Raw genomic sequence first — 102,282 nt, forward strand, 5'->3', positions numbered from 1 at the left:
TGAAGTATGTGGTTCTGTGGAGGCTGACTGTCCGCCGTAAAAAGCAATTGCAGCCCACAGCGAGGCATGCCATGTGGTCATGCTCCGGTTAGTCACTGAGTTCACCAGAGGTTAAGTGTTCCAAAAACCAGAACTTGTGAAATAGATGCATCTCATGTGCAACCACGGTTGTCTCAGTGATTTTGATGTGTTCTGGTGGCTGAAGAGCAAAAGAGCAACATAAAGCAGAGAAAACTATCGCTTGCACGCTTGTGAAGCTACACACAGCGTTTTGCCATGACCCCCATGATTTGTGTGTTGCTGAGTGAGTCCATTTTACCTCCCGGCTATGGTCCGGACTAGATCTAGATCACTGGCTCAGTGCTCTCAGAGGAAGTGACCTCAATACATCCAATAACCCTGCTCGCACGTGCGCAACAGCCCTGCAAGATTGGAGAAAAAGCAGGTGTCTCATCTTAGATGTTGACAATGAGACTACTGCACATTGTTTTGTGCTGGCTGCTGTAAATGTCAGAGAGATTATGCAATTTCATGCAGACGATAATCCAAATGCTGCTAGATATTTTTAGGTACAGTATTCCAAATAGATTTTTGGGTACTATTTGTCATTCAGGCCAAACTAATCATAAAATCCTGCCAACTACATATTGCTCACAAACATACTTACCACGCTGACTTTGTCACTACAGTTTGTGCATATATAACAGTTTCCGTTTATTTGCTATCTTCTACTTACATACACAACAAATGGCCATATTATGAACACATTTAGTGCACTTAAGAGCTGACTTTAACAGGATAAGAACGCCCTGTTTTAATAAGTGATATTAATTGGAAAAAATATACAGTTTAAAACAAACAAGATACAAATTGTCAATGCAAACACATTAGTCTATAGGACCGCTGAGGAGTAAAAATGAATTAACACATATAGAGGCGTTTTTAAGGAATGATTTTGGGAAATAAACAAACAGGTACCGGTAATCACAAAACAAATAATTATGTTCTTTGCCGTCTCGTGTTTGCTGAATTTACATACTTAATTTAAGTTTATTGATCAGTGATTGCATCACCCCAAGAGAGGTGCATTCCTCAGCCAGGTGACTGTGTGGGATTCTGCAATTGTCACTCGTTACCCTGCTAGATGCAAATGATGCAACATGTGCCGTCAGGATATTAAATGTCACAGATTCCTAAGTTTTGATTCCCAGAATATGAATGAGCCACTCTCGACCACAAGCTAAAACGGCTCGAGTGTCACCAACGACGGAGCCACAGCTCCCCCTTTAGGTTGCATTGATATTGACGACGCTTGAGTGGCAAATGGACGGGACCATTTAATGACATTTTCTACACCATGTTCATGAAGTATATGTATTGTTTTGTAAAAATGGGGACGTACCTCTTACAATAAAATGGATGCAAGAAAAGCCTTACAAGTATGCACAATGATATTGTCACAAGCAAAATTACGAAATGAGACACACAGTTCATCAGTCATCTAATACGCTCTTATTTTTTTATTTGTATTTTTAACAAGACAGACTGAGAGTCTCGTGGACTATGATCAAAGTGTTGTTCAAACTACTCCCTCGTGATGTGTTTCCAATGGCTGTAATGTAAATAGAGCATTTCAGATGTACAGTAATTATCGCCATTTTAATACACACCGATAGATGCCCACAGCACAAAACATACAGAGAAAATGTTTAAAAAAAATTGTTAAACAAACATATTTAAGAAATTATACAACCAATATCCCGTACAAGTTGACTGAAAAAGAAAGACATCTAGCAGTAGCAGTACAAATGCATGCGTAGATGACATTTTTGCTTTAATTATTGTAAAATTAATAATGTAATAATATTTATTAAGTTTTTCTTTTTTGGTGGTAAACCACATGAATTCCATTAAAATGACTCAATAACCACAGTTAACCTACACTTCCTAATTAGGCATTTATTTCCTGATAATTACACTTGGGTTTTAAAATGGACAGTGATCTTAAATTGGACCGGTAAATCAGCGCTGTTTTAAAGTCAAACTTCTTTCACCTTAGACAGCTGGCTAAGGTAAAGCCCCTCCTTTCCCATCAGCACTTACAAACAGTCATCTATGCCTTTGTTACGTTTCGGCTAGATTACTGTAATACACTTTATTTTGGAGTCAGCCAGTCCTCTCTCAAACGTCTCCAGTTGGTCCTGCCCGCCTACTAAGTGGAGCTCGGAAGATGAAGCACATAACACCAATTCTGGCCTCCCTTTACTAGCTCCCAGTGCATTTTCGGGTTCAATTTAAGATTCTCCTATTTGTCTATAAATCATTAAATGGCCCCGGCGTATCTCTGTGAGCTCCTCCACTCCTGCGTACCTTCCCGCAGCCACAGGTCTGCGGACCAAGTGCTGCTCGACGTGCCGAGGACTAAGTGGAGCCTCAGAGGGGATCGAGCCTTTTCGGCTGCGGGTCCTTCCTTTTGGAATGACATCCCATTGGATGTTAGGCAAGCCCCCTCTCTGTCCACTTTTAAAACCCGGTTGAAGACACATTTCTATTTACTGTCTTTTGATCAGACCTGAAATTTCCCACTCTTTTCCGGTGTCTATTATATATATTGTTTTATGTTAATTTATTGATTCCACTTGTTGTATTATGGCTATTTTCTTGTTTGTATGTAAAGTGCTTTGTTACAGCTCTAGCTGTTGTGAAATGCGCTATACAAATAAAATTGTATTGTATTGTATTTGTATCCAGTAACGCCAACAGCTCACAGAGAGCAAGTAGGGCTGCACAATATCAATATTATGGCAATATTTAACATGCACCTAAAGAAATGACATCGGGGGTTCAAATTCGGGCTCCGGCCTTCCTGTCTGGAGTTTGCATGTCTTCCCGATGCCTGCGTGGGTTCTCTCTGAGTGCTCCAGTTTCCTCTCACATTCCAAAAACATGCTTGGCGGGTTAATTGTCCGTGTAGGTGTAGTCATTCATCTGTGTGTTGTCTGCGACTGCCTGGCGACCAGTTCTGTGTACTATGCCTCTTGCCCAAAGATGGATGAATGGATGAACGAATTACACTGTCTTTCTGTCTTTAGCCAGTTTAAGATACATATCATACTCCTCAAGATTGGTTTGGAGTTGTCCGGCTTCAGGCCGGTCTTCCGGCCTCAAGGAAAGCATCGACTTAATCATTTGTTGCTGCAAGAATGAATGAACGAACAAACAAACAAACAAATAAATAAATACAACACCAAATGTGCATGTGTTGATTAAGGCAAGATTCTCAGTCATTCAAGATGTTCCTGTGAGATTCATCTTGCAAGTAAAATGTCAAAGTGTTGACGCACTGTACCTCTCTGGGGAAATGGTGGATAAAATCTGGAGGGAGTTTCTGCTTTCTGACATCAACCCAAAGCTATTTTAAAGGGAATAACAAAATAAGAGTAAGAGCATTTCTAATGAGGATGAGTGAAAATCATACTATCGATGAAGGCACACATGATCACTGTTAGACCTGTCAGATCACACACCTGTGCGATTATACTGCATTTTCACATAACACATGGCCGTTTATTTATGCCACTGTAAATACATTTTCCTTATAATAAATTCAATCAATATATGTCAAGTAAACTAGCTACAGCACACAAGAAATGCTAGAAGTGATGCACTGGAACAAATTGGATAAATTATCTATGTGACAACATAATGGCTGACTGAGCTAAACTGATTCTTTGTATTTTTTTTTAATCACTGAAAGACCTTCGGTGCAGATAAAACTACTGCTGCTATGGCAACGTTCACTATTATCTAAGGTAGATGTAACTGTTTACAAACATCTCACTTTTACTTGCATCCTATTCCATCTATAGTTGCCTTGAGAGGTTACTTTTTAGGATTACGGCTCAATAGGAGCTCACTCACCTTCTCTCTTTCAGAGCGGGTGAACATGCACCAGAGGAGCTCAAAATAAATCAGACCCAGAGCAAATATGTCCACTTTTCGATCAAAATCTGTCTTGTCTTTCTGTAAAAAAATAAAGAATGCAGTAGTAAGACAGTTAAAAGCAAGCGAGCATTAGTAATGTAGTAATTAGTCGTAGCTCCCTGACTGCTGTGCAAAGGGTGCATACTGTCCAAAGGCCTAAGCTGTAATGTGCAAAACGATGAGCACCTCTCCTCATTTATTTCTTCTGCAGTTCTATAATCATCACTCAATACCACAAATTTTATTTAATTAGAATTTGCATTATCATTTGGTATTACCAGTGAAATCAACGGGGGAGTCATCACCTGCTCTTAAATTAATTTAATTTGATAGCAAAAGATTTTTTGTTTTCAGTTCAGTTCGGGTTTTTTTTTGTTTTTTTTTGCTTTTAAGTACATGAACCTATCCATCCATTTTATATGATTGTCCTCATTCAGGTCACGGGTTACAAATGTATTATTCATCTATTTTCAAAAACGCGCAACCTCATTAGGGCATTCAAACACATAACCTCTCCAATATGTTCTTACCATTCCACCAATATGCTGCATATACCTTACGTTACAATGACAAGTGCCAAATTATACCATTGGCAATATAATCCCATTGAGCATTTGTTCTTTACAGAACATAGTTGTTTACATAACATAGTTGAGTTAAATGCTTGAAAAAGGAAAAAACTTTCCAGTCATCTTAAATCATCATACAGGTGTCAATCACAAGGCCCAGGGCCCGATCCAGCCTGCCACATAATATTTTGTGGCCCACAAAAGCAAATAAAATGTGTGTTCTTCATGTTTCTTGCTGAATGGATTTGTTCTTTTCATTTTGGTGGACAATCTGTACCAGATATGCATTTAATTTCTTACTTTTAACAAATTTTAAGAGCATATCACTTTAATAATTTCTTCATAAATTGAACAATAGCTGTTTACAGTATCTAAATATTTTGTTGCCACTATTTTCCGTGTTTGTTTTAAAGTATACTGTTCATAATTACGATGAAATGCAGGGGCAATTTTGTTTTGATAATACCATGATGATAATGCGTACGTATATATGATTTTCACAGTCATAACAGCCCTCTGACTTTTTTGTTATTTGTTTTTTAATCGAACACAAAAAATGTTTCAATTTTAGGCTCGGATCAAGAATACGGAATTGAAAATTAATAAGGTTTTGGTTTTTAGATGGACAGTTGAAAATGGATAGCACGAATTATGCATGGATTTATACACTCTCTAATAAAGCAGTCACAGTATAATAAATTTCACAAAGTGGCAGCAACCAGTAGGGATCGCACTTCATTTTTCCCAACTACCGGTACTTTCCTGACAAAACGGACTGCCATAAAAACAAGTGAGTGAAAAAAGTAATGAGAGGTTTAAGAGGCAAGTTTGGTGGTGGAATATTTCAAACAAAACAAAAAAATACAAAGTAAATTGTACAAGTTGAAATCCTTAAAAAGATTAATATGATGATGATGATGATGATGATGATGATGATGATATCTCCTATTAACAATATTGGATGTTCCACAATGTGTGCGGATTTTCTCACCTGCTCAGGAGCCATATAAGACGGGGTTCCTCTGTAAACACTTCTGTCCTCACCGAAAGTATCAACAGTAACTAGGCCAAAGTCCCCAATCTTCACTGTTCCATCCAGCCCAAACAGGATGTTGGCAGGCTAAGCATTCAGAAAAAGACAAATACGCATGTGGACAAAAATGTTAGTAGTAGTACCCTCACATCGAGAAAGAAAAACCCACAATAGTAATTGAAATAACTTGAAACACAGTTACTGATGACAATTTCACTAAGTCTGGAATTTCCTGGTTTGAATGGACGATCTTGTTGAAAAGCTCCTCTGTGTGATGTTGGAGCAGGTATTTGTTTGACTTGTGCACAGGCAGGGTGGATAAAACTTCCACCTCAGTAAAGGTGTGAATGTGAGTGTGAGTGGTTGTTTGTCTCGATATGTTCCCTGTGATTGACCAGAAACCATTCCAGGGTATGTCTTTGGCCTTTCAATCACTTCCGGTAAATCAAACACATTTACATTTTGTCATTATTTTGGTTGTGTCGCAGAGGTCATTGTGGGTTTTTCTTTAACAGAAGGGTACCAACAATTTTGTTCTTGTGTAACACCATACTTTCACTCTGTAACTGCAGCAAATAAACTCACCTTCAGATCTCTGTGGATTAACATTTTGGCATGAATGGATTCGACTCCTGAAAGTATTTGCTGTACAATGGCAAAACTGCATTCACTTCTTTGTGGAGGCTTCACATTCTGAGTGTTCGTATCATCAATCCACTGTCTGAGGTTTTTTTTGTCACACAACTCCATCTGAATATAGAGGAACCTTGCATTTGTGATAGACCTGCAAAAGACAAAAGGAAAAGTGATTCAACTCTTATGTGTGTTGTAGTATGTTCTGGAGAGAAAACAATCTTCAATACTCCTTTGACTCACTTGGCCAAGGAACTGTAAGCTGCACGGCCACCTTTGTAAGCAGCATCTTGCATCCAACATGTGTAGTATCTTACAATGTTGTTGTGTTGAAGCGCTGATAAAGCCAATATCTCTCGCAAAGATTTTCTGACCAAAAAGATGACAGACGTTTAAGATGCACTGCATTTAAGTTACACAACAGCAACATTAGAAGAAAGTCTGCATGAACTATTTGTCGTGAACAGAGTCTTAACTTACTCTTTACATTCAACGATCTTCACAGCGTATTTCTTTCCCTCAAGCTTGTGTTTTGCCTCGTAAACAGAGCCAAAGGATCCTCTGTTTATGTGTTTTATACAGTCAAAGTCCTCTTCAAACCTGTTGAATGGAACAGGAAACTGATGCTATCTGTAGCTAACGTTCTTAGAAAGAATAAATTCACTTAAAACTCACATACCTTGAACTGGCTGATTTTTGTTCACTATTTTCTTCTTGGAAATCTCTATTCTTTATACCCTTAATGGACACATTTATTTAATGAAGATAAAATAAAAATTAACAAAAGTATTAAACACTAAATTCCAATTATACAGTTTATTTATTTTACCTGTCCATTAGCATTTGGAAATTGTGCTGCGATTCTAAGGAGACAAAAATGGAAAGAACAGTAGGGGGGGAAAAAAGATGTCTGGTGTAAATATGCCATATTTTTGTCTGAATTGAATTCAAATGGTGACTTACTTTCTACTGGGTTTGCAGTCTGGACTTTGACCCTTGGGTGGAGAAAAGTAAACAACATACAACACAGATCTTCAGATTACGCACACTTGCCCTATCAAAATGTGTGTTTAAAAAAACAGTCTGAAACCTTGAAGGATCACAGGCTTTCCCTGACGCCGTATACATAAAATGTAATGCATTGGTAATAACACACCTGAGCTTTGGGGGAAGACTCAGCAAACTGTACTGAAAAACTTGTAGAGGAAGTGGTCATGTTTTTCAATGCTGAATTAAGGGATCCCCTTTAAAAATGAAAAGAGAAAAGTTTCTGTGACTCGAGTGCACAAGGTTGAGCTACTCAGTTCGCGACTTACCCCAAGTTTGGAGAGGACACCATGCTGCTTGGTGTAATACCGGCGCATGCAGAGGACCGCCGTACCTGTCAGGCACAAAGTAAAACAAATAAAGTGACTAATTTTCAGTTTAGGGTCAAGCGCTTGCTGATTAAAATAAAATCCATCCTGTACTTGTGTTAGTTAGTATGGCGTGCATCATAACCTGTTCAGTTACAGCTCTGGCTCAATAAAAAAAAATCCCAAATAACATAGGCTCTCTTCCAAAACGGTACTCAAACGGTGAGGCAATTAAATATATCGTTGCAGTCCTGTGAAAAACATTTAATGTCCATTTTTTTTCATTTTTCTTAGTTTTACATGAATGATGTTTAGTTAGGTATCATTTGTATTTAATTTCACTTTTATGAAAAACATTGTAATTACAAACTTTTTCTATTTTCCTATATTTAAGCGCAGTGCTAATGGGGGAGTCAACCCAAATGTTTTTTTTTTTTTCAAGAATATGTTCTATGCAGTCCCAGTAGTTGAAACAAGGCATGTTGCGTTTGTGGAATATGAATTAAGCAGCAGGGGCGGCCATTTTGTCACTTCTGTCGACTGAAAATGACAACACAGTCTTTCAGGGCTCAGATAACGACCAATCATGGCTCAGCTTCAGGGAACAGGTGAGCCGTGATTGGTCGTTACCTCACCCCTGACCAACTATGATGTAATTTTCAGTCGTCAGAAGTGACAAAATGGCCACCGCCTTAGATGGCTAAAAATGGGTGGATGTTGCTGCTTAACTCATATTCCACAAACGTAGTATTAATCAGAATGCCTTGTTTCAACTAGTGGGCCTGCATATAACATTATTGAAAAAAAAAACTGTTGACTTCCACTTTAATGTTCAAACTGTGGATAATGTTTGCTGACATACAATAATATTGAATACTGTACACATTTTATGAATAACTCCTCTGCCTTGTTTTTGAGGAACACTTATGTTTACTATGTTACTTTTTTTAATGTTTTGATTATGGTTGGTACTAGAAGAGCTAAATATTTGTTTGGGTGGCAGTTGCTGTAAAAGGTTTGAGAACCACTGCTACAGAGCATGCATCTTACTTGCGTAGTTACGCTCGGGAAATTAACATATTTTCCCCAAATTGGCCCGATGGCCATCCCGACCTTGCTGACAGTTAATATACTGCGGTTAAAAAGCACAATCAATGCCTTACAGTCAAATAAACTTTAGAAGTCTATTTTTTTTTGCCGAGTATCCTGGAACAGATTATGTACCATCTTGTGATTCTGATACAACGCGCATATTATATCATCATGATTAAAAAAAACAAAAACAACAAAAAAAAACAACGACAACAGCAGTAACCAATTAATAATACCTCACTGTCTTCTTTTTCAAGGGCAGAATGGGCCAACTGAGCGGCATTTTGCTTGGCTTCCTTGATAGTCTTTCCCGCGCCCACAGGGTAGTCCTTGCCATCGATCACTAACTTGTAGGAAAATCTGTGCTGACAAGGAGGCAATATTTCAATTTATTAGTGTTGAAATTGAGATTCTAGTTTGCGTATTGTTAAGTGCCTGGATGGAGACATGGCCTTACTTATGGTTATGAGATGGGCCACTTCTCTCCACTTCGATAAAATTTGGAGTGCGATGTGTTTTCTGACAGTACTCGTTGATATTTCCGATAAAATTGCTCTCGACTAAGCCATCATCTTCAGTCTTGGAACTTGGCGTCTTGTCACTGTGGTAGCAAAGACAGACATTTCTAAAATCACATCAGCCTAGTCCACTAATTTCAAACACAAATGCACCATGGTTTTTGCTCACCAGATCTCTGACATTGCCTCCATTTGTTGACTTGAAGAACCGGACGGGTTCTCACCTTCACTCTTAAAATAAAAGAGTAATTTTGATAAATTGATTGGAGTGGGCCTATTTACTTGCCTTTAGTGGCAAAATGCTCATAAACACGACATAACAGTAACAGTAGTTCTTGTGAAATTTTACAATTTCCTTGGCAGACAGACTGGAGCATCAGGCACATGCACAACTATTTTGGGGGTAGGTGCTCATGTATGAAAAAAAAAGAAAGAGCACCCATTGCCAAAATTATTCATATAATTAAGAAAAAAATGTTGCATATATCTTATATTAACTTATGTATTTATTTCTGTTAACATAATCAACACAGTCGATAATAACACTGTTAACAAAGGAAGTAGAGGAAAGCTACGTGAGCTATGTGAGCTGCTGATCCGAGGGTGGACAATTGAGATTACAAGGACTCGAAAAAAATGTCCCTCAGATATCAAAACACTTTGAGGGAAAATTGATGACAGAAAGGTTGATTCATTTTTTTTTTAAAAATATTGATGAATGATGGAAAAAATTAGTTCAGCAGAAAAGGACACTTTTTTCTCCTCCAGGGCAAAGGGGCTGGTGCTGAAGCAACACTAGAGGTCAATCTGTGCATGTGCCTGTTGAGCATGATTACAATGTGCGATTTTGTACCTGTGACGCTTCATATATCGCATGATATGCAAGTTTAGCAGCTTCTGCCTTAGCTTCCTTTTTTGTCGTCCCTGTTGCAACTGGATACTCAATCACCCCAACTAAAAATCGACATCTTAAGGAAACAAAACATTGCATCAACAACTCTGCATTTATAACTTGGCAACATTATTGAGGCTTACTGAAAGGACTTGTATGATCCAGGTCTTGTGGACTCAATAAATCTGACATCCATCTTGATCTTCTGACCATATTCATAGAGCCAGGACACGTGATTTTTGACTGTATGGCTGACTGGTCCAATAGAAGCTTCTGATGCATGCTCCTTGTGTCAACATAAAACATAATCTCGATTTAAATTATTTCAATTTTTACGTTAACACCAAAATACATCCAATGAATAACACACAAAATATTGTGTGTAATTTGGATTTACCTTTTCCATTAAGCTTTTTAAAGCATATTTGGCAGCGTTCTGTTTGGCCTCCTTCCTATTGTTTCCCACCCCCTCTGGATATGCCTCGTCATTGACAACAACTCTTATGGTAAATCTGTGATATTAAAAAAAAAGAAAGAAAGAAAGAAAGAGAGAAAGAACGCACGCAAGCACGGACCCCCCCCCCCCCCCCCCCCACACACACACACACACACAAGCACACGCACTTCAATAAACAACAACAAACAACAACCACTGTATTGAAGTTGGAAACATGAGACCCCCCGCCGCCCCCACGAGATTTTCAATAATGGCCAAGCGTTTAATAAAACGCACATACAGTATGTCATGAACTCGACTGTAATTGTTTTCAACCCACTTTTTAATGTGATCCGGGCCATCAGTTCCGATGTCCTCATACTTCAGTTCCGAACGTGTTCTCTGCGTGTACTCGTTCAATTTAGCTACGTAATTTTCGGTATCCATCATTATTCACAAAACAGTATCTAAAATGAAATTGAACGTTATTAACACATATATATATATGGATATATATAGCAGATTATATAGTATTTACCTATTGCTCTCGATGTGTCACTGCGGCGCTGACAACAGTACTCTTGAACATTATTCCAAATGAATGGTAGGTTTCGATTTCGATTTGTCGAAATGAAAACTTCCTGCCTCTGGATGATGCCTTCCGGTGGAATCTGAAAACACAGAATTCCCTACAACAGATGCATAATTCAGTAAACTGAATCCTCGTCCAGTCGTCCATGCGTAATTGTACAGCATTTTATGTCGGACTAGTCAGTGTTTAATCATTACACACCTACCGCGTAAAGGCGGAATGAACGAAAGAGTAGCAATTGACGTAGAAGAATGATTAAGATTAAGACGCATTTCAACAGAAAGTCATTGTTCACCATGCAATATAAAGTCAAGGTTTCCCCCCCAAAAAATCCCATATACCAAATATCCTCACATATTGGTAAGATATGTTCAGAAACAAAAGTAAGTAAAATAAAAGTTTAGAGTGATTTACTACAAATAGTCATTACAAAGCCCAACGCAAAGCATGCTGGGAGGTAATAGAGCTTCACAGTCATAGGCACGCCTACTTTATGTCCTTATATCAGATCTGGGCAAATTACGGTCCGGGGGGCCACATCTGCCCACAGTCTATGACCAGCCTTCACGCTGACCATGAAGTCAAAGTTAAAGTTAAGTTTAGTGATTAATTTTAAAGTTGTGCTTTTTATGTATGCGTGTGTGGATGCTGGTAAAAGCGAGAAGCAAGCTGTAATTTTAATGACCACTTATAATTTTGTCAAAAACATGTATTTCCTATACACACCATATCTACACACATAGCAATTTGTTAAAACAAGACAATTGATGCTTTTTCTAAATACATAAAAAATAATGGACAAAGTTGAGGTTGGTAAGTTGCTTTCGCCCTCAGCATAAATTTCCAGTTTTTCCAGTTGACCCCTTTGCAAAATTGCCCATCCCTGCCTGATATGGTCATCCAAAGTGTCACTTCCGTAACTTTTTCCCCCTCCCCCGCTCTGCATCTGAACATGTCCAGACATGTTGTAGTGCAGGGGGAGTAGTAGGGAACTCCGGTTCCTCGAGAGCCGTATCCTGCCTGTTTTGGATCCCTCCCTCATTTGAGTTAGGTGTGTTGTGGTCGGGAGAGATCCAAAGCAGGCAGGATATGGCTCTCGAGGAACCGGAGTTCCCTACCCGTTGTAGTGGGAGTCAATCGCAGGTCATGTCAGAATACCCTGCTCCCATACTGTTATATGGTCATCCAATGACATCACTTAGATTTTTTTCTGCCTCATCGTTAAAAAAACAACAGTATTTTCTCTTTAAACAAAACAAGGTTATCTTTAGCTCAACACAGATCTAGCCATTATTATCAATTGAATATAATTGACCTCAATTAGCTTAAGTGTAATATTTAGAGCAACGTTCTCGTAGCCATCACGCTGTAAAATATAACAATACGAGGATGAATCGCAGGTATACAATCACAATGCACTGCAATCCGCAAAATCTTTCCAGCATACAGAAATCCAACTCAATGGAAAGGTCTCATAAAAATATAATGTATCACAATTTAATTAAAACCACTCAAACTGCTGCGCATTATAGACTGGTATGTTACAGGTAAGAAACTAATCACCAAGCCGGGTTGGGAAATTGACGATGGGACAGCCCGGATCGGTACAACTATGCTCCATTGCATAAATAAATAAACAATTCTATCTATCTCTGCAGCCTGGTACCAAATGGCCGGCTGCAGACCGGTGGTTGGTGACCACTGCATTAGAAGTGGTGATAATGATGTGGTCAACTCAATATATTAATACATAACACTTTTTGGATCTGTAAACCATAGAAATACTTCAATACGCTAAACACATTTATAAACATATGTACATTACATTGTGTATCTATTGTATGTTATGCAATGTAATTTAATGAAAATATTGAGACATTTACAAGAAATTATGGTACTGTTTATCGTTTCTCCATTTAAATAAAACCCTGTAGCAAAGAAATGCCAAAAATGGGGGGAAAAAGGAAAATATATGACAGGATCAGTTTCCGTCCATACATCATGACTTTGACTGCCTGTTGTTATTGTCCCTTTCACAATGTAGAAAACTCCAGCTCTGAACTACTGCACACTATACATTGATTATAATAAATTCATTCATGCTCTGCTGCTGTATCCCCGGGACAGTTCGAGGACAGGTCGTCTTCATCTGGAAAAAGGAAAATATTTCAGCCGATCAATAAATTGAATAAAACAAGATGTGTTCAAAATACCGTAATTGTAATGTTATGAATATGACCAAGCTTACCATTATAGGCCGTTCCACACCATATGCAGTAAAAATGGATCCCTCTTAAGTAGGACGTCAGTATTTGCAGTTGATCAAAGGACTGTAAGAGAAAGATTACTCGGGATCATAGGCGGTTTTACATGGTGGCAAGGGGTGGCAGCTGCCACCCTCACCAAATTCCTTGCCACTCCAGTTGCTACCCCTGCAGTTGGCAGTTAATCTATCAATACTAAATAAAAAAATTAATTGCAAATGTTCCTGATATTGTTGCCATAGTGTGTATAAACATTTTAATCACCAGTTTAGAATGCATTCAATGATCAGCTGATCATTGAATGCAAGCTTTGCAGAAGCCTGAAAATGATGCTGATAATTTGAATCAGGTGTGATGGAGGAAGGAGAAATCTAAAACAGGTTGGATATGGGGCTCTCGAGGACCGGACTTGGGCACCCTGGCCTACAAGGATTAATAAGAACTAACCGTTAATTCCGAAATTTCCTCTTTGTCCGCTTCTTCTTCTTCTTCTTTAAGATCATCTATCTCCTCGTCAACCTCCATTTTTGGCCAGTACCATTCTTCCCTGGGGACTGTGATGCCCTGAAATGAAAAGGCAAATTTTTTAGACAAAAACAAAAACTCAAGTGCTATTTCCACAGTGACATCCTATGAATGTGCACTATGTCATTTTTATGTATGCATACTGTATACACTGTATTGGTACATCATTTTCTGTCTGTCTAGATTATCTTGCGCTAGAACCAATTATTCTCCAACCTTTTGAGAATCTAACTGCTCACAGGCTCGTTGACTTCGTCTAAGGTCGCCTTCAATTTTCCGCTCCTCTCTCTCGGTCCGTACTCTTGACCTTGAAATGAGGCAGCATGAGCACAGATAGACGATGATAAACTGGCATTATAGGATGAATAAGTGATCAGAGCCATAGATTCACTTAGTCTTCACCTAAAATCTTCCAGAGATTTGGTTTCATTTTGTTGTTTGGCCTGTACTTTCTTTCGATACTGTTCCAGATCCTCCTCAGCTTTTCTCTTCTTTGCTTCTTCCATCCCGATGCCACCTCTGTCTGGTTCATTAAAGGACAAAAACAGTTAGAGACTATACAGTAACTGGAGTTATTACATGCATGAAAAAATGCCCATTTTAGTTCTTACCAGTTTTAATATTCAATGGAATTGGATCAACTCTGCCAGCCCCTAAATTGGTGAACAATATTATCATCAACACAAATACAGCAGCAGTTCAAATTTCAGTAATTCAGAAAAGAAAACTTGCCTTCTTTTCCAAGGCCTTGCCCAGCTTTGTAACCCATTTTTTGCAAAAGTGCAAATCCCTTATTGTTATTACTGATGGAGCTCTGTAAAGCTGTTTCACGGCTTTCTTTTTCTTGCTCCTTGAAGGTTTTTTGACGGTTTTTAATGTTGGTCTCTTTGTGCTTTTCTTCCCGTTTCATTGCCTCTTTTACACGTCTCACCATGGTGACACCTGGTTTGACATCTTGTCTGTCACAAGAAAAAAAAAGTGGTTATTATAAAACAAAACGGCACTTACAGTATAATTTAGTGATAACAATTCACATAGTAATTCAATATGTATGAGTATTTAATAGATTAAGGATCAATAGCTACATATACGATTACTGTCTTAATTTATATGGATCATAAACCGCATTTCGTTGTCTCGTTTTTAACATGTTATATGTTGTTGGGCATTATTTTACAGTAGGCTATACACGAAACTAAGCTATTTAAGTACGCTTAAACAATTTACAGTGTGTAAAAAGCAGACCAAAACTGTAATGCATGTCGACAAACGCTTAAATACACATACCGTCCAAACCAACACTTACAATTGAGTGAGGAAAGCATCGGACATATAATCATCTTCCTCATCGGACATGATCAAAATTTAAAAATAGAAAATAAAAATGAACAAGTAATCCCAGAATTCTTTATTTCTCCAGCACTGTGATGTGGTTCCCGGTTCCGCTAATGTTTGGTTCCCTCGACAATATATTCCGACTAACAACAAATAAACTTTCATAATCTATTATTTGTGTGTAGATGTCAGGGAGTAGTCGACTGATGCTTTGTAATAGCTTTTAAACATATCTTATAACAGTGAAGTAATTAAAATGATTATCGTCAATTTATTGAAGTTTATTTTGAAACAGAGTTATTTACCGGGTTATTTTTGTTTCATCGGACAAATGTTAATGTAACACTATAATCGTAATTCTTGCCAGGATATGGGAACATGGATTAATGCTTGTGAAGTTGATCTCTGAAACAACCAAATGCGTTAAGACATGGTGGTAAGGGGATATCATCCATTCGAGGTTTAAATCTATTGACGACGTGTGGCTTTTGGTCGTAAGTACTAGCTAGTTTAAGGTTGCTAACAGCTGGAGGAAGCTGTCAACACACAAGAGGAACATCGGAACGACAAGACATACGGTAAAACGCTTTACATTTACCGACAATTTGAACGACTCTGGGTAATCGAACGTATGCTCATTACTGTTTCCATTAAAACACAATAAAGTAGTTTCGCTAATGGTGTGCTACAATACTTCGAAAGATGTGTTTTAAAGCAGGTGGCTAGCTTGTTCTGATATCATGGGTCAATAATACAGGGCGAACTGTCGATTAAGAAGTTGCGAGGACATCTGTGAAAATCCTCGCCATGGAACTGGCTCATAGTCTCCTGCTCAACGAGGAAGCGTTGGCGCAGATCACTGAGGCAAAGAGGCCTGTCTTCATCTTCGAATGGCTTCGTTTCTTGGATAAGGTTCTTGTGGCCGCAAATAAGGTGACTGAAACGTTTTTATTAACTGATCGCTGTGTGTTTCATTAGATGGTAGCCAAAGACTTTGTGTTTGAACGGCAGGTGGATGTGAAGGAGAAGCAGAAAAAGCTGGTGGAACAGCTGACAGGACTGATCAGCAGTGCTCCAGGTCCACCAACAAGAAAGCTGCTTGCCAAAAACCTTGCCACACTCTACAGCATTGGTGACACATTCACGGTTTTCCAGACTCTGGATAAATGCAATGATATCATCAAAAGCAAGGACGACACACCTGCATACCTGCCGACAAAACTGTAAGATAAAATTGAATCAATAGTGTCATGTTATTTTATATTAACATATATTGTGATGACGGCTTTACATGAATTTACTTTCACTATTCCAGCAATGTACTGCACACTATTTTTCTCTTTGAAGGATTTAGTTGTTAAGCCAAATGTTACTCTGATGCCTCATGTTTTAATGGGGAGATTAAGCATACAAGTGGATCTGTGGAATGCATTAATGCAGCCTGATAATGACTCCGTCTCAATGTCTGTCCCATTTGTATCTGTAGCGCACAGTGTTCTGAGAAAGCTCTGGATGAGATACAGACTTTTGACCAAAATGTGTTCGATTAATAATACTCGTAATTTTTCTAATTCTGTTTTTAGGGGCTGTACAAAATCTCTGAATGTTTTGAACTCCTTCATCAATGTTGCTTGTTAAGGTTAAGTTGTGTCATATTGTGGCGCTCCTCAATGTCCCTTAACTGATGTAACAAAGCTATTGTGATTGGATGAACAATGCCTATCTCTGCTGATTGCTTGTACATTCAATTTAGTCTCAAGTGCTAAAGGAAACATCAATTAATTAAATCAGTCAACTGAATTCTTAAGTCAATGAATCAGTTATTATTCGCATCCCTAGTCTATACTGCATAGTCTTGCTATAACGACAAGCTTTCAGGTTGGATCTAGCCAGTGGCATATATAACCTTATTAAATAATTATGCTCCGCCAATGAAAACGTTAAAAATTTAGGTGATAAATGTGAGAATACAATGTCTACTATTAATTTACTTATACAGAAGCATAATTTAACTATTTTTGTTGTTGGTTTTCTTAGTGCTGCAGTGGCATGTGTTGGTGCTTTCTATGAAAAGATGGGCAGGATGCTTGGAAGTTCCTTTCCAGACACCATTAATAATCTTTTAAAGGCATTAAAGAGTGCAGAGGTATGGCATTATTAGACAATCATAAAAAAATTTTTATTGACAACATTGGAAGTGTAGACGATGTAGATTCATCATATTGTGCTGATGTTACTTAACATTTAGGTTTGTTATACTAATTATATCTTCACTATAATGCAGTCCCAAGGCAGAGGAGAAATACTCATCAGTTTGCAGAAGGTACTCAGTGGACTAGGTGGAGCTGCAGCCTCATGTCACAGAGACATTTACAAGAATGCCCGCTCTCTACTCACAGACAGGTCAATGGCTGTGCGCTGTGCAGTGGCAAAGGTAAGTCACATTATCATCAATTTGCAATAGAAACATAAAGCTAGGTTTGCACAATCTAAATAAGTAATCATTTGGCCATTTATTTCCCAATGCTTAGAACCCCAAATTAATGTCATGCTCAGACATTCTCTTAGCAAACCCTCTTACTTGATGACATTGATGTAATATTTTGTGTCATTTACTGAATGTTAAAAAATCCGGTGTTGGGAATTATGATTTTACATACACACACACACACACACACACACACACACACAAAACATGTATTGTTCATATCCATATACAACAATGGAAGACAAAGGACCAATGCTTTTGCAGCAGAGGAAAAATATGTATAAAATGCTATCTGATAAAATACCACTAACATGACTTCTTGATTCAATTTACCTGATCAGTGCTTGTTGGAGCTGCAGAATGAGGCAGTATTCATGTGGACTACAGAACTGGAGAACATGGCCACACTGTGCTTCAAGGCCCTGGAGGGTTCAAACTATGGTGTTCGGGTTGCTGTGGCCAAGCTCCTAGGGACCGTCATGGCTACGGCTCTGATGCCTAAACAAGCTGCTGGTTAGATATGACATGATATTTGTAACCAATCTAGTTTCTTATTAATACAACAATATACTCACCATTGCTATTTATTTATTTTTTACCCTCAGTGATGCGTCAGAATGTGAAACGGGCGACGCTTGAGGAAGTTTTGGAGTTAATGGCCACAGGTTTTCTGCGTGGTGGATCTGGTTTCTTGAAGAGTGGAGGGGAAATGTTGAAGGGAGGGGGTTCTGTCAGCAGAGAAGTACGGGTGGGCGTTACACAGGTGAGCTGAATTCTCTTAACAAACAAGAACGTTGCACCTTTCCCTGCCACCTTATATATAAAACCATCTTTTCCTTAGGCTTATGTTGTATTTGTGACTACGCTTGGTGGCCAGTGGCTGGAGCGCAACTTTGCCACCTTTCTCTCCCATGTCTTGGACCTTGTGTCCCATCCACGGGCCACACAGACACATGTTGAAGCTGTGTACTCGCGGCGCTGTGTCTCCTTTATGCTGCGTGCCACCCTGGGCGGCTTACTTGGCGAGAAGGCTCAGATAGCAGCTGGCAAAGAAATTTGCCAGGCCATCGGCAAGCAAATGAGGGCTGTGGGTAAGAAGTTTGGGGGGGGAAATATTACAGTTTAGAGCATTACAGAGTAAATACTTACACAATCACATTCCATTCAACTGCTTAATATTTGGCATGGTTTGAGCTTGGGTTGCATACAATCCGAATGGTTCTTTTTGATATTTTATACCTTCTACACTTGCTTCTTATTTTTGTATCCGCCTCATATAATAATCGTTGTTCTTTGTCAAAAAATAAAGTATGCTTTTACTTTGGGATACCTTTCATAGTCATCTGCCAGAGTATTTCTGTGATCTTTGTTTTATACTGTGTTACACATCAGCAGATCACATAACTGTCACTGAGCAAAAAATAGCTGTATGGGCCACTAAATTTGCACACTCATAGTAGGAACAAGTCACTTCCGCTCAAAGTACCGAGTGATATTTACACGTCTGTCCATCAGATTTCATTAGTTTGTCTTCCTTCACACACACTAGCTCACTAAACAAACTAAAAATGGCCTTTCAGATCTTTCAGAGGTGATTATTATTACTCTGGTTTGCTCTGTAACCTTTAAATTGTTCAAATGTGCAGTAAGTGTCCTTTGTTGTTTTATATAACCTTTCATTATGAAGTGTATATTCTCGCACAAAATGCAATGGTTCCCGAGAGCCACTTATTCAACATTCTATGCTCTATTTCTCAAATAATACAGAAAAAATATAAAGCCTCATGTTCAAGAATCAGCTTCTAAATCTATTCCTTAAAGCGGGTAGTCAACCCAAACATATATATTTTTAAGAATATGTTCTCTGCAGGCCCACTAGTTGAAACACAGCGTTCTGATTAATATTGTGTTTGTGGAATATGAATTAAGCAACAAAATCCACCCATTTTTTGCCATCTCTGGGGGCAGACATTTTGTCACGTCTATCCACTGAAAATGACATCACACACCCTCAGGGCTCAGATAACGACCAATCAGAGCTCAGCTTCAGAAAACAGGTGAGCCGTGATTGGTCGTTACCTGAGCCCTGAGTAACCGTGATGTCATTTTCATTCGACAGAATTGACAAAATGGCTGCCACCCGAGATGGCTAAAAATGGGTGGACTTTGCTGCTTAACTCATATTTCATATTACCGTAACCCTTTCATTACTTATATTGCCTGGTTTCAACTAGTGGGCCTGCATAGAACATATTCTTGAAAAAAAATATGTTTGGGTTGACCTTCACTTTAAGTACTAAAAAAAACAACAACAACAAAAAATAATAAATATAAGATAGGCTCTAGCACACCTGCAACCCTGATGAGTCCTAGCGGAATAGACAATGGATGCATGGAAAAAACATGTTATGTATTTAATTAAGCTCTTATGGATTCTGGACACCTGTGAATGTGTGGTTGCAAAAGTATGGTATTTCATGATGTAAAACAACAAATTTGAATTAATGTGACAAGCTATTTAATTAAATGTGATGAACACGTTTTGAAACATATTGTTATGCAGTCTCGTCAAGATAATTTTCAGGCTAATCTTTGTACCATCTAGTCTAGCCTATATTTATATCACTGCAGGTCACATTATGGATTTATAAAGATTATCCTACCAAAAATCAATGTATTGCCCTTCTCTGCCCTTTGTTATTCCAGATGCAGTTGTCAATGACCTCAATGGAGAAAACAAGACAGGTGCGGCTGATGTTTCAGCCAGCCAGCATGTTATGGTTTGTGCCCTAAAAGAGTTGGGCAGCCTTGTTCAGAGCTTGAGTGCCACAGCTTCGCCTCTCATCCAGGAGCCTTCCATTGGTACCACGTGCATGTTTTATGATCCTCTTGCAGTACCGGTAGTCTTTTTCGAATAAACAGAATGTAGTTGTGACAACTAAAATGTATTTGTTTTTCATTGACATTTTCCTTAGGACTTCTGGAAACGGTAACCTCAGTGCTGCTACACCCAAGCATGGCCGCTCGATTGGCTGCTGCTTGGTGCCTGCGCTGTGTTGCTGTGGCACTGCCCTATCAGTTAACGCCGCTGTTAGACCGCTGTGCTGAGAGAATTAACAATCTCAAGAGTTCACCCGAGGCTGTTAGCGGATACAGTTTTGCAATGGCGGCTCTCCTTGGAGGTGTACACCAGTGCCCTCTGGGAATCCCACACTCTAAGGGCAAGGTATGTAAACACATGTACACATACCGGTATACACATTTCAATATTCTAGCTCCCACTCATCTCTGTCTTTTAGTTCAATTTTTGGTCCTAAATGTTAACGATATATTTCGATTTAGAGTGTAATACTGAATATAATTGTTGTTTCCCTGCAGTTAGTGGTAAGCATAGCTGAAGACCTCCTTCGGACGGCGGCTCAGAATAGTCGACTGTCCTTGCAGCGCACACAAGCTGGATGGCTGCTGCTGGGCGCCCTCATGACCTTGGGTGAATTACTCACAAATGTTATCTCAACTGAGATTTGTTAACTTTGCTTTCTCTGTATAACACAGTCCCCTCTCTGTTTGTATGAAAAGGTCCGTCACTAGTGCGTTATCACCTTCCCAAGATGCTGCTGCTGTGGAGGAATGTGTTTCCTCGGTCCCAGAAGGAGCTGGAGGCAGAAAAGGCTCGGGGAGACTCCTTTACTTGGCAGGTCACCCTAGAAGGTCGAGCTGGAGCACTATGTGGTAAACTAATGTTCTCCTACCTTTTTATAAACGTAAAAAGGCATTAAATGTCAACACGCTCACTTTTGATTTTGGCCCTTCCTGTTTAGCCATGCGTAGTTTTGTGGCTCACTGTCCTGAGCTCCTTACAGAGGATGTCATTCGCAGGCTAATGACACCCATTGAATGCGCTATGACTATGATATCTCAGTGAGTATGATGCCTTCATTATGTTTTTCCTTTTAGAGATACAGTAAAGATGTAAAGGATGTTTGTGATTTAAATAGATGTCATAGCTTAATGTTTGCTCCTCAGTGTCCCTGCCATTATCAAAGTTCACGGGGCACATCTGAAAGCAAGTGCAGCAATGGTGAGACTCAGGCTGTATGACATCTTGGCTCTATTGCCTCCTAAAACATATGAAGGTAAGACAATGGGATTTTTTTAATGAAAAGTAAGTAAACAACATGGTTCTTACTGAGACAGATCAATGACTTACAATCTGGGATAGCAATGACTATAATAGAAGCACTCTAAGCAAGAATTTGATGGTCCAGGAAGTCAAGTGGAGGTTTCATCCTGAAGTACATCCCTGAGCATCAATAATTTGTGTATAAATGGAGGAATTGGATGTATAACAAGCACAATGTAGTTTTAATAGGATGATTTATACCCACTTACACTTACTATTCATTTTTTTCAAACCACCGAACACACTAGTTTGAATAACTAATATATCACTGGAAACAAATGGCAAATGATGCAGTTCTATGTTCTCAATGTTCACTATTGTCTTTTTGCTGGCAGTGCTAAAGACACAATTGCATCAGGGCCTTACCTTTGAGAACAACTTAAGTTCTTTTAAATATTTAATTTATTGCTCTGCTCCTCCAGGCAGTTTCAATGCCCTCCTCAGGGAGCTGGTGGCAGAATTCACTTTGACTGACAACTCATCCAACACCACCACTTCTTTGTTGCGCTCTCTCTGTCATTATGATGACAGTGTGCTCATGGGCTCGTGGCTGCAGGAAACTGACCACAAGTCGATAGAGGACCAGGTAAAATAACCTGTAACTTGGATAATTAATATCATCATTGTCTGTTTTTCATTCAAGTTAAATCAAGTTATACTTTTCTTAACTATGATTGTTGCTTAACAGCTGCAGCCTAACAGTGCCTCTGGCAGTGGCGCTTTGGAGCATGATCCCTCCTCCATATACCTGCGAGTTCCTGTAGGTGAAGCCATCCCCGGTCCACTCCCTTTGGGAGTATCAGTCATTGATGCCTCTGTGGCTCTCTTTGGCGTAGTTTTCCCCCATGTGTCATTCAAACACAGGTGAGCTATTGAAACATGAGCATACTTGTAACTCACATTAAACGTCAAACTGTCTGAATTTCTGATTTTGGTTTATCTGTGTTTGTGTTCACTGCAGCTGTCCAAAAAGTAGGTAAAATAATACATTCTTGTCTACATGATTCAGGTTGCAGATGCTAGACCACTTTGCCGAATGTATCAAGCAGGCTAAAGGAGTTCGGCAGCAAGCCGTCCAACTGAACATCTTCACTGCTGTGCTGAGTGCTCTCAAGGTGAGAATCAATCAATCCCTTTATAAGGATGTCAATGTTTCTTTATTCGGTTAATATATGTTGAGAAACTGCATCTTTCCTTGTCTTACTTGAAGGGGTTGGCAGAAAACAAGAGTACTTTGGGCCCAGAGGAGGTCCGCAAGTCAGCCCTGGCCCTGGTGATGGGGGCCTTGGATAATCCCAATCCGATTTTGCGCTGCGCTGCCGGTGAAGCCCTCGGCAGAATGGCTCAGGTAGTGGGAGAGGCTACTTTCATCGCAAGAATGGCACAGACAAGCTTTGACAAGTAAGCATTTTCTCTCCTCTCTTACTTGCAAGTCAGACTGAGTCAGCATACCAACAGCATATTCGTTTATGGAGGGGAAACACAATTTTAATGTTTGAAATATTAATTTCAAGCACGAATTGCCTTGATCTGAATCCGAGCATTAACCAGGTGTTAATTCATACACTGTATTCTCTCCTCTGTTTGCAGGCTGAAGTCAGCGCGTGACGTAGTGTCAAGGACGGGTCATTCACTGGCTCTCGGCTGTCTGCATCGATATGTAGGAGGAATTGGCTCTGGTCAGCACTTAAAGACTAGTGTTAGTATTCTACTGGCACTGGCCCAGGATGGATCCTCTCATGAGGTCCAGGTAAAGTATGGAAACAATCACAACGAATAAACTGGAAAATATTTAGCAATTCCCCTAGATTTGGGGGGGTAGTGTGTAATCGGCGATTCATTTCAAACTACAGTATGTTTTTTATGTCTTTCAATTGTTTTTGTTTGTCGTATCAATTTAAGGTGAACTCTCAAGTGTAAAGATTTCACTCTACTAATTGTGCCACTTATCGACATTCATCATACATATATATGTATATATATATATATATATATATATATATATATATATATATATATATATATATATATATATATATATATATATATATATATATATATATATACATACATACACACACATATTGTTGCTTTTTTAATTATTATTATTATTTTATTTTATTTTTACAGACATGGGCTCTGCACTCTTTGGCACTCATTGTGGACTCAAGTGGTCCTATGTATAGAGGCTACGTGGAACCCACCTTGTCCCTGGTCCTTACCTTGCTCCTCACTGTGCCCCCATCACACACAGAGGTGCATCAATGTTTGGGGCGTTGCTTGGGAGCTCTCATCACAACTGTTGGACCAGAATTACAAGGTAAATCTCTCGGAAGGAAAATCAAAGACTTCACTAAATGTCAGATTTGACTAATGTCCTGTAATTGCACTGAACTTCCTTTCCCAGCAGGGGGTAGTATTAGCAATTTTAAGCCACAGACTTTAATAATTATGGTGGATATATTTTGAAGGAAATGGTGCCACCATCTCCACCATCCGCTCGTCTTGCCTGGTTGGCTGCGCCATAATGCAGGATCACTCTGACTCGCTGGTGCAGGCAGCTGCCATCTCGTGTCTGCAACAGCTGCACATGTTTGCTCCTCGCCATGTCAACCTCTCGAGCCTGGTGCCGTGTCTTTGTGTAAGACCAACTAGAATTTACTATTAATTTTTCACTTTGTATAGATGTTTTTAATTGTGTTCGTTTTTGGGGTCTCTACATGAGTTTATAAGAACATATATTTCACACTGTTGTGGTAATCTCATTTTGCCTCATGATGGGACTTTTTCAGGTGCACTTATGCAGCTCTCACCTGTTACTGCGCCGCGCTGCTGTAGCCTGTTTGAGACAACTTGCTCAGAGAGAGGCCTCCGAGGTCTGTGAGTATGCCATGAGCCTTGCAAAGAAGGCAGGAAATGGCAAAGGCACTGCAATAAGTGAGTGCTAAACTGGACACAAATAAGAATATGTTTGGTTGGCATAATGTTTAATGAGACACTGGTGTTTTATTTGCTGATTCAGATCTGAACATCACTGAGACGGGTCTTGAGGGGGCACTATTTGGCATGCTGGACCACGAAACAGACAGGAAGCTGTGCTCTGATATTCATGACACATTGGGACACATGCTGTCATCGCTTGCTGTGGAAAAGCTTTCTCACTGGCTTAAACTATGCAAGGATGTCCTTGCAGCAACAACAGGTGACTACAAAAGAGAAGAAAATAGACAATTGTCATTGTCTCTAAAGGAATCAAGACAGGATAGTATGAATTGAGTCTTCTGTTTTGCGGGCCTCAATATATGGGTGTCTTCTCTGTCAGATGTGGGAGGAGCTGTTACATTTGAGGTGGAAAAAGATGAAGACTCTGAGAAAAAAGACGAGATGGACGACGACATCATGTTTACAGGTTTAGGCGACGATGACAAATCCAAGCCCTCAGTGGCACCTCGCTGGGTGACGCGAGTGTTTGCTGCAGATTGCCTGTGCCGCATTATCCTGCTGTGTGAGAACGCGGACAAAGCGCACTTTGACTTGGCAACTGCCCGTTCTACACAAGTAAAAAACCCTAAAGGTATAACACGTGACATTCTGCAAAACACTTGACACATATTATCGAACAAAAAAATGCTCTCGGCATTTCTGGGCATAATTAGATTAGTTGTCAAAACTTGGTTGTAGGGTTTTGTCTAGGCCATTCCATTTTGTGGCAGATCTGTTTTAATATACTAAATGATAATATTCTTGGATACAACTGTACTGCGTCATACTGAGAAGTGCTTCTAAAAATAGTTTACCCATAATAGTTTGAGAGGTGGAAAAATAGAAGCATGTCACTGTGATAAAGTGCATTTCAATTGCACTGCAAATTATTACCACAACAGTAACCCTATTAATACCTTCCCGACTGTGTCACTCAAAGTTAAGCATTAACGTTGATGCCAGGTGTGTCTTAGGAGTTAAGAATTTAATTAATGTGCGAATGTAGTGGCCCCAGATTTGAATCCTCCGGCTGTCATATGAATATGAGCTCATGGCTCAATAGGGGGTTGCAGTGTCACATGAGGGTACAGTGACGTGAACAAGCATTTTCCTCCTTCTCAAATTTGTATTTTTTGCACAGTTTCCTCACTTTATTGTTTAGGATTATCAAACAAATGTAAAAACAAGAGAAAAATAACCTAAGTAAACATAAAATGCCCTTTTTAAATGATTTTTTTTTATTTATTAAGGAAAAAAAACTAAACTGCAAAATCTAAAGCTACTTGGCCCTGTGTGAAAAAGTAGTTGCCCCCTAAACCTAATAACTGTTTGGGCCACCCTCATCAGCAACAACTGAAATCAAGCATTTTGGCTAACTGCTAATGTGTCTGTTGTAATATAAAATTGTGTTCCAGTGTTCCTCGCAGAATTGTTTCAATTCAGCAACACTGGAGAAGTTTCAAGCATGAATGGCATTTTTAAGGCCACAGTATTTCAATTGGATTCTAGTCTAGACTTTGATTAAGCCACTCCCAAACCTTTATTTTGTTTTTTTAATCCAATCAGATTTTTACTTGCTGATGTGTTTTGGATCCTTGTCCTACTGCAGAACCCAAGCGCTCTTCAATCTAAGATCACAAATTGATGGCCGAACATTTTCCTTAGGATATTCTGGTAAAGAGCACAATTCATGGTTTCATTAATCACAGCTGTTGTTGTCCTGGTCCCGAATTAGCAAAGGCTGTCACCCTATCACTGCCATGCTTGACTGTTTAGGAAATGCAATGTTACAGTAGATGTAACGAGAATACACACCTTGAAAAAGTTCAACATTGGTCTCATAGCCCATTGGTCCAAAATTCATTCAGGTGTTTTTTTTTCTTTTCTTTTTTTTTTTGGAAAGGTTGTTGTTCTGTTTTTTGGTCAGCAGTGGTTTTCGCCTTGGAACTCTGCCATTGATGCCATTTCTTGCCAGTCTCTTCCTATTTTTGAGTCATGGAGGGAGGCCTGCAGTTTGTTAGATGTTGTCCTGGGTTACTTTGTGACCTGGATGAGTCGTCGCCGTGCTCTTGGGGTCATTTCAGTTGGCTAGCCCCTCCTGCAAATGTTCACCACTGTTGTTTCACCATGTTTTTTCCATTTGTGGATAATGGCTCTCACCGTGGTTGACTGGATTACTGAAGCTTCCCTTTTCAGACGCTTTATTTCTCAACTGTTCTTAAATTTCTTTGGATCGTGGCATTTTGTTGGAGCTTTTTGAGATCTTTTGGTTGACTTCATTTTGTCAGACTGTCCCCATTCGAAGTGATTTCTAGTAATAGTTTGGAGCACCTTTTAAAAATTGCATTTTATGTTCACATGGGTTATCTTTGTCAAATGTGTTCAATGATGTCAAGCATTAAAGTTGGGAAACTATGCAGAAATATCTGAATTTGAGGAGAGCGAAACATTTTTTCAAACCACTGTATGCTGTATGTTGTTCTTGATGTGCAAATTAACATACTGGATAATCAGAGCCATGTATGCTTGATGTCCAGCCAGTTTCCTTGACCAAGATGCTGACATGAGACCTTGATTTTGGTACTTTGAAGCTACTCACTTGCTGGCCACTGCTCTGCCCGAATGGTCTAAATGTCATGTCATGTCATCTTCCAAACCGCTTATCCTATACAGGGTCGCGGGGAGTTGCTGGAGCCTATCCCAGCCGTCAATGGGCGAAGGCAGACTACACCCCGAACTGGTCGCCAGCCAGTCGCAGGGCACACATAGACACTGTCACTGAGCGGGAATCGATCCCACGCTGCCCGCACACAACTCAGGCGTGTGTACCACTACACTATCAGTGGACGTATGGTCTAAATGCAGAAAACTAATTTTGCTTTACATTGACTGAATTAAGTATGTAGATTAAAGTGCCTTTACGATGATTTAACAGTCGTAAAATGATTACGATTATTGGACAGACTTTTTTCATTGTTTCCCAACTAACTGGCTGCTCATTTAAGTTATGCATTATGCATTCCTCACATAACCTTTCAATTTCCACACCATCTCTCTTTGTCTAGGAGAACTGCTGGTGCTCCATTTGTCTGACCTCATCCGAATGGCTTTCATGGCTGCCACAGACCACAGTAACCAGTTGAGAATGGCTGGTCTGCAGGCACTGGAAGACATCATTAAAAAATTTGCGTGTGTTCCCGAGCCTGAGTTCCCAGGGCATGTTATCTTGGAACAATACCAGGCCAATGTGAGTCAAGAATTCAGTTATACTGTAAAAGCCCACATAATTGAATGTCCAATAATTGAACTGTGAATTCTATGTGGTAAGGTTGGAGCTGCACTCAGACCAGCTTTTTCACCTGATACACCATCTGATATAACAGCAAAAGCATGCCAGGTCAGAAATTTTAAAGAAATACATTCCAACCAATTTGCTTTTCATTTCCCTTTGCTCTATTTTGTTTAAATGATGTTTTAGCGTTACCGCAGGTATTCATAGCAGAAATAATCAGTGATCACTCTTCAGGTCATTACAACCAGCTACGTTTTCTGTACCAGAAATGCTGCTTCTTTGATATATATTTGAATAAAATGTTATCAGATGCATAATAGCGTAATAAGAGAGTAAGATCTGTAGGAATAGACTTTAATGAAATTTAGGTCACCTTCATCGCTGAATGTGTGTGCCCATAGGTGTGTAGCACTTGGATTGGTAGTGGTGTAGTAAGTGACCTCAATGACCTGCGGCGAGTCCACAACCTGCTGGTGTCATCACTGGACAAAGTGCAAGCTGGGAAGGGTTCATCCAGCCAGCTGTACAGTGAGAGCGCCACCACCATGGAGAAGCTGGCTGTACTTAAAGCATGGGCGGAGGTGAGGCCCAAGACTCTGCTGCTCGGTCCATAACACTGATGTGTTGAGCTTTACATTGTGTATTCTATTATTATGGCTTTTACTAACAGGTTTATGTGGTGGCGATGAAGATAAAGAGAGAGGCAGAATCAAAGCCCGTCAAACCGGTTCGAAGCGGAGATGAGGATGAGGAGGATCTGGGTGCAGATGTACTTCCCCCTGACAGTCTCATCACTTTAGTGCAGCCTGAGCTGCCCTCGCTTAGTCGACTGTGGTTGGCCATGCTCCGAGACTATGCTCTGCTCACTCTGCCTGCAGAGTTTTCCAGTCAGCTGCCCCCTGATGGTACAACACAACTGTGCCTTTGATTGCTGAACGGCACAATGAAATGTTTGAGACATTTACTTCTGTCTGTTGCCTGGTCCTTATCCCTTCTTGCATGCGGATGCACACCACTTCGTTCTATTTCAAAGAGAGTTACTCCACTATTAACGCTTAAAACGGAATTTGCACTGTGTGTTCAGGTGGAGCATTTTATACTCCAGAGACGATAGACACAGCAAGGCTCCATTACCGCAACTCGTGGGCTCCTGTACTGCATGCCGTGGCCTTGTGGCTAAGCAGCACTGGCTTTGGAGCTTGTGAAGAAAAAGAAGAGGTTTCTCCAGTACTCTCCAAGCTCCATGCAGGAGCCTCACCGACCGTTAAGACCTTTGAAGAGTCCGTCAAAGATAGGATGCACCTAATGTTAGGTAAAGATTATAGACATTGAATTTAATTTGAAGCATTCACGTTCATCTTATTTTTTGATTTTAATTTTGTAGTTCCTCACAATCCTTTTGAACCTGGCAAAAAAACAAATTTGTTACTCAGCACTCACATTGTTTTTAACACAAGGTACTGTTTTTTGTCCTCTGTCCTGCCACTGCACCTGGGAACAGTGAAAAGTTTACAGAAGATAAAGGAAAAGAATAGTGTGAACATGCTCTAAGCCCAGTTTTTCTCTGTCTCTCAGGTGTCAGTATCGAGTTTCTTTGCTTTCCCCGGCCCGAGGAACGCATTGAACATGTCATGTCGTGCCTGCACGCCTTGTCCACTCTGCTTGAGTCTCCCCATGCAAAGACCCACATTGCAGAAGACCAGGTAAGGGCATCTTTATCTTTGGAGTACAAAAAAATTGATGAGCAAGGACTATGATGAAATAGAAGCAGGACATGTTTTTCATTGAAAAGGGTGTTGTAGACTGTGGGTTACTTATTGTAGGTTGGCAGTTGTAGAGTGCTGTGTCAGGGTTTGCATAACATTTGAATTCGTTTTAAAGTCTTGTGCCTTCATTTAGAAATAGTGAAAGTAAAATAATTTAAATTGTAAAGGTTTTTAAATGAGGCTGCAACAACGAATCGATAATGTCGATAAAAGTCCATATTTAAAAGTCTTGGCAACGAATTTCATAACCGATTCATTGTATTCCGCGATTATTACATCACTCACCCGCTGCATTAAAATACATTTCAGTGGATGTTGACTGTACAGTAAATAAGTTGTTTAAATAGATTGAATATCCATCTGGTCGGTTATTGTTTTTTGTAAACTTGCTGATCAGTGATTGGCTCCAAAATCCTGATCGTGAAAAGCCTACTCCAAAGGGACAAACTTACCGGTAGTTGCACACAACGTGTGATGCGTAACCCTTTGCAATTCCACCTGGCATTTTTACCTGAACGGCTAAAAAGGTGCACCCAAAGAAATTTTGAAACTGTACTTTAACCATTTGGAGTATCATCATAGTTTTGGTCTCTTTTTGAAGATAACACTTCAAATTTTTCTCCTCAACTGTCAGAATCTGTTAAATTGCTACTGGTACTGAATTTGGCATGCTGCAATCGGTTAAACAATTTCACTCAAATAGGAATTGTGTAAGTGTGTAGGATAACAGATTGATTAGAAACAAATCAAGAGTGTTAGGAATGTGCTAATGACTGTATGTAATAGTGTTGCAAGAGATACCGGTACCAGTACCGTACCGTTATTTTTTGGCATCAAAAACGGCTCGATACCATTTTTTTTTAACGCCGGCATTTAAAAAAAAAAAAACAACAAAAAAAAAACCTTAAGAGGCATGCCTCCTTCTGCATGAGGAAGATTGCCTCAAGCATAGAAGCGCTGGCTGCCCGTTCGCACCTTGTTAAAGAGCATAACGCGCAAAGTGTCTTAATTGTATTATATGAATACACACACAAGCAACATTACGTTGAGTCATTATCAATTAAATTGACATATTTGCTTGACGGTGCAAATGTATTGTCAATATCAACAATGGATGACATGAATTGCAGTCAAATAGGCCTGTTATACAGAGCATACCGGTAGTTTCTTCTGAGCCATTACAGACTATTCAAACAATATAGAGCAGGACAAAGGGAAATTACGGTGTTATTTGTGTTTTAATTTTTTTCAGTCTAATGTTCTTGTTGTATAGCCCTGGTTGAGCTGACAATGTGTTTAAATGGGGTCTATGAATAAAATTAACTTGCACTTACCACAATGACAGTATTAGTTTAATGAATACGCTTCAAGTATTACGGTCTGAAATAAGGCCTATTTGGCGGATAATGTATGGAATACATTTCACTGGGTAATTGTGTTTGTCCGTGGCCTTGGAAAGGTTTTTGATACCAACATTTAGTGTAAAAAAACAAATAATAATTTAAGAGCTTTGGGATGTTCATGCAGCATCCTGTTTGTGCACTTTTCTGCGCTGTCAATTTGAATTAATGTCCTGTTTTTAACAAAAGGAAGGACAACTATGATAAAAAAAATATATTTTTTTATCTGATTCATTGATTAATCGAAAAAAATAATAGACCTAGTAATTGATTATTGAAATAATCGTTAGTTGCAGCCCTTGTATTGATATAGTAAGCCATCTATGTTGCAGTTTCATTGTTGTATTTCAAGTGACACATTCGCCAGGATTGCTTCAGTGCAAATTCCTAGTAAATACAACATGGCCATGCAATATTTACCGACTTTACAAGGTGACAAAGGCCACTTGAGTGTTCTATCATACAATAGATATATGCCAAACGGGGGTTGAATCTGTTTGGTTGACATTTTAAAATTGTGAAGGCCACAACAAATGCCTGTGCTTGTCAAGACTGGGGTGTTTTCTTTCTTGTACTAGTAAGCATTAATTTTCTTCTAGCTGCTGGCAGTGGAGCTCCTGAATGTACTTCACAGACTGTTGTTGACCCGGGACCCTCCTGCAGTCCAGCTCCAGGTGACTGCTGTCGTACAGGAGGCCATAAGAGCTGCACTGGACCATCTTCAGCAACATGTCAACAAAGGTCATGAGCTAACACATTGCACTGCTTGGTTTACTTGGTAACATAACACACTTTTTTTTTACAGAAAATCTGTGATCAAGCGACTGCAAGCGTCAATTTGAAATATTTGGTTCTAGTTTAGAGAGCACATTGGTCTAGTGGTTAGCACATCAGCCTCACATTTCTTAGGTTGAGAGTTTGTATCAGGGCTCTGGCCTTCCTGTGTGCCATTTGTATGTTCTCTCTGTGCACTTCCTCCCATATTCCAAAAATATGCATGTTTCACTGGTTTATTGAAGACCAAATTGTCCATAGGTGACAATATGTGTGTGAATGTCTCTTTGTCGATATGTGCCCTGCGATTGGGCAACCAGACCAGTGTACCCGCCTCTTGCCTGAGGTCAGCTGTGACCCTAATAAGGAGAAGCGGTATAGAAAATGGAAGGATGGGTTATTGGTTTTCTTTCTACTAACAGAGCAGTAATATGACGTGTCGGATTAACTGATCTAGGTCATGATGGTATTTTGCACAGGCAAAGAGGAGGAAGGCCAGAAAGATTCTCAACTCACCCTAGGGGAAGGGGGAGAGACGGGCGAGCTCGTCCCTGGCACTTCTCTGGTGTTTGCCGCAATGGAGCTGCTGGTTTTCATTCTGGTTCGCCACTTACCACAGCTCAATACACGTGCAACGGAGTCACCCAGCCATGTGCCGATCAGGCCTCAACGACTACCTGAGGAGAGTGCGCGGCTGGTGGCAAAGACTGTTTCCATCTTGGCAGAACTGCCCTCGCTCTGCTCCCCAGCTGGTAAGACACACACAATAATCAATGCTGAGTTACAATTTTTCTGTAAACTATATTAGAACTCAGACATGTCGCTGTGCTACACTATATTTCTGCTTCTTAGCTATTACCATTTGGCAGATTTTTTTTTTTTTTAACTGTTGTTTATTCACCATGAAAATGATGCCCATGTTCCTGTGGTTTCTGTTTTCAGGTAGCATGACCATTCTACCTACTGTTCTCTTTCTAATCACCGGGGTCCTGCGGGAAACTGCAGTTAAGACTGCTGACAATTCCGTGCCTACGTCTGTGTCTGCTGCACTGCAGGCCATCAAGACCATCATCACATCCCCATTGGCTCGAGTGGATAGCCTCCACACACAGTGGACTGCCCTTGTGAGAAGCAGCCTGGCTTCTGTAATAGAGGACTCACAGCCAGGTTTCTACATACATATTCATACTTAAGGATGGGCCATGAGCAACATGCTATATGCCAAACATAATTTGTGTTTGTTCTTTAGATGAGTCCAGACCTGATTTGGATGAGATCAGTATGTTGACAGCAATTACACTCTTCCTACTCTCAGCTAGTAATGAACTTGTAGGAGTTACTGTCCTGCAAAAGGGTTGTATGGAACGGTTCCGCAATGCCCTCAACTCTTGTGATCCTTGGGTAAATGACTGAACCTCAAAAGGCTCACTTTATACATTCTTAATCCCAGGCGTGGCTTGTTGTCTTTCGTTATTTTCCATCCTATTTTGTTCGCCTCGTTCCAGGTTCAGGCACGATGTTACCAGCTGCTCTTGTCAGTGTTTCAACATCCCAGCCGTCAACTTTCTACACCATACATTCACGCTCTGGCTCCACTCATGGTGGAGAAACTGAAGGCAGTGGAGCGTAGTCGGCCAAGGACGTCCGCTGAGCTGCAGGCTGTGAAGGAGGGCATCAGAGTCCTGGAGAATCTTGTTGGCATGGGTGAAGAGCAGAACCGTGAGTGTCTCTTTGTTTAATGGCTCACTAATGTGTACTGTGTTTTTCCATTAGAGTGTTTAGTTCAGTGGCTGTAAATGTGCACAATCAATGATCAGAGCATCAAGGCTATTTTTAGAATGCCCTCTCCAGCTTACTGGCAATTTTCTTGTTATTGTATTCTATTAATATTCATACATTTCTTTTTTATGTTCTCTGACGGCTGTATGGCAAAGCCATACAGAATATTTGAGTCATTAATTATGCGTCATATATGTGCAGGGCTCCAGGGTGCCCCTAAATGGTGGTGCTTTTCCCCAAATATTTGAGACAGTGCAAGTATTTTTTTCCCAAATACTCGTGCATGTCCGACGGGTAGTAAATTTGCTGATGTTTTTTTAATTGAATATTTTTTGTTTCTGACTAACTTCTGCTCCACACTGCAGTCTGTTTATCAGTAATACAGTATAGTTAAAATGTGTGGAAATGTTTACTTCCACAAATTTTCTACACGCATCCCTAAAATTTCAGGTTAGGGACCATTGTGCTGCTAGTTTAAAAAAAAAAAAGGGAAAAAAAAGTTTGTCTGGGGCCCTGTATGTGTGTTTAAAACAACCAAAAGAGAATGCTAGAAGAGCTGCTAACTCCCACAGTATCACAAGATACTGGCACCCACAACAGTAAAATACTAAAAAAAAAAAAAAAAAAGACACACAATGACCAACGATTGGTGTATAAAAATTCAAATGTACTTTGACATGTAAAAACACTGTACACGTTCATCTTACTTTGTGCTTTCAAGACTGAGGATGCTGCAATTGCACTGTTATAATTACTCTATAATTGAATGACTCCACAAGCAGAATGGCTTATAATGTCATTTCTAATTAATAGTGTTGTATTATCTCATTGTTTTCCATGTGTCCAATAGGAGTCCAGTTGGTGGCTCTTCTTGTTCCAACCCTTATATCATACCTTTTGGATGAAAATGCCATTCCTTCTGCATCCCAAGTCTCCAAAGGCCTGCATGACTTTGCCCTTCAAAACTTAATGCGCATCGTCCCTCTATATCGAGCTGCCTTCAAGATTGTGATTGGTGCAGCACCCGAGCTCAAAACCCGTCTGGAATCTGCTGTTCGGGCAAACCAGGCCAGCAGCAAAGCTGAAGATACAGCACGCCAAGCTCAGCCAACAGTCCAAGTTGCACCAACTATCAAACTCAAAACTAGCTTCTTCTAAACCCTCAAATATTCTCATACAACAGACTTGTTTGCTTTGATTTGTGTCAAATGAATGTCCGTATCAAGTAAACAAATGTCATTGTATTTATTTTAGTTCTCATCTGTGTCTTAAACAAAGGAGAGACCTTTGTGAAGTTCTTAAAATGCCATTGAATGTTCAATGAAAAGATTGTCCCTGTAAAATCCATTGTACATTTTGATGGTGTTTTGTCTTCTGGTTTGATACACATTTGCATTATTTTGACGTGCTTTTGCGCCAACTATCTTTTTCCCCCCTTAAGCCTCCTTTATTGTTTTTACAACACCTTAAGCCTTGCAGTAATAGTTTCCATAAAATTTTAATTGTGCTAAATCAATATTCCAATGCTGTGTTTTAATCGTTATGTTGAGCAATGAAGCATCAGGCTTTTTGGATTTCGTAATTGGGTAATTGTCTGATTTACATTGAATGTGAACTCTATTTCATGCAAATGTTTAGAATAAGTCTATATCAGAGATTTGATCTGAATTAGCTGTCACACTTAGTTTGAAGATTTAACACACATAGTATAGATCAGGAGTCACCAAAATGGTGACATGGGCACCAGGAAGCCTCCGAGGATCACATGCGTAGCTTGTGGGCCTGTTCTAAAAATAGCGATGGGACATTGTGATTTTGTATTAATGATGATCATTTAAAAATGTAAACGGAGATTTATAGGAATAAAGTGTTTATAAAGGTGTTTCCACCTGTACAAATTACACCGATAGTGTACAACTTTACAGTTATGTAATTCTGAGAAGTCATTAACACCATGAGTGTCTTCACATTCACATTGTTCCCTCACTTTTTGTAGGTGATACGTTCCAATGCGCCAACCAACACGCGCACACAATAGGTGAATTTCCGCGAAGTAGAGGATTGCGATTTTTTTTTTGTGTGTCGGGGCATTTATGCCTCTATTAACCCGTTACGAACGGCCCACGTATTTCCCATCCTTCCAAAACTTAATAAATGTAACTTTTAAAAAGCAAAATAAAGATTAAATAAATGAATGTGGGTGGAGCATGATCTGCACTTTTTTTTTTTAATCGACATTTCTTTACTGGTCCGACTTAGAAGTAAGAAAATTAGTAAGAGAACTCTCACAATAACGAGGTGAAACTGCTATAGAAGTTATGGTCACAAAATGAAAATCCGCGTTACAGTGAATCCCACAAAAACCGAAAGTGATGGTAAGATGTGCAAACTTGCCATTTTAGGAGTTTGTATCAAACTGGTATTCCTTTGCATTAATTGGTGTCACAATACAAGAGGGAGCTCTCAGTTTCAAAAAGGTTAGGTAGCACAGCACAATAAAGTCCTTCATTATTGCATTTTTTAAATTAGTTGAAACGCCAATGCCTTTATTTTCACGATCATTCCCAATTCTTACTCTGCTCAAGTGACGTTTGCTTGTTAGAGTAATGAAATAGAGGAGAGTCTTGACCCCCTCCCACCTATAGTATGTGGGCAGGGCCTTGGTGCTGACGTCATTCAATGACAGCTAGCTGTCAGAAAGTGAGTTCATTCCCCGGACTCGAGAAGACGGTACGCCGTCGAAAGCTCGGCGACTGTTTGCTTACATTTAGCGACAAGAAACAGTGAGACAGAGAACAAATCATTCCACCGAGCCCGGCCATGGACGAACAGGTGGGCCCCGGCGTGTTCTTCAACAACAATAACAACTCGGTTTTACCCGGCGCTGGTAAAGGACCGCTGCCTGATGGCGACGCAGGGGAGGCGGCTCGGGCGCAGTACAGTATCCCGGGGATCTTACACTTCCTGCACCACGAATGGGCCCGCTTCGAAGTCGAGAGGGCACAATGGGACGTAGAGCGTGCCGAATTACAGGTGAAAATTACCAGATTTTCCACATTCATGACTATTTTCTTGTGACAATCTCGAGACGTAGCTTGATTCCATTCCAGTGCCTCTCGTTTAAGCTTCTGTGAATGATTGTCCTCATTACTAGCCTAGCTTGTTAGCTTTCGCTTAGAAGCTAAATGCTCTAACACCGCCCCCCACCCCCCCGACCCGACAGAACGATGGCTGTTTTCGACCTAGTTTCTGAACCCACATTGAACTTGCTGTCTTGGATGACTGCGTTTATTTTTGCGTATGTTCAATGGTGGACTTAAATAAAGATTTATGGATTTCCTGTTAGCAAAGTGATACAGTTGTTAGCTTGCTATAGCTATCAGCCACGGCTAAGTTGACTGGGCGCTTATGTCTACTATGTTTTTTTTTGGTGGTGTTGTTTATGTTAACGGAATAACCAGAAGAAGCTTTACTAAACTATTGTTTGTATGATGATGATGATGGTAGTCATTTGTTGTCGCTCGTAAATTCTGTTAATAGCTCGCTCCTCCAAAAGAGCACATACCAGACTATGGAGTCACAATGTATTGTTATGCATTGGATTGGATCGTATGGCTGCCACTGCCACTCCCCAGGAACAAGGCTTTAAAATAAAATTAAACTACTGTAGTGTGCATTTGTTACATAAATTCCACTTTAAGTCACTTTAAATATACCCAATATAGTGAATTCTGAGACCTGGCTAAAAATATGGTTGTCTCCCTCCCTGTCCAACCAAATTTACTGTTTTTATATTTCTTCTGAAATGTTTGTTTTCACGTGATGATCGGTGAAACATGATGTTGAAGTTGTCTACTTTCTTTTTTGTTTATATTGTTGATGCCGAGCAGTGACATCAGTAATGTCCCTATTTGAAAGCAACCACATAATTGACTTCCTGCAGTAGATTGGCCAGCATCGCAGGTTCCATTTCATGACTGAATTCAGGCTTCATGCCAAACGTTTTGTTGCAGATGCCAATTTCTATTATTTTAAGCCTACATGTGGGGTTGCAGAAAGACATAGCTTTTGAGTCTTGTGGTAGAATCTTCCTCAGATTATGCTGTACTCTCTGTGTGGCCACTGTTTTTAACTTACTGCCAGTCTGCAACACCAATTCTAGCAAAGCTCAGTGAGGTTGCTGAATGGCTTGTTGGGTGGTTTGTTTGTGGCCGCAAATTGCAGCACAATCAGTTCGGGCTCAGTTTTTTAAATGTTGGCATCTTTAATGACTGGTTGAAATTCTGGGCATCATTTCAATGTCTGGTTTGTGAAGCGCGGCATACTTAGCACTTGTTTTTACAACAATTTTATTCCCAATAGAGCTTGTTTTCCATTCATGCCTCTATTATATACCACTTATGCTGTGCAAGGACACAGGGAAGTTTGAGACGCTCCCAGCAGACCTCAGGTCGAGAGGTGTACGTTCGCCAGTCAATCACAGGGCACGGTGCTTTTCGTTTTGTTTCTTTAAAAAGGTTTCCCAAGAAAACAACCCGAAAAGATATGATCACGATCATATCAAATGTGACTGCAAACTTGTGTCCTTGAGCTTCAGTCTCCTTCAAAGGTTAATTCCTTTGTTTTTGTTGTTTACTGAAGACATTTGGGTTTCATTCATCCAAAGATGAATATGAGACAGAAGCCCAACTTTAATTTTATGGTATTTACATCTAGATGTGATAAACAACTCATGACAGAGCACTTTTTGTTTGCAGCCACCCGCTTTTCAAGTAAGCTAAATTATTGGAACCGTCTATTGAATTAACTTCAAGTGAATAATGTTGAATATTTCGTGGTATAGCTCTTATTTGTAATTACTGCACCAAGCCTGTGACCCACTGACCTCACCAGACTGTTGCATTCTTCATTTGAAATGATTTTCTAGGCCTTTACTGCAGCATCTGTCAGTTCTTGTTTGTTTCTGGGGATTTCTCCATTCATTTCACCTCTTTAGGAGGTGAAAGACATGCATTATTGGGTTAGGGTCCGGTGATTGACTAGGCCAGTCTAAGGCTGTGTTCACACAGCAGGGCGTGATGCCCAATTCACATGTTTTGTTAAATACAATTTTATTATGTACTCGTTCACATTACAAAACAATGTGACTTCTTATGTGAACGCAATGTGTCCGTGGTGTGACACGTATGCGCACAAAGCACGGCGCAGTAATCTTTACGGAAGTCCAGCGTTTAGGGGCTCATATTTTTATCTTATATTCAACAGAGGAGCGATGTTGGAGGAGGTAGGAATATTTTGGGTAAATGGGGCGACGGTTTAAGATCTCTTCATTTCATGGAGACGTTTACTAAAGATGTTGTGTCACTGAGACGTGTACTAAAGATCTAACATCATTACTCTTGATAAACGAACCGTTTGCGTGGCTGAATTACTACCTCACAAACGTCGACTTTATGCTTCATGTTTCAAGTCCGATTAAATTAAAGTGAACACTGTTACTCAAAACAATGCAGATTCACATTAGCCTCCCTCAAAACACTCCTCCACACGGAACGCATATTGGGCTTTTGATGAGGTGTTTGCTGGATGCGTCTGAATGAGTGTTCATACTGCAAACACATAGCATACACATTGGATTTATATCCACATACGAAAGAGGCCTAGGTTAGATTTGGAAAAAAAATTGAGTTGTAATATTCACACAGTATGAAAAAAATCAGATGCATGTCGCATTATGACCCTGATGAAGTCCTTTTTTGTGTTGGCATTGTTTTGGACACACCGGTACACCAGTAGTTTCTTTTTTCAGGACATTCCAAATTGTTGTATTGGCTATGCCCAATAGCACTGATCGATTTTCCCTCTTCTTTCAACTTCAAAATGGTTTGTTTTTCTCGCTTAGGCAGCTCTCTGGTCTTCATGTTTGCTGAACATCAAATTTTGTTTTCACAGGTGAAACCCAAAGCCATAAATAAGCACAAGCTAAAGTTTAAGCAATCAATCTAAAATCGAAAACCTGACCGATTAGAAACACCCATCAGTCACATGTTCCAATACTTTTGCTCACTTGGGTTCAAACAAAACATGCTCTGTCCTGAGGTGTTGAATGCATCAAGATGTAAATAGCATGAAATAAACGCTGGAATTGTGAACTTTTGTCTCATTTTCATCTTTTGATCTGAAACCCAAATGTCTTAAATATACAACAAAAACAATGGAATTCACCTTGATGTTCCAATACTTTCTGACCCTGTATATCCACTTACCATACTTTCATGTGTACACTTCACGTGTGAACAGGGTTGAAATGATTGTATCTCAAGACCCAAATTGCAAATTTGGTTCCCCAAGACCCAAGCTTGTTGAAAAATATCATGTACTGTATTGCCTAACGTTGACATATAGTGTTCAACAATTGAGGCATTTTCTGTCGTATCTGTTATTGCTTGTTTCGACATTTAACTAAGGCCATTTTAACAGCACATATCTTGTGATTTGTTTGGGCAGAAGGCAAGCTTGCAAGAATGTTGCCCAGCAAGCCTGTTAGGTCCCGTGAAGAGCCACTCCTCTTTAGGCAGGCAGCCCAGAAACCTACTGTACTGTACTGTACTGTACATGTCAGCTATTCAAGTTGATGTGTTGAAGCAGACAGAAAACAGAGGCTCCTGTCCATTAAGATCAGACTCCAATCCTGTGGTTGTAATCAATCAATAAGTTTATCCATCCATTTTTTTTTTGTTTCAGTTTGCAGCTCAGTTTTTTTTCTCTGGTAGGTTATTTGGAAGTCAAAGGATTAGAATGATAGCAAAGTGCAGTACATTATGAGTGTATGTGCTTGATTTCTTTCTTTTTGTTGTTGTTTTTTTTAATCCACCTTTTGTTTGTCATTAGAGGCTGAGCAGGTTGCTTCGTCAATGTAATTTAAGAGATGCTGAGCTCCATGTTCAGGCTTCCCTTGGTATTATGTGTGTGTAGAGCGATTAGTTTAAGCATGTTTTGAATTCTCTGGAAGCCTGTTGATTTTCAATGGAGCTTCCAGAACTTGGGCAGGAAGGTCTTTGTTAAGAATAGGGATGCATGGTAACTATCAGACAGTTAACTATCGGACCATTATTGGGGGCAAAAATGACATCATATTCCTCGGTCTGGTATCAAAAAACTAGACCGATGATAAGATCTGCCTGAAATACCTTAACATTGGTCTGGTTACTGTCACATTAAGAGTGCCAAGCACCGAGGCTCTGCTGCATGACGTAGCAAGTAAATATGCCGTGGCCATCACCAATGTGGGATTGTTTTTTTTTTTCAGTTTGCAATTGTTGCTACACCTGTTTGTTCTCCATTAGACAACAACGCGCAGGACATAAGTTTTACCATGGACATATGAATATTTGACATTAATCCAGTGATTCTGCTCAGCTGCCCAAAAGGCAAAATAAGTAGGACTGGATGATTTATATGTTTGAAAATTGTGATATTACGTGACCAGCTGTGAGCATCTTTACTCGATCAGATGCAGCAGAAATGTGTGTGACATCAGCCAATTAGAGTCCAGATTTTCCTTATAACTTTGGTTTACAAGTTGGAGTAAACGAAATCCACCAACAATAAAAGCGCAGTTCATATGCTGCAATGACGTTGGCGTTGTCTTCCAAAGATGAAGCTATTTTGACCAGAGGAGTTCCTTCCCATCACTTGTTTTGCGGTATCTCGAGAGTGTTGTGAAATGAAGCCGTTGTGCAAGGTGTGTCGTCAAAAACGTGGCAGTACAACAAACCTGTGCAATCATTTGAACAAGTAGCACCCAAGGGATGAAGTGGAAAGCATGAAAATGCAAGTGGGGTTTGCACAACTTGCCCATGTAAACGTTAGCTGTTTAGCCGCTACTTACTTCTCATGTCATCTTTTGAACATGCACATTTGTAAGTAGCAATGATGTTATGTTGTATGTAGGCTCATAACTTCAAATTTATGTTTACATAAAGGCGTATTCAAATTGCGACTGGGGGGTCAATTTTTAGTAGTTACTGTGTCACTAACTTTCTAGCGATCCATCTCATCTGGTGTTTTTGGAACTGTTAGTACAATTTGAATTACTCTTTAGTCATCTTTGTTTTCGGTACCAATGCCTGAAAACTGCCAATTTAAAAGCAATTTGAAGTCGATTATTAAAGTTGAGTTATTTACTTTGCAAGTTGGGCACATAAAACATATTATTGCAAGGAATGTCTTTGACCTGACTTCCGCTTTTAAAGTACGAGGCACTTGCTTCAGGCTGCTAATGCTTGCTTTTGTCGTCATGTTGATGTTTGGTCGACTGCGGTAGCCATTTGTTTTTCTCCCAGCCCTAGTGTTTTACATTATTTTTATTACTCTTAGATTTTATTTCATGTTCTATATACACTGTGTCGTATACATGGGAGAAAGTGGAGAGAAATGTACCACCCATTTCATGTAATTTCAAGTAAGAATACTATTATATATCAGTTTATAAAATGTTGTCCATATCGCACAGCAGTAGGAGCCACTCGTAACTCACTCCTCTTTTTAATGCTTGATAATATTGTCATATTGACAGGACAATGGAGATGGCATGATGAGCACTGCAGCATTAAAGAAAACAACCTCACCTCTTTGTAAAAAATTTCATTTACATTGTGTTGACACCAAAGCCCCGATAAACATTGTTAACCAAAGTCAAGTCAAGTGAAGCTAGTTGATTTGTATGTGTTTTTCTAGTGTTCATATGTGGGGGTGAGAAGGTGGTGCAGCTGTTGAAAGGAAGCTCTGGTTCTCTCTATAGGTTGTTGAAACCAATGTTGAGGAATATAAATAGAATAGTTTTTAATTTTGTTCTCTCATACGTTTTAAATGAATTTAGATCAGATTTGATGTGGCGTCTTTGATTTGATGGGCTCTATAGAAGTATGTGTTGTTCATGATTTTATCTCTGGTACATTTTTGGGTGGAAAGGTTAATGGATACAAATGCATGTGCTACAAAAATTAGGTTTGAAATATTAAAATAAACGCGCAGTAAATTTTTGCCATGTCACGAAAAAGTTATGCTATAGAAATGTTAATAAGTGACTTGTAAGTCCAGTGAAGACCGAAGGTAAACGCTATTTTAGTCGCAGCCCTCATTCTTAACTAGTTGATAACATGCAGGATACAGGATTTTTGTCAATATCCATCCATCCGTTATCGATACCGCTTATCCTCACAAGGGTCGCGGGGCGTGCAGGCAATGGGAGAACATACAAACTCCACACAGGGTGGCCGGAGCCGGGATCGAACCCACTACCTCTGAACTGTGAGGGGGACGTGCGAACCAGTCGACCACCATGGCACCCTTTTGTCAATATCGTTACATTTATTTAAATCGTATCACCAAGGCTTTTGACATCCTCTTTTGATCTAAGGGCAAAAAGCAAACTCATGTACTGGATGACCCTCTGAAGCCTTCCAGCTGTGGGGAAATCCCTGCTCCATGCTGTATCTGTATGGCTGTAGAATCTGTCGGCTGCCATAATTTGATACCCAGAGAAGGTTGAAGGTGACTCATGGTGTAAGATGGCTCCCTGTGAGTGTAGTGTGAAACACGGGCCCACTTTGAAATGTCTATATTATTCCAAAAAAAAATGCTTGTGAATGAATGGTCAGTAAGAACTGAAGTCAGCTACAGATAAGCTTAGTATTAGTAAGCCTTGATAAAATGACTTATTACAATGTTCTTAAGTTGACTTGTTCTAAAGACAAACAAACCCAGCCAGTTTGTCTCTAAAGCGCGGGGAACTGAGCACTGTGCCAAACTCAAACACAGGCTTGCACTCTGTGTGGCATTCAGAAATTTAGAAATGGCTTTTCGCTGCCGTTCCTTGGTCAACCCAATACTCTTGTTCAGAGTGCAGGGCCGCAGGCTGTAGTTATTTTTACTTCCCAGTATATGCATCAGCTTGGGAAAGTAGAGTTGCGATCATCCAAAGTCAGACTACTCGTGTTATTCCTCATAGCAGATCGCAAACTCATAGCTGGACCGTTATTAGTGATGCAGTGACAAAATAGTCACTGTGGGCAGACAACTGTCAGTCCTATGAAATATGATTTTGAAAGCCCTCTTTTCTGAGGTTAACAATACCCACTGGGCACAGTTTCTCTGATTTACAAAGTAATGTATCCATTCATTTCCTTGCCCAGGGTTAGTAACAGCAGTGAATCCCGAGGTGTCCTCGTGCTCCAAAAATGATTAGTCCACCTCCGGTGGCGACATTAGAGTAAAATGTATGTCTTGCAGAGTAGACTTGAAGTGTAGTGAAGCTGTCGGACAAGCTGAAAGCTATTCCAGATAGTGATGGCCTTTTCTATCCTGTGGGGCCACACCCTCTCAAAAGAGACCAAAGGCCTTTTATGTTCTCAGTCTCGGAGCTTGGTCATCAAGAGCTACACTTTATTATAAAACTATGCAAGTAAACAGGGGCTCTAAAAATGTATAGGCAGTTTAGTTAAGCATAGGCTATGTTTTGTACCGTCTTGATTAGTGTTGCACCACAATATCAATCAAAATAACCGTGATTACTATTTTTCCCATAATAACCTAGCCCTAATTCCAACGCAATGTTATGTTTTATGTGTTAGGAGGAAAACACAGCCGTGGATGGAACAGCATTTTTTTTTTATGCCAGTAAGATGAAAGTGTAAACCTCACACATGGCAATAGTAATAGCATGTTACTGTTCTCTAGAGCGAATGTACAGTAGCTGTCAATGTGTTGTGCAGAATCTGAATTCCCCAAAATGACATTAATATTGTTTATAATTGAACCAGAATTGTTAGCTTAGTAAGAAAATTCAAATGATGTTTTGATTTGTTGTATCCCCAAAGAAACATTCCTGATAGATCCCAGCTGGAGCTGCTGTATTTACTGCTATTTCGACTGATGGATGCCTTGCACCTGTCGTGCTTTTGGAGTTATGCAGCTTTTCCGCCCTTGTTGCTGCCAGTGTGATGGAATGTGTGGAATGTACTTGGCGAGTTATCAGGTCGACCATCATGTTGATCGTGGTGTTGTGGTGGGTAGCTGTGAGTTAACGTCACTCATCCAAAGAAAGCTTGTTTGCATTGTAAATATGGGATTTACCCCAGCCCCTGTTCCCGCTCCGCTCGCAAAGGGTCACCATGTGTGGAAGCCCCTTGGCCATATGAGTAGCCTAATCCAATCTGATAAAATGGAGTAAATTTAAGCCTTGTCAGACTGCTATTCACTGTGTTGACTCTTTTGAGCTTGATTGGACTCTTTGTTAGTGGAGTCCTAATTGTCAGTCGCACTCATTTCAGGACTAGAATTCATAATAACAATAAAAATAATGACAACATTACAGGTGTCAAAATTTATTGATTAATCAAAAACACATCCATTATAAAATTTCCATACCGTAATCATTTATAGCAGGGGTCTTCAGTCCTGTTGAATCAGGTGTGTTGCAGCAGGGAGGGATGGAAAACAGGTAGGACAGCGCCCCTCAAGGAATAGGATTGAAGACCTCTGGTTTAGAGCCATTGTTTAAGTTAAAATGGTCCAACTCGTGTGATGTCAGCCCCTCAACAGTAATTATTCTCTTATTTATGTTGTCCTAATGAAAGCAGACTGACTATCTTTTGTGTTTAATCAAAAGAAGTCATTTGCCAAAATCTATCTTTACTTTGAAAAAGTTAATAACCAAACCAGTAACTGAATCATTTTCAAAAAGGTTGGGGAGTACATTAATACATCTTGTGTGATGCTGGGAAATGGTTTTGTGATATCTTTTGATACGAAATAAAATTTTATTCGATTAATCGATGAAATAATACATAATTGAATCAGTTATACAAAAATTTTCAATAGTGACAGGCGTAATAATGGCCACTTTGCCAGAGTCCCACATTAGGCTCGACATGAAAAAGTTCAGACCCTTGTTCTTACCTTGTCTTAGCAGAATTGTTGAAAGATTGAATTTATTGTCCTCTGGCCTCTAGCCATTAGACTATCACCACACCCTCCTTTGCCCATTGCTGGATAAAAAAAAACACGCTCTAGATGGATGCCCCGTCCTACATGTCCCTCACTCGGACACACTGAGGAGCTCTTATCCCACAGCCCAATAATGCAGTCAGTGTGAGGCCAGGATTAAATGCTTCCTGTGTCTCTTTACAGCCTTAGTTGACTCATTACATTCCTCCTTAGGTTAATGTTTGATCAGGGTGTAGATGGCAAGCCAGAGATTCACAGAGCTTCACTCTTCTCACTCTCTGGCACCACAGAACACCGGGGGTCTTCGAGCAATTGCTTCATAGGGATGAGGAAGGGGATGGTTGATATTGAGTCTACATTTCTTTGTAATCACGTCACATATTCAGTCTGACAAAATTGACAGTTGGTGAACATAGTTCCTCCATCAGCTTGATTAAAAAAAGAATGTGGGTTTGAACACCTCAGCGGCTTTTGATGTTGTATCACCTTTGTCAGGCAGTTGGCCTTCCTGATATTTGCATTCCATACAAGTCATACATGAACACCACAACAAGACAGTTGCTTTAACACGTCATCCCTGCACACATTTTTTTTTACATTTGCCATGACTGCACATCATACAATGAAACACAATACTCAGAATACAACACAAAAGCAGCGTTGTTGGATGTGGCGGCCATTATCCGGCAAGCTGTAATCGTGGAGAATGTAAACGTGTGTTCATACAGGCGGCATTAAAAAAAGAAGGCGATAATTACATTTACACCACAAAAGCTTGCTAAAAACCACCAGCAAGCTGTCATACTGTAACTGAAGGTGGAACCCTGGCAAACACCTGAAAGAGTGCTGGCTAGCTCTAGCTGTGGTTGCTAGCTTGTACAGAGGGACTGCACTGCAGTCGAGGCTTAAAGATCAAGTCAACCCAAACATATATTTTTTCAAGAATATATTCTATGCAGGCCCACTAGTTGAAACAAGACATTCTGATAAATATTGCGGAATAAGAGTTCATCCACCCGTTTTTAGCCATCTCTGGGGGTGGCCATTTTGTCACTTCTGTTGACTGAAAATGACATCACAGTTGCTCAGGGCTCTGGTAATGACCAATCACAGCTCATCTGTTTTCTGAAGCTGAGCCTTGGTTGGTCTTTATCTGCGCCCTGAGCATTTGTGATGTCATTTTCAGTTGACAGAAGTGACAAAATGGCCGCCCCCTGAGATGTCTAAAAACCGGTGGATTTTGCTCATATTCCACAATAGAAATTTTAATCAGAAGGCCATGTTTCAACTAGTGGGACCGCATAAAACATATTCTTGAAAAAATATGATTCCGCTTTGTTTTTTTAATTTTTAATTTTTATTTATTTATTTTTTCATTTTTTCTCGCCGTGTGCGCTTATGTTAAGTGCTTATGGGTATTGAGAAAAGTGCTATACAAATTTTCTGGTTATTTGTATGGGATAGCTGTAACAATGTCGAACATAAAAAATACTGGTATATGAAAAGGCTCAGACATTGTAGAGGGATTTGCACGCAAAAACAGTTATTCCTTCAAAATAAAGTGTGTTTTGACTTATTTCCATATAGTCATGTGTGTGCCATTATCCGGCCCTTATTGTTGTTGAAAATATGACGGTCCACTGTATTCTGAAGCTGAGAGCATGTTATTCACTAGATATTGTAAAAGACAAAAGCATACATGTGTGCATGTATTCCCGCCCACACACGCAACAGCCAAGCCACAACATGTCAGATCAGCAACATTGACAATGATTTCATTTTGAAAAGTGATTGACTTAAAGTTTTTGTTGGGTCACTCCCGACGGTCCGAAAATAAATTGCATTACAACAGGGGTACCATTACAAAAAGTGCATTATCACATATGGAAAACACGATTGCTAACAGAACAAACTTACAAAAAAACGACTTTAATGAGTAACTCACATACTCATTTTGGGCCTTTGTGTCTTGGCGCACAGCCAGAGATACGAGCCTTCCTAGTAGTCGCTCACTACCACATTCAATGTTATTTATAGCTGTCAACCACATGTGATATAAAACCTAAACCAGATAAACAGAAACTCACACATCAGTGCCGTCTAGGGTTGGGCATCGAATATCGAGTGGAACCGGGTCTAACATTCTGGTTCTCCCCAAATCAGTCTGATTTGAAAATGTCTTCGCTAAACTTCATTGCCTAGTTTTCCGCATGGAAATCGCCCAACACGAATAAAGAAGGACCATGAGGAAATGTGTGTGTGCAGCGTGCACTAATACACACCGGCGCGCTAGACACAAATGAAGAACCAGCAGGAAGTGTGTGCTGATGCTCGCGAGCTGCGATAATGGATTCTCCTTGGCACAGATGAAAAGTGTGGCTGAACTTGAAAAGTAACCATGATAAAATAAAAATAATAATAATAATAATAAAAACAACAAATAGCCAGTCTTCTGCTTATGCAACACGTCATTGAATAATATGAAACGGCTTCGCACTTCGACCGTCCTGTGCTGCCTCTGAACTTCGGCTCCGACCTTCCGCCTGGTAACACACAGACCCACCGAAGTCAGAATCGAATAAGTTCGTCTAATGCAAACTTTGAGCTAACAAGTTAAACTGGAACTAAAACATTGGGTCAACACTCAAACACAAATGCCCAGCTAATATTTAGCTTATAGCATACACAGTGGAGACATATATACATACTGTACATATACAGTACACATGCATGCATATGGTTTCATAGACTGCTTTAATTAGATATATTTTCCTTGTGCCCTCCTCAAATGCAGCTTTTGTCTTTGTCATATATGATTTTTATTTCCATAGAAAAACAACACTAGGTTAGGTTAGCCCATCGATCAGTGTTCAGTAGCATGCGCTAAGAACCTGCTGCACTGTTGTATTTTCTTGAGGTTCTTCCTCCCAAAAAGTAACTGGTTCGCTCCCCCTTTTTTTTTTTACAAAAAAGAAACTGGAATCGTCGAAATTAAAAAAATACCCAGCCCAAATGATGTAATGCAACGATATCGCTATAAGTTTTCACACTTGTGTTTTTTTGTCATTTCTTAGGATATGTACAATTTAATCACCACTGTTAACTCATTCACTGCCATTAAAGAATTTGTCTCTTCACAGTCCAGCCGTTCAATCCCAATAATTTATTTATATTTTTTCAAATGTTAGGACAGGGCTATTCACCTAATTTATTCAGCAGGGAACAAAAACCCAAGGGGCCTGGGGCCATCTTTAAAACTTGACAGCATTAGAAGTGTCAATGTTTTTTAAAACGAAGCAATGCCTTGAATTTAAATATACAATATGTGTAATTATTTTTGTTGTTTGGTTGGTCATTCAATAAACTCCAACTGGGGTGCCATTAAACAGCTTAAAGCACGCTCAGGGACGGCAGAATCAGATAACGTCACACTTGCTGCGCAAGCAACATGGTACATTCGGGGTACTTTCACGACAGTGGAACTTACACACTCACCACGTTTTTCGGCACATGAATTGTTTTCAATTATGATGTTTTTCATATTGATTGAAGCCCAAATCGAAATCACGATAAATTTCCCAGCCCGACAGCTGATCACCGTAATCGACCTGAAATTGATTGCGTTCACAATTATCAATCACGTAATCGCCCAGCTCAAATCCCTGCAGACTGCAGACAGAGTGGTGCATTTGACGTTGCTTCTGAAGACTAGTTGCTAATATGCACCGGAAGTCTAAATTTAGCGTTATTTTAGGAAAAATAACTGTCAGAGTGAAGAGTGCACTTATGTGTTTGTATGCAAAGAGTGTGGATGTTTAGAATGCTGCTTCCAATGTGAGGCAGACTGAAGTGCAGTCATGACTCATTGTTGCGGGCTACAGCAGCTACGCTTGCTATCCCCGTGAACTCGTCATCCAGCCCACTCAAACTCACACCATCTTCTGCAAAGAGTTTCCAATGCAGTTATTCGATTTCGTTCCCTCTGGGAAGTCAACACAAAGTTAACCAAAAAGTGACTAGTTCCCATCCTGACTTTGCTTGTTCTTAAAATCTTACACATGCAAAGAAATGTATATCTTGCACCAGCTTCATGGTTATGAAAACATACAGTGTTTTTTGGAGGAAATAACAAGGATAACTTGCTGTTGATAATAGAAAATCTTTATATGGGTTGCGCAGATTATATAGGAATTATTTTTCATCAGGACAAGCTAGTTATGGCATTTGAATAAATTCAGTGATAAACTTTATGGAAAATTGGCATTAATTTAGACAACATTATAAATACAATCGATGAAAGATGTAATCAAAGCAAATAAAATTAATCATTCATGCGTTCTCTGGACCGCTCATTCAAATCTGTTTAATCCACGTAATCATACCAGTCGTACCATTTCAGCAATATAAAATTGACAACTATTCCTTGATTTGTTGTGAATATGTGCAAAAGTTGTTGTGGCTTTCCTGTTTTTACAACGCGTCACTCTGTTTGGTGATGATTTGTATGGCACAGTTTTTACACGGTCTCCCATTTTGTTATTTCGCTATTTTGGCAACCAGGCTTACGTTTAACGGTCAATTTGTGTTTCAAAGTAAACGCTTTAGCACCAGCAAGTAGACCACATACAACCTCTTTTCGGCAACCTCTGAAAGGAGCATCATCGCCACCCATTATTCAGAGGCAGTCATGGTTTCTCCAATGATCAAATTTAGCAGAGTACACATTAACTGGGACTTCACAAAGAAGTGTGAAAAATTGGAGACCAAACTATGTCAGTACTATGCTTAATTTATGCATGTTATTGTTAACATAATCAGGGTAGCAACTCAAGCTATTGCCTGTTTAAGAGACCGTTTGTATGGAGTGCAAATATTTTTTTGGAGCAACGTGGCGGATTTGTTGTTGTGTAGGAGTGTGAGTAGGTTAGGCTTATTATTTCCCATCCTGCCACACATATTGATTTGACTTTGTCCTATTTCAGTCTCAACAAAAGTAGCTACTCTCTGATGTGCTGTAGCCTTGCAGAGGTTAACATCATCTTTATTCCAGAAGGAATGTTTTATGACGAGGATGCCAGGAAACCTGAATTTTTTAAATTTAAAAAAAAAAAAAATAAACTCAATGCATGTTTTTCTTCTACTCGTTTTAAAATGTCACCTATTTTTGTATTTCCAGGCACAAATCGCCTTCCTACAAGGAGAAAGGAAAGGCCAAGAAAATCTGAAGAAAGATCTTGTGAGGAGGATCAAAATGTTGGAGTATGCGCTGAAGCAAGAGAGGTGAGTGACATCACTGCTGCGGCTTCCGCCCTCCCACAAACACGTTTGCGTCTTTACTTGGCTCCGAAAATACCTTTTTTTCCCAGAGAAATGTGAGAAAAAATGCGGTATAAGCCATCAGTCAACATCTCCGGGGGTGTCATGCGTTCGATTGCTTTCATCAGCAAGTTGTAGTCGTGAAAAAAATGTGAGCATATTAAGAGCGCTTACAGTCAGAAGTCATTGACATTGCACATATACAAGCACGATGTCAGCAGAATCAGCAGTGGTGTGAGATTCTCCTGGGTCTAGCTGTCTGATGTCGGCAAAAAGGCCACGTTGGCATGTCTAGATATAAACATGCTAAAAATGAAGACAAGAGGGGGGAATTCTTTCTCCATCTGAAATGAGGTCAACGCCATCGCTTTCCCTCGTCGGAAAGATTTTGTTTTCATTCTTTTGTGCACCAGCTTGTCACCATCTCACTTGGAGCAACTGTGTTCTCCTCCTCAATGTGACGCACTAAAAACCTCGTACAACTGGATGATGCGGGCAATGATTGTTTAACCAATGAGCAGCTACTCAGTCGTATTGCTGGAATGATCATTGCACTCATGACTGCCCGTGCAATGTGGATTGAAGATGAAGAAGTCAAAGACTGTTTTCAAAGATCCATTTCACAAATGGATGTTCGACTTGAATGTATGCAGCACATTTTTTCAGGCAGCTAATTTGACCCAATCTACTGCGATCTCAAAGCACATGTGGTCAAAGACTGTTTCGAATAGTCCCCCGGTTTTATAGGGACTTATTTCTGCCTAGACAGAAGGTATTAGGCAGTCCCTCAATGTTGCCCAGGCCACATTTATGATCTTAAGGAATGTAGTCAACAGTGGTCCTCACCGCCTAAAATTGTTGTCTGGGTCATCAGATCCCCCCTGCCTGTCTGTCTCCTGAATGTCTTTACTGTGTCTTGTGCTGTCAAATTACAATCAGTGTATGTGAATCATAGCGTCCTGAGTGTCAGCAATTTAAGTATAGAGCTAAGAGAGTTGCTCTGATTTCCTCAGCCAGCTCAGATGTCACATAAACCTTGCCTTCCTCTCCAGTCATTCAAGCATGGGGATTGTCCTCTAACTCTTTTTTTAATACTATTTATCTACTTTTCCCTCGCGAGAGAGCACACGACTGCCTCAGGATCAATGCTTGTAACCCAGAAATACTACCACTTCCCACTGGTTGCTAAGCAACCACTCACATCACCAAGAACATCTTAAAAGCAGTGTGAGATTTTCATGAGGGGAGCTTCTTCTGGATGGGGGCTGGAGTCACGAGCTGGAGCCGTGTGAATTGAAAGGTGTCAGAGTACTCTTTGTACCGAGCCTCATCTGCCGATACATTTGCATCCACGTTTTGATCATTTTTTTTCTTTGATTATCACGTTGTAAATGTTGCATATTACAATGCTAGCAAATTGAATAAATAAAGAGTTCCAAAAAGCAGTATTGTCTTATTTTTTTTTTTTTTTTGACATATTTGAAATAAAGGCTAAATTATTATTTGATGGTCTAACAAGTCAAGTGAATATGCAGAGTTGGCTTCAAAGAGGTTAGCTTTGTCACTTTTCATTGACCTTTTTCAAACGTGTCTAATCAACCGTGATTGTTTACCTGTACACCTGTATTTGTTTTACTTACAGAGCAAAATACCATAAGTTAAAATACGGGACAGAGTTAAATCAAGGTGATATGAAACCTCCAAGCTACGATTCTGGTAAGTTTGCTTTCAACTCCACCTGCTCTTCTGAACCACTGTTATTGTTGTGCTCACGTACCTTTCGTTACATCACCGTTCACTCATGTCAGATCTTGTTTGCCTCCATAGCTTCCTTTTGTGTCCTGTCTTGACTAATGAAATGGTGCATGCCATTGTGAATACACAAACAACCAATCCCACTTACATTCACACCTGTGGAGAATTTATAGTCTTCAATGACCCTAACATGCATGTTTTTGGAATGTGGGAGGAAGCAAAGGAGGAATGTGGGAGGGAAATCAACCCACACAATCACAGGGAGAAAATGCAAACTCGCACACAGGAAGGCTGGAGCTGAGATTTTAATCCAGAACCGCAATACTGTGAGGCAGACGAGCTAACCTCGATTTCGCTGTCTGGTACCGACTTGCTTTTCAGTTATACTTACATCCACAAAGTAGATTAAAGATGAAATTCCAAGGTACTCTTTAACATCGGCATGTTAATTAAACTGTGCTAGCACTTAAAGCTTTGCTTTCCCCTGTGAAAATAGAACGAATAATGTGGTCGCATTGGTGTGGGTGGTTTCTCATGTTCAAGTCCTTTGCCAACACCAAATCATATTTTGTCAATTCCTGTCATATTTCCTCATCTATTTTCATGAGGACGTTTCAAAGCCCCCTAGCCCTTGAAGTGCCGATGCAGGCGCGAGGTGAGGGAGGAGGTGTTAGGTGGCGAGGGTTGAGACGAGTGGGAAGTGTTGCTCACATGGTGACACAGCTGCCAATCGCTCACCTTCCGGACACGTGACCCACTTCTTCAAACTCACATTGTTTGGCGCCACAACCCCCGGCCACTGTGACACACGTGTGCCAGCCCCATTCAAATGTCAGTAACATGTTTGGCCCATACTCGGGTCTCAGCTGACTCACAAGTGGAGCGTGAACGTAGATTAATATCACACTGAGCTTCGAGTCCTATCATTGTATTATTAGAGCGACATTGTGAGCAGTTGTGGAATCGGCCTGCACAAGCACATCATTGCACTTTTCCTGTATAGCATAAAACAAAGTTACTTTTTCCAAAATGTCAGTCAAACTGTATCTGTCACTAAATATAAAAGCTGTTTGTTCAAACGTCAATATCAAGAGTGCAGATATTTTTAAAAAACAACAACCTACAATTCAGGGGCGGAGCCATGGGTGGGCCTGGGTGTGCACAGGCCCACCCAGATTGACAGTCTGCCCACACAGTGAGATTTATGAAAAAATATATACTTTAACATTTTTTGTGAATTATGAAATGATTTGTTTTTTTTTAAATTGAATATTAAGAATGGCATAATTGTAGTTGTCTAAGGAAGATCTGAACTTCATATTATTCAGTTTGTCATTTTATTTGAATATACTAATATGTCAGGACAGGAGGATTGTGCGAATGAGAGAAATATTCAGGCCCACCCTGATTTTTCCAGGCCCACCTATTACCCACGTTCTGGCTCCGCCCCTGCTACAATTTCAAGTACAGTAAATCAATGTCTATAGGATTCTATTAATTGGTCGATAAATTCCATAGCTGAAATGTGTAGTTGCTACAATATGGTGAAGAATGTTGTGGTAGAGTTTACAAAGCATAAATATTATGAGGCCATGCTTTTTGTGGAGCGCTGATTTGTGTCCTCCTCTTCTCCAGACGATACGAATGAGAACGACACTTCTGGATCGCTAAACAATCAGCTGTACTGGAAGCAAGGCCGGCAGCTCCTCAGGCAGTAAGAACACGTCTTTATAGTTTCATAATAATCATTTCATCAATTGGCTTTAAAACACACATGACGTGTGACTTTAATTACCTGGCTCTTTGGAATGCAGCCTGGTGCATTTGTTTGGCTGACTTCATGCAAATTACAGTTGGCGCATGATGCTGTACTTCTTTGGCAGTGAGGAAGCCCAAAAATATAGACAGGAGCTCCCTCACATGGGCAACATCAGTCATTACCTGCGCTGTCTTTAAAAAAAAAAAAAAAAAATATATATATATATATATATATATATATATATATATATATATATATATATATATATATATATATATATTCATATTCATATTCATGTGCATATTTTTGTGAACATTAAAATAGAAATGTTTTTATCTGATAAAATCATATGATATGATCAAAATTACATTGTAGGATCAGAACCTGTGACCTGAAACAAAGATACATTGTGATGTGGCCCAGAGTAAAATTGAACGTGGAAAACTCGCCTCGTTTGGATGCTTATAGCTTTGTAAAGTGTCATCAATCTAGATGGGAGTTTTTGTGTTAAGGTAGTTATTACATTTTGTGTCCAAATATCCCGAAGTTTCATCCAGAATACAGAACGTTTATGAAACACCACCCAGTTTAGTTTGTTATTCGTCATGTCTGTTTCCTTATCATTTTGCAAGTGATACACTTTGACGGAGGTCTGCACTGAGGAAAATGTGATCCTTCTCTCCATTCACTACACTGCAGCCTCTCACATCATCTGCCTCACATGCTGGCCATTCAGACGGCCCATATTTCTTGACGAGCAAAGTGCTAATTTCGGCAGCGTCATCTTGGCTAAAACGCTGTTAGTCGGATTTGTGCTAGTCGACGAGGCACATTAGACAGTAACGAGAATGTCACTCTTCTCTGATCACATCAATGTCCCTGCTGTATATTTTTTTTGTCAATGTCTCTGTTCCACCAAGACATGTTTTTAATGAAGCATTATCATCTCAGTCGGCAGGTTATCTCCTTCTTTGTCATTTTCCCCTTTTGCCTACAACTCAAACAACCACTTAACCTTTGTATTTGTCATTTTCTAGGTACCTGCAGGAGGTGGGTTACACCGACACCATCTTAGATGTGAAGTCGCAGCGTGTCCGAGCGCTGCTAGGCCTCGCCGGGGATGGAAGCGGGAAGACGGTTGAACGTATGAGTACGGAGCCTTTGGTAAATGGGACCGACACATCAACAAAGGGCATGGGGACTAGAGGGTGAGTTTTTTTATTTTTATTTATTCTTATTTTATTTTATTTTTTTCCCCCCTATGCTCCTTACTTGCTTCAAAGTGACATTAGCAACCACAAGTATTGCAGCAGCCATTATGGGCAGTTCAGTGTCACTCCCTACCAACCAATTCCTCTCATTTCTCATAAGAAGTTGCTAGACTATGGCATACTTCAGCATAATGATAGTAACCCCAGTTACACACGTTACCGATTACCGTACTTGATTGCAAATTACATTGTAAGCAGTCAAACTCTTAATGCAGCTATGTGTTTATGGATGCATTCCTATTCAACAGGAAAGCTGAGCTCTCTGACACAAGCGCTGTACTGGAGGCCTTCAAGTTCATCGAGAATGCGGCAGCTGAGTTCAGTGATGAAGATGATGAAGAGGATAGTGAGGGGAAGGACAGGACTAATGTGGAGTCCAGAACGGTAAAGTAATAGCCTCCCTTCACCTGCTAAACAGGGTTATATCTTTACAATTTATAATGTATCTTTCTGCGTCTTCCTTCCAGATCATTAGGAAGAAGCCATCATCGTCAACGCCGCCAGCCAGTATGGACATTAGTGAGGACCCAGATACAGAAGATGCCCTTAAGGGCTTTGACTTCTTATCAAGTCCTGACGAGATGGACATCTCACCAGAGTGCAGAGGCACAGGGGATGGCACTGACTGGGGTGAGTCATCTGAAACTGGCAGCATGAAGTTCAAAATGAAAACACATCAACACACAGCTTTTAGAAAAACATGGGGAGTTACTAATTGTTTCAACTCTAATTTGAACGTAAATGTGTTTTGTTATTTTTTTTTTTCCTAACACTTTTCATTCATTTGTCTTGTGTACATAAATCACAACCAATGGAGTTAATCTCATATTGTGTGATGTCATCCACTCTGTGTTCCCGTAGCTAGCCTGTGACTAGAATGTGTCTTACATCATTTGTGTTTAATCAGCCTAATGTTTGTCTTCCACTGGTCCTCAGATTAAAGCCAGAAAAAAATGGGCTCAATATTATTCTGTTAAGATGTTTCTTTGTAAGGGGTCCTAGGTTGTGCCAGCGTTCTGGATTTGTGGCCCTGTCAGCATGCTTGCAACCAAACCCGATCTTTGTGGTCTTTTAAGCACAATTACAGGTCATCTAAATTCAGTATATGGACATGTATGGAAACACTGAACAGTCTGCGGCCTGTAGTACACAACATTGACTTTATAATTTCTGGGCTACATAGAAATTCATTTGCCTGGAAGAGGTTTGTGAAAATGTAGAGTTAATCCCAACAAAATGCAAATTCTTAGTTTGAAGTGTCCCTGCATGTAGCGCCTTCTAAATCCTACACGCTCGGCGCACAGTAATAAAATGATCCTTTTTGTGACGAGGGTATTTATGATAGAAAAATCCAAATTAGAACATTCACAGCATGCGAAGAATCCCAAACAATCCCTCTAAAATGAGTGAGCTCTTTCAAATAGATGCTCATGTACAGTATACATACATGCTGTCTACGGTGAACCTTGAGAAATCTCTGGAGTAGGAGGAAGTGGAGCGATGGCTCTGTAAATCCTTACCCTGCCAGGCCTTTTGGGGCTCTCCACTTGGCAGTTCCTCAACAGCCTCTCGGTTTTGGTTTTGTCCCCCCTGTGTAGACAAGGACGAGCACGGTCCCATTTCTGAGGCCTGGGACGTGGACCCGGGCTTGATAACCAAACTCAAGGAGCAGTACAGAAAGGAGCGCAAGGGGAAAAAGGGGGTGAAGAGTAAGTCCTGCCAGGCATCGCTGCCTCCCTTCTTCTCTCTTTGTAGAGCCTCACTTCCTTGAGTTCCGTCAAAAAGCTCCAATCAAATGCCCTTTACTTGGCTTTGCTCTGACTTCTTCTCGTCTGTCATTTCATCCTGACTCGTTTCTGTTCTTTGTGCTGCACATTCCAAATGTGTCCCCTTTCCTTTGACTCACTCACTGCATGTTGTCCTGTCCCGCTTCAATGTCACAGATATCGCAGATTAATATAAAAGGTGGTCCATCTGCGTATCAAGTCATCTCCATGGTCTGTTTGTGACCGCACTGCTTTCTGCAGTGATAACAACGTTATCGCCATTACCATCATCATGGTGTGGCAGCCTTGATGCTGCTGTAACATTTGCGGCTCTTCACAATTGCCTCAACTGCTTCAACTCACGGGGAAATGCACTTAAGTCGTCAGAGTCGACTTCACTCTGCAGTTTTTTTTTTCCTTGCTGTGATTGATTAAAGAAATTAAGGCCAATCACTTTCTACCTCATTTCATTCATTGCTACTTTTATTGCTGCTTCTCTGGTTTCCGTACAGATTAGTTTTACTCTTGCTCCGTGGCCGAGGTCAAAGCAAGTAGATGTAATTTTGAAGCCATAGGTCTTACTTCATTCAGTCTGGTGCTTTGTATGGTACAGTGTTGTACGTTTTTTTCACCTTTTACAACAGCGATCAGGTGGTTTGATAACATGTCTGTCACATGCTTTGGACTCTAAATTAAGAATTATATCACATTGATATACCTTATTTCTTGTCTAAAATTAGCCCGTTTTGAGGGGGCAACCCAGCTCTGCACAAGTGAGTTTTCCCCCTGCTCTATATACAGGGCCAATGGCAGCTATGGATTCCATTACCATGACGACCGTGGATGAAGCTAGTGGGTTGAATGAGTCCATCTGCTTCTACTGAGTGTGGAAAAAAAATAGCGAACGTAAAGACAATAAATGAATTAATTAGTCAGTGTTAATTAGCCCCACTCTTACAAAAAGGCGTCTGATGGAAATTGAGAATGGCTCGCTCAAAGACGCATATCTAGAGATTTGCAGTTTCTAAAAAATATACTTGCTTATTTAATTTCAACATTTGATGGATTTAAAGCATTTTAAAAGTCATTTGTTTTTATAGCTTGTCCCCATTAAAATGTACATCAATATTGTTTATGACTCCCATCCACATAAGTCTGCATTTAATGACAAAAGTACCTCAACCACCTTTCTTCCTCTTGAATTAAGAGCTGTGCTGCTGACTTCCATTCTATCATTTGTGTCCTTTTGTGCATCCCTTATTTTTATTGCCTTCCGATGCTGCATTTCCCTCCGTTTCATGTTTGTATGTCTTTCCACTCTACGTTTTCACTCATGTCTCTTGTTAACACTCTTGACGGGACGCTTTAAACAGGACCCAACCGGTCCAAGCTCCAGGACATGCTGGCTAATCTGAGAGATGCTGAAGACGTGTCCCACATGCAGCCTCCATCCACCACCCAATCCCGATCCAATGTGGTACGCTTCAACGAGCTCGACGGCAACCGAACAGATGAAGGTCAGCAAGCCTAAATAACTATTTTCGTTCCTACAAGACAGATACGTCTCAGCCTGCCTGTAATTGTCCTAATTGTGATGACTCTAGCTCTCTGTTTATTTCTAGTGGAGGCGCTGACCTTCCCGCCCACCTCAGGGAAGTCGTTCATTATGGGCTCCGACGAGGCCATGGAGAGTGAGCTGGGCCTGGGCGAGCTGGCGGGGCTCACTGTAGCCAACGAGGCCGACAGCCTGGCGTACGATGTGAGTAGGAGGGAGCCAAAAATCCCACAAGGCCATCATTCTGGCCGGAGCTATTTCTGAGTATGTGATGATTGGAGCTTAGAGTGTAACACACTGACCGTGTTCCTCTAATATACAGCGTTCACATCATATAGCCACAATTCGCAGACATCTCAAGCTTCTATTTTGGCTCTCAGTGAAATAGCTTTGATATTCGTCTGTGGAAATGTTTAGAAAGTTGGTGTTCACGCGGTCAAAAAATGGTGCTATCGATTGAAGTAATGACCATAGGGGGGGCTTTTTCCATTTCAGGCTCACACACGCTTGAACTAAATCCCTTATTTCTGAAATTCATTTCATTTTCACACAAATGTATGCAATGGCATCATACTGTTGAACGGTTCTTGACTAGAGACTATTTCCTCAGATTGGCAACAATAAAGATGCCATGAGAAAAACTTGGAATCCAAAATTTACCCTGCGTAGCCATTTTGACGCCATACGAGCCCTGACCTTCCATCCCGTGGAGCCCGTCCTGGTCACTGCCTCAGAGGATCACACGCTCAAGATGTGGAATCTTCAAAAGACAACTCCGGCCAAAAAGTAAGACAACATGACGTGCTGGAGAAAGACACTCTTGTGTATGTGAAGATGCTTTCTTTCCATTGGGTTGACTCAGTCATCCGTCGGGAATTGTTCTCACTCATTAAAGTGATTTCACAGCACAGCTCTGCCACACACCCACACACAACCTACTGGGAGTCATTCAGCGTAAACACTTCTGGATCAGTGCAACTTGTTAATCTGCAGTTTTATAATGTCAACAGATGCCAACTCCTATCATCACGCCTTTTGAGAACATTCTGGATATTTTGTCAGGAACATTTTGATTTGGGCATTTCAATCGAAACAAACACATGGCACCAGAAAGTCTCCAAAAAGCACTTTTTTTTTCCTTTATATTTCTATACTTTGTGATCATCATTTCTTTCTTTGAATCGTTTTGAGTTACAAAACATTGGCAGCTTTTTTTTTTCTTTTTTTTTTCTTTCAGTTTTGTTTTATTCAAAACTGTGTCTTGGCACAAAATAGTTTAATATACAATAATGTAGTGACAGTTTTATGTACAGACAGACACAGGAAAACTCTGGTTTTCAGACTGTACTGTGTATGACTGTGTATTCTAGGTACACTTATTGATTTGCTATTCGTGGTGGGTTACGCTTCATCCTAACAAACGCCGTTCCAGCGAGACTTGTGTGAAAATTGTGTGAGGTAGCATCAATCATTCATTCTGGCGTTTCCTGAATACATTTCACGATAGTTTAGCACCAGTTTAGCCTAGCTTGGCCTTAGCATGTCTTCTCCTGTTAAACAAATCCTAATTTCTTGCTAACAATACTTGTGAGATGTGTCACTTACTTGCCGCCACGGAGGTGATGTGGAGTGACTTTTAGAAGATCGGCTACTGTTTTGCCACCATGCTAGTCATCCACCTGCAACTGTGGCGCAGCAAAGCTAGTTTTATAAACGTCACCGCGATTAATTGATTGGTGGAGTCCAAATCTTATGTCAGCCAATCACAAACGGGCGGTGCCTTCAGACTTTAAAACTGCCAAGTTGATCTACAGCACATGCCGTTCAGTCCTCTCGAAAAAAATTGCGACTTCCCAGTGACAACGGAACACATAGCAACTGCCCGAAACGAAATACGGCCAAACTGGAACCTTTGGCATGTCGTACACGTGAATGTCACTGAATACAGTTTGGCGTGTGATGATCAATTATTTTATTTGATTTTTTTTTGTCCTCAGGAGTACATCTTTAGATGTGGAGCCAATCTACACGTTCAGGGCCCACAGGTACAAATGGTTCTCTGACACAAAAACACGTTTTTAGTGATGCCAGACATACAATTTAACATACTGGAACCCACAGGGGGGCTGTGTTGAGTGTGGTCATGAGCAGCTCCGGGGAGCAGTGTTTTAGCGGAGGGGTGGACGGCACCATCCAATGCTGGAACATGCCCAATCCCAACATCGACCCTTACGATTCCTATGGTAACACAGGTTTGAATTTTGTTGTAAATAATAATGAATACATTTGACAGTTGAAGTCAGTGGCTGAATTGAGTTTGCGTTGTGTGACAGACTCAACAGTGCTGCGTGGGGAGCTGTGTGGACACACAGACTCCGTTTGGGGCTTAGTGTACAGCAGTGCACACCAGCGCCTCCTTTCCTGCTCGGCTGATGGGACGGTGAGACTGTGGGATGCCAACAGCACTTCCCCCGCCCTGGCAGTATTCAACGAAAATAAGAGTAAGGACTGGACGCTCAGAACTGTGAGTTATTCACAGTGCTTCTTTTGTGTAACCCATCATGGGTGCTTGTGTTTCCATCAGAGATGGGAGTTCCCTCCTCGGTCGACCTGGTGTGCAGTGAACCAGCTCACCTGGTCACATCCTTCACTAGTGGGGAGATTGGCCTCTTCAACATGGAAACCAGTCAACTTGTCCTCAGTTTGGAGTCCAATTCGGAGCAAGGTCTGTTTGGGAAGACTGCATATGTGCTTTATTTAAGCTGAACATCGATCATGTCACGTTTTAACAGAAGTTAAATATGTTGATTTTCTCACCTTGCAAGGCCTGGTTTATACAGCGTTCCCTCGCCACTTTGCAGTTTGGTTATTGCGGCTTCAATCTTTCGCAGGGTTTTCATTTGTGACCGTTACTTCATCTATTGTGGTTTTATCTTGCTATTTCGTAGGTTTTCTTGCTGTTTTTCTTCCTTCTTAGTCGGACCAGTTAATCTTTTTTTGGGGGGGGTGGGGGGTGACTTGTTTGGCATTCTAGACCATGAACATTAGCTCATGCTCCCAACATTCCTGTTCCCTCATGCGGGTGCGTTCAGAAATACGCTCTGAGTGTACGTCTTCACTGAGACCGTTCAGAATGTCGGAGCCCATTGTGTCAGGCTAAACAGTACAAGAAAAGTAAACAGTTGAAGCATGAATTGGTGCATTGCAGCCAAATGTACACTCCTGGAAGGTTTAATGCATCTTTTGGTGCTGTAAATCATTGTTCAAAATGAACGCCGGTTGCCATGACTACCAGCCTTCTTCATCATCTGCTAAATGTTACTGTAGGTGACGAAGAAGAGCTTCTCCCGGAAGTACGGATCTAGAGGAATGTAGTCATGGCAACAGTCTTACGGTTTCCACAACAAGGATTTAGTCTTCGTTTTGCATTTTAAAAGTTACATTTATTCAGTGTAACAAATGTTCAGAAGGGTAGGAAGGGAACAGCATGTGTAAATGGCTAATAATAGGGGGGTTACAAAAAAACAAAACAACCAAAAAGTCAGCTGTCATGGGCGATCATGGAACGTATCACTGGCAAAAAGTGAGGGAACACTGTATGCTCTTTATATGAAAGTGTTGTTTTGGTACTTGACATCTCAACGTGGGCCACATTCTTCAATATTGTACCTATTAGATTCCATGTTATTCAGATGCATTTTGCATCACAAACAATTCAAGGATGCTTAGTGGGAAACATTGGTCATTTCCGAGCATATATTTCTAGTTCCACACTAATGCGTCTTTGTGTTAACTAGGTCCTCCCATTCACATCAACAAGATCCTCAGCCACCCCACACTGCCCATCACCATCACAGCACAGGAGGACCGACACATCAAGTTCTTCGATAACAACACTGGCAAACTGATACACTCTATGGTGGCCCACCTGGATGCCGTCACCAGTTTAGCTGTGGACCCCAACGGACTGTATCTCATGTCGGGCAGTAAGTGTCATAAACGGCGGTTAACAGAAATAATCGCATTCAGATTGAATGAAATGTTAGACACCACTCATTAGTTGGATTAATTGGAAACAGGAACAGCACACACACTTGTGAACATGAACGGTGTTGTGTTCATGAACTCGTAAATAACCAGAACTCTTAAAGGGGAAATCAACCCAAACATTTTTTTTTCTCAAGAATATATTCGCAGCAGGCCCACTAGATGAAACACGGCATTCTATTTAATATTTTTAGTTTAATAGTTTACCAGGGCTTAATGTATGAAAACTACGACCAATCGTCATTAAAATCCACGTGCACATCTCTACCTATGCCAACATCAGTCTCTGAAAATATCCAAATGACTGCCTCAATATTTTGGATTTCATGGACATACCCGATTGGTCGTTGTTTTTTAACATTAGGCGACGTTAGGCTTTTTCTCTATTGTGGGAGAAAAAGACTTAATGCCTGCAAAATTTAAAATACGGTACCGATTGTTTTGATATTTTCCGAGGTTGAAGTGGGCATGAGTCGAAATATGCATTTGAATTTTGATTACAATCGGTTGTAGTTTTCTGTCATTAACGGACGTTAAGCTTCTTTACAGGAAGCGTTTTCGTCCCCACATTCAGGGAACCAGAAGTGTTCCCTGTATTGAGTCATGTTAGCGTGCTGCTGGTAGTCCACATATTTGAAGGTATATGTGCAATTTCTCTGTTCCACTTGACATTCTGTTGCTTCCGACAACGTTTGTCCAGGTCACGACTGTTCCATCCGACTGTGGAACCTGGAGAGTAAAACCTGCATCCAGGAGTTCACGGCTCACCGGAAGAAGTTCGAGGAGTCCATTCATGATGTGGCTTTTCATCCGTCAAAATGCTACATCGCCAGCGCCGGGGCAGACGCCCTCGCCAAGGTGTTCGTATGACGCAGTGCTGCGTCTCTCCCCAAAGCCCCCTCACCTGACTCCGCCTCCAGTGATCTGGGACCAATCGAGGCACAGGAGGGGAATAGACCTTCAGGCACTGGTCCAATCCCGCCCCCTACCGCCAACTGGTTTTCTGTCGGACCGGCAGACATTGTAGCTGCTTACAGGCCGGGGATCTCCACGTGCAGGTCGGGCTGGGAGAACTGTCCTCCTGCCCCCCACATCGAACATCCAGGCAGGCCTGGATGTGTCCGCTCACAGCGCCCTACAGCAACTCAGACTTCACCTCCACAGCCAGGAGGCTCAGGACAAGTGTGAAAATAAGCGTCAGGAGTCAAGAAACTCGGTTCCGAAACCGCTTTTTTGCTCCCCCGGCGTCAGCCCGCATCCCTCAGGCCCTCTCCTCCCCATCAACGGACGCCCTACAAGATCAGGTTTTGTGTTATCGGTCAAGATTCACTTCTCCTTCGCTTCCCGGACTGACTCGGCTTGCTGGCCTGCTTTGATTTTCCTTTTTAAAAAAAACTCGTTGACAAACGTGCCTTTGCTTTCAAAGGCCTTGGAAATGTTCTTTTAACAAGCTTGTTTTGGGGTTAGTGGGGAGGGCGGGACCGGCAGAGAAACGGATCTGGTTGTCACAGTGTTGCTGATTTTAACATTGGATGTAAAATGACAAATGCTTATAATAAACAAAATATATATTCAGTCTTAAAATTAACCGTGTAGTGTGAATTTGAGTGCTCCTTTTTGATAAATGTATTTGGGGAATCAGTTTTGTGCTTTTCCAGGCAAAGCTGGTAGTGTGACGCAGAGCAGATACATTCAACGGTCTGTTTGTTAGATTATTGTACACTTGACAAGTAAGATTAGCGTACAAATATTTGTGTCTAAAGTAAACCATTTTGGTTATATTATTACAATTCAAAGTTGGTTATTGGTGTCCATTTTAGGAGTAACTAATTGATTTTGGCCAGTTTGCTCTTGTTCCAATTGAATGGCTTGTACTGTTTGTAGTCCCCTCTCCCCACCGGACATGCTTGATTACAACGTGTTGTGTCATGTCCACTTATTGACAGTAGTCCAGTGTTTAGCAGGAACCTAGTGCAGTACTTTAGGGACTCTTTGACATACGGTAACGCGTTCGCCATCTAACACGGAGTGAGGTGACATTTCCTGCAACTTTTAATCCTACTGTAAACCACGAGGAGACGTTCTTAGGTTTTGAATCAAATGATCGGAGAGTGCAGCGTCCAACGAGCCATTTTCTCATTCACTGGTTTGTAAATCAAAGCAATGTTCAAAAATAAAACCTGCTGTAAACTATTGCTTTGGCTCTGATGTCAGTCATTTCCATACACTCTTATTAAACACAAAACCGCTCTTTGAAGTTGTCTTCCTTTTCTTTATTTTATCAAAACAAAAAAGCAAACAAAAAAGAAAAGATCATTGTGAGCAAATACTTTTAGAAGAATATGTACAAACAGGGAGACAATCATAAATACTCTTTAAACAAAAGCTGTTTAAAAGCGACGGCACTGTTAAGGAAATAAATCATGCAGTGCACGTGAGCCACATTCCAACGACCAATGCACGAACGATAGTCTGCGAAAGGAACCGACGCAATGTCCCAACTAACAAATCTCTCCTGTTCGGAAGAAAATGCACCTCTTCAGAGAAAGCGAAAAGAAGCCACGAGAGGAAGTGCCATGTATGCCAAAAGTCGACTTTTCTTCCTGCGTGAACCACACCCCAATAAGATACTGAAGCTTTACATTTTGGTACCACCTTCAAATAATATTCCAATCGTGAACACTTACCGCAGTAATGCTACGCAGACTTTACAGATGCATCTCAATACAGTAAAACAGCGTGGAAAGTTAATTTCGGTAGTTTATTTCAAAACAATGAAACTCATTTTTATAGATCCACTACACAGAAAAATATTTCATTGTAATGATATCTCACAGCTAATGAAAACTCCAAATTAAGCGTCTGAAGAAATTATATTACTAATGAAAATAATTTGAATATATACAATTGACATGAATCAGCCTTCAGAATTTTGTATTCCTTTTATTTTCCAGTGTTTAAGGAATCTACACGAGTTTCACTATTTAGATTGAACTGCTGAAAGAAATGTATTGAAATGCACTTGTATGCATCATTTGATCTTGTATGGATCATTTCATTCAACCCGTAGTTTGGAGTATAGAAGTAAGAAGTTAGCTCGTAAATAACGGCGGTGGCTGAAAGATTAGCATGGATGCTTTATTAGCATCACTGATAGAATTGGGGAACAAATACTGATTTTCAAAGATATGTTCCGTGGTAGAAATGAACACCCCCCCCCCCCCCCCCCCCCCCTCTGTTCGGATATGCCAATGTAACACAGGTGGCCAACAGAAAGAGTACATTTGAAGTCAATGTTCTGTTAGGACAGTCCACCACGTTTCGCCCTCAGTTTCTGGGCTGGGAGTTGAACTCTTGGCAGATGTTTTGGACGATCTTGGACACAAATTTGTACAGGTTGTCAAACTCATCCACAAAGAAGGAGTGCTCCTTGTCTGGGTCGGTGGCGATGTACTCCAGCTCGTCCTGGGCCGCCCAGGCGATGCCGATGGAATAGGCGATCACACCTGGAACACAGGTAGGGGGAAGGGTTACGCACAGGCCTCACACGCTGAAAAGACACAATGAATGCGATCACAACATAACACTGGTCAACAGCAAATGTGAATCAGGGATGGCTTCATGTGTTCCTAAATTGATATTTTCTTAACCTCTTTCTATCATGTTTTTGAGATATTTGCATTTTTTGCTTTTAAGTTTGACCTATAAAAGCCTGCACAATACAGATTGCCTTGTAATTTAGAGCTAAGACCTTTCAGAAAAATATTCCACTGTTGCTGAAGCCAACCCTTCATTCATAAATATTACTAATTACACATTATATTTTCATATTAGTAGAATGAAAGCCTGATGTCCTAGAGGAGCCCGGTTTTCAAAGCAAACACGGTGAAGCAGTATTTAGCTGTTGTGCTGCATAAAAAAACGAGCTGCAAATAGAAGTGAAGTCAGCCACAGGTGTAAATGCTTTTAAATCCAGGTTAAAAACGTGTTGTAAATGTGTTTAACTGTAGTCAATGTACGTTTTTTTAATAGTTCTTCGTAAAATACATTTTTTCTCCTTTGCTTTGCCAATGAATATCTTTAGCTATTTGTTTGTAAATGTTTTTAGGTGTTGTGCTTTTGGTTGTGTGAAGCATATTGAGTTGCCTTGTGTATGAAAGGTGCTATATAAATAAAACTGCCTTGCCTCACCTTGCCCAGAGAAAAAAACGTGGGCACATTCTGAATCAATGCAAAAAAAAAAAAAAAAATCTAGGAAAGGTTACTTGCATCCCTGGATTAGTTAAGATTTGTTGACCAGTGTAATTGTGCTCTGAGTTAAGCACCAACTCAAGGAAAACATTTATCTCCTTCACAAATTTGAAACAGGTCTTCACCTTGGCTATGCACAGCCATCGCAGGTGCTCTGACATCATCATAGGAGCGTCCATCTGTGATAACGATCATAATTTTGCGTTTGTTGGGCTTGGACTTGCTGAAGAGTTGCTCGGCGGCGTAAGTGATGGCGGCTCCCGTGCTGGTGCCGCCGCTCCAGTAGTCGATGCGTTTGATGGCGTTGAGCAACTCGGCCTTGGTGTTGTGCTGGCCGAAGGCAAACTCCAGCCGCTGCTCGTATGTGTACTGCACGGCGCCCACTCGCGTGTCCGTGTCGGAGATCTCGAACTCTCGCGTGATGTTGGCCACAAACTGTAGCACCGTGCGGAAGTTGCCGGTGCCCACGCTGCTGGAGCCGTCGATGACGAAGGCGATGTCGTTGGCGTTGAGGCAGGTTTTGCTGCAAACCAGTCGGTCCGTGTCGCACACTCGCTTCACTAGAGGCTGCACGGTTTTCCTCAGGGCGAACCAGCTGGACACGGGCAAGGAGAAGAAGCCGTTTGTGCGACACACGGCCTACGGAAGCGCAAGACACACAAGTTTGAACTTTTTGACAATCGATATTTTTAGTCACAAATTTACCAAAGCAGCATGAAATCTGGGCCTCTTTAGTTGAATACAAAGCTGATATACTGTATATGTAGGCGGGCAACGATTAATCGATTAATTGACAACTATTTCTTTATAAAATTAATCATTTTTATGATTAATTGTTTAGAGCCCTTGTTTAATTTTAAATTGTTCCAAAACCTTGGAATTTCAACAGTAAATATTCAGATTTGTGTGGTCCTCTGTGAAAGCAGACTGATTATTTTTGTGTTGAATCAAAATCAAGCATTTGCAAACATCTGCTTTTAATATGGAAAACAATGATCAACATTTTTACCCATTTTCAGATATCTATGGACCCAACCCCTCGCTGAATCATAATCCGCACTGTCAATTTGAAAAAAAGAAACAGTTTTTTAACAAAGGGATAGGAATCAAAGCATGTTTTTTTTTTATACGATTCATCGATTAATCAACAAAATAATCAAGAGATTAAGTGATTATTTAAATAGTGGTTGGCTGCAGCTCTATATAAGATACGTTTTGTTGTCTGAATTAGGGCCCAACCGATATGGATTTTTTTGAGGCCCATGCAATTCCAATATTTGGCATAACATTTTGATAACCGATTAATCGTACGATTAGTTATAAAAAATAAATAAATGAATGAAATAACTACTTTCTTAAATCCTTAAACCCTTACAACGGTTAAGGCAGAACATTTGACTAATTTACAATACTTTTCCTTATTCATTATTAAGTAATTGTTTAACTTTACAACAAAGAAAAAATCATCAAAAATCAGCCCTAGTATGAATTGTAACAGGTGGCTACACATATTAATTGTACCATCTGCCATCTGAGGAAGCACATTGAATTGTTCTGCCTGCCACAATATGTCGCTGGCATAGATAGACGAACAAACATTTTAGGGCACACTAATGTGCCGTGTCTGGTTCGAAATCACTGCTCCGCGGTCCTACCTTGTCCACAAAATTAGCCTCCACTAGGTTTTGCTTCTCGTTGTCGTCGGCACCCTCGATGGTGACAAAAAAGATGTTGATGCCGGACTCTCTCGCCAGCCGAGACGCTTCCTCCACCTTGTCTGTGGGCCAGCCGTCCACCAGCACCACGGCAACATTTGGAGCGCTTCCTCGGTTCCCGTTGGCATCACTGAAGTAGAGCTTGTTGATGTAGGACAGGGCCTTACCTGTTTTAGACACCAGGGGGCAGCAACGTGAAGAACAGTACAACCATGAATTCAGTTTGAACCCAGCACTGTGAGGCAGACACACTAACTATGTTCCCTGGCATATTGTGACGCAAGTAATTATATAAAAGCTTTTTCAGGTATAAGTATATATATTTTACTTTTATACTAATTATAACATCTTGGTTTTTTTTCTCAACTGTGAGACAGATGTGCCACTATCCACAACGCTGCATCCGTGATGGTACAATTAAGACTAATCAGTAGATATAAGCATGGACACACCAGACAGATAAAGGTGCTGTTGAAAATAACTACAGATTCCTGGTGAAGAATAAAAAATAACAATTTTACAAATACTTAGGCTTTGAGAAACGGCGTGTTCTAAATTTACAATGAGAACAACGTGTCACTTCATCAAATACTTGAGGTTTTGGAGTCTTGCCTGTGCTTCCTAACCATGCAGGCACCCACTGTATTTGACACAATAAAACTATAATCAGCATGTGTAGCCTGATTCTTATCCAAGTCCGCACGAGCATGTCTGTAAAGTATACAAAAGCAGCTTTATATATATGTTATCCTGTCATTAACCATGCAATAGGGTGCATACTGGTCTAAAAATGGCGGAACAGGAGACGCTTTGTTGGTGACTATTATAAGTGCTCACACTTTTGCATGATTTGAGAGTGAGCAAACAAACAACGCTATTTCTATCCAATTCATTCTCGGCGAAAGCCCCCACAAGTCCACCCGCCCCCTAAGCCTCACCCCCCTCAAACCGATTTCTTTCTGGTTTGAGCCAAAGAAAAACACTGTTTACAGATGCAGGGCTGTAATTTGACGAGCAGTGTATGGCAGCAAATTTAGATCTAATTCTATCCTTGCATGTGAAAAATGTGCCGGGCTCATAAACCAAAGAATCACAGATTTGCTTTCCCTTTCACACTTTTTTGGTGTCACGCAGGCACGGAACTCACCCACGTTGGACTGGCCTCCCTTTTGCGCAATCTTGGTGATGCTCGTTTTCACGTCTCGGGAGTTGGAGTAACTCTTAAGGCTGATCTCTGTCACAGCATCGTCCCTGCGCACCAAGCAACAACGCATTTTCCGATGTGAAAATGCTTTGACGTCTATTACAGGAGAGGAGAGAACGAACCCGTATTGAATGACGCCCATCATGGGTCCAGCCAAGCCAATGTTGATGACCTGAGCTACCTCAGCAAGGAAGTCCTGCTGGATCTTAAAACGCCGCTTCCCGATGCTCCAGCTCCCGTCCATCAAGAAGACCAGGTCCACCTTACAGTCTAAGGAAACACCACAACCGTCACAATTTTAATCAACATGACCTCATGCGGGTACTAGAAAATTGTTCAGCTACACATACTTGTGCTATTCGGACAACAGAATGTCCAATTGAAAAGCAACAACAAGATTATAAAAAAAAAAAAAAAAAAAAAAACATATTTGAAAACCTGCTTGGTGAATTTAAATGTGTTGTTAAATTGTTCCCACCCCTCATACCTGGGTCTCCCTGTGACACAGGTTCAGGTGCTCTGGGTGCAGGTGCCTGCTCTCTCATACTGAAGCCTGCAATTAAAAATGACACTTCAGTAAATCTCTACCACTATTGCATGGAAGGCTTTTTTTTTTTTTTTTTTTGGACTACGTTTTTGCAATCGTAGTAGAATATCGTATTTGGTCATGTTAACTGATGAATGAAAAAGTTATGTTCAATATTTTTACATATACATGCAGTTACCAGCAAGGTGCCTGCGCTCGCCAAGTAGCCCCCAAGCACCATTTGAGTAGCTCAAAAGAAAGTTCCAAAAATAGCTTACAAGCTGATGGGACATTGTCATTTCCGAGGAATGTCGTAGAAGTCATCATTTGAAAATGTAAACTCTTTCAAGGTTGTTGCTTATTGTAATTGATCTCTTTCCTGAATTGTTAAATTGTTGATAAATGAGAAATCATGAACATGATCTGTTTTCAAATGGATGAATATCAATAATTATTAATAATAACAAATAATTTAAGATAATTTGAACAATTTGAGCAATTGTTGCTTTGAAAAGTGTGGCGCGCTGGTACCATAGCCCTTCACAATAATCAGTCCCCAAGATGTAGGTAACATTTACAAAAGATTTGGTGACCCCTGTTATAATGTTTAATAAGTATACTCTAATATGTCCAATATTCTGGGATTGGAATGAATGTTAAACTCATGCAAGCGTTGTGCTAAACAGTGCATCTGGAAGAGCACCTCACTTTTTCCACATTGTTTCACTTTTACACAACAGTGTCCCATAGTGACAGCATGAAAAAATGTTAAGAATAAGAATAAGAATAAGAATGCCTTTATTGATCCCACAGTGGGGACATTTTCAGTGTTACAGCAGCAAAGATATAGGTCACACAGGGACGGCGGCTTAATGTAGCCATTAATGTATAACAGGATCAAATCTATGTAAATATATGCAGTAACTATGTGTATATACACATGTATATATATATATACACACCCACATACATCTACATAAAAAGTATGAGGATCACTCATTTTAGCCTGTACATAGTACAGAGGAAAAAAAAGGTTCGTTTTAAAATCTTTTGCAGACTTATTAAAAAACAAACTAAGATATCAACTAACTTCCGATTTTGGAAAAAGGATGATTTCCACATGCAGTGTCTCTTCCTGCCTGAAACAATATGTTGATCAGAAAAAAAACCAAGTCATAATAAGAAGCAAAAAGTTAATTTTGTCATGGAGTTTTCCCTAATAACAGCAACTGTCTACTTGAAAGTGTTTGTGTGTGTGGGTGTGTTGGGTAAACATGAAACCAAACAGGGGCCGCTTTGATCCACAAGCCATCATGCTGTTTGGCATTATCTCAACATCCCTTCAATTAGAAGCCGGCCGCAAAGCCAGATGTTTTTGCCTTGGATAACCTCAGCTTGGTTTGTACTTACAGTCGACCCAGGGGACTTATTTGGTGCCAAGTCAAGAGGCAGAAAGGATAAAAAAAATATTGATAAAGCTCTCACCTGATTGATAAAGGTTTGCATCTGGCCTCCATTCATCCACTGGCTCCACTGCACAGATGATACCACACAAGCAAGTCACTCCCAGCAAAACTCACCGCGGGCTTGGCATGAATACATTTGCCGCATGTCAATTGACATGATCTTTTATGGCTGTCATGTGTTTTTGCCCAAGCTGATGCCCGACTGGATACAAGCAGGTGTTTTGCAGCCATGCTGACCGCAGCTCACCTCTCGTATGGGTTGTATCCAGCGGCGCTTGGCGGTTGCCATCCAAGTCAGTGGATCGGGACACTGAAAGGAACACATGTTCAGTCATCGCACAGCCGTGACACGTATCTCATGCCAAACACAAACACCGCGGCGAGTCGGCCCACTCCCACTGGCTTCGGCTCTCATCTGGTAGGATGCCTGGCGGAATTTTAGAGCTGCATGCCGGGAAGGAATTTCCTTTCTTTTAAGATTTCTTTTCCGGGCGTCTTCAAAACAGATGGAGCGACAACCTGTAATCGGGACGCCTGGGCTGTTTGCTTAACTCTTTGCGCCTTGCCAATGAGCCATAACTGAGCCTATAAACAAACGAAATGAGTTTGCCCTCAAAAGTACTTAAAGATGAAATCAACCCAAACATTGTTTTTCCAGAATATGTTCAATGCAGGCCCACTAGTTGAAACAAGGCATTCTGACTAATATTACCTTTGTGGAATATGAGTTAATCCACCCGTTTTTAGCCATCTCTGGGGGCGGCCATTTTGTCACTTCTGTCGACTGAAAAAGACATCACAGTTGCTCAGGACTCAGGTCACAGCTCACCTGTTTTCTGAAGCTGAGTTCATTGGTCGTTACTTGAGCCCTGAACAACTGTGATCTTATTTTCAATTGACAGAAGTGGCAAAATGGCTGCCCCCTGAGTTGGCTAAAAGCAGGTGCATTTTGCTGCTTAACTCATATTTCACAAATGCAATATTAAAAAGAAAGCCGTGTTTACGCTAGTGTCCCTGCATAGAATATATTCTGGAAAAAAACATATTTGAGTTGATTTCCACTTTAAGGGAGTAGTTCGACATGAAATGGTTTGCCCTTATACGCAGTGCTACAGTACATTTTGTAGAGTATATTTTACTATAAAAATACTTTATTTGATCCCAGGCTAAACGAGAGAAACTTTACACTTAGAAGAGAATAATATTCAGAGTAAATTTTACACAGAAAAATATTTGAAGAGTTATTTACTTGAAAAAAAACTATTAACGTTTTTTTCACTCAGAAATTCAAAGTAAATTTTCCAAGGAGAGTTTTTGAGTCAGTTTTACTTGCATTGTATTAGTTGATTAAAAAAAGTCACACAAGGGTTGAGGAATGTACCAACAATCTTCGGGTTAGGAAATGGCACATGAGCCACGTCACACCTATTTTGAGGTAGTAAAATATTCATATCTACAAAAGGAGACCTACCACCCCACCCCAAATCCTCCTTTTGGAGGTACAAGTATGTCACCTGACCTCAGTGATTTACAAAAGTCACATTAGGAGCGCAATGGCTGAGGTGGTAGGGTTGCTGTCTTCCAACCTGAAGTTTATTCTTAAATTCCTCAACCCTTGTGTGGGATTTTTTAGTAAGTAAGTAAATTTGACTCAAAAACTCTCCTTGTAAAATTTCTTTTGAATTTCTGAGTGAAAAAAAACAATACTTTTTTTCAAGAAAATAACTCTCCAAATGTTTTTCTGTGTAAAATTTACTATGCATATTATTCAAAATTTTTTACTCTGTTTGCACTGGGACCAAATATTGTCTTTTTAGAGTAAAATGTAATAGTCTAGTAAATATTCCGTTAGCACTCAAAAAATGATGTTTTATTTGGAGGTTCTGTATGAGCCACTCTATATGTGTCATGCAGTACATACAAGGAGTCAACCTCTTCCAAACACTGAAATGAGATCCAATCCAAAAGCCTCCACAAAGATAATCATGTTCAGTCATGGCCAACAGGATCAGAGAGGTATTCATTTTATTTTTGTACTTGTAAAACTGCATTTTTTTTTTTTGTTTCCCACCCATTTATTCATGTCGTTGCCCATTTTTTTAAACATAAATTCTTATTTGTTTCACACGAAATGACACGTGACAAGTTGCAAAAAACTGTTCGATGTTGTGTTAAAAAACATTTGTCATTCTTGTGTTTTTTACATTTCTATAAAAGGATCAAAATCCAAAGTTATTTGCCAGTACTAATCTTATGTGGTAAACTTCATTACGCTCTAGATCAGGGGTCACCAAGTCCGGTCCTCAAGGGCAACTATCCTGCATGTTTTCCATCTCTCCCTGCTGCAACACACCTGTTTCAAATGATCTGTATCGTTATCAGGCTTCTGAAAAGCTTGCTGATGATCTGATCATTTCAATCAGGTGTGTTGCAGCGGGGAGAGATGGAAAACATGCAGGATAGGTGCCCTTGAGGACCGGACTTGGTGACCCCTGCTCTAGATTGTGCTAAAAATGACCATGATCCTTTAGTGTGATGAAAACGTTTCCATGAAACTATCAGAATGTAAAAAAACATTGAATGGAGCAAATATTTTATATTTCTATAACACAACTTCTTAATGTCTTTTTTTGCAATTTCTACAGCAGAATATACCCATTCCTCTACAAAAAAAAAAAAAAATCACTTAAAAATGAGTAAGGGTATGTTGCACATAATGAGTTTGGCAGTAATTAAACAAAGTAACTAAAATATTACAAATACTTCTCAGAGTGATTCATTTTCATTTACACACTGCCAACTATCAAGCTAATTGAAAGCAACCATTTCTCATGGACGCATAATTTGAATGTTATTACTCGACTTAATGGGTATGTTGCAACATTTACATTTTCAACACCCCTTCAAGTAAAGCGCTATAATAAACACACAATATGCAGGTATACTGTATGTTCCAAGCAAACATGGAATAAAGTAGCTTAATGTGAACCTTCAGAGAGTTGATGTATTATTTGGACAATGACAGGAACGTAATCTGCTCAAATGAGCATATAAAACCGACCCCCAAGACTTGTTAGTTCCCTGTAAATAGAATAGAAAAACACTTACGGTATGATCCAAAGTTATAATACCAGCGCTCAAAGTCTGAGATATCGGGCCTGTGATCCTGAGCTAGAGGAGGATGGTTTGAAACCTGTTAGTATACCCACAATAAACTTTGGAGGGAAAGCACTCATTTGCATGGCTGCGATTGGTCATGTCATGCTTCACAGCCAAACCCAGACCAGTGAAAATGGCGGCAACGTGCAGAATCACACTTCACATGCTCAAAGTGCGGCCTGCTAAACACCTCTCGCTTCCACACGCCACATTACAGTTTTGTACTTATAGAGCATCAATGGCACGCACTCGCCCATTCAACGCATTCTGTCCAACTGTATCAGTCACATGATCATGCATGATGCTATCTGCACATGCAGCATGCGATGAATGATACAAGCAGCTCGCTGTCCCACACGCAATTATGTGCCTGACTTACCTGTCATCTCAGGTGTGTCCGTCTCACTCCATGTGTAGCCTGAGTCTGGTGCTGCATAAATAACATCCAAATATACAGCAGAGGGTTGCAGTTAAGGTGCTTGTCCCTTTATAAATGATTACCACTGGCACTATGGTGCAAAATGTTCAACAGTTCAAGTGAATCGGGAGGTTTCAGAAGAGTGGATAAAAGGCCTTGGATACATTCCTTATAAAAATCTCCACTGAAGAGTGGAAGCTTATTATCTGTGTACTGTTTCTACAAAGGGCATTGTTGAAGTCCTATATATAGATTTCCAATGTTTGTGGGAAACGAGTTAAATTAAGTAGTAAAATCCACCCGTTTAAGTCCATCTCAAGGGGCGGCCATTTTGTCACTTGCTGTCAACTGAAAATGACATCACAGTTGCTCAGGTAACAACCAATCATGGCTCAGCTTCAGAAAACAGGTGAGCAGTTTCTTTTATTGTAAGATACATTTGATTCGACCAAGTAGTCGACGATATGTACAGTAATTTTGTTTTGTAAAAATATATTTTACCATTCTACCATTAATAACAATCATACCTATAAGCATGACGTTAAACACCTACCTTGAGAGTAACGGTTTCTAATAAATATACTTAATTTTTATCACACAGTTAATAGGGAATTTGTTTTTGTTAATGGATGGCATAATCCCTCCAAACTCATCAGATTTCAGATCCCAAAATGTCAAATTTGTTCAACCATTACATTTTATTGTGAGAGATCAAGAGATCAAGCCATTATGAGCACTTTAGATTGGTTAATAATTTGTGAAAATAACACCCACCCGTGTGGACTGACCAAAAGTACAGATTTGCAAAAAAAAATCTGAAATTCACTAAATTGTGCCATAGGAGGTAAAGGCCTGCCGCCAGTAATATAAATAGTTGGGTCTTTGGACGAGTGCCTGCACACTCATCAAGTGTCAAATTAAACAATCTTGTAATCTTTTCTTATCTGCCAATTTCTAATAATGTGTCCATGAGTGATCCATTCTGCACTTCCATCCTATTGTGACATAATCTTTGGGGTTTTTGCTATATAGTTATTAAAATCGCAAATAGGTCTCCTTTAACGTCTACTATTAGCATCAGAACACCGATGTTCAGGTCTATGTTGTGGTACCTGATGATCGTCTGGCTCCAGGGAACCACTCAGGACGAGGGAAGGACGGAGGGGCCCAGTCCCTCCTTGGAAAAACTGTGCAGGGGGAGACGAGAAAGCGTGAGCCGTGAAAGAGAACATACTTGTGACCTCCACTAAAGCCGCTGCGTCATTAGTGGGTTGTACACAAGATGTTCAGCCTTGAGTCAGACACGAAACATACCGTAGTAACTCAGACAGCTGAGCCACTAAGGTTGTTTGCACTACTAGATGGAGGAAGGTATGGAGAATACACACAACAAGCATGCATCCATTAGCTATACTTACCAAGTTGTGTCTCCACCAATCTGTTCCATCCTGCCCTCAATATCTCATTGTGTGTGTGTGTGTGTGTGTGCGTGTTAATTATTAGTCAGTGTGTACTTGTTTCACTGCTTCTGGTTCTTGTTAATCTGCTCTAATTGCTAGCTTGTTTCCGACACGTGTCAACCAAGGTTATTATTGTTAACGAAAACTCAATCATCTAAAACTAAAATTGAAAAAACATTTTTGTTAATGAAATAAAATAATAATGCTTTTAAAAAACAAAAAGTACCGGTAACTGAAAGGAAGGAAGGAAGGAAGGTCAACTTTAATTTATTACACAATACCTACCTAATAACCTTTTTTTTTTTTTATTTAGCTCTCAACTCCATGACTTAAAAACAAAAAAGAACACTAAGACTAATGAGTCTAAAACAAAACAAAGCATTTTCTTGCAAAATAAAAACCAATAGCAGCTTATAAACCAGCTATAAAAAGTAAGTAAAATTAACTGAATTTAAAAAACAAAAGTCAAAAGGAAACCTAACTTTACTGAAAAATTACAATCATAAACCTGCTGCCAACCATGCTAACAGGTCACCGTAGCGTGGCTTTGTGTAATGTTAACTAATTGAAAAGGGAAAACATTCAATAACAAAAAGTGTGATAACCCTTGCTTGGTTACAGTAACTGTTTATACACAAGAATAGCAGAACATCACATTAGTCTTAACGCACTTAAACTACTTCAGTGCACTGTCGATGCAACGAATAGCTAGCTTACACAAGCGCACAGCCTGAGCTCAGGGTTCCCATCCTGTGGCAGCGAGCAGGCAGGCTCTGTGTTGACTAGGATGGCGGGGAGGGCCCAGCCACATGCTCACTGGAGCGTAGCAGTATTATTGTAATGTTGGGACAATGTAGACAAAAAGGAGCAAAGATTAACTTAATCCGATGCTAGTCAAAGGCCCAGTGGTGTACAGCAGACAGCAGTGTTATTGCTTTGCCGTGAAAGTGATGCAGTAAAAGGATCGAGATGAGTTTGCCTCATCATAACCATGCCAGCGGTCACAAGGTCACAGAGTGGCACATTTTGTGTGCGTGTGTATGTGTGTGTTTCTTTTTTTCTTTCAAATCACATTACAGTACTTTAAAAAGACAGCTAATCATTCAAGCCTTAAATAAAGCTTAAATGTATTGATAGCACAACTTTGTATTGCTGCTGTAATCGCATATCAACAATTAAATTATTTTACTTTATTTCTTTTATTCTATATACTGGTGGGGATTGTTAATTTCAATAGAATACAAAAGGTAAATTGAACTGTAACATTTTCAAAGGGCCAATGACCTTGTTCGTCTGTCTGTGGGAGTTGACAAGCAAATTCAAAAGACATACAAAAACTCATAAATCACTATCTGAGCACTTCATCCTTTCGCCTGGAGAAAGAAAGTGATCCCTCAAGCTTGGCTGATAATCACCTTTGACCTTTGAACTCAACCTTAAAGAATGTCCCTCACGGGCGTCAATAAAATGTCACTTTATTTACACACAACTTGCCATTTTGAGCTCTTACTCAGCTTTAACTGTGATTAATGTTCCTAATAAACTTCACAAGCATAAACGTACTCATGTTACATTTCATAATCCTTTAAGACGGATCTAATTGTGGTGGTCAATGGTGTTACATCCCACACACACAAGCAAAAACGTCCACTTAAAGACAAAAAGTCTTATGGTTTGAATGCAGCAAGGGAGAAAAACCACAGTGTATGCAAAACCAGATCTCCCTGGGCAAGCATTAACAGGGAACGAGAAGAGGTCAGGCCAGATGGACTCTTTTGGACGGTACGATTTCTGTGCTGAGAGAGAGCCTTTCTCATCACAGTCTTATCTTCAGTGCAGTTATGGCACGAGATGAATGCTTTTTATCTCCATGTCACTCATCTCAGAGGTACTTAAAGCATTTTTCATGTCTACCCCTTACACTGAACCACAGCATCCCATCCCATTCCAAGCCTTATAAGCATGCCATATAGCTAAAAGGAGTTAACATTTAATCGAGATTTAAATCCTTTTAAATATCCTACATACCGTAACATCAGCAAATTAAAATTGTATACCACATATTAATTCATATATCGTCGTTGTCCTGTGAAAAACACAAATGTCCAATTTTGGAAAATGTTTTTTTTTTCATGTTAATGCAATGTCTGTAACGCGGAAACACCATTCACGTAAAAATAAGAAAATTGAAAAAAACATAAGGACATAAGTGTTTTTCACAGGACAGCGACGATAGACATTTTGTTGCCTGTGGCATCAAAGGAGCCGTCCATAATGGTTGTGCTGTAGTCATTTCAATGTAATACTGCCCAAACAATTTTTATTATTTAACTGTATACTGTTGACCTGTAAGTGCAGACACTAAGTTGACCAAAACAAATAAAGGAACACAGATAAAAACACAGCCTCCTTGGCCCCCTATTAGTGTGCCTGCTGGTACTCTCGAGTCACTTACCAGGATTAGATTGGCTCATGATTGGAGCCCGCTCCTTTGGGGTCAGCTGAGCTCTGTTAACAGCTGCTTGGAGCAATAGGAAACAGACAAAAAAAAGAAGATAAAGAAGAAGACACGGAGAGCAGGGAAAAGACAAACAAATGGGGAAGAGGAAGCATAGAATGAAGGCTACAGCCACAATTTCAGTTAATCTGTTTTTCTGTTGTCCTTGATATGAGAATCCAGTAAAGAAAAAAACCATCATGCAGGCCAATGGGCCTTTTTTTTTTAAATTTGGGGAAGTGAAAAGCTCAATTTGAGGATGCGGCCGATGACAGAAGAGTGGCTACTGGGAAAGGAATGTGAGCTCGATTGGGCGGATTAGTGGCAGCCTCAGGGTGAGGATAGCAGAGCATTATGGGTGTGGACATTTTACAGCATCTCCAACATTCTTGTTCCAGCACAACTGACCTTCACCTACATTCCACGTTGGTCCCCCCAAATCTACCTGTGCATCTTGCATATATGCAATGTGTGTGTGTGTGTATGTGTGCAGTGAGGCTGACCTGGCCCAACTGGAGAGGATGACTGTCTCCTCATAGGCGAACCGACCTCTGGTCTGCGTAGACCTGGCAGCAGACACAAACAGCATGAGCTCATATGAAATTACACTTAAAAACTCTTTGAGGCTGATCAAAAGCTTTTTTGAACTGAATATTTTTATATTGGCTTATAATGCATGCATGATACTTACTAGTCAAGTATGAAGCAAGCTGAAAACAATCATTGAGTGGCATTGAAGAAAACACAACAAAAACATTGTGGCCAAACTGAGGCTCAGCAGATGCGTTGGCAGCAGAGGTTCATGCACGGCTTATGCATTACATCAGTTAGTATGAAGGGGAAAGGAAACAAAAACATCATCGGGTTCATTCAAAAGTTGTTTTTACAGTACCTGCGTTGGCACGCTGTGGGTATCTATTTGGATAGGCGCTTCCACGGAATACTTCAAAGAAACATCATGATATAGTCAAAGGGTTGCCACTTGGGATAATGGATGCATAAGTGCTGCAGAGTCAGTCGTCTACCTTGGCTGGGGCTTTTGCCTTGAGCACTCTGTGACTGCCCTACATCAGTAACATAAATACATTTAGGCAACAGTCAACGTAACTGCGGCAGCATCCACCACCAACCAGATTATCATTTCAAATCCGCAAATTATGCCATACTTTAAAGCATGTGAGCATGATTTCTACTAGACTACACAAGCCTTTTTCACATGATATTAAACAAGGTCATCTGTGGCTCAAAGCTTTTTATCTTGGCGTTTACCTAATAACGTCACTTGTCTATCTTTCACAAATAGCTACAGAAGATGTGAACTCTGTACTTGTTTTCCTTCTCCCCCAACTTACAAATGCATGTGAGCAAAATGTGATAGCAGTTAAAGGGGAAGTCAACCCAAACATATTTTTTTCAAGAATATGTTGTATTCATTTTGTCGTTATGCTACACACAAATGGAATACGATGCCAACAGAAGCGAAGTCAGCTCAGACTGTAAATAATTTTCAATTAAGATTAAAAACTTTGCTTTTTCCTATGCCTTTGATTAAGGTCTACTATTCATTTTTTGTAATCTTTTTTTTTCCTTTAGCAATTTTAGAAACCTTTTTTTACTTCCTAAAGTTATAACTAAAGTTTTCTGTTAATGTGTTTAAATGTTGTACGTTCTTTTTGGTAAGATACCTATATTTTCTCAGCTTTGCTCCTGAATGTTGTTAACTGTTCTGTATGGAATAGCTTTTAGGTGTTGTTTCTTTGCTTGTGTGAAGCACATTTAGTTGCCTGTGTATGAAATGTTTTATATAAATAAAGCTTCCTTGCCTTGCCTAGTCCATCATGCTGATCTCAAGTTAATGTTAACTATCTGCAACTAATGACGTTTTCCCAAAGTACTCTTCCATAATGACTTTGTACTCTTCCAGTTAAAATAGAAGCTTTTCTAGTTTGATTCAGTTGTCTGACATTGTGAAAAAGGCTTTTGCTCAAGGGCGCCAATAAGAAGCAAACACTCAATGCTTGCCATAGATTTATTTTAGCGGAAATGAGCTCTACATCCCCTCATGCCGCCATGACGTAGCGTTACTTTGCTTCACTCACTTGAACTAGAAGCTGCTACAGAGGCAAGGTATGGGTGGCCGCTGCCTATACAGAAGAAACACAAATGGAGCAAGAAGAGAAAACATTATGAATTGAAAAGAGAATTGTTTCGGAAGGTTTTCGGGCATGTGAGCCACACATTACGTTGGCACACGGCACCTCTGTGCACTCACTGTGGCTGCTTTTGTTCCCAAGTGTTTCATAATGTTTACATGTATTAGAGGTGGTGAGAGGTGCGATCGAATGAGCACTTAAGTCAGTTAGTCAAATGAGCAGCACAAGTGCATGGCAGTGCAGCAGCCATCTGTCGTGACAACACTTGAGTTGCTGCCATCACATAAACGAAGGCCTGTTTTTTTGGGGGGGGGGAAGCCTATAGTGACACACTGCTGTTCAGATGTTAGTTAGGCGGCACTATGGATCTTCTGTGCGGATTGGATCACTTACGATATCAATACAATCCTTCACAGAACATGCAGCGATCCATCAGGGAACAAGCAACATAGGCGATGATTCATTTACGTCACCTGCATCTCTGACTTTGTGAACGGCAGCGCGGGTTTTGAGAGTGGTAGGGGGCGGTGGAGGAGGAGGCGTAGTGGTGGTAGTAGGAGCCTGGGTGGTGGGGAGGATGGTGGTAGGTTCTGGTGTCGTGGTGGTGGTGGGTTCGGGTGCTGCTGTTGTCGGAAGCGCAGTGGTAACCGCGGGGGCTTTGTCCTTTTGACCTGAGAGGAGATGACAAATGAAGGCCGTTATGTATACAAGATGGATGAGCACAAAGGCGGAGCGTCAACTGTTGCAGTAGTCTTTGATTCATTTTTGACATTTTTCGAAAGACTGACAGCGTTGTGACTACCAATTGAACCTGAAAACAGCACCTAACATCAATCGTATTTGGAACTCATGGGTGGAAGTGTTTGTGAACTCATTCAAGCAGCTTGAGGCGACTACACTGAATGACTTTTCTTGAGTCACAATAAATAATAATTTCAAGTTTGGCAAACTCTGTGTAAGTTTTGCAAGCATACATCCTTCCACTTACTTGTCTTCACATAAGTTGGTCTTGAAGGAACAAAGTCGAGGGTAGATGGGTAGATCACGCCCTTCTTGGGCTTCCCCTCTAAAAAAAAAGGCAAGCTAAATTAAGTCAATTGCCTTAAGGAGGAAATCAACCCAAACACATTTTCTTCAAGAATATGTTCCCAGCAGGCCCGCTAGTTGAAACATGGGATTCTGATTAATATTGCATTTGTGGAATATGAGTTCAGCAACAAAATCCACCCGGTTTTAGCCATCTCGAGCAATCACGGCTCAGCTTCAGAAAACAGGTCAGCAGTGATTAGTCGTTACCTGAGCAATGAGCAGTTGTGATGTCATTTTCAGTCGCCAGAAGTGACAAAATGGCCGCCCCAAGAGATGGCCAAAAACGGGTGGATTACCTCTTATTCCACAAACGCGATATTTATCAGAATGCCTTGGGTTGACTTTCACTTCAAAAAAACATTAAGTGCTATTATGCATACCTGTGACAACAAAGGATTCTCTCCATTTAGGAAGTGACAGAGAGCGCACGCCATTGGAGTTGCTGCCTTTGTAGACGTTCTGTCCTGCCATTTTCCTCACAATCACCTTTCCTCCCGAATTGGTGATGACACCACTGTTGGTGGATATGCATCTCTCTTTTTAGCTTCTGTAAGCCTGCATCATCTAAATAATCATCATCAGCGCAGCTTATACCTGTGGATGGCGGCATTGCAGATGCTGGAGATGGAGGCGAACACACCTGTGCCATACACCTGCTGCTTGGTCTCCCGACAGTGAGAGGGGCATTTGACTATGAATTCTGGGAGACTAATCTTTCCGGCTCTGACATCACACTCGATGGCTGGAACAACTATGAGCAGAGGAGATGTGTGCATACTGTATATCATAGTTACCTGTTGTTTTGACAACATTGCAATCGCTAAAACGATGAGCCGATTATTTGTTAAGTAGATACGCTGATTAAGCGGATTGTAATCAACAATTCTTACAATCAATTCATTGTAACAGCATTACCCAAAACAATGTCACTGAGGATTTGTTGCTTGAGGTTTAGCCTGTATTATGATTTACTCTACTAGATGACATTACTTTTGTTTTAGAAATGCATGTTATGGGCCTGGCCATTTCAGAATAGTGGTGATACCAAAATGCACCACCCTCCGCTGAATAAGAACATAGTTCAGCGTTTCATTTACAGTTGACCTGCTATAACAAATCAATGTAATAGTTTCATGGCAACAAGGCACTTTGGACAACTTCCCAGCCAATAAATCAATCTAATACAGTGTCAGCATTTCCATTATGAAGTGATTTATACAGTAAGCAATTTGTCAGTGAGGTGGTGAAGAGAGAATTGGAGTCAGAGGAGCGTGAAGGCGGAGACAACCACATTGTAAGTGACATAAAAATTACACTTTGTGTGTCAATAATAGCTACCTTGCTTTGGTTTCTTGCTCTTTGACCCGTTTGGCTTGGCCCGACAAGTGCAGGACAGAAGGAGTGCTGAGTGTGAAATGAAGGCAAACTCTCATGACAACATGACACATTGTCTTTTTGTTTACTCTTCATAGTGGAGGTGCCAACAGACTAGTGGCGGCAGTCATTAGTAGTTTGGCATTAGCGAGCATTTTAGCAGGATGAAGACAACAAAGAAGACCAACACAAGAGCTGTACCAAATATGTTACAAGCGTCTGGAAATAATTATTTAAAAAAAAACATACATTAAAAAAACATACATAAGCATAATCATAACAGTGAAACAGCAAAATATGAAAATAATAATAACAAGATGAGCCCCAGGGATGGCGCTACTCCGGGGCAAGGGTGTGCTATATGTAGCTACCCCTATTCATCTGTGTAGCCTTAGGTAAACCCCGACAGCATTTTATTTTATATCTGAAAATATATTTAGAAATGATTTTCTCAGCCCTACAACACATTCATCGTGCTCCCCTTTAGCATCGGGAGAGAAAAAAAATCCTGGAGCTGTGCCTGATGAGACCAGCTAGCTTGATGAACAGAAACGGGCTCCCACTAATGACAACAATGAGATTCAGCGTATTGGTAAATTGAATTTTTAAATAATTTGTTTTAAAGTGTTTCTTTGCCTGTGTAATTTGAAACCAGTCATTGGCGCAAAAAAAGTTGAGGGTTGTAATGTGCTAAAAAACTACAGTATCACTGACACTGTTTCATTGACTTTGACTGGACCTTCATCACATTATCGTTTACTACATAGAAGTTCGTAAGGTCGTTCAATCCCAATTCTTCACCGAGTGTCTTGCCAAAGCTGAGGGGCTTCACAGTCTTCACAGTTTTCTGTTTATCTCAGTTATAGCAAAGCAAGAGGTAAACAACGAAATCCCCTTAGAGATCTGTATTAGCCTATGCCATTCAACTTCCTGAGTTTTTTTCTTTTCTTAATATGATTATCATCCATCTATTTATTTTCTGTATTACTTAGCTACATTTATACATTTAGTATTAGTGACCTTTGCTGTCAAAACTGGGCATTATCATCTTAGTGTGACTAATGTTATGGCAGGTTTGTGCCTTCAAATGAGCTGACAATTTACAAGTAACTCATCTTGTAATAACATTTACAAAAGAAGGGATTACTTAATCACTAAGGTCAATGATAACAGGTAGCGCATGGTCAAATGTGTTTGACCATTCTTTCCTTCCAAGCTGCCTTTACTTGAAAACAACTCTCTTCCACCATTCCTTACATACTCTAGGTTTTTCCTCAAGGTCCTTTTTGTCATGTAACTTTATATAATCCCTCAGCCAGATAAACGTGAAATGATGCAGGCCCCTTAATGGAACGGAAAGACCAATACAAAAGGGTCATTGAATCTAAAAACACTCGCATATGTGTGTTTTTGGACTCAAAAACTTGGGCTGAACGCAACATTTCTTCAGATCAAAGGGAAAAGAAAGAAAAAAAGTTTTTCTGAAGCATTAGGCAGCCTGCAAGGCCTTGTAATATTAACTCAAATTACAGTAAAATGCCAGCGTGGGGATTTTTGTGTGTTTTGGCATTAGTTACAGGGTGTTAATGGCTTTTCTAATTGGGGGGGAAAACTCTGCTTTTGTCGAGGTATTCCAATTTAGAATGTTGCTAAAGTCCTTTTCATTAAGCAAAACAAAACTGATGTGTCTCACCAAGGCAGATGACAGTTAGTGATATCCGGATCATGGTGGGGTGTGTGTTGGTTCCGCGGGCCAGATGTGCTTGTATAAACTCCTTGAAAAGTGAGCAAAAACAGAACTTTATTGCAGTAACAATAAATGGCAAATGAGTAAACTTCAGCCCACTGAGCCACCCTACTTGACGTGTACCTGGACAAAAAGCCGCATGACCTAACCACACAAGTCGATCAAATACGACACAAGTTCGGCCTCAATGTACTGACAAACAAAATAGAGGCTCCACACCTCGCAGCTGGCACCAAATTTGCACTTAACAATAGAATAGAAATTATGTCCGACTCAATTAGAGACTTGCACAAAGTTAAGATTTAAATATTCAAAAGATGACGCCTAAAATCAGATGGCATCTTTGTTTGATGAAAACGACCACATGAAGCTGAATTCCTTTGAGGCGCCCAACATTTATTTTTGTCTGTCTTTTTTCTGGCGTAAACAAGAGCAGAAATGGGATTCCATAATGTAGGTCAGCTGAAGTATTGATATTAGCCTTGATAAGCAGCCACAAACAGCCTTTGCGCTACTTTGCCCTGCGTTTCACCTACAGACTCCTGCATGAACTCAATGTTGGCATTCGCCGTTAACATTGGAATGCCGCACCTCCCACAAGGGTGAATTCTCGTCACACACAGGTCAAACTGAAGGAGCGCCAATGTAACCAGCGGTGCACTGCTTTTAAAACACAACCTACAACTAATAATATCGATACTTTGATGGATTTATTTAACCATGTGAGAGGAACAAAATATTGTGTGATGCAATGCAGCTTGCTCTACACGGCTGCAGCCAACAATTGCAATGATAAACACTGTCAAACAAAACGTATTTGTCAGAAAGAATGTACTGTACAATAAAATACAATCAATTCTGGATTTATTGCAGTGAAGTCGGCAGCAGAAGCCCACAATACTTATCATATCAATCAACAAAAGAATTATGAAATATACATCGATTCAATCATTTTCCATGGCTAAGAGGAGCCCTGTTGACTTGGTGGGGTAGATCGCCAGCCAATCGCAGGGCACATACTGTATAGACAACTATTCAAACCTAACCTTCACACCTACAGACAATTTAGAGTCTGGAACTAACCTAACATGAATGTTTTTGAAATGTAAATGGAAGGCCTAAGAAAACACGTGCAAGCACAGGGAGAACAGGCAAATTCCACACAGAGATGTTGCAAAGGAGATTCAAACCTGGGTCTCCTCACCGTGATGCAAAGGTGCTAACCTGTCATTTTGCTTCCAAATTTCAAATCAAATATTTAAATGTAGAGTATTGACAGGATTTAAGATCAGTTCTTCCCCTGTGAATGTCATTGTTTACTTTGGAAAGCCAATGCTAGAAGTAACTTAAACTGCAACTAATATACAAATAAAAGCTGTAGGCTACTTAGTTTCCAGCACGATATTTAATGTTAATGTTACGAATTTATGTGACATAACATTTGTATAATAAGTTGTATGGCGATGTTGCGGACATTTCATTTCCTGTTTCCAGTGCGGTCGCAGCAGTACAAGAGCTTAGTTGCCTTATAACTTTTTATTACCTACCTCATCGATGTTTTTCTCAGCACTGGTTTACTGACAAAATGTAAGTACATGCTTTGTGCTCGTATCCTGCAGTTAGTCCAATGTGTGTCGTGCATCAGTTAGCCACATTAGCCCGCCAGCACTGGTCGCAAGCCGTTCGCAGGACTTATGAGCACATATGGGCATGTCGTTGGCTATTTGCATATTGCAGAGAACCACCTACCGTTGTAACATTTGTTGCTTGTTGCAAAGTTAATGTGGGAGGGTGTGGAATTTATATTAAAATAAATGTATGTATTATATAAAAATATATGTATGCAACTCAACATATTCAAGAATAGTCAAATCTGCAAATTTACTGGTTGCATTGGCACGAATAGATGAAAATTTTAGTTCCACTGTCTCTAATTTTAGCGGCAAAACAAGTTTAACAAACAAATTAAATCAATTTAGGAGCAGTCTGGAACCCTGGGCAGCTTTATTCATATAGTGCATTTCATGCACAAAGTAGCTCAATCTGCTTCATATAATTAAAAGTACATTTAAAAGCAGTTACAAACAAAAGGATTAGACATTTAAAAGCAAAGTAAAGGAATAAAAGTAGCCTGTATGTTTTGAAACTTTATTCATTCATATTATTCACTCTGATAATGAAGAACGCCAGCCAATCAGGGCAACGTGTTACACACAAGTAAAGTGAAAAACCTCCTTTTTAAGAGTGATTTGGGGGGCGTATTATTCACGGGAAATTATGATAGACTTTCAGTTTTTCCATCTTCCAAGCTCAACATGAACTTATTTCATAACTTTCTTCAACAGTCCTCCTCCTGCTGTTGACAGTAACCTGATAGAGTGAATCCCGTCCGCCTCCTTTTCGTCTGCATAGTTTTTGCCGGGGGCTTTATCATTGTTTAACTTCTTATACGGTGAATACTCTGCATTCAACAGCTGTAAGACATGCCCGATGCAGCCCAACATTTTGATCTCACATTCATGAGCACTGACTTCATTTTTCCACTGCACCGCATTTTGACATGGAAGTCTGATGACTTCTTCTGGACTGTCAGGAATAACCATTTCCCTTATGGATGAGGGGATCTGAGCAAGCTGGGGCAGATAAGTACACCTCTGCTACTAAAAGGCAAGGCCTGCTTTGCTAGTGGAGGGAGAATTCAGCACACTTTGCTCAGTTATGTCATCCACTGTATGGCGCTTGTCAAAGTCTGTCTCATTCAATCTTACATAGTGGAGCTCTCCTTGTTGTTTGTATACCATTGACCCAAAAGAAATAAATGACAATAATGTAAAAAAAAAAAAAAAAAAAAAGCTGTCATCCCTACTATCCATCCATCCATCAACCACAGATGGAACAGAAAAGGAACAGAAATGAAAGAGTAATTTCCACATCCATGGCAGAAGGTGAGAGGTTCTGCGCAACGGTTCTCAGTCATGTTGTCAGCTCAGACAGGCCACATAGCTGGAGGAATTATAGCACAATTCACTTCAGGATAACCCCCTCGCCACAAAGTGGATTAAGCGCAAAACAGAATTGAGCTCGCTTCCCAAGCTTTTTTGCATACTGCACGACACATAGGAATAAAAGCCTGCTGCAGGGGTATTTTCATTTGATGCGTTATCAGCAAGAATCGGCTTGTGCTTGATAAGGGGCACCTGGAAGGGGTAACTCAGGTGTAAAGATGCTTCGAACAGGATGTACCTGTGCCTGTGCCTCTTTTCAAAGATAAAGCCAGTCAAAGGCTTATCAGTCTGCATATACCTGCAATGTACATACTGGAGATCTTGAAAGGGTTTTTACACATTCACGCTCCTTAAACAAACACTAAAACTTCACCATCAAAAGGCACAAGGCCACAAATGTGCATATTGTCCCATTCTGACCTACTTTTTTCTTGTCTTGAGTTGCTTGAGTTCTAAATTGGAGTTATGTAAATGCCATGGAAACCTAACATTGCACACAACTGCATATTCATTCTATAGTTGGCGATGACAGATACACACACGCACACACACAATGTGCAGGCAGTGCTAAATCCCAGCATTCACTGGAGTCACAGTTGTATTGTAAAAGGATGGTCGATGGTGCCAAGTGCTGTATCAACAAAGCCAAGTGAGAGCATCATGAGATCATGTCTCTATAATAGCATTGGCCAAACGTACTTATTGGGTCAGCGATTTGTCACTGGATAAAATGCTTTCTTTTATTGATCATTAACACACATTGTACACGCAAAGGTGTTTTGATTCATGTATATATTGTGTATGTGTTTTAGCTTTTGTCTTGTACAGTTAGTACCAGAAGCATTTGGACAATGGCAGCTTTTTCTTATGTTGCCTTTATACACTACCACAATGGTTATCAAAATAAAATAAAAAATAAAGATGGATGTAAGTGTAGACTTCCATCTTTAATTTAAGAGCTTTCACATAAATATGTAAACGAATTTAAAGGAATGATAGCCAATTTACTCTCTTAGTACTTTTGCAGGGCTTAAGCATACACACTGACATACAGTAGTAACCAGGACTTTGGCAGCACATGATTTACTCGAGGGAAGATTGGAAACCAAAAATGGGGCAACCTTATCTACAAAGTTATCTTGAAAGCGAAAGTGCCCATGGGCCCTGTTTGGTGGTCAGACCAAGCTTGGAATACTTTAATACCTGGCAGTGCTTTCCGTGCAAGCCGCAGCTTGCTCCAGTCTGCTCCTGGACATTTTGTTTCCACGCCAACTTTTCCTTGATCAAACTTGGCAGACATGACAAATATAGTGCAGTGAAAGAAATGTGTGCAATTCATGAACAAGAAGAAAAAATCCTTCTCAGAGTTGAGCCTAATTTCAATATAAATGTTGAGAGAGAAAAAAGGAATCACCACTCATGAGAAGTTCATCTCTTTGAATGGCTGCCTTGGACAACCTAATTCATTCTATTTAAAAGTGATTCAGAAAAGTAGGAGAAGCTTTGCTAAAAAAAAGAAAAAGTACTGTAATAATAATAATAATAATAATAATAATAATTATTATTATTATTATTATTATTCATGAAAACAAATGTTACACACTGAATAAAACATCATGACGTTAAAATTTAAATGACGATGGGTTTTTGGTAAGTTAAACAGGTTTACAAACAACAACAACATGTTGATAAAAGTTAAAACAGACCGGATCACCGTTCCACAATTCGCGTGAACTCGAGTCAATTACGCACAGAAATAAAGTGGATCATTCATTTATGCAGCAGCCAAGCGCCAACACTGCTTGTTTACGCTCCAAAAGTTCCCCTCACCCACCAAGTAATTAAAAATAAACTTACTCGATGAGTTCAAGTAATCCCGCAGCAGCGCGCGTTGCGAATGTAAATCCTTGCGCGCTAGTTTGACGCCTCCATTCAAGTGAGTGAAACCTCCACCTGGACTTTTTTTACTCGTGCATGATCGGAGCTGCTCATTAAAAGTGGAGAAGTGGATGGGGCCAGAGTTTCTCCTCATTTGCCCGTCCCACTTGAGACGCGCAAATGACTCGCTCGCGCACAAAGAGGATGCGTGCATGCAATCATGCAGCATATATCAGCGCACTGCAAGCATCCTCTTGTTAACTCGGAAGTCTTTGTTGACTGGTGTTTTTCTGTTGCGCAGGAAAGAAACCATATCTGAATGTGCTCTGCGTCCTGGCCTACTGGTCCACTCTCACCACAGTCGTTCCGCCTCCTCTCCCACACACACACACTAACACGCCAATCAACACCTGCATGACAGACACACACTTCAAGTCATGTCCACTCTCGGCTGCTGCGGTCACATTACACGTAATATATATATATATATATATATATATATATATATATATATATATATATATATATATATATATATATATATATATATATATATATATATATATATAGATATAAGATAAGATAAGATAAGAATGCCTTTATTGATCCCACAGTGGGGAAATTTTCATTGTATATACGAAATACATTTCCATTTTTGGCCATTTGGCCAGAAGAACCATTAAAAGAAGGTTAGAGGTCACTGATATTATGCATTCAGTTGTGGTGTATCCATGTTTGATGCCAGTTCAAGTTCTTCCACAGCTGAACAGCAAATTCGTCCAACCCTGCTTTATTTGTGCGAGGGAAAAAAAAGTGATTGTGATTGTATCCTGCCTATTGAGGCAGATGGCTGCCATACACTATGTCTTGGGTCTGCTAAGGTATGTTTTTACTCATAGCTTTTGTCAAACTGATTTCTCATGTGGGACACTGTTTGGTCACTTTTATATAGGAAGTCTTAAACTTAATACCCATGTAAAGTTCCTCAGGTAGAATCCAGTTGTGATTAGTTGCTATATAATGGTCTCTGTCGACCTTGTTTTATGTTGTGAGCACAAGCCTGGACCAAACACTGACCCACTGACAGTGTCAATAAAAGCTGCTTCTTTGTGCTGCAGACACCATACCCACACAGTCTGGCATCCCTCTGAGAATGCGGGATGTAGGAAGTACGTTAGCATGAGAAGCCGGAGGCACCATGTGCGTGAGTGCCATCACATACTTGGGATGAGATGGAGACAGTTTCCAGATGTCGGTGCAACTGAGGAACTATGTTTGAAGCAGCTTTATATTCTGGTCCGATCCCTGAAACTTGATTCTGTCTCCATTACACAATTTGAAAAGCTTTGAAATGCTTACAATTACTGCATATGCATTTCCAGTTCTTACCTGACATGTATCAATCCAGATTAGTCCTGCATGATAGTTAGTATGATTAAGGCGATACTTCACATATGTATGCCATTTGCAACGGTAAAACTTTAATATTTTGTCCATAATTCATTTGATAATTTAATTATTTTTCACAAATATGTAAATGTTGGACTAGACTGGTCATTTTTGTATCATTTCTAGCTATGAATTAAATCTACCGAGTGAGATTTGACTTTTGATGAGAAAGATGCAGCGCCGGATGGTCTTCTGATAGCACAAAATACACTTTGGAGAACGAATGGATCAGGAAGTGCATCGACATGGTGCTCATTCGCGAGCTTTACACACATGGACAATCCTGAACATAATATGTCCTACCTTGCACACATGGTCAAAAGGTTTTTGCCTTTGCTTGTTTCTGCTTTGGTCTGGTGTCTCAGTGGCTTAATCTACGAGCGTGGACTCCGCCCGTGTCGCCGGGGATGGCGAAAGTTTGAGAGATCCTCCCTCGGACAGTTCAGCTTAGCTCCGACCTCTCTGGCCCGTTAAGAATACTCGGCACAGTGTTGGTTTTTAATGTCTTCTTCGTGGCGTGACCCATCTCAAAACTGTTTAACACTCTTCGCCCATGAAATGTTCACTGCACATGCGCGCTTGTCTGCTTGGGGCTGGACAAAACTCGTGTAAGTAGACTTTTTGTAAAAATTGTGGAATATGTCAGTGTGCACCTGTTTCTGGTTGACCCCCGCAAATTTTTGCAATGCATTATGGCATTGTTTTTCTTTGTCTCCTTCTCACTGTCGAATGTGTCTATTTTCAGGCAGTGAGTACACACACGTTACGTCTCGTTGGACCCTGCAACATGGATGTACCCGTGTGTTGAAAATGCTGCCATAAAAGTAAAATATACCAATATACAGGTGTGTTTTTCAGCTCTTATGTGTTTTGCCAAGCTATACTAATTACTAATAATCAAAAACACACATGTAAAATTAAAGAAGCCTTCCTTTAAAGAAAAACACAACCTGACCCTTCAGACAGAAAATAATTTATTGAAAGTAATAATGCGTTTTACATCCTTTATTAAGATGGGTAAGAGCAAAAAATAGAAAATTCTCTCTTAATCTTCCCCATAATTCAAATATGGGTTCAATGGCTCAGTCTTTAGAGTCTGTCACAGCAATACTCTGATGTTTCGATATGTGAGGGTAAATTAATATGGAAGATCTCCTGTGTGTGAAATGGAGGAGTCCGGGGAGGACTATTGACTCCTGAGTCACTGTCAGGATTGTATTGCATCACTTCTTTCACTGTGTATTTGGCTTCCAGTACCTGGACAGGAAGTGGTGCTGGTGGGGGCGTGGCCTCAGCCTTAAGCTTCATGTTTTTAAAGCGTTGCAGACGGATCACATCCCTGTTTTCGCCCACGCACGGCAGGAGGGTGCACACATCCTTGCGAAATTTGGAGCTCATGCCGAAATAGATGAGCGGGTTGTAGAAGCTGGCCGACTTGGCGAAGAGGCGGGTGATGATGCTGGTTGTGCTTGGCACATGGAACCCCCAGGCAGACCACATGGACACGACTGCATATGGTGACCAGGCCATGATGAAAGCTGTGCAAATTACAATGGAAATCTGGAGAGAGGAAAATGAGGTCACATTAGGCAGGATTACGAGAAGCCTAAGAAAAACATTGACTGTATGCTGTGCAGTAAATGAATTGAGTGCAAGTTGACCCCCTCACTAATGGCCAGCAGGGGGAGACGGTATAGGACAATCGTAAAAGGACACTCAGGCTATGTCCGCACAAACAGCCATCCGTTTTGCGTGCAGCTTATCCTCAGTAGGGAGACGGATAACCTGGTGCCTATCCCAGCTGACTTTGTGTCCTGTGACCCAGCTCACAGGGCACAAACAAAAACACCATTCATTCTTATAATCACACACCTATGAACAATTAGGAGTTTTCAAGCATGGTTTTGAATGTGAGAACGCCCACACAAGTACGGGGTGAATATCCAAATGTCACACAGGAAGGCCGGAGCAGAATTTCTAACCGCATACTACAGAACTGTGAGGCAGATGTCATAACCATCCATTCAACAATGTTGAAAAATGCATCTAGACTTTTGGGGCTCTTATGTCTACAAGGTATTTAGTATTGCTTCACTGAAACAGCTTTTTCTAACATGGCGGCTTGTATTGTTTGTAGAATGTTTTAGTTTTGTTCAAGGCTGACATTAAGGAGTAAGCTATAGCTCACATATGAATCCTATTTTCCTTTCTCCACCATTGTTTTTCTTCTAGAAATGTATTTCTCTTATGTTCAAGGCCTTATGGTTAAGGCTTTTCAATTATTTTCTGTTATGCCCCCACACCCGCAATTCTCCACCGACTACAGATAGTATTTTATAGTATCTTAACTTCTGCATAACATTGTATCTTTATTAATGTTAAAGAAAAATATATAGGCCAACTTACAACAAAGAATAATTTGATTATTTTTAGTCTCTCGCCACCATTCTTTTCCATCCATCCATCCATTATCTACACCGCTTATCCTCACAAGGGTCGCGGGGAGTGCTGGAGCCTATCCCAGCTGTCTTCGGGCAGTAGGCCGGGGAGACACCCTGAATTGGTTGCCAGCCAATCGCAGGGCACACAGAGACAAACATCCGCACTCACAATTACACCTAGGGGCAATCTAGAGAGTCCAATGAACTTTACCATGCATGTTTTTGGAATATGGGAGGAAACCGGAGTACCCGGAGAAACCCACGCAAGCATGGGGGGAACATGCAAACTCCACACAGGGAGGCCGGAGCCGGGATCGAACCCACGACCTCTGAACTGTGAGGCGGACGTGCTAACCAGTCGATCACCACCATTCTTTTCATCCCTGTTAAATATTTTTCCATGGAGTCGCTTAAGTGTTTGTTCACTGCACTTTATATTTTCTGAACTGTGCTTCGTGTGCGCATGCTCAGTGTGAAAAACTCTACACCTTAGCACTAATACTCCTTGCGCACACTCTGACAATGAGATCGCCATTGCCACCTACTGTAGTGGATGTGCAATTACACTTTATTGTAGTACAGCACAAAAAAGTACGTGCCCTGGCATTGCACAATGCCCCCGAAGGGGCCAAGCCCCACTATTTGAGAAGGACTGATTTAAGGGATTTCAGTGCCAACTGGTGGTCTGGCATTCCCTTGAGTTTCTGCATTTGTGCATTAAAGAGGGGTTCACAGGCTTCACTTTTTTAAATCAATTCATTTTAAAACCAGTGATTACCACTTCTATCTATGCATTTTCAATACCGCTTTCTTCAATCTAGGGTTATGGGTGAGCAGTAGCCTTTTCCAGCTGAGGGTGGCACAGTGTGGACTGGTCGCCACCCAGTTAGTTACAAGCTACATCTAGGCAAACAACCATTCACATTCACACCTAAGGACAATTTAGATCATCAATAAACCTAACATGTATGTTTTTGGAATGTGGGAGTGAGCCAGAGTACCTTGAGAAAACCTATACACGTGCCAAGAGAACATACACACTCCACTCAGGAGTCAAGATTTGAACTCCTAACCTCAAAACTGTGAAGCAGAAATCCTAACCACTGGACCTAACGTCCTGCTGTGATAGCGCTTAGAAAATAATCATAAGTTTGAAAAACAGCATGAATTTTCCGGGGGAGGGGGGTGTTTGCATACCCTTGTGACATCTCTCTCCACCTTCCTTTGGCGGGCAGTGAGGTAACCTTCGGCTGACATGGCATTAGTGCTTTTGACAGTGTTGATGATGGAAACGTAGGAGGAGAGCATGATCATGACAGGGATGAAGAAGCAGAAGATGAGAATGGAGATGATGTAGGACTTGTGGATAGTGGAGTAATTGGCTTTGGACCAATCCACCTCACAGGTTCCATATCCTCGATCTGCAGTGTCACACATGTAATTCTGAGTATATGAAGTTGATGATCTTTTAAGTTAACTATCCTCCTTCTACAGACCTGTGTAACTGCCCCAGCCCAGCAATGGTGCAGTGGACCAAAATGCTGCTCCGGTCCAAATGCAGATCAGAGATATTGCAATTGTGTTCATGCTGATGCAGCAACCTACAAAAGGATTAAATGTATTAGTAATACATTGGATTATCATGCAACCTTGCCTTCAAAAAGAATGAGTGATGATAAATGACAAGTAAAAGACTTGACAAAGAAGAATTCTTGCTTTGTTATCAATGGCAGAATGTGACAATAAGCGGGCGAGTCGGTCCTTTCTTATGATAACAACCTCAGCAAACACAAGAGAATAAAAAAAAAGAAATTTGTTGACTTGGCACACGCAGCTTTGTGTTCTTTGGAAGAAAACCACTTCTGCATGTAGGCTCACTTATCATATGTCAATAAGCCATGTGACATACAGTAATGTTTGCAGTACCTTTTGTAGATGTTGCTTTGTTGCTTTGTGTTACAAGGCAACAAGCACTGCAGGTTGGTTAACAGTTTCAACCCAAAAGCACGAAAATGCTTGGGAACTACACTCCCAGCGATGCACATTAAATGTTATGCCACATCTAACACGCATGTAACCACCAATGTTAAAAGACAGATTTGTCTTTTATGAACGACCACAAACACGCGCACGATTAAAACACTCTCTGGCGTCACATAGACTCGAAAATAGAAACTGTCACTTTAAGGAACTTAATGACATGTCGGCATGTGGGATCACAGGGGACAAGTGGTGGTTGTTTCCACCACTGAAGTTGGTATTAAGGTTTTATTAGCCCCCTGTCTCAGGCAGGAGCTAGTGGAATGTGAAGATTGTAGTGCGGACATGGGTGAGAAGCTTGTTTGGTGTGAGAGCAGAATCAGACCTTTGTTGGGGTGGCATCCCTTGATGTATCTGGTGACACTGATTACGGTTAGAGTGTTGATGCTCGCCAGGCCAAACAGCAATGTGAAGAAACCGTCCACCTGAATGGAGGCACAAAAATGGGGAGAAGAATGATGACATTTACAGTGTTTACATTTGATTGTCTGATTTTATTTTTTTGGGGCCAATTTTAAAAGAGCTAATATCGGCAGACCGATTTATCAGTTGGGCCCTAATAGTTAGTCCTTTAATGCTTTCAGAACTACAATGTTTCTATGAAAATGCCTTTTGCGCATGACAGCTGTTTGAACTGAAAAACGTCTTTGGAAGCACACACAATTTTGGGGGCACGCTCAAAGTTTGCCACACAACTCTGTTGATTTATTTTGATGTGCCTGCTAGAAAGCTACAAAAATTTCATACTGAAATTGATGGTGTGAATGTGAGTGTAAATCAGGTATGTCCAACCCTGGTCCTTGAGGGCCCGATCCAGCCTGGTGTAAATGGTTGTTCATCTCCATATGAACACACTGTTTTACTGTCCGTCAAGTTTGGGTTTAAGATTTTGTTTTACTTCTATCAGCCCATTGTTTGTTAAGACAAATGTTTAATTATCTTTTAATCCCGGCTCTCCGTAAAGGGAATGATACTACTTTGATTCCATCTGGCTTTGACTGCACACCCCAACACTCCCTGTTGGGCCATTTGCAGGTGACACGAACCACTTGAGGTCTCTTACTTGAGCCCTTTCTTGATCTCTCTTAGTTGTAATCCTATTACCGTCCGTCATCACATTACCTTCACCCTCACATTGTGCAGATCCTACATGTCTGATTTCACGTGTGACATTAAGTCATTGAAATCTCGTTAGGTAGCTGCAGTGTTTCAAATTGTGTAAGCAACCTGTGTTTAAGCCATTGGTCGGTTGAGGAGAAATAAAATGCACGAATCTGGCGGAGCTTGCCACCGTTCATGTCCCATCATGCTCCTTGCTGTAACCGACTAATGCCTCTCACATGACTCCCTTATTCCCGTCGCTGAGCCCTGCCCTCTCTCATTTTCAGGTGAAACAAAGAGCGAGCCACAGCAATACAAATTTTTCTCCGTCACAGTTGAATGTATATGAGATGAGATCACTCCATCAATTTGGGAGTTCATGCTTCAGCGTGTTCAAGATACGCTACACTGGTTGACCCATGGACACAATAATTACTTAATTGCAAGTCATGTTTAGGAATATTATGCAACTATTCTTCAACATCTTTTGGTGTGTTTTTTTCCCCGTTTGGTTGTTAACGGTTGACATTGTTGTCAGAGAGTTCTCTCGTGTAAAATCCTCGACGTTCGGTAATCTTATTACAGATTTAACCTTCAGCACACATGCATGCAGCTCCGCGTGAAATCCCTTTCACACACACGCATTCACATGTGTACCATAGTGGCACTCTACTCAAACACAGATTCCTTTAATTTACTTCATTAAGTGGGATTGGCGAAATGAAGAAAGCAGATGCATACACGTGGCATCACTTAAGAACAGGATTTTGGAAGTCAGCTCAACTGACTGTGGTCACAAATGACTTTTTGGAATTGGATTGGTCGTTTTACCTGACAGGTCCAAATCCAGGAGATTATAAAACCATCATCCTTGAAGATGTTGAATATTTCCAAAATCCCTCGCGAGTAACCGAATACTGAGATGCTGGCATCCGAGATGGCGAGATTTAAAGTGAGGAAATCTGTAGGTTGTAGAGAAGCCCTTTGTCGGTACAGGACAAACATCACGAGGCTGTTTCCAAACCAGGACAGCCATCCTGCGAAAGGACAAATTGCAATCACAACATTATCGGTGGAGTTGTCGAGTCAAAGATTATTCATTAGAATGCACGTTAGCTTTCTTACTACACTGTGATAGCGAGATTAAGGTCAAGTACATATCAGAATGCCAGAATGGCGAAGACTGCATATTTCATCTTATTGTTTGTTTGTCGTATCTTTAAAACTAAATTAATAATGACACAGGTGAAACTAGGCCCTTTTTAAGCAACTAATTGAAATAATTCAATGAGCTACTGAGACAGGAAACGTTACCTTGTTTTTCTAACCTAACCTCACTTGAGCTTTTTATCTGCAGGATAATACATAGTACACTCAGACTGTACTTTTAACTAAGTGTCTGGGTGTTGATAAATGCTAAAGTCAAATTTGTCATAATGACTGTATTAAGTAACAATTGACCCACCTAAGACCAGCAGGTAGACTCCAATGATAGTCTCTCCATGTTCAGACAGCGGCGGCTCTGAATGCAGGTTACTCAGGTTGTTATTCCTCCATGGAATATTGACAACTTTCATAGGAAAACCCTTCAGTGTTATTTCCATGGCCTGAGTGGGTTATGCCAAGGCATGAATTCTCGCTACGCTCTCTTCTCACTTCCACCGGACACTCCTGTGATCCTCCAGTCGAGACGACCGGTCTGTTCGTTCTAAATCCAGCTTAGACTAATACTTCAGCGCTCACTGTCCCAATGATTGTAGAGCTAATCCTAGCTATTTGTTAACAACTAAGCAGATAGACATTTTGGGGCGAAATCCTTGCCGACAGAGAAGAATACTCTGGTCAGGATTCTTTTTTGCAGTCGATGGAAACATATGCAACCATATGTCAAACGTCCTCTGCGTAGAGGAAGCCACTGAAAGGGATTGTGGTCAACTTTTATGTGCATCCAGAATATACTTTTTCAAAACAAATTGTTGCATTTTTATGTTTAAACATATGTGTGGACTCTAACTCAATGTTCTTGAATATATCAGCATTTTGTATTTGCAGTTTTTGAAGCAAATATTGAAATTACAATCACATAGAATTACTGATGGAAAAATGAATTGTGACCCACATTTGCAGAAGTAGCGATTCATGGTGCTCTTGAGCAAGGCACTGAACCATGCCTGCATGTAAGTGGTTGGGTGGTGTGCAACAAAATACAATGCACTTAACTTATAATTAAACATACAATAAATACAATATCCTTTTTATTGCTGAGACAAGATAGAGCGAAGAGTAGAACTTCTGTCTGTGAACAAAGAAAGACAAACAAACTAAGTAGCCTCCAAACCTAACTCCCAAACATGTTACTTGATCCGAACAACGTACAGCCTACAGGTTGTTTGGATTAACTAGGAGGAGTAATATCAGTGATTAAACCCTTGAGACAAAGCCATGCGAGCAGCTTCCCTCTGTTTGGAGCCCTCCCACAAGGACGCCGTACTGCAGCTGGCCCTGCTGCCTCGGCGCATGGACGTGAAAGATCCTGACGATGAAGATCCTCTCATGTTACTCGAGGCAAACAAGCAGCTGTTCCCACAGCTGACCTGACACCGCCACACTACAACACAGATTTTCAAGAGAGGTACTGGAAAAACATCTTGTCACTTTACATCATCCCAGCATGTAGGAAGTCATTAACAGAACTGCTGAACAAAGGTCCCGCACTGTGGTGTGTGGTCTGGCAGTAATTTCAGTCCTGTCCAAGACATTTAGTAAAAGCCTTTTTTCATAACATACATCATATCTGTTTTCCCCAAGAGAGGTGAAATCACTTCCACTTGACAAAGCTGATGAGTGTGATGGCTTACGTCACACTTGCATTGCTGCACTTCAATGCGGTTGTGGCTAGAATGTTGTACAAAAGATGCGGGGGGGGGGTTGTCTTTTGGCCTGTTCCTCTCGGGCCGCTGCTGAAAAGAAAGAAAGATAAATCATCCCAAATAAGCGAACTCACCGCCCACTGTATCACCAACATCAATTATCATCTAATCCCGGGGTCTTCAATCCAGTCCTGCCTGTTCTCCATCTCCCCCCTGCTGCAACACACCTGATTCAAATGATCGGTAAAGTAGGACAGCGGCCATCCAGGAACAGGATTGAAGACCCCGGGATTAGACGATAATTGATGTTGGTGATACAGTGGGCGTTGGGTTCGCTTATTTGGGGTGATTTAACTTTCTTTCTTTTGTTCAATGTAAACTTCACCACCACCTCCTGCTCCCTTCTCATAGTAATACTTCATGTCGCAAAAGAGGTAACCTGAGGCGCCCGCTCCATTCACTCTGAGTTTAAGTTACAGTGTGCACTTTGTTTGACTCTCCTGGACGCCACAGAGCCGCTCTGCTGGCCCTCAGGATGTGGACGGGAAGGCCGCTGCTGCTGCCAGACGCCTCGGAGCTTCCGAAGTGCCCTCCATCAAATCCTTTCTTTGAGCGGCTGGGCCGCTGGGTAGAGAGAGAGAGAGATGGAGCTAAGAGGAAAGTGAACCTCTGACCCAAGCTGTCACCCATCCAGCAGCAAACACAAGAGCCCAGTCATCGCTCGGCCCCCGCCTTCAAGCGGGAGACTTTGCGTGACAAACAAGCTCTGCACTGATCGGTCTGTGTGCAGCAACATAGAGTCACGGAGCTTGTCGGATTCCTCGGAGGAACGAGCTTTCCAGTTTAAATAATGTGATAACGGTTTCATATTGGAGCAAATGTTAATGTGCTCCATTTATACTCTCTCAGGATCCTCTGTGGTGAATTTTTTTGGGGGGCGGTGGCTCAGTGCAGCAGGAATGGTGAAGTTTCTACTGGTTGATGGTGAGCTGCTACTTTTGTTCCTGTAGTGCTCTTGAGCAAGGCACATGCACTTAAACAGCTGCTCTTTACAAGTCCGTGTTTGTTG

General features: G+C 40.6%; 6 protein-coding genes across 14 annotated transcripts; 2 read left to right on the forward strand and 4 right to left on the reverse strand.

Annotated features, from left to right (window-relative positions):
- Positions 1 to 1,500: 1,500 nt before the first annotated feature.
- eif2ak2 (eukaryotic translation initiation factor 2-alpha kinase 2) lies at positions 1,501 to 11,540 on the reverse strand. The gene is made up of 21 exons (XM_086045596.1): positions 11,310 to 11,540; positions 11,051 to 11,201; positions 10,853 to 10,979; positions 10,474 to 10,588; positions 10,220 to 10,362; positions 10,038 to 10,152; positions 9,354 to 9,415; positions 9,124 to 9,267; positions 8,903 to 9,026; positions 7,536 to 7,600; positions 7,376 to 7,463; positions 7,183 to 7,214; positions 7,049 to 7,082; positions 6,899 to 6,957; positions 6,700 to 6,819; positions 6,463 to 6,588; positions 6,172 to 6,370; positions 5,545 to 5,673; positions 3,922 to 4,023; positions 3,350 to 3,412; positions 1,501 to 3,195 (listed from the first exon to the last, which is right to left on the reverse strand). The coding sequence occupies exons 3-21, from the start codon at positions 10,960 to 10,962 to the stop codon at positions 3,070 to 3,072; spliced, it is 1,956 nt and encodes a 651-aa protein (XP_085901722.1). The 5' UTR covers positions 10,963 to 10,979; positions 11,051 to 11,201; positions 11,310 to 11,540; the 3' UTR covers positions 1,501 to 3,069.
- Positions 11,541 to 12,568: 1,028 nt separating this feature from the next.
- Positions 12,569 to 15,349, reverse strand: gpatch11 (G patch domain containing 11). The gene is made up of 8 exons (XM_086045028.1): positions 15,200 to 15,349; positions 14,626 to 14,852; positions 14,505 to 14,546; positions 14,296 to 14,416; positions 14,110 to 14,200; positions 13,816 to 13,932; positions 13,353 to 13,434; positions 12,569 to 13,253 (listed from the first exon to the last, which is right to left on the reverse strand). The coding sequence occupies exons 1-8, from the start codon at positions 15,247 to 15,249 to the stop codon at positions 13,198 to 13,200; spliced, it is 786 nt and encodes a 261-aa protein (XP_085901154.1). The 5' UTR covers positions 15,250 to 15,349; the 3' UTR covers positions 12,569 to 13,197.
- Positions 15,350 to 15,435: 86 nt separating this feature from the next.
- Positions 15,436 to 36,087, forward strand: heatr5b (HEAT repeat containing 5B). The gene is made up of 36 exons (XM_086045027.1): positions 15,436 to 15,806; positions 15,986 to 16,161; positions 16,240 to 16,451; positions 17,266 to 17,374; positions 17,513 to 17,662; positions 18,058 to 18,229; positions 18,322 to 18,479; positions 18,558 to 18,807; positions 20,423 to 20,578; positions 20,692 to 20,942; positions 21,095 to 21,206; positions 21,296 to 21,448; positions 21,538 to 21,637; positions 21,743 to 21,852; positions 22,322 to 22,485; positions 22,588 to 22,763; positions 22,909 to 23,014; positions 23,110 to 23,300; positions 23,490 to 23,649; positions 24,030 to 24,219; positions 24,371 to 24,540; positions 24,692 to 24,836; positions 24,922 to 25,101; positions 25,222 to 25,473; positions 27,947 to 28,128; positions 28,210 to 28,278; positions 28,575 to 28,754; positions 28,844 to 29,078; positions 29,258 to 29,485; positions 29,749 to 29,876; positions 31,939 to 32,080; positions 32,593 to 32,865; positions 33,056 to 33,280; positions 33,363 to 33,514; positions 33,619 to 33,832; positions 34,743 to 36,087. The coding sequence occupies exons 2-36, from the start codon at positions 16,036 to 16,038 to the stop codon at positions 35,048 to 35,050; spliced, it is 6,129 nt and encodes a 2,042-aa protein (XP_085901153.1). The 5' UTR covers positions 15,436 to 15,806; positions 15,986 to 16,035; the 3' UTR covers positions 35,051 to 36,087.
- Positions 36,088 to 36,548: 461 nt separating this feature from the next.
- LOC147139702 (striatin-like) lies at positions 36,549 to 65,565 on the forward strand. Of its 4 annotated transcripts, none has more exons than XM_086044630.1 (17): positions 36,549 to 36,925; positions 51,078 to 51,181; positions 52,860 to 52,933; positions 54,608 to 54,686; positions 55,769 to 55,939; positions 56,251 to 56,386; positions 56,470 to 56,632; positions 57,601 to 57,711; positions 59,142 to 59,285; positions 59,391 to 59,527; positions 59,934 to 60,109; positions 61,321 to 61,368; positions 61,445 to 61,575; positions 61,657 to 61,824; positions 61,908 to 62,048; positions 63,121 to 63,309; positions 64,071 to 65,565. In XM_086044630.1, the coding sequence occupies exons 1-17, from the start codon at positions 36,713 to 36,715 to the stop codon at positions 64,238 to 64,240; spliced, it is 2,355 nt and encodes a 784-aa protein (XP_085900756.1). In that variant the 5' UTR covers positions 36,549 to 36,712; the 3' UTR covers positions 64,241 to 65,565. The 4 variants fall into 4 exon arrangements, with proteins under 4 accessions (XP_085900756.1, XP_085900757.1, XP_085900758.1 ...); XM_086044629.1 differs by having other exon boundaries at positions 36,670 to 36,925; positions 61,445 to 61,566; XM_086044631.1 differs by lacking the exon at positions 57,601 to 57,711.
- Positions 65,566 to 66,602: 1,037 nt separating this feature from the next.
- vit (vitrin) lies at positions 66,603 to 91,633 on the reverse strand. Of its 6 annotated transcripts, XM_086044633.1 has the most exons (23): positions 91,292 to 91,633; positions 86,376 to 86,457; positions 84,647 to 84,712; positions 83,903 to 84,059; positions 83,689 to 83,822; positions 83,208 to 83,285; positions 82,693 to 82,890; positions 82,166 to 82,210; positions 81,092 to 81,130; positions 80,959 to 81,009; positions 80,570 to 80,632; positions 80,025 to 80,087; positions 77,222 to 77,296; positions 76,071 to 76,121; positions 75,641 to 75,703; positions 72,780 to 72,842; positions 72,552 to 72,599; positions 71,028 to 71,093; positions 70,663 to 70,810; positions 70,484 to 70,587; positions 69,277 to 69,503; positions 67,747 to 68,260; positions 66,603 to 66,876 (listed from the first exon to the last, which is right to left on the reverse strand). In XM_086044633.1, exons 2-23 carry the CDS (start codon positions 86,407 to 86,409, stop codon positions 66,698 to 66,700), a joined length of 2,466 nt encoding a protein of 821 aa, XP_085900759.1. In that variant the 5' UTR covers positions 86,410 to 86,457; positions 91,292 to 91,633; the 3' UTR covers positions 66,603 to 66,697. The 6 variants fall into 6 exon arrangements, with proteins under 6 accessions (XP_085900759.1, XP_085900760.1, XP_085900762.1 ...); XM_086044634.1 differs by lacking the exon at positions 82,166 to 82,210; XM_086044636.1 differs by lacking the exon at positions 80,025 to 80,087.
- Positions 91,634 to 93,718: 2,085 nt separating this feature from the next.
- Positions 93,719 to 100,050, reverse strand: opn6a (opsin 6, group member a). Its single transcript, XM_086046083.1, has 6 exons — positions 99,809 to 100,050; positions 99,175 to 99,380; positions 97,568 to 97,667; positions 96,699 to 96,803; positions 96,400 to 96,623; positions 93,719 to 94,321 (listed from the first exon to the last, which is right to left on the reverse strand). The coding sequence occupies exons 1-6, from the start codon at positions 99,945 to 99,947 to the stop codon at positions 93,851 to 93,853; spliced, it is 1,245 nt and encodes a 414-aa protein (XP_085902209.1). The 5' UTR covers positions 99,948 to 100,050; the 3' UTR covers positions 93,719 to 93,850.
- Between the last annotated feature and the right edge of the window lie 2,232 nt (positions 100,051 to 102,282).

Source organism: Filicampus tigris, chromosome 11, assembly GCF_054856515.1.
Source record: "Filicampus tigris isolate MCC_2025a chromosome 11, RoL_Ftig_1.0, whole genome shotgun sequence".
NCBI lineage: Eukaryota > Metazoa > Chordata > Actinopteri > Syngnathiformes > Syngnathidae > Filicampus > Filicampus tigris.

Coding starts and splice junctions, on each gene's coding strand:
- eif2ak2 (XM_086045596.1), bottom strand. CDS start 10,962: ATGATGGATACCGAAAATTACGTAGCTAAATTGAACGAGTACACGCAG. Junction 6,958..7,048: donor TTCCAAATGCTAATGGACAG/GTAAAATAAATA, acceptor GTGTCCATTAAG/GGTATAAAGAATAGAGATTT. Junction 6,371..6,462: donor GCTTACAGTTCCTTGGCCAA/GTGAGTCAAAGG, acceptor TGTCTTTTGCAG/GTCTATCACAAATGCAAGGT.
- gpatch11 (XM_086045028.1), bottom strand. CDS start 15,249: ATGTCCGATGAGGAAGATGATTATATGTCCGATGCTTTCCTCACTCAA. Junction 14,417..14,504: donor TCCATTGAATATTAAAACTG/GTAAGAACTAAA, acceptor TTAATGAACCAG/ACAGAGGTGGCATCGGGATG. Junction 13,933..14,109: donor AGCAGTTAGATTCTCAAAAG/GTTGGAGAATAA, acceptor TTTTCATTTCAG/GGCATCACAGTCCCCAGGGA.
- heatr5b (XM_086045027.1), top strand. CDS start 16,036: ATGGAACTGGCTCATAGTCTCCTGCTCAACGAGGAAGCGTTGGCGCAG. Junction 23,650..24,029: donor GATCCTCTCATGAGGTCCAG/GTAAAGTATGGA, acceptor TTATTTTTACAG/ACATGGGCTCTGCACTCTTT. Junction 29,877..31,938: donor CCCACATTGCAGAAGACCAG/GTAAGGGCATCT, acceptor ATTTTCTTCTAG/CTGCTGGCAGTGGAGCTCCT.
- LOC147139702 (XM_086044630.1), top strand. CDS start 36,713: ATGGACGAACAGGTGGGCCCCGGCGTGTTCTTCAACAACAATAACAAC. Junction 52,934..54,607: donor ACCTCCAAGCTACGATTCTG/GTAAGTTTGCTT, acceptor CCTCTTCTCCAG/ACGATACGAATGAGAACGAC. Junction 60,110..61,320: donor AAGACAACTCCGGCCAAAAA/GTAAGACAACAT, acceptor TTTTGTCCTCAG/GAGTACATCTTTAGATGTGG.
- vit (XM_086044633.1), bottom strand. CDS start 86,409: ATGATCCGGATATCACTAACTGTCATCTGCCTTG. Junction 83,823..83,902: donor TGCAATGCCGCCATCCACAG/GTATAAGCTGCG, acceptor ATCCACCAACAG/TGGTGTCATCACCAATTCGG. Junction 81,131..82,165: donor TGTAGCAGCTTCTAGTTCAA/GTGAGTGAAGCA, acceptor TTACTGATGTAG/GGCAGTCACAGAGTGCTCAA.
- opn6a (XM_086046083.1), bottom strand. CDS start 99,947: ATGGAAATAACACTGAAGGGTTTTCCTATGAAAGTTGTCAATATTCCA. Junction 97,668..99,174: donor CCTGGATTTGGACCTGTCAG/GTAAAACGACCA, acceptor GCCTCCATTCAG/GTGGACGGTTTCTTCACATT. Junction 96,804..97,567: donor GGGATGCCACCCCAACAAAG/GTCTGATTCTGC, acceptor ATCCTTTTGTAG/GTTGCTGCATCAGCATGAAC.